At 37.5% G+C, this 144,179-nt stretch overlaps 1 protein-coding gene and 1 long non-coding RNA gene across 2 annotated transcripts; one reads left to right on the top strand and one right to left on the bottom strand.

Moving 5' to 3' along the window:
- Positions 1-37,228: 37,228 nt before the first annotated feature.
- MAP9 (microtubule associated protein 9) lies at positions 37,229-61,807 on the bottom strand. The gene is made up of 14 exons (XM_081134446.1): positions 61,699-61,807; positions 60,761-60,879; positions 59,972-60,056; positions 58,743-59,063; positions 54,531-54,763; positions 50,487-50,580; positions 49,532-49,773; positions 47,687-47,757; positions 46,454-46,622; positions 46,052-46,141; positions 44,474-44,635; positions 44,206-44,351; positions 43,942-44,074; positions 37,229-41,673 (listed from the first exon to the last, which is right to left on the bottom strand). Exons 2-14 carry the CDS (start codon positions 60,833-60,835, stop codon positions 41,548-41,550), a joined length of 1,947 nt encoding a protein of 648 aa, XP_080990572.1. The 5' UTR covers positions 60,836-60,879; positions 61,699-61,807; the 3' UTR covers positions 37,229-41,547.
- A 234-nt stretch (positions 61,808-62,041) lies between these two features.
- Positions 62,042-135,645, top strand: LOC308557046. Its single transcript, XR_013998786.1, has 5 exons — positions 62,042-62,664; positions 67,462-67,513; positions 129,462-129,640; positions 132,345-132,416; positions 134,456-135,645. It is a non-coding gene; the product is annotated as an uncharacterized lncRNA (long non-coding RNA).
- Positions 135,646-144,179: the final 8,534 nt, after the last annotated feature.

The raw sequence follows: 144,179 nt of genomic DNA, 5'->3' as shown, positions 1-144,179 counted from the left end.
GAAAGCTACTATGTAATAAATTGACAATCGTCACCCAAAATAGCTCACAATCACAGGCTTGGTATGATCTTCTGCTTTGCTAATAAAATCAAACTAACCTTCTCTTATGTATATAACAGTCTCCTAATATCCTAATCATTCTTCATCTTGGTGGAAATACTAGCATAAACTTCGCTGTCTCCAAAAAGCTTTTTATCAAAAATCTACATTCTCTAAGCTTTCAACAAAGTCTAGAATCATCCTTTGCCCTCTAAACAAACATATTTCAATTTGTTTCAACTGACTCTGGAAACATATTTACTTTTAACCATGAGGAAGTTCAGGATTATATTTCCTTTGATATCAATGGCATGAAAATATCTTCAAAGATAAATTTTCCTTCTAATTAGACTTTATTTTTAATGTAGTCATTATATGTAATCTTTTATATATTCTAAGCATTTTTTTTTTTACAGTAAAGACATCACAAGATACACCAGAAACATCTTAAAATTGCTTTTTCATAAGCTGTGATATACAGGGTGTCCCCCAAAAAAGTTTAAACACTTTGAATAATTATAATAATTGCAATGGGTTAAATCTGAAATGACAGAAACATCAATTGAGCTATCACCTATTAAAGTGTGTACACACTTTGAGGGGGATACGCTGTATTTATTTTCCTCAAAAGCACATCCTGGTAATTCCTCCTGTCTTCATCTTCCTGCTATAAATGTGGCTGAGAATTGCGATTGGGTGGGAGCCGACTCGTGCAAACACCATCTGGCTTCTCAGAGGAAGACGTTTTCCAATTCGGAGCTTTCCCAGACCCATTGTCAGGCCTGCCCGTCCTGCGGACTCCTCTCCAAAGGCCCTGGGAGACCGGGAGAGAACGTTTCAGAGCACTACGCTAAATTATAAGATCAAACTGTCTTTCATTTTGGATTTCTCTTTGGAATGAAAATAAATTGTCAAGCAGTGCGAAGTGCCACAGACAGAAGGATTTTGTTCTTCAGAAATGTGTCGCCACATGGCATCTTTGATTCTAAGCAGAAGCGTCTCAGGCAAGCAGTTTCCAACTGTCCTTAAAAATGGGTTTCCTCTGCTCATAAGATTCCTTTCTCATGGATATTAGAACCTGCTGTGTTGGTTCAAGTTATGTCACCTGAGGAGCAATAGTAACCTTGGGCATTCTGCGATAAACTTTCCTTCGCTTATTTCACCAGAATTTTACAGATGATCATTATTAGGCTTTTAGGGTAACGACAAAGGATGAATCGCAGAGTGAACATCCAGCAGACAGAAAGGGAAAGAAAAAGAAACATTACGATCTTTAGCTCTTGTTTGTGCCATCCATCCATGAGGTAGGAAATCGTCCAGCTTCCTGAGATAGGTGTTTTGCTGATGCTGCTTACCTGTAGCTTAGTGCCAGCAGGAAAAGGGAAAGATGAATTTAATTCACTGAAGCTAGTTATTGTTCAGAATAACTGCTACGGTAGAATCGTACATTTTGGAGGTTCATGTGTGTGTGTGGAGAGGGAGATAGCTGTTGGTTTCTCACCAGGAATGCAATTTCCTATCTGATCCATTTCAATGAAGGAGGCAAAACAGCCTACCTAAGAGGTCCAGCTGAGGAAAGTTACACCAAACAGGAAGAATTTCAAATCAACAGCCAAATGCTCTGAAGAGAAATCCAAGTTAAATATCACAGCAAAGTATTCTGTGGAGGGTCTTTGCTTCTTTTAAACACATGAATGTTTATTTTTCCCACATCTACATATTCCCAGTATTCCATTTTATACTCGATAGAAAAAAAAACACAATAGCTGTCACCATACACAAATATCACTGTAACTTCCTGCATCCCATATTCATGTTAACCATGCCCATAGCCCCAGGATGCTGTCAGCCACTTTAAAAACATTGTTCTCATTGAGCATGTTTAAGTCGACTCAAATGGTATCCTAATATAAAGCACTTATTTTATACAAAAGTAGGCCTGCTACAGTGTTCAGCCACACCCCTGGGCAAAGCTGGAGCTCTCTCCTCAGCTTAGGGACCACAGTCAGTGATGAGAAAGCTGCCCTGAGAGCAAACTACAGTGGATTTTTGTGGATATGCTGGCTAGTTAATTTGATAATGACTGATAATAATAGACACATAAAATTGAAATAATTGAAAAGACCGCAATCCCAGAACAGTTTGTTGTCATTTACCGACATGACATGTCAGCAACAGAAACTGTAAGTCAGAGCAATCAGCAGAGTAAAGCAGAAATAAGTGCCCCTGTAACATAGCTCTGGAGGGTAGTCAGTGGTAAGTAGCAGAGACAAAGCTACAAGTTGAAATCCACCCCTGTGAGTCAGTAGAGACTGGGTAATAGATGTCATTGGGGATTCTTTCAGTAATTTTCTCTGCTGGCTACTCTTACCTGGGCTATTTCTCCAAATAAAAGATATTGACTTATATTACCTCCCCCCTTATCCAAGGTTTCACTTTCTAAAGTTTCATTTACCCAAGGTCAACTGCCATCTGAAAATATTATGTGGAAAATTCCAGAAATAAACAATTCATAAGTCTTAAATTGTCCACAGTTCTGAGTAGGGTGATGAAATCTCATGAGTCTAGCTCTGTCCCACACTGTAGACACGCCTCACCTGTTGGTCACTTAGCTATTTTGGTTATCAAATCAACTGTCGGTATCACAGTGCTTGTGTTCAAGTAACACTTATTTTACTTAATAATGGCCTCAAAGCACAAGAGATAATGAAAATTTGGATATGCCAAAGAGAAGCCATAAAATGCTTCTTTTAAATGAAAGGGTGAAAGTTCTCGAATTTATAATAACAAATGTCATATGCTGAGGTTGCTAAGATCTATGGTAAAAAACACATCTATCCACGAAATTGCCTAATTTATAAATGGGTATATATGTATAAGAAAAAACATAGTACTGTATATAAAAGGTTCTACATTATCTCTGGTTTCAGGTATCCACTGGGGATCTTCGAATGTAACCCTTGCAGATAAATGAGTAAGGGGGGAGGGGACTCCTGTAGTTCAGAACTGTAGGTCCAGAGAATTTTTTAAAGTGAATTTGCATTTTAAATAACAAAGTTTATTGACTGTCACATATTTTTACAGATTATAGATTTTATTGGATTTGTTTACAATAACATAGCATAATTTGAGGATCAGCTCTAAATTGTCTATAGAAATTCTCACATTTTTTAACTATTTACTTTTTGAAGTATACATGTCTTATTCCATAGAGTTAAAACAACAATCATCTCAAACACAATCCCAAATCTAATTTTACTTTCATTACTTTATAAAATAACCAAACTATTATTTTGACTGAACCTTTAACTAAACTATTAAAAATAGTAGCTAATACATATGAGCGCCTCTCATGTGTCAGACATTCTTTTAAATGCTTTGCCTGTGTAGTTTATTTAATACAACCGTTCTACAAGATGGGTACTATTATTACCCCTACTTTTCATAAGAGCAGATTGAGGCACAGAAAGGTATAGTAACTGACCCAAGGTCATCTAAATGGTAAGAAACAGAGCCAAGATTCAAACCTTGGACAGTCTGGCTGCAGAGCCCATACTCTTAACGCCTTCCCTACAGCACACCTTTACCTTACTGCTTTTCCAAATTAACTTCCTCAATTCAAAAGTCTTGGGAACACAAGTACAAAAATTTACTAGATTTAATATCATCTCTTCATTAATCACAGCAGGATGGCTACCTACCTGGGTATGTGGAGTAAGGCCTTGGAAGAATAGGTGGTTCTATGTGTAGCTCTATTTTATGACGAGGGTGATAGGAAGTACTACATATACTCGAACATATTTTTCATGAAAGCTTGAAATTTTATTGGTTACAATCCAGTCATCTTTTCTCTGCTGATTTCTTTGCATTTGAACGAATTGAAGGTTGCTTTGTCTAATTTATCCTTTTAAAATGGGAACATTTTCAACGGAAAATGTTTCCTGATACCTGGGACTTCAGCCAGGAAACCTTGAGGGCTAGGGCTGAGTCAGTACCCCGAGGCTGGCATTCTGCAGAGGTTCTTCACTTCCATAGCTGGGGACTAATACCGATGATGTTTGGGACTCTCAAGTAAGGATGCTGATTAGATCACTCATCAAGCCTGGCTGTGTGAGTGTGGGACCTGGGCAACTGCACTGGGCCCCATTTTCAGAAGGGTTTCTGGTTTGGTTTAATTTTCTGCTATTGCTGTCTTGAAACTCCTATAATTTGACCTTTGAATTTGTGTTTTATAATGCCAGCAAACCAATAGATCACGTGTTGGGGGGTTCCAAATGAGTCACCCCAAGATGTGCCCGTGTGGCATGCAGTTTATTTTTGAGCCAAAGTTGCCCACCATTCCTTGTCCCCCAGTTGCAGACAGTGTTGTGATGCCCCATGAGCACAGGACTCCAGTGGGCCATGTTGCGTGGGAGCTTAGTGAGAGGCTAAGCGAGTACAGGATAAGAATGTCACATCTACAACTGAGACATCAGATGGGGACCAGGTGCCGACAGCCCCGGGAGGCCATGCTTTTTTCCTCTGAACCATAATTTGTTTCCAAAACAAGAAGGCAATGACATTCTCAGAAATATGAATTAGCGAAGAAAATGATCACAGCTTTTCTTCCTCATGTCACTTCCCTGCATTAGACTAAAAACGATGATGTAGAAGAAAAGGGAAAGATGGAGAAATCCTTCGTTTCTTTTTCTTTCCTTGGTCCTCAGTAAGCTGAAGGTTGAGAGTGTGGGTTGGTGTCTGTGTGTCAGGAAGTGAAATAAAAATGACTGAGCTAGCTTTGTGCAGCTTTTCCATTTCAGCAATTCCACATATGACTTAAATACTCTTATATTTGTATTTAAAACTGGCATGGCACAATATAAAGATGACCAGGAAAAGTCGTGGCAATAATTTACATTTTAAATGTTTCCTTACATAGAGCATTAAACAGCAAGCATAAAATGCCGTCATAAAACTGAAAGATAGTTTGCAGGGAAAAGAAAACGCTTTAGAGTTTAGTATTTTAATCACACTTTTCTTCCCTGCTCTTTGGACAGGGGATTCCACATTTTCATTTTGTATTGAGCTGCGTAAATTATGTAGCCAGATCTCACACCTGCACATGGTCTCTCCATTATATTGAATTTTATGAAACATTTCTCATCATAATAGTAGGTTCATGTGCTTTGTTCCTTTCTTCTGATTATGTAATGAGTTATGCTAAAGAGTGGTGTAGCGCAATGGTGGGAAACATTGCCTCCCTTTCTTTCACTTTTTTTTTCCTCCAGCTGGAGAAATTTCCTTCTAGTCTCTTCTGGGAGGGGGAAGGTAAGAGGTGGCAGCAAGGTAGAAATGGAATAACCCACCATTTTCAAATGCTCTGCTTTCAAACATTTTATGTATTTCAAGACTCCCCACAGTGTCCCCCGTGAGATTTAGATTTTTATGAACCAGAGCCAGGAATTGATTCTCTCTCTTTTTTTTTTCTTTTTTTCTTTTCTGTTTCCTCCCCTGAGATAAGATCAGAGAGAAAGATTCTAATGCTTGAGTTGAAGAAGGGACAATAGGTGGCAAAAAAAAAAAAAAATAAGGGGAACATGTAAGTGAGTATTTCACAAACATATTCCTGCTACAGCATAAAAAAATAATGTCATGTCTTAAGTTGATTTCATTTTTCTGAACTCCAAATAGCTATTCTCTAAGGCAAGCTACTACATAAACAAGCAACTATTTTGAAAATGGCTATTTTTTTGGCTGCTTATCTTTTGTCCTTGCAATAAAATGTGACCACATGATAATTTCAGTAAATTTTTTGAATCATTACTTCTGTCTGGGATTTTTTTTTTAATTTTTATTTTTTGGCCATTGCCAGCCTTGAGGTTGTTAACTCATTCCCAATTTATTTGATGATATCTTAAAAATTCCTCTAAAATCTTAAAAAAAAGAAAAAAAAAGAAAAAATTCCTTCTTTTGTACTTGAGATAGACTGCAAAGCCAAAATTTTCTGTTGCCCTAAGAATGGGCTTATGGGGGTCAAACCAAAGGGCAAAAAGATTAAGAAATCCACTTTCTAAAAAAAAGTCTTCAGCAATTAGGATGAGGCAGTGCCCTCAGGTCTTAAGGTTGGGTGGCCAAACAAGCTCAGCAAACATCATCTCAGGAGGTCACAGCAGCCCATCTCAAGTCTATAGACTATATTTTATTGAGTCTAAGACACACAATTCTTTCATGTTTTAATATTTCTGAAATCAAGTGGGCCTTATAATCAATACTGTCTTTCAGTCAGTTAGACTTGGCAGAAGTTCAAGTATAGTTGCCACCACTGCTCGTGTGAGACAATATGTACAAAAGAGTCGTCATCAAAACTTTCACAATGGGTACCAGTGGCCGGGAAGGACATCCTGGTGACAGTGGAGGAGGAAGGCTGTTGTAATCAGGAGAAAGCTCAGGCTACTCACAATAAGTCGAGTGACAAGGGATTGGGACAAGGAAATTGACTTTATTAGGAAAGCCAGCCAGCCAAGAAGACCACAGGTTAGTATCCTAAAGAGCCATCTTGAGAAAATACAGAATTCAGGCTTCTTTTATGTCAGGAGAAGGGAGGGGTTTGAGTTAAGGAACTGATTAATGACCACAGACATTTGGAGTCCAAGGGAGATGGTGAAACTTCTCTGCTTTTGGTAAAAAACAAACAAAAAAAAACTCCAGGTTTCCATGATCCCAGTCAATATGTTCCTTTGATAAACAATAATTATTTTTGCACACGCCTTCCTATGTCCTTAGGGAGACCGTTTTGAGCAGAGAGGTTGTTTCAGTAATCCCTAGGCTGCAAGTATATTCCTTTAATGATTAGCAGGACTAAGCAGAAGTTGCTAACTGACAAGTTATGGGAACTGGGCACTCTTAACCCTAGAAACTGATGTTTGCATAACAGAGGGAGAGGCAGAAGTTAATCAAACATAATTAGAAACAGTCCCAAGGGAGAGTTTACAGTTCACTAAATTTGTATACAGTCACGCACCGCATATCATTTTGGTCATTGAAGGGCTGCAGATACTACAGTGGTCTCATGATATTACAGTGGAGCTGAAAAATTCCCATTACCTAATGGCATCATAGCTATCCTAGCATCTTGTTGTGCCACATTACACAGGCACTTACCGCTGTGTTATAGTTACCTACAGTATTCAATGCAGCACCATGCAGCTAGGCTTGCAGCCTAGGGGCCGTAAGGGATCAGAATTTGTCATTTCAAAATATGTCTATTTTATCATAAGAATTGTTTTAGGCTGGTTACTTTTAAGAAACAGAACATTTGGGAGAGGCTCTGAAAACCAAGTCGAAGTTAACCTTAATAAAAGACATTTAGATTTGTAGGAAAATCTTCATTTGTAAAGGTGTCTTCTCTGCTGTCCCAAGAAGTGGGGGATGAGCTTATCTCTAGAAACTCTTATCAGTGCAAACGGCAACAACTTAAATCTGCACCCTTGTTCTTTGTATGTCTTCCTACCATCTTTTTCTTCAGCTAAAGAAAGTATTTCAGGTGATGGCTTAAGGCATTTTGACTACTTACCCAGTGTTTTGGGGTGTCTCCCGTGTATACAGGGGGTAAACATGTCATTACACTTTTGTTCTTCTCCTGATAATCTGTTTTTTATACAGAGTTATCTCAACCAAGAACCCAGAGGATAGAGGGAAAATTATTTTCCTCCCCTACAGAGAAATAGGCTATGCCATATTTCCTAGGTGTGTAGCAGGCTATACCATCTAGGTTTCTGTAAGTGCACTCCATGATGTTCCCACAACAACAGTATCACCTAAAGACACATTTCTCAGACTGTATCCCTGTCGTTAAGCAGCACATGACTATAACTGAAAAGCCTGCCCACGTGCTGAGCACACTGGCTCTTTGGTCAATATGGATTCTATTAAAAAATGCCTCATTCCCACAACTCTCGATGACACAAGGTACAACATTAAGTGGAAAAACAAGGGCATTGATGACATAAACCCAAAGTGATTCAGAAGAGTTAGACCTTGTTTATAATGTAGTTCTAGGAATATATATTTCAATTTTTTTTTGCTTATAATTTCCAGTTTTTGTACACATAATGATACATGATAAAACCTACCTGTGTCTAAAGAGCTCTTTCAATTAGATATAATTTTCAAAAAATGTGTGACAACCATGCCTTGTGGCATTGTTTAATTGGCAGCATTGATTCTCCCTTAGTGAGTGATATATAACATAGTGTTGCAGCCTACAATCGATGGTATTTTAGAAAAACAGGAAAGTGGGGAAGAAAATGAGAACCCAGAGGTTCTTACTAAAGGTAATATCCATGGAGAAGAGGCCTATGCTGAAGCCTGGGAAGCTAAGCTAAGGGAATTTTAAGAGAAAAGTTCATACTGATGCAGAGTAACCCATGAATGGAAAAATGTACATCTCCCAAGAAGTACTGGATGTCTACCTGTACAGCTTATTTGTTCACCTTTCCTGAATCTACTTGGATAAAGAAATAGAAGATTGACAACTAGAGGAGAGTTGACAGGCTCACCATTGGCTTTGCAAGGATGTGTTTATTTCAAAGACGTGAAGTTACATCTCAAAACTAGCTCCCTTTTGCCCAGCGAGGTGTGGCTCAGCGGTTGAGCATCGACCTAGGATCCAGGAGATCGAGGTTCGATTCCTGGTCAGGGCACATGCCCGGGTTGCGGGCTCAATCCCCAGCAGCGGGGCTGCAGGAGGCAGCTGATCAATGACTCTCTCATCATTGATGTTTGTGTCTCTCTCTCCCTCTTCCTTCCTCTCTCTGAAATCAATAAAAACATATAAAAATTAAAAACAACAACAACAAAAAATAACTAGCTCCCTTTTGCTCATGCTCCAAACAAGAGATTGACTCCCCGGGTGAGGGGATCAAGGTTCAAGAGGCTGAATTTGAACAAGTTGAGCGAGAGCTTAATTGGATGGGCGGAAGAAAGGAAGTCTGACCTGGATGTCCCAGAAGACATTCACGCTAACACAGTTTTTGCCAGTGAAGCAGCAAAAATAGGAGGAAAATGTAATAACACAATTATATAAGAAGACTCTCCTCCATCAACCCTAATGCCTGCCCATCTTCAGAGCAGCTGGAATTCAGTGAAGGAGGAAGAAGGGGCATGAAAAACAGAAGCCTCTCCGTTAAAGTTCCTCTAGCAAAGGGTTAAGCTATTGCTTGAGGATAAAGGAAGAGATGAAATTGGCGTTTTCAACTGGATTGAACTTATGATAACTGGAAATGAAAGAAAAGCTATGGAGTCTGCCTCGAATACTATTAAGAGACTTTGAATTAGAAATTTGACAGAGTGCGGTTGAAGGATGTGATTGGAAAAGATAAAAGTTCTGGCTGCTCCATTATTCAATTACATTCATGTGTCAAACATTTTAAAATGTAATAAATTTTCCCCATATTCTCCTGAAAAAGGCATGCAAAAACAAACAGAGGAGAGATTTGTAAAACCCATACTCTCATCCAGTCGAACTCTAAAGATTTCACATAATCTCAGCCTCCGACCTAATTCATCAAGTACTTTGGATACAATGCTAGGATTCTTTTCTGGGCTGTGTTTTCAGACAATGCTGCTAATTACAGTGTTTGTAACAGCCTGCTAATCTAACATTCTGTTGCAATGTCAATAGCACAGCTCTTAATAATCCGCCACCCCATAGTTTGTGCTTCTGTTAACTTACTTTGAATGATGCTAAAATGCATTCTTATTGTCAGATTTTAATTTCATTTACATAAAGTGTTGTTGATGTTTTTCAGTTTGTGCTGAAAGACATTGAAAACTATATGTGTGTCTCCAATCTGATTTTTTTGAATATGTTGTAGTAATTCATCAGGAGCCATAAAATAATTTTATAAAATTTTACATTATAAAATCTACTGGTGAAATGGGTGGGTTTTATACCATACAAAGTACGTCTAATGACTGCTATCGAAGCAGATGATCTCATGGATGGAAGCTAACCTGACACACTAAGGCACACAGATGGAAGATTGTCAGCATCTAGAAAATGCTACGCGTGTTCTGTGGCAGAACAGCTTCCTTATAGGTCTGATGATTATGAACATGGAAATGGGGGCTAGAAAGGTCCCATCTTTTGCTCTATGTCCAGGAACCATATGAACAAAACTTTAAACCCACAAGGAAGATCAACACTCGTGACAACATTCACAATGATCTTATGCAGGTGTGACACATGGGAGGAGGGAGAAAGTGACCTTGATCCAAACTAGATTATAGTAACAGGTAAAAGGATGTTCAGCAGAAAACTGAATTAACTATCAATCTGGATTGATAGTTCAGACTCAGACTGAGACCCGATTTCAATAAAGCAAAATGGTTCCCAGTGTGGCCCCTATTTAACTCATGCTGGCCCTGTGTTTGGCTGGAGAATCTATTCAGTCTGTGAAGGAGATGCCACAGGGAAAAGCTGCATCTCCTGGGACTCAGCACTCCTCTCCACAGGCTCTCTCTCACTCTGACAGATCTGAACTCTGGAAGAGAAAGGTTTGTCACTACCATTAGGCAGAAAGTAAATCTTTAGGTCATTAGGAAGGAACACAAGAAACATTCTGAAGACAGAGAAGGTAGTGCGGATGCCCAAACATCTGTGGCCGGGGGGTAAATAGAATGCCCTGTTCACCCGCTGAGCGCACTCGGAACTCCCAGAGATGAGCAAGAGACGCTGCTGAGATTCTGCTAGTGTCCGTGTTGGTTGCGGACACTTAACCCAGTGAAACATGGATACCAAGTTCCAAAGTGAATTCATCTCATCCAGACTTTAATTTGGGGCCTGATAACTTATATTGTGCAGGAGGAACAAACTTTCCTCTATCAAGGTTCTTCTGGCTGGTCTAATAATCAGACTTGAGACAGATCAGCAAGAGAAAAGAACCAAATTTAATACATACATACTGGGTAGGGCAAAAGTAGTGAATATTTGAGTTTATTCTTGTATTATTATTTATTAATTGTATTATTTTCCATACAAACAACTGTAAACCTAGTTTTATATGGGAACCCCTGTATATATGAGAACCCCACATATGAGAGAGTCAGAGACACCCCCTCCCTCCCACACGCATAAGAGGTTCGGAGACAGAGAGAAAACACGAGCATATAAGACATTCTGAGCTAGGGGTGAGGTAATGCACCTTGGGGGCGTCAAAGGGTCATTGCAGCATAAGAAGGATAGATGTTTGGTAAATTAAAGTTTGTCCTGCCACATAGGTAGGTAGAAAGTAATTTCTGGTGATAACTCTTATTGTGGGCCAGGCTCCTGATTCAAATTCTTCTAGATAGTCAAGGAGGGGAGGGGGTTCTTTTGAGCCCACAGGGTCTCTGTTGCCTTTAGCTCAGAATAATCTGCATACCACTGAGGCATATCCTGGAGTGGCTTGTTCTCAGCCCCTACAACATGAATGATCAAAAAGTACCATAGACAGCAGGCTGATGTGGCTCAGTGGTTGAGCATCAACCTAGGATCCAGGAGATCTGTGTTCGATTCCCGGTCAGGGCACATGCCCGGGTTGCGGGCTCAATCCCCAGCAGGGGCGTGCAGGAGGCAGGCGATCAATGACTCTCTCATCATTGATGTTTCTATCTCTCTCTCTCCCTCTCCCTTCCTCTCTGAAATCAATAAAAGTATACTTTAAAAAAAAAGTACTATAGACAGAATCAGAACTACAATTCACTCAGATTTTCAAATGCCCTTGGTAATAACTGAGGCAGTCTAAATGTGTTTCCCTGATGCAAAATGACAAATGTGCTCAAGTAGAAATAGAAAAGAATGAAAGAAGGCCCTCACCACCCAACCAGCTCTGATCTAATCCCCATAAATTAATTTTCCATTTGTGTTTGCATTCAATTAGCTACAATAAAAGTAAATGATGCAAACATTCTGCTTTTACTTAGAATGAGTGACTATTTTATTACTGAATGTGTGAAAAATCATTTTTGTAATATGCATGCCATGGATCATGTGGTTCAGAAAAGGAAGAGAGAAAGAGAGAAGTAGAAATACAGAAAAGTATGAAATATTTTGTAAAATATTTTTAATACAGTTTTCCAAAAATGTTTAAATATTAGAAATACATTTATTGGTATATCTGTTTCTCTACATAAATATTTTACTAGAAATTAATTCCTGAATTCTTTCCTTCAGCAACTCTTTACTAGTGACACTTTAAGGATAAGATAATCACAATTAGGTGCCATAATATTTTCTTGCCTTTGAGTGACTGTTTGTGCATTGCTGACAAATGAATCTAAATTACTAAGCTGTTGTCACTGTGGTTACCAGTAGATGCCTGAATTGCATGCCTTCGATTATTCTTGTGCTTTATCAGCCTCATTCACTGTCAGTTTTTTTAATTTCTGCTTTTAAGTTAAGGAAAATTATTTTACATCACATAAAATATGATATTTCTTAACCTAAATTATAAAACACACACTAAGAGCTACAATGAACAGCACCTGTGGGGGAGAAAGATGAAAACCAACATATGAGACCATAAGGCAGATTTCACACTCGCTTCTTTTTGTACAACTGGCTGAACAGGCACAAGAGCATGGGCTGAACAGATGGGTCTAAGCCTTTCCTAGTGGTAAACTGAATCCTGGGTGCTTGTAAAACTTACATGAGAGTATATACACTCAAGTGGGTGACAAAAATTCTAGGTAAATTTAGCCCCCTAATCAAGTCATGCTAATATGAAGGCAGGATCTGCCCATCGAGGGTGACTATGTGGCTTCAGATACAAAGGTATTGGCAAATTTTTTTCAAGGTGTTCTGGTGTTGCTTTTGCTTTCTGCCAAAGAGAAAATGCTTAAGAATAACTTTCTGCTCTATGAGGTTTCTTAAAGATCCATAGTACAAATGAGACAATATAGACTACTTATATATTTAAAAATACTTGGCACATAGTGCTTTCCTGAATGCTGTTACTTGTACTAAATCTGCTCTTCAGTCGCCAAATTTTCTAAGGTGCTCGGCATTCTTAGCTGTATTTGAAACTGATTAGTGCTAATGACATTCCATAATATTAATATTATTAACAAGGCCTGAACGGATACCCTCTTTCTTTTTTCTACTCTATTTTGCCTTTCATTTTTCCATAAAAACATTTCTGTTTACATAAGAAAAATAGTAATCATATAACTTTAAGCAACAGGAACCATATCATAGCAAACCAGACGGCACATGGCAAGTACCATCTCAGTAAGACCCTGTGACTGCAAAATGTTCTGTCTGGAGAATGTTTTGTCTGAAAGACAGAAGAGGCTATGACGACATTCACAGGCCTTTTGTTTGGAAGCAAAAGAGCAACACTGCCATCTAGTGCTTGAGGGTTATAAGATGGGTTGATATTTTTCTTAGGAGCACGAATTCTAAATGACCTGAATCACACTGAAGAGAGCGACAAGGTCACCTGGCTCCAGACAAGGAAAAGGCTCAGCTTCAACTCACTGCCCACCCTTAGGGTCGCCTAGCGGAGTGCTTACATTGGCGAGAAGGACCAGTTTGAAATGACTGTTTATTGCCCACATTAAAATAACTAGTGATTTCCATAATCACTTTGTGGACTCAGACTTCCTGCCAAGTAAAGACAGCTTGTGGCTGAGGAAAGAGAAAGAGAACTTGAGGAAATGGTGGCAGAAACTGGGACATAAGCGCTCATTTAGAGCCCGGGAATGGCAGCCATCCCAGGATGCGGACTAATTACAAAGCCCTCAGCAGCCCCCCCCCCCTGTAGCCGCCTCCCAGCTCTGCTCCCTGAGGGTCCACCAGCCCGCTCAGCAGGAGCAGGGGGAGGCCTCAGGCAGAACCCCCCCTTCCAGACCCTATTCCCGGCAGCACATTCCCACAAAACGCCAGGGCTCGCCAGGAGCCATTTGGATATCTTCATGTGCCATAGCTGCCTGGGTCAGCGGTCAGAGATAACCCCTGGCCAGGTTGTCATGTAAACGGGAACATAACATGTATAGTCTGAGGAAACTCAGCCGCGTCTGTTCCACCCAGTTTAAATATTTTCAGAGGCCCGTACAGAAAACTAATACGACTCAAGGAGAAAACTGTGTCTAAATCTCTTTTCTCTAGCTCTGGTTTTATTGAGTATACAGCTACAGTGGGTAGCAGATGTCTTTGTGTGTGCCAGAAGTCAACTTCAGAACCAGAACTATGCCCCACCACTGCCTCCAAAGTACACCTAAGTTGCATATTAGGCTCTATTGACCTTGAAAATACATAGAGAGAAGTTTCCACTCTCAGTCAGTCAGCTCCAACTGACAAGTGAGAACTAGGCATGGATAACAAATATCAAATTTCTCTCTAGTAGGGAAAGTTTTGTATGTTTTCTTACTATTTTACTTACTTGATCATAATGAGCCTGTGTAATTCTGGTCCCACAAACATTTTCTTTCCTTGAGATCAGATGTGTCTTCCATGATTACAAGTCAATCATTGAATAGAACAACATACATTTTAAGTCAGATAACATTTGTAAAATGGTCTTTACCAATTGCTCACAAAAGTTCTCCTAAGGAATTCCTCCTGTTTGGTGAGGTGCACAGGACTCTGTATCTAAAGAAAGACAGTATCTCTGACCAAAAGGTACAAAAAATACATACCTAGGCAGAAAGATAGGACTTGGCATTCAACCCAGTGTCACCCTTCATATAGTTGGATCACCAAGAAGCAGTGTGGTAACTATTGAAGAACTTAGGGTCTGGAGACAGACTGCCTGGGTTCAAAATCTGTTTCTGCCGTTTACTGACACACTATCGATATTTCACCTCGCTGGGTCTCAGTTCCTCATCTGCTGTCTGTCAGTTCAGGCTGCTCTAGCAAAGTGCTGTAGGCCTGCTGGCCTATAAACAACAAGCATTTATTTCTCACAGGGCCGGAGGCTGGAAGCCCAAGGGCAGGGTGTCAGCAGGGCTGGGTTCTGGAGCGAGCCCTCTTCCAGGCTCAGGCTGCCAACTTTTCCTTTTATTCACACATGGGAGAGAGCAGAAAGAGAAGGCAAGCTCTCTCATGACTCTTACAAGGGCACTAATCCAGTTCATGAGGGCTCCCTCCTCATGATCTCATCTAATTCTCATTACCGCCCAAAGACTTAACTTCCTAAGATCACCATACGAATTTTGAGGGGACACAAACATTCAGGTCACAACCTCTGTTTAAGAGAATAGAAGTGCTTGCTTCATGGGTGGAGAAGTATAATTGATTCTTGTAATCCCTGAAAATTAGTTCCTGATACATAGTAAGCCTCCCTATATGTTACCTAGTACATTTGCATCAATTTTTAAAAATAAATGCCTGGCACAAGGAACGCTCTTCATAAATGTTAATAGTCATTATTAAGGGGACCTTTATTGGTTCACCAAATATAAACTGTTACAATGATGATGTGTTTTCATGGAAAAGGAACACAAAAATAGAAAACCTCCAAGGGAAATATGAGTTGAAAGAATAATCATGGTCCTGAGACAGAGGAACAAGATGCCGCAGACCTCTGCTGCTCTACCAATAAATAAAGCCTTGGAAAGAGGTATTTTTGTTCAATCAAAGGAATAGGTTCATCTAGCTTATTCTTTAAAGAGTAATTAATGTAAGGCATGAGAGACAGTGCATGAACACCTGCAACAATCTACTAGTGGAATGTGAATCCTACCAGGCAATAAACAGCTGGGCAGGTCCCCCTATGATGCGTATTTCAGAAGCAAAAATATATTGACAGAATTCCAAAGATAGGAAGACCACACACACACACACACACACACACACACACACACACACACACACAATACAAGTATAGGATTTATTATTTACAACACTCTTTTGGCCAATGCATATTAAAATAAAGTGGGGATGTAGGATATGGAGTATCTTAAAGCAAATTTTGCCATGAAAGAGCCTGAGGTCTTAATACTGTTGTTACATTGCTCCTTACTTGGAAATCATTTTAGGTAAGCCTGCTTTCCAAACATATCGGTGAAGCAGAAAAAGGCCAGTGTATCTGTTTTAACTAATAAACTAATAAAATAGGATTGTTCTAGATCTGAAAGAGAAAGTTGAAAGATAAACTTAAAACATAAACATAAAAATAAAGTAATCACTTTGGCTTTTACATCCAGAAAACTATCAGAGGAGAAAACTAAATGACTTATCAACCTAATGATACAATTTAACATGTTCCTCTGTCCTCTGTATTTCCTGCAAAATATAGCTGGACTCAGAGGCTTAATTAGACATGTGTGTTATCTCTTTGGCAAGACTATTGGAGCTGTTGTGTTTTTCAGCAGGAGGCACATGATGGCTGTTTTTCATACTTTATTGATGTCAGCAGCCATGATTTCTCAAAGCCTAGAACCATTCATTTATTGGAGGTTTAAAAATAGTGCTATGCTAGTTCAATCAGTTTGCTTACATACATTAGCTGAAATGATTTCATAAGGAGATACTTCATATCAGTAGTACAGTTAAGATAGGCAAAGAAAAAGACATGCTTGATTCTTTCTTTTTACATAATATAACCAGTTTTCAAAATAAACTTGATTACTTGTCTTCTCAGGAAATGATCATTTATTGATGCTTATAATATCATTAAAAACTTACAGGTTTAAATATGCTTTAATCATTACAATTTGTATCATGAATGAAACTAAAATTGTCTCATTTTTGGCCATTTTCAAAAGGATTCCTAACTTTTTTGAGATGACCTCAGTAGTCTGATGGCTTCCTTATTTTCTGGTATTGCAGATGTTCCAGGTTCATCTTATACATTTCTTGCCAAGATTGGTATCAGAATCAGCATTCTGCAAAATTTTTTTGTCTCTTTTAATGGGAAATAGTATTGAAGGCCACGATCTGCATACTAAGGATGCTCATTACTGATCAGTTGACTCATTATTTGTAAGTCTTTTCAGTGGACAGAGTTAGAAGATAGCTCATGAGGCCATACTCTCATTTCCAATTCAAATTTAACACTATAACATCTACGACTACTTAACATCTTCTGTATTATATCTGTATTTTCTTATTTTACACCAAGAATCGTTATCATTAAGGACAAAGAGAATGACAATTAGAATATTCCATATGCACTCACTTGCTTTAGGCTGTAATACATACAGAACAATATCAGATTTACAATTCTAACACTATTTTGATTAATAAAAGCAGTTAAAATTTTAAAAATGTTATCTCAGTTTTTTAGTGTTTATTTTACATCTCCATCATCAGAGGTATTGCTATTATGAACTAGATTCTCTCTCTTTTACCCCTTTCCTTCTTAATTCTAACATAACTATATAGTAAAGCAAAGCTAACCACCACTCGCAGTTAGATGACTGGGGTCATTTTGATGATGGGAAGCTCATTTGCTAGTAGATTCCTTAGAAAAGCGCCCGTAGGAAAATATTCTAGGTTGCTGCATGTTTATATTTACTGCATTTTAATAACCCTTCCTATCTTTTCTAAATAGAGATCGTTTGTGCTGCATATAAAATTTTTGTTCCCATTTTCTTTGCTTGAGAATCCAAAATGTATTGCTCCACTTTAATGTCAAAAAGTATTGTTGAAAAATCTGGTGTAATTTAAAAATTTTTTAATATAAACCCCATATTCTTTTCACCTAGACCCTCAAAGGTTTTTTGGCTTTTTCTTTAAAGTCTGCTAATTTTACAAGTTTAAGTCTTGGTATTAGTTTTTCCATATGCTCATTTAATGTTGTTTTAGATCTTTCTTTTTTTTTTCCTTTTTTTCTTTTGAGGACAGATTTTGTCCTAATCAATACATTTAGATTTTTGTTTTGTTGTTGTTGTTGTTTCTTTAGAGATCACCTATCTAGACCTGGGATCGTCTTTGACTAATCTCAATACTTGCCACTTTTTTTTTTTTTAATTCTTTGTATGACTTGCTTTACTTTATTTTAAATTTTAAAAATTCTTTTTATCTTCCATTTTTCTAAACATGTGTGATTTGCTCTGTGTCTTCTACTCTATCCTTAATTTCTAAATTTGTGTTTTCTAATTCCTTCTTGAGTCTTATTATCTCAGTTTTGACTTAGTAATTCTGACTTATGTTGTTCTTTCATATCTTCTGTCTTTGCTGAGCAACTCAGCTTGTTTGGAATTCTTGTGGAGGGTTGTCTTTTTGCAGCTGTTACTTTCTGTATGAAAGTAATCCTCCTTTTAAAACGTTTCTATTATAGTAACTTAAATTGAGCTTTGTGTTTGATTTTTTCTTTTTCTTTTCTGTTGTTTCTTTTATGTGAATTTCTTTTTTCTGAACTTTAGAGGGAAGTTTGGTTCACATACTTTTCCAGCTTCACAAAGCTCCCTCTTATGTTGTATTCATGTAGTGTCAAATAATATAAAGTATTATCTTCTGAGATCCCCTAGCTCTGCAACATGCTCTTACCTTGATCTGGACGTCTCCTTTCGTCCCTGTTGTGCCTGTCCTCTGTCAGTGTGGAGGCCTGCTCTGAGGGGAGGGGCTGGTGGCTGGCTCAGTGTCGCCAGTTCGTGGAAGCTAGATTGCTCCTGTCCCTCTGCTGCTAATACACCCTTGCACTTACCCGCTGGCACAATGGGCCCCTTGTATTGCAGTGAGTCTCCATTAAATGTTACGATTCTCCACTATTCATCATCTGTCAGATGCCTGGCTGTTTCCTTTTGCTTTCTTTTGAGATGAGAAAACATACAGGTTCTTGGGATAGCTAGCTTTTTCATAAATTTTGGATTTTTCTTTGTAGTGACTCTTCATGTTTTAACACGGGCATTCAGGAAGATCCAAAATTATGCTGCCGATGCCACTGTGCTCTTATCCGTTCCTTCCTAAATTTTTTTAAGAGTGTAAATTCATTTTGTCCCTCCAAACCCTCTTTGTTGTGTCTGTTTAAGTTTGCTTCATCCCAGTGTCTACGCAAAGTTTAAATGATGTTTGACAGGATTTGCTCGTAGGCAGTTTAGTAAGATATCGAATTCTGTATGAGTGTGTGAGAGCTCAGATTTTATCTCCTGTTAAAGAGTTTCATGTTTCCTTTCATTTCTAGTTGTGGATCTACTCAAGTAGGTGCCTGTCCTTAACTAGCATCAGTGTGGCTGTTATTATACATGGAAGTTCTCCTTACTCTTCTGTATTCTTGTCACATTGTTTTGGATGCAATTGTTTATATTAGAAAAGGTCAGACTTCTTTTAGGCATTTTTAAATTCCTTTATTGAGTCGTCTGCAAATTCAGCCTTTAAGTTTTGCTATAAAATGTGGACACAGACTAACGTTTTTCACTTTCATATTTATTTGTCACGTTGTGAAAATGTCATTGTAGGGCATAGATGTATAAAAAAGGAGGTAAAAACATAATTGTGGGGAAATTGACTTTAAAAGAAAAAGATAAAGTAAGAAACAAAAAATTATGAATAAAGTTAGAGAATTTTTTAGTGTTATTAGTAATATATTGATAACATGATATATCAATAAGCTTGTTTTCGCACAAACGGTTCCAGTCCCTGTAACACACATCCATAAATATTTAATCACTGCTATGGTGAAGTGTAAGTTATTAGGTCAGCTGTTCAGTACAAACTTTTCTCAAGGGGAAAACGATCCCTAATGTGATATTTCATTTGTGCTGACCAGAATCTCTAAAAGCAGTGGGGCTTCTAATTTGTGCAAACATCTGTAATGGCTAGCGTGGGCTTTCTTTGTTGCTTTTTGATTTTCAAAACGTACGTTTCGGCTCCTCTTGTTTCAATTAATTTCTTTCCTACAAAATGTGCAGCATATGGATCTTTGAAAGCATGACCTGTAATAAAGTTTGCAATTTAGAAAACTGCTAAAATTTTCATAAATGTACTAACAAGATCCCCAGGGTAAAACTCTAAAGCCTCGGAGAATAGGGGGATTGGGAAGTTTTGTGCTGAATTGGCACCGGCCTGTATCAGTCCTCCATTTGCAAATCTACATCTCCCGCTTGTCTGTGATTATTTCCACTTGTCCTGGTAACTGCTCCCTTAGTGTTTTCCTGGAAGAGTTATACAACTGGACTGCTCTACTGATTCCTTAAAACTAGATGTTTCACTTTGTATTACAACTTCTCTTACTATAAGCGTGAATGCACATCATTTCTGGAGAGAGAAGCAACATGCAAATGGTAAGACGCATTGACTCAAAGCTGAAGACTTACAAGTGAACCGAAAACCCAAAATTTGGATGTGTGTTTAAATAAAATGCACCAGATCACTGCTTAATTCAATAGTCATCGTGTTTTATGTGTTAGAGGGTTGGATTTGTTTAGGTAAATTCGGCCCAAGTTTATTTATAATTCTACATTCATCATGTTTGGTTTATCTTATTTAATTTTTTCCAGGTGAATCAAAACCAGTGCACAGTGGTGTGTGTGTGTTTTTTTTTTTTTTTTTGGCAGAGGTAAGATGCTCCTGTTGCTGAATTCCCCATTCTCTCATACAGTTAGAATTTTAAGGCCAGTTTATACTTTATTTGCTACAGTATTGAGTATCTCCTACATGCCTGGCAGTTTGGTGGGGTTTTTTTAAAATATGTTTTTATTGGTTTCAGAGAGAGAAAAAGAGAGGGAGAGAGAGAGATAGAAACATGAATGACAAGAGAGTTATTGATCGGCTGCCTCCTGCTCGCCCCTCACGGGACATCGAGCCCATAACCCGGGCATGTGCCCTGACCAAGAATCAAGCCATCACCTCCAGGCTCCTGGGTCGATGCTCAACCCCTGAGCCATGCCGGACAGGTTTATACTTTAAATGCTCATGAGACTATGTCATGACTACCCCATGTCTACCAAATGCTTGAAAGGTCAAATTGAGAAGGAGGTTGAAATTAAATCATAATTAGGACTTCTGAAAATAATAGTAGAATAATTCTGAAACATATTACAAAGCTATTTACCTCACACAATAATGAAAGACTTCCATTTCAGCCATTACCACAAGCATTCTTACCCCCATGTAGTGTGAACCCAGTCTTCCTACATATCTAAAGCTACCAGGGGACTCTGGACTCTGAGTTGGTCATCAGCAAAATATTACACATCCTCAAGATACTCTCTGAACACCTTACTGCCCTATCCCAAACCAGATTACTCCCTGGGGGCATTATTTACTCTGCAATACTGTCAAGCTGTGACACAGTTTTTCCCTCCATACTCTTCTCACCACAGGCTAAAAATGGATAATATCCAAACTCATTGAATAATCACTCTGTGTTAGGCATTTACATCGGTTAAACTCTGACTAGGATTAAGTAATCCTTAAAACAATTCTATGAGATAACAAATATTATTCCTAATTAAGCGATGAGGAAAGTGAGATCCCAAGTACTTAAGTTACTTACCCAACCAAGGTCACCACATCTGCTAAGTGGTAAAAGTTAATTTGATTCAAAACCCATAATATTAATCACTGTGTCTTGATACCTCCCCAATACAGTAGGTATCCTCACTGAGCATCAGTGCATACTCTAGGACATTTACTTTCTCTTTTCCCTCAAAAAGCATAACTTTTTGAAGCCCAAACCTACAGGCAATATCACTCACTTCCTCTCTTTGTTAAAGTCAACTATCTCCTTGTCACCCTCCCTCATTCACTGCAGTACTAGATTATGATATTTCTCTTTACCAATCAACATTCACATCATCATTCTGGGTGATTTCTATAACCATGTAAAAGATGAATTCCAATCCTACTCAACGACTTACTCCTAATTTCTGCATGGTTCCCAACTATAACTTCCTATCTTCCCAGCAAGCTTGCTCTAGTCACCCATTGGAACAGCTCCTTGATCTGTCCGATAAACATCACTCATCCATTAACCTGGCCTTTCTGCTTTCTCACCGCCTGACTCTCTACTCAACCTTTAGCACTGGTCAGGAACCCACTACATTCCCCAGTCAATTACCCTTCCATTCTTCAGGACGATTGTTATCCCCTCTATTCAAATGTTCAACACCCACTCTTTATTCTCTCTCACATGATGACTTTGCCTCATATTTACTGGGGAAATAGAATCACTTTGAATAGATTTCTTCACCTTCATGCATACATGAACTGGCCTGCATTTATATTCATTTATTTCATTTTCTGACTGTTAAAAATACATTATACTTTCAGCCCACTCTTGTCTAATGTCAACTTCTTTGCTTGTGCATAAGACCTTCCATCTCCTTCAGCCATTCTAGGCCTGCGTGCCCAGGAGTCTGGTCCATTGAACCTGCTCTGACTAGGATCCAAGGACTTATTTTTCCAGTCCCAATGTGAGTTTCTATCTTTCAGTCCCATTGGGTCCAGCCCCAATAATCAATCAGTCCTCATTTGATCCCACCTCTCTGTAGCACTGGGCACAATAAATTACTCCTATTTTTAAAAGCACTTCCATTTTAAGAAACTCTGCTGATTTCCCTCATTCTTCAAACTTTCTGTCTCCTTTTATGGGTTTTAATATACACAGGCACATTGGAAAGAGTCAGAAAGTATTTCAAAATTCATATAAATATTACATACCCACTTTTTTATTATTTAGAAGACAGCTATTTTTAAAAGATTGAAGCTAGAGATGAGCATTTTCACTGAAATTTGCACCAAAATATCATATGCACTAAAATGGGAGAAAACGTCCCCATCACTGGTGATTAGTTTACACATCACTCATGAATTCAAGGTATATATAAATTTTCCCAGAGATTTCACTGAACTGTTGTCAGATATATAATATTCAGGTTTCAGAATGTGTACAGAAAAAATTAGAAACCATTTTTATGGAGGCTGCAAAAAACAGAATGTCATCACTCTTTAGACAACTATGGAAAACTATGTCTTTTCATGAACTTAAGCTTCAAAAAATTTAAGTCAAAATCTGTTGGAAATATACAGCATCTGCGTGTGCAGAGGGAATAGAAGAAATGTGAAAGAAATAGAGTGCTTCTCTAAAATATTTGAAAAGGTTTGAAACTGACTCCATCTTAGTTGAAAGGTACCTCCCGTGTTGCAAAGTTCATTTAAAAGAATCTGCACTTATTTCTGAGATTTCTTATTGAAGATTCCTTTTATGTACATGGATAAAAACCCATGCTCCTAAGGCCATGCTATTTTAGTTTAAGAAAGAAAGTGTTTGTTGTTGAGTCGGTGCATAACATTTAAAAATTAGATTTGATTTTGAAAGTTATAAACATAAAAGATATTCTTCTCTCATCTCCCTTGAACTTGTGTATTTCTTCTTGTGGGAGCTGGCCTCACACTGAGCAACCCTGGTAGGGTGGAGTGAAGTTGTGTCAGCAGCTTTGCTCGCCGCCCACACACTGATGCAGTGTGGCTGGGTATTAAATCCACGTTTAATAGCTCATTCCCAAGGCAGACGCCTGAGCCAAACCAGCAAAGGAGGAGCACATATTCATGCTGTAAATAGCTTTAGGCAGACTGCTCGAATAAAGCATCAAGGTCAACTTCTCATTGCTGACTTTGTTTTCTATTTTCTGGGAAAAATTCACTGTGATGCTAATTGCTTTTTAAATTACACAAAGAGTTATCCAACCATTTAGATCAAAAATATGTCTACTCAGATTCTCTTGCATGAGCTGGTTCAAGGCCATGGTGTTTTCCATTTTTGCTTAGAACCTAAAAACTAGAGGCAAGTACTGCATTAGGCTGTGATGACGGATGTGTTGTCTACACTTCCCTATTTGAACTGATAGTATATTTGCCTGACAAGATCATTACCAATCATTTAGTAAAATTTATTTTCCATAAAGCCATTACAGTGATTTTCATTAAAAACAAGATTTGCTTTCCAGGAGTCAGGTGTTTTCAAAGGCCTGTCATCATGGGACGCTCAGGCTGGAATCCTACAAGTTGGCAATGACCATCCCTCTCTAATAATCAGAGCTCTCCTTTCTAGGGGCGAGCAGCCCAAGCAGCCTCCAGCCCTCCCTTGGCACCCCTCTTTATACCTAGATGTGAGTGAGGTCTACTGAGAAATTTGTACGTTTTGGAGATAGTGGTGAGATCAAGATTCGTGCTGTGCATACATCTCACTCCTCTTCTCCCCCAGCCCCGACGAGCATTATTGCGGTACCTCTGAAGGCTCTTTCCTCTTACACCCTGTTTAGAATATTTTTCCCCTGATAGAGTCACTTATTACTTCTGGCTTATGCAAGGAAACCAATCCTATTTTAACTCTAATACCAAATTGTGTTTTACTTTTCTTTTATCCTTTGAGTCATTTCACTGGAGTTTGGAAGTGGACAAGATATAAGCCCATATGCCCATAACATCTTGAGCTAGAAATATGGTCCATTTAATAGCTGTTTTTATTTGTTTTGGTTTTACAAATGAATGATTTAGCTTTGTTTATTCCCAGGAAATAAGACTAGTCACAGCCACTAAATACCTTGCATCTGTTAGCAATGAAACTAAAGGCTACAGTCACATTCCTACTATGAATAGTGAAAGCTAAGGTATGAATTATCTCAAAAACCCTAAAAAATATAAATATTTTATCATGGGTGGTTTTTAAATTACAAAAACCTATATGATAGCCATAACAAATTTGAATAACTTAGAAATATGTTAAATAAATTCAAATTCTTCCCCCTTCCTGCCTCATTCATGATAACACCTTTCTACAGTTTAGTATCATTCAAGTTTATTTTTTCCTGTATCTCACATCTATCCATTTATCACAGCATTTTTTTGTTTATTTTTTAAAATTGTGTTCTTTTCTACATATAACTTGGTATAATGCAGAAAACTATAAAAAGTGTGCTATTGTTTTATAGCTTGTTGTTCACTCTAATATATCAAGGGTGTTTTATTATAGTAATAAATGTAAACATTCTTTATTATTTTAACTGTTGCATATAGTTTTTGGAAAAACAATTTTGCCTATTTATGGTTGTTTAGCTCATTTTCAATAATTTGTTTTAAAAATTTCTGCATAGAGCATCTGTGGGTTTTTTTAAACCTTTGTGAAAATATCTTTGTTAGAAGCATAGAAGTGAAACTGTTGGTTAATGGGCATGAAATTTTAGATTTTTATACAAATTGCTCCCCAAAAGAATGTACAAATTACACTCCCATCAACAGTTGGTGCCCATTTCTCTACTCAGCCACCTCCATTGGATGTCACCAATCTGTTTTACTTTTCGTATCAGTCAAAAGAGCATTATGGTGTCACAAAAATTAATTAATAACTCTTGAATCCCAGTGGTTTACTACAACCAAAATTCTATTTGTCTATCACCCAAACTCTGTCTTCTAACCTTGTAACTAAACCATCTGGAACCAATGTTCCCAAAGGTTGCTGCAGAAGAAGAGAGATTATTTTTAGACATCTTGATCCCGTAGTGCCACTGTTAGTTCCTGTTACCACCCACGGGCCCTCATCACCTGCCCCTTCTAATTGCAAAGGGGTTGGAAGATGTAATTCTTTCATATGCCAAGAGGGTGGGAGCAGTGGTCCTGGGTGAGTGGAAGTCACTGCCCTACTGTTGCTAGTGTAATGTGTGGAAATGGTGTCTCCTTGTGGTTGTAGTTGTCTTTCTCCCTTGTGATCTTTCTACTGTGTCCTCTTTTAATTAAGCACTTTTTAATTTTTATTATTGATTTAGAGGAGTCCATAATGTACTATGCATATAACTTTTCTTTCTATATATTACACATTTAAAAGTTCCTCTCTTAGCAATATGTTTGTTGATACATCTCCTAGGGCAAGGGAAACAAAGGTGAAAATAAACAAATGGAACTACATCAAAATAAAAATCTTCTGCACAACAAAAAACCCCCACTGTCAACAAAATGAAAATGGAGCCCACTGTATGGGAGAACATATTTGCCAATGATACATCTGATAAGGGGTTAATTTCCAAAATATATAAAGAACTCACATAACTTAACAGAAGGAAGACAAACAATCCAATTAAATAGACATTTTCCAAAGAGGACATACAGAAGGCCAAGAGACATATAAAAAATGCTCAAAGTCACTAATCATCAGAGAGATGCAAATTAAAATGACAATGAGGTATCACCTCTACCTGTCAGAATGACCCCATCAATACATCAACAAAGGACAAGTGCTGGCGAGGGTGTGGAGAAAGGGGACCCTAGTACACTGCTGGTGGGGATGCAGACTGGGGCAGCCACTATGGAAAACAGTATGGGGGTTCCTCAAAAAATGGAACTGCCATTTGACCCAGTGATCCCACTTCTAGGAATATGTCCTAAGGAACCTGAAACACTAATCAGAAAGAATATATGCACCCCTATGTTCATAGCAGTGCACTTTACAATAGCTAAGATCTGGAAACAGCCCAAGTGCCCATCAGTAGATGAATGGGTTAAAAAAACTGTACATTTACATAATGGAATACTATGCAGCTGTAAAAAAGAAGGGTCTCTTACCCTTTGATACAGCGTGGAAGGACCTGGAGAGTATTATGCTAAGGGACATAAGCCAGTCTGAGAAAGACAAGTATCACATAATCTCACTTATATGTGGAAACTAATGAACAAAGTAAGTCTGCAACAGACTGACTGATGTATTTTGGAGGGCAGGGGTGGGGGTGGGAAGAGATTAACCAAAGAAGTTATATATGCATAGCCCATGGACAAACAATAGTGCTTGGAAGTCCTGGGGAGGGAGAGGGAGAGGGAGTGGGGTGGAGGGAGTCAATGGTGGGGAAAGGGGGACATCTGTAATATTTTCAACAATAAAGACAATTGTTTTTAATGGTGCCTTACATCACATGTAAAAGTGAAGACAGTGATACTGCATCACCTAAGCATAGCTTCTGGGTTATTTTTTTAATCTTCCCACAATTATCAATTTTTTAAACACACCTTAAAGTCATCAGAGTTACACTAATACTTTGAAATCATACACAAATAATACAAGTGCATATTTGGGGGAACATATCCAAATTTGGAAAACTAGCTGAAGAAGCAAGTAAACTGATTTAAGTCAGTACATTAGACTCAGAGTCCGGGAAATAAATCCATGAACCATGTACGAAATGGCACTATTGAGCAGACCTCGTAAACTCACTCCATAGTGAGGGCTCCCTGTTGGGGGCAAGTGGAGTTTCCACAGTCTAATTTTGATTGGCTTGAGTGACCTCTAAACATAAAATGTACAAACTGTCAACTCTCTCTACATGCTTTCAATTTTTTTCACCTGCCAGAAATATCTTTCTGTAAAGCAGGAAATAATAGTGCCCTTCCCAAGGAGCATTTCTGGTCTTTTGAGAGTAAGAATGGCTATTATCAGAGAAGGTTCTTCTTACCACAACCCCCACAGGCGATGCCCACATAGCGATTCCTCCCCCAGGAGCCGTATCACAGGCGCTGTGCAGGGGGCTCGCCCCCCGGGTACTGAAGCAGACACCCTCTCAGAGACCACAGCGATGACCAACACGACAGGACAGCGAGCACACTGCGTGGCACTGTCACCGTGTCTGTGTTACCATCGCTTTGCTGCGAAACACATTTCTTCAGGCTCCAAATCACATTTGCCATAAGCTATGTTCCAGGCTGAAATCTGGAATACAGAGCCATGGCTGCGGGTGATGTTTCTAAGCCAAGTGGCAGAAGAATTGGGGTTACACAGTTGTAAACAAAACAGAAATCCAGCAGCTTTAGGATTAACATCGTGCTTTACTTTTGTAAGTGTTTTCTATTTTTAAACCATCTTTTTCAAAGCATTAGCCTGGGGCATAGAATTTACAATCTCTGCCTTATTTTCTCTCTATCATTCTTCCTGATGCCAAATGTTTCCTGACAGGAGTATGTTAACTTACATATAAAAGAATGAATTAAAAAATTACTGAGATGACGACGTACATATCAAAATGTAATTTTAAATAGAAGTTTCTCACAAATTCAGGTTCTTTTTTCAGTAACATTCTGAATGAGTAGTTTAGAAGCTCGTGTTTTTCCTTGCAGGTATGAGCACCTCGTAAGGATAACCCAGGGAGCCTGGAGTCTCTCAGGGCACATGGGGAGCGTGTAGAAGGCAGCCGATCAATGACTCTCATTATTGATGTTTCTATCTCTCTCTCCCTCTCCCTTCTTCTCTCTGAAATCAATAAAAATATATATATTTTTGAAAAACCACTGTTTATGGAGTCAAATAAACAGTACATGGTGATTCGATTAAGCATGGAATATGAAAAAAGTAAAAATCAAAAAGAATGCCTAGATTTGCAGCATGGGGACTGGGCGGATGAACACGAGGTGATCTGGGTTAGAGCACAGAGGAAAGATGAGGCTCAGAGGGAAGATGCCAACAGAACATCTTTTGATGAAAAAAAATTAGCTTTAATGAGAAATGAAGCATCAATCCAAAACTGAAAAAGTCATAATTCCTATAACTTGAAAATGGTGTGCCTGAAACTTAAAAGCCCAGGTTTCAGTGACAGAGCACAAATTAGTTCTATTGTTCTCGAGTTCAGAGAAACATGAAATGAAGGAGCCCGACAAACCAGCCACCCTGACTCAAAATCGTTCTTGAATTAAATAATAATACAAGCAAACAATTTGTTTTGCACCGTCTTGTTTTTCAGTGAGGATTTTCATGAATTTAAGGGATGTAACTGAGTAAAATCTCAAGCAAATACAATTCCATGTTTCCTTTTCAAAAAACGTCAGGTCTTAAAACTAGTGTTGTGCCTAACAGATGTTATAACTTTAGGCTTTTATAGATTGAAAGAATCCGTCTATTACTAAATGGGTGTTAGCGTCGCCAAGAAAGCCAGTGGGAAGCTGTAAATCTGATTTGTATCTCATCCCGTTTCCCAGCGATGATCTGGTGGCCTCAACCCTCAGGCCTCCTGGTAGCGTGAGAACGAAATGGGAGGAGGCAGCAAACCTAAGAAGGGGGAATAATGGGAACGCTGCCTCTGGTAACCAATAGCTAACATAACGTAACATTTTCCCGATCTCATTTGACTTTAAAGAGCTTGAGAACGTCTCATTTCTTCTTCTAAGTAATAGGAGCAGATGGATGCAGATGATCCCAATCTAAAACACTTCCTGCAGTAGTGTCCTTGTTCCCACACGGTCTGCAGTCTTCTACTATTTGTTCATGTATTTTATAAAATGTCCAAAGGGCCCGGCCGGCGTGGCTCAGCGGTTGAGCGTCGACCTAGGATCCAGGTGATCAGGGTTCGATTCCCGGTCAGGGCACATGCCCGGGTTGTGGGCTGCGGCCCATCAATGACTCTCTCATCATTGATGTTTCTATCTCTCTCTCTCCCTCTCCTTTCCTCTCTCTGAAATCAATAAAGATATATTAAAAAAAAAAATTAATTAAAATGTCCAAGGGAATGCACCACCAAATACTAAGAGCTACTTCAGGGAAAGGTCATTCATTCTATCTGCTTCTGATTTTACGGGTGTTATTAATATCACGAAGCCCCTAGGGCCCATTTCCTGTATTCTTCAGAACAAATAAATGCTCCATTGTTATACTACTGAGGGGATGCTCGGATGACTTTGCAATTTTTTTCTCCATTTATCTTACTTCAAGCTTGCAAAGTCAACCAACCAATAATGTTTAAACATCTTTATTTTCCATATAAATAAGTGCAGTGCATTTCAAATCAAGTATAGCATTTTATCAATTCTTAGAAATTTATTTTTTGTGACTTCTAATATTTTCTCCAAAAAAATTTAATCAGCCAATCTTTAAATTATTTTTTTGAATTTCATATTTTTGGTGAGAGAATAGTGCAGAGTGTTCTTACAAGCTAAAATGATGTTAACTCCCTTTCCCCTAGAATGTAAACTCTGTGATTTCACTAATGAGGGCGTCCAGGATCCCTGATGTCATATTCACGAATCTCTCTTTCTTGGAGTAGATTCCCCCCTCAAATGCAACTTCTAACAAAAAAAATTTCAGTGAGATATATCTTTATATTTTTTTAAAAATATGTTTTATTGATTTTTTAGAGAGGGAGTAAGGAGAGGGATACAGATAGAAACATCCATGATGTTCCATCAGCTGCCTCCTACACGACCCCTGCTGGGGATCGAGCCCGAACCCGGGCCTGTGCCCTGACCGGGAATCGAACCCTGGCGTCCTGGTTCATGGGTTGATGCTCAACCACTGCTCCACATTGGCCGGGTGAGATCTATCTTTAATGAAAAGAAGGTGGTATTCTATTTACTATTTGACCTTATAATTGCCAATTGTCACCAGAAATCTCCCAATAAAATATAGTTTTGGTTTTTTTACTTGTCCATTAGTTTTATTTCATTTGGTTCAGTTACAGAGAAAGGGAAGGAAGGAAGGAAGGAAGGAAGGAAGGAAGGAAGGAAGGAAGGAAGGAAGGAAGGAAGGAAGGAAGGAAGGAAGGGAGGGAGGGAGGGAGGGAGGGAGGGAGGGAGGGAGGGAGGGAGGGAGGGAGGGAGGGGGGAGGGAGGGGGGGAGAGAGGGAGGGGGGGAGGGAAGGAAAAAACAAGGGAGAGAAAGAGGGAGGGAGGGAGGAAGGAAGACATGAGGCCAAGCCAAAAACATTGGCTGTTTTCCTGAGTTGTCACAGTCTTCCCCACCCATTCCATTAACCTCACTTGAGCTTGACAAGATTTTGCTCCTTCTGCCTTTTACTTCTACTAATGAATTAACAAGACTTATTTAGCCAACATGGTACAAATGCTGAGCAAGATACTTTCCTCTGCATCTGCCAGGCGTTTGGCTTTGATTACCTGTGTTCTCAATACCAAACTTGTTTAAAATATCCAGGGAACCACAGAGCATCCTTGTCAAGGACTTGCATCCTTACTCTTGGGCATGTGCTCACCTAAAAGAAATGCGGTCTGCACAGGAATCAAGAAGTGTATGTTGTAAAGTGACTCGTGTTGAATTCGTTCCAAGGGGCCCAGTTATATAATTGCTGAAAATTGTGCTTTGCAAGATGGTCTGATCCATGGTGGATCTTAAAATGTGTGAATAACTCCTCCAAAGCACTTTTTAAAAGAGCTGTAGGTAGCCATCCATATTATGAGGATTTTTAAGCTTATTTTCTCTGAAGCAAGAAATGAACATGTGCCACAAGCATGGAGGACTTATGTCAAATGACAATGAATGGAATCAGCTCAAACCCAGACCATGTGAGTTTTCTCTTCAGGAGTGGGAAAAAGAGTCAAATTCTGTGGAACAAACCTAACAGACTCTCATAATACTTCCTGGCATCTTTCTTATACAGTTTTTTTTGTTTGTTTGGGAGAAATGACACTGAGGTGTGGCTACTCATCACGTTCATTCTAGAGTTTAAAAACTATCACTAATAGAAAAATTCCTAGGGATTCCTCACGAACCAGCTACGCCAGAAATGAAACAAATTGGAAGTGCTGCAAAACTCTGCCACACCAGTGCTTTTTTATGCAATTCTTTTGTTGATGAATGGTTACTTTCTTGTGACTTGGCTGTCAAGCATAGCTTTGCATCTAAAACTAATTAGATAAACTGCATTGACTCAGTGCTTGGAAATTTGTAGCATCTATAAATTGTTTACTATTGAAATCTGCCAGTGTGCATGACTTCATGTTAGAGAATGGGTCTTGCTCTGGATTAAAACCACGTCTCTAACCGCCAGGGAAGAAATATATACCAAACTCATTTTACAAATACATGCAATATGATGCTGAACTGGATTTGTAGTGACTTTTCACATAGACTTATGGGCCGGCTAACAGATGGGAATCATGTGAAATATTTTACTTTGGCTGTTTCACACATGAACCCAGTAGCAAACGTCTATGTAAAATGCATCATGCTTTGTGAAGCAGCGGCCTCAAAATAGTTTTTAAAAATCTGAACCCTGAACAGTATTAATGTTAACACACACTTTTTAAAAACTATGTGTAACTCTGTGCCAATTTAATATTCTCAAGTGGAGTTAGAGAGAAATACCCAGTCTGGCCCTGCCTGCCATCTGCTGTCTGAGAAACCTTCCAGGCTACACAATTCCCAATTTTCCTTAACGTCATTCTTTACTACCTTCTTCTGAATTATAGTCCAGTATCTAACCTCAGCACTATGGATCATAATGGTTTCATCCTTTAAAAATTCCTCTCTTCTACTTAGAAACGTATTCAGTTTCTTTTTATGATTTAAACACTTGTTCAAACTCCATGTCCACCCAAGTCTGAAAAAAATGTTCTTTTCTCTTTGTTTTTATCTAATTTATTATCCATGTACCAGGTAGAGACAGTAATCCTATACTACCTGTTGTTTATTTCCCCTTTGTTGTATATAATCAGTTTCCTTTTTTATTTTTAATCTTTCACCCCATTTCATAAGCTCCTTGAACAGAATCTTATATCTTTAATGTCCTTCAGTCCTCTGTACTATGTTGCAGAGAGCCTTGAAGATGTTAATTTCTGATTAAATATATCTTTCTTTGGTTTGAATGACAGCATATTTCTACAAAAATTTTGAGCCTGGTATTTTTCTCCAGAAAAATACTACTACAAAGCTACTACTTTGACCAAAATGTCAACAAATGTGCTGTTTTTTGTTAATACATCATTGCTTCTGTGAAACTAGCCAAATGTGTCAGGGTTACATAATAATAATTTGTTTGACATACTATGTGTTTGAAGAATTTTTTAAACTATCTGGACCTTATTGTAGGGAAATCATTTTGGGAGATGGAACTTGGAAGCGCACATCCAAGTGGGGTAAGTAAGAATAGAGCTATATTAGAACTCACACATTGGCAGTCACAGGATTAAAAAAATGTCTCCAAAGAAACTCATTTTTGCCAAACTCTACTATAATTATAGCAAGTGGTTTTAAAGGCTTATAATAACAAACATTAGTAGCCAAGATATATCTGGGGAAGACAGTAATGTGTACCACAGCCAGATTTTAAGAGTTGCAGATTGTTCTTAATGGAAAGAGAAAAGCAAGTACACAACTCAACTACATGACAATTTGAGACGGCACTAACTGTACAGAAAACTTTTTGTTCTACTCTCTATATAGTGACAAATATGTTTTCTATTTATGTATAAATAAGAGATTAAGTCAAATAAATGTTTTAGTTATTAAAATTAATCACGTTAATACTTATTAAAAATTTAGCGTATTCCAAACACTTTACTTTATAGTTCATGCAAATTATCTCATTTTAGTCTTGCTAAATTCTTTCTTTCTTTCCCTACCAACTCTTTTTTCTAGCTCTTCTTTTAAATAAGGACTGTACTGTTTTCATAAAAATTGTACAGTATTACATTTTTTTATTTATTTCTAAGCTTCTAATTTTGATTCATCTATTGCTTGCCTGAACTTTTTTCAAGAATGTTTACTAAGGAATACATTTCATGAGTTTTCTAATTTCATTGTTCCTTTATATTTGAGTGATAAGTTAACTGCCTATAATATTAAATAATTACCACCTTTTCTTGGGAATTTATATTTATGTATTCCAGAAGTGTTTAGTGAACATGCACTATGTGCCATAAACGGCTGCAGGTGCTGTGGGCATGGCAGTGAACAAGTGAGACCTGGTCCCTACTCTCATGGATTTAAAAAAAAATTTTTTTTTTTTTAATCCTCATCTGAGGGTATTTTTTCCATTGCTTTTCAGAGAGAGTGGGAGAGAGAGAAACATTGATGTGAGAGAGACACATTGATTCATTGATTGGATGCCTCCCTGTCCTGGGCTGGGGGTCGGGCCTGCAACCCAGGTGCATGCCCTTGGCCAGGATCAAACCTGGGACCCTTCAGTCCACGGGCCGACACTCAAACCACTGAGCCAAACTGCCTAGGGCTCTCATGGATCTTTATCTAGATCATCTACATAGACTCACCTGCATTTCCTTTTGCCATTAATGGTTCTTGTGAAGAAGTTTGAGGCAGAATTGATTTTCCATTTTTTAAGTTTCTTGCTTTATTCAGATAGAATGCCTGGATAATGATATTTTCATTCCTGTGATATTTCATAGCTGTACTGAGATAAGATTCAGTGTGTGCCCTTCCAATCTGCAGGCTCGATCATTTCTTCATTTCAGGGAGATTCATCTGTGGCGTATCATTTAGTATTGTCCCTTCTACGTGGGTCATCTGTTTCAGAGACACTTGTGTCGGACTATCTTGTTCATCTGTCTTATTATGGTCTCTTTATGCTTTGATGCTTTTTCTCTCTGTCTTTACTGTGATTGTCTCAACATTTTCTTCTATTTCAGGAATTTAATGTTCAGCTGGGCCTATTGTCCTCATTGAGGTTTCCTGTGTTCTCCAGAGTGCTATTTTGGTAGTATGGTGTTTTGCCGGATAATTTCTTGTTATATTGCTCATGCTTAGCTTGAGCAGCTCTGTCCAGAATCTCTAATTACTCTTATACAGTGTGCCAGGATTTTAAATGTGGCGTGACTCCAATAGTTTGAGGGCCATCACATTAAATTCATTGGGAGAAAACACAGAGAGAGGAGCTGGTGCTCTTTGATTACTGTGGGTGAAATGGGGTTGTAATCCCCCTTCTGATACTGATACTGACCAGTTCTCTTTCCACATTCACTCCACCCAGGGAGGGGTGTGTCCTATTTCCAGGATGGGGAATACCCTTGTAATTTGAGGGGCTCCTCTCTTCTGGATCTCTGAAGCTACCATATCTATATGAAAAGGCAGCTCTTCCTCTATATAGAAAGTTAGCCTACTTTTACATATGTACTTTTCACCTATCTTTACAAAACTAACATTTATAGCAACAAACAGAAGGGGAATTGAGTGAATATAAACCTCATGCCTGCCTCTTTCCAAACCTGGAGACATTATAAAGAATTCTACATCAAGTCATCACAACCGCCTGGGCAAGAGCAGAAATGAGGTGAGAAAACATTCAAATTTTCTATAACTATCTCTATCCCTAAGTGCCATAGGTCATGGATTAACACCTTTATCCAGGGTGGGGACCCTGAACCACAAAAACAGGAAAGCCTCAGCTCAAAATAAGAGTTGGAGATAACCTTAGACCTACCTACAAGCTATTGCTATCTACTAAATTGTGCCTCTGGGGATGTATATGGTAACTTCATTGAGGATGAGTCTTCATTCTGAGCTGAAAGTCAGGATATCTGAAGTCAACAATAACAGCTAAGCTCAAAAAAGACAGAATTGGATGCCTTTCTAGTTCTACGTGGGCCTTTGCAGGAATGCCACTGGGGAGTTGGCAATGTCCTGGGAGTTTTAGAGAGACAGTGATTATTAATCTCTGTAATCTAGTGGCAAAGAATGGAGCAGAGTAGATGCGGGACATGGAAGAACCTAAATGAATGGTTGGCTGAGTGTCTAGATAAGTCTGTCCATTCATTTGCCTACCGCCTATCTCATGTTTATGTCCAAAGCCATGAGTGGAAACGATTTTGAAGTGGCAGACCAAAATGGCTGATTTTCTGCCTCTCAATTCTGCCAAAAATCATAATTTTGTTTTCAAAGCATATAAAGAATCCAAAAGTTTCTCTCAAAAAATTAAGTGGATAAGAATATCCAAGAAAAAAGTCTGAAAGTTCTTTGAAGGTTTAGTTGAATTGTAGCTTTGTTACTCAGCAGTCAATCTAGGTCTAAGCCCATAAGCATATGACTTTCCCTTAGCAACTGTAATTGAATCAGTGGTGAGTCATCTGGTAGGAGAAAGTTGATCAGACCAAAAGGAAAGACATTCTACAGTAAGAGGTGAAGTTTTTCCTGTATTTTTCCTGTAGATGAATAAGATATTTTTGTTGTGTTGCTGTGCAGTTTTTAAAAATTGGGTAAAATTTACCATCTCCATTTTTAAGTTCCCAATTCGAAGTGTTAAACACATTTACACTGTTGGGCTACGAATCTCCAGAACTATCATCTTGCAGAGCTGAAATTCTATGCCCAGTAACTAACTCTTATTCCACGTCTTGTAGTTCTGCAAGTATAAAAAGGTTTCTAGTTTTATGAAGTTTCTCTGACTTACATATAGTACTGATGTGACCTCACGGCGTGATCCATGACATTTCTTATCTTGGACACACATGGCAGCAGATGGTTCTTCTGAGAGTGACCTTCCTGAGTGACTCTCAAAGCCTCCGTTCCATAACCTCCCGAATTTTCTGACATTCTAACACTGGATACAAGATATCTGACTAACTCCTTAAATATAAATTATTTTTTTCAGTTTATAGTTTTAATAAGGTCCACCAATCTCTAATAACAAGGATATTGAATACAAGGATGTTGACTATATTGTTATTTACTATGGTAAACATTTGCCAGAAAACAAAATGCCCCAAAATATGTTAAATAAATTGCAGTTGCAGCATCAAAGGTTACCTCCACTGCTCCCTACAACCCTGCTATTAGAAAGGTGTGATAGTGGGAAAATAGGTTCATTATATGTTATTGAGTAGAAAAACCTGGTTCCCAAATGTATAATCTTTTTTATTTTAAAGAATAAAAATGCTGTTTGCATGTATGTATGCATGTGTATTTTACATACACACATACATATGTATACACACATATAGATAACACAGATAGAGAGATGGAGAAAAATACACAGAGAGAATTGTATCTGTTTTCTTTACTCTCAGCCTAGTTTCAGTACAGGGAAAATGCACTGGAAACTAAAAACTGCAGGAGTACATAATGTATTAACTACGATTGTCTTTGGGGGATGGGAGTGTAGGTAATTTTTACTATTTGCATTTTCTAATTATTTGGTAATTATATAACCTTACATTGCCTTTGTAGTTTGTGTGTTTTTTTGTGTATTTTAAAAATATGTCTATTGATTTCAGAGAGAGGAAGGGAGAGGGAGAGAGAAAGAAACATCAGCGATGAGAGAGTCATTGGTTGGCTGCCTCCTGCACACCCCCCACCGGGGATCGAGAGGCAACCTGGGCACGTGCCCTGACAGGGAATTGAACCGCGATCTCCTGGATCATAGGTCGAAGCTCAACCACTAAGCCATGGCCAGTCAGGCTGTGTAATGTTTTAAGTAAAAAAAAAGTTTTATATTCAAATTTTCAGTCATTTCTAATAAAAAGTATATCAACATATTATTTCACCTTTAGCCCTCAAATAAAATTCATACCACATTTCTTAACATTGTAGAATTAAAATTTTCCCAGTCAATAAATATCACCCAATAAAATAAATCTTGAATAGTTCACTTTAATTAAGCATTACATGAAAATATGCTTGTAAAAAAAGAAGACATTAAATACATCTCAAATAGTTTTTAAACATCCCAAACTTAACACCAAGAATTGTGTTCACCTAAGTTAACATTATACAGTTACTTATAACCTATATACTTTAAAATAATCAAATCACACGAAACTTTAAAGTAAAAGAATTCAGAAGTTTCCGAGAGTTAAGCATTTATTTAGCATGTATTATTCTGCGAGCCAACGTACTTAGGAGGCAGGAAAATTGAGAAGTTTGCTTTGCATAGAATAAGCTTGGAAGCATATGGGTTTAAATACTTTTAACTGTAGCATTGCTGAAATCAGAGCCAAGATTAAGTGAGGAAAATATGTTTCCTGTACTAGTTTACTCTTGGGAATTATTTTGACTAACATGCAACCTTTCCCACTTGGTGAAATCCCTTTTCTCTATTGCATCTCAGCCCATGAGTGACTCAGGACTAAGAAACTCCAGGATCTCCTCACACTATCAGTGGCGGGGGGGGGGGGGGGGGGGGGAGGGTGCCCACGCAGCTTTGCTCGGGTGACAGTTATGGAGAAGGAAGCGGAAAATAGGGGACCGTCTCAGAGGATAAAGTTCAACCAATGGCGACAGTCACTAAATCAGTGTGGCCATTGTATCGGATTAGCAACAATGTAGAACGGTGGGCAGAGGACAAGCGGGGAGCCTGCTACCCGAGTTCCAGCTCCAGATTCCTTACCGCTGTGTGAGCTCGGGCAAGTCAGAGTCTTTGGGGATCAGTTTCCTCAATTTAGAAACAAAGTTTGGGCCACGATTATTACATTTTTAAAACCCCTTTTAGATGAATAGTTCTAAGGTACACGCAACTGTGGACACCTACCTACTATCAGGCACTGCTTTGGCCACAGTGAAAGTATCAGTTTCAATACTATTTAAAACATAAGGGCACTACGAACATTTTTTAAATGCAATGCACTACAAACCACCAGAATGCTGTTATCCGGGAACAGTTATTTTCTTTCCTTTAGACAGCTTTAACTTCCTTCTGGTCTAAAATGCTGTATTGTTTGTTTACTTATGTAACACTACTGCTTTCTTGATTATTGGAACTTAAATTCTGCATAAAAATTTACTTTTTATTACTAATATTTAAATTTCTAGGGAAATGTTTTTTGGTAATGTTTTCAAATATTCATTAAATTCCTATTTTCTTTACTTTGAGATGTCAGCATTCGTTAAGTGATAATACAATTTATAAAACTAGAAGTTTAATCTGAAAATCTATAGGCTTACCCTATGTTCATAATTTGAATAAAAATTCCTTTATATTATAAATTAGTGAAAACTTAATGAACAAATTTCTACATCAGCGATTTCTAACCTTTTTCATATCATGACACACAAACTAATTACTAAAATTCTTCAGTATATCAAAAAAATATATTTTTTGCCGATCTCCGATCCGACAAAAAAAATAGGTATAATTTTGATTTATTCACACTGATTGCTATTGTGCTGGCTGTTGTCATTTTTTAAATTGGACAATCTAAGGGAAAAGAGGTCAGTGGCCCTGGCTAGTCAGGTAGTGCATGTTTTAAATATTCTTGTGGCACACCAGTTAAAAATCACTGATGTACATTGATATTGGATACTTTTAAAGGAAATATGGGGAAACCATATCCTTTAAATAGATGAGTATATTGAAGAGATTATTACCAGGCTTGATTCTCCCCTGGGGGTCTTAAAAGGTAAACAGTACTGTATTTTCACCTAGCTCCCCCAAATCAGCTTTATTTCTGCTACAGAAGAGTCGATTTCATTTAACTAGATAATTGAATCAGCACTGGTTGCTATAAACAGGAAATTATATATACTTTTGATCAAAGACAAAAGTCTTTTGAAGGAAAGGACATGTTGGGCCTTTGCAAACATCTCAATTTCACTTTTCATCCTACCTCACAAGCAACGCTAAGAATTATTATTTAGATTTCTTTTTAGGAGGTCCCTAAATACAGGGACTTCCATCTTCTCTGTTTAGTGTTATAGCCTAGACTGACCAGAAAACAAAGATTTCCTCTTGCATACTAAAAATGTATAATGTCAAATAACCATTATCAACCCCACCTATGTTAACCTTCTCACACACACGAAGTGGGGAAATGTAGGGCTCATGGTAGTAACTAAATGAAAACAGTGAACATTTATTAAGTCAAGTGCCATGTGCTTTACGTTAATTAATTTAATTCAATTCTGACAACTAAGAGGTGATCATGGTAGCACACAAAATATACTAATGTAAAAGAAAATGATCAGGAAGTTGATATAAATATTTAATGTGAACTCTGACACATTTATGATCTTACAGCCCTAAAAGTAGCTATGCGTTTTCCTATTTTTCTTTGACTTCCCTGTAATTTGCAAGTATCTTTTTAGCTCTGAACAGCTAATCTGATACAATAAGCACTTAAACAACCTCCTCTGGTAGGCACTGTGATTGGTACTGTGGGGGACACACGGATGAATAGGAGAGGCCCTAAATCCCACGCTGATAATACATGTTGCTGGTAGTAATGTCATTTTCATGAAGTATTCTCCTAGTTCAGGCAGTATGAACAGCCTCTAGTTCTATTTAGGAAATTTATTTATCTATAACACTGATGTGACCTTACAAAGGGACCCATGACATCTCTTATCTTGCACGTGCGCTGCAGCAAGGTTAATTCTCAGAGTGGGAACCTCTCCAGTGACCTTCCCAAAGCCCACGTTCCATAACCTGCTGGGTTTTCTAACATTCTAATGCTAGATACAAGGCGTTTGACTAACTCCTTAAATATTATGAATTCTGTTTTCATTTCATAGATCTAATGAGGTCCACCATCTCTACTAACAAACAGCCATTTCTTAAGGGAAAGATAATCTCTGGATAATAATACATGATTGTAGGATCTGAGAGGTAAAATGTGTTTGTAAGGTTGCTGTAACATAGAGGTCCTGTCAGACAATTCTGAGGCCACATGAGAGCATGAAATGATCATGTACCTTCTGGAGGGGGACCAACTTAATCAGTTCTGTCTAATCCCAACTCAGTCACATGCTAAGTGTGTGGCAAGTTATTTGATTTCTCTGAGTCTCAGTACTTTTTCTGCAAAATGAGGCTAGTAATACCTACCCTGAAGAGTTGTTGTAAATATAAGAAATAACATTTGTAAAGATCCAGCAGAGAGGCTAAAATGGGTGCTTAATAAATAGTAACTGTTTATTCTCACCCATCATTGCATTGCACTTTGGCTGTAGCGTTTCACCTCTGAGAGCATTCACTTGGTCTGTGATAAACTAGCTGATCAGTTCAAGTATGAGTCGAATTAATACAAGGATATGCAGAGATCTAATAAACTGGACATTTTCTACAAATTACCTTTTCATACAGCTGTCTTCCAAATACAAGCTATAAGACTCTGGGTTAGTTAAGAGCACAAAAATTGCCTTTATTATCTTTATGGCTTCAGTCTAGAAAATAATAATAGTGATAATGACCTTGAACTCTTATAGAATTTCCAAAACTAATGTGTAAGTATATCACTACCATGGAGTGGATATCTTTTTGGTATCACTGAAATAATAAAGACAGAATTTAAAAAGACAAATTTCAGAGGTCTGCTCATTATAAAGTGCATATGATTGTCACATAAACCTAGAACAGATAAAGTTTATTCATATTAAAATACAACACAGAATTTTTAAATAAAATGCCTCAATGACTAGCATTCTACTGAATTACTCCCTCAACTGACCAAAATTCTAGCCTGCAAAGTGCAAATGCAACTACTTTGAGCTAAAGATCAGTTTTAGGAGAAATAATATATTCATACTCCCTAGTGACCATTCATTTAAAAACCTGAATCTAGATGCACAATCTTACATAAATTCAATTATTTATATAATTATTGTACCTGGATGGTTTCCTTTTTATTACTGGAAATAAACATACTTAAATAACATACACAGCATAGTGAAAGTGATCACTGATCATCTGACTGTAAGAATCCTTAGGACATGATAAAGGTTATGTATTTTAAAGGGAAGAGCAATCTGACGATTAGCTTTTCATTTGAGGAAGTTTATCTACGGCTCAAAAACTGTTTTCAATGCTTTCACTGATTAAGCTCCAAAGCATCTTTTTCATGATCAGCAGAAGTGGCTGGCATTTAATTAAAATAGACTCTTTAACTATTAATAACTGGATAAATAGTTTTAAACCTATGACTGACGTTGTTGAATAAATAACTAAATAATGTAAGAAGTGGAATTATCGAATCACTTTTGAGAGCACAGTTCTGCTTGGAGGACTCCATGGAGGAAGTGCCTCATTTTCAAGAAAGGAATGACGTTTCTTTCCTTTTCGTTCAATTCTTTCCTGCCTTTCTTTCTTTTCCTAAAGAGAAAATAGAAAACCATATATTTATATACATGTATAAACAGAAAAAAATAATCCATTATAAGATATTTAAATGTCATTTCCTAGTTTAATTTGGTTATAAAAAAAGCACTAGGGAATACTGCTAATTTATAGGTATACTACCAATAAGTATTAATTGACCACTTAATTTTTTAAGTATTAAAAGTGATATTTTAAAAGAATTATAACTAAGAAAAAAGACCTATAATTCCATAACTCAAAGACAATAATTAGTCTAAGTTAGTGATCATTTTCTGAGAATAGGCTCTTAGAAGTAAATTTACTGGGTGCAAAGGTTGAATAAGCCATGGCAGCAAGGAACACTTCAGATTTTTTACAAATAGTTGAAAATTGAACCTCATGTTTCTTTTCTTATTATTGAGCTTGAGCACATTTTTATTTCTTTAGCCCTTTCATGAATTTTTTTGCTCAATTATTTGGCTCATCTTAACTGTAGGGGTATCAGTGCTTTTAATTTTTAGCAATTTATATATGATCATATAATAAATATTAGCTTTGCAGCATACATTTTATCTACATTACTTTTAGTCCTTGTTTTTACAAAAAATAAGATAAATATTTCAGCCATAGATAATAGTTTAAAGAGTAATATAATCAAAACCTGTATAGCCACTATGTGCCTTATGAAATAAAACATGACCAATGTTTTGGCCACTCCCTCATCAAACCTTCCTTCCTCTCCACCCCAATGAAGTAACCATTACTCTGAACTTGAGGCTTATCACTGCATCTCTTAATACTTTTATTACACATGTATTTATGCCTGAACAACACACAATTTTGTTTTGCAGGTTTTTAGAATTTATACTAAAAGGTATTGTACTATCTTTTCTATTGCAACTTCCTTTTTTTAATTCATCATATTTCTAAGACTTATCTGCATAGAGCTGTAGCTCTAGTTCCCTGATGTATAGAATTCCATCAACATAGTACAATTTATGAATAGACATTTTTGTTGAAGCCATGCTCTCATTTTTCCCCCAGACAATGCTGCTATAAACATCCCTGTTTATTCCTTATGCTTATAAGCCAAGATTTTCTCTCCCTGTATATGTGCAGGAGTGAAATTGCTTGTTTGTAGGGTAAGAATATGTTCAGCTCTGCTGGAAAGTTTATTATCCAAAGCTGCTGTAGGAATTCACCCTCCAACCAGCACCTATGTTGACTTTTTATTTTGATACATTAATGATTTTAAATTTAATGTTTTCTTTTGTTATTTCTTAGTAACACTTTCAGATTTTAAAAAGCATCTTATTACCATGTGATTGATAGATATTACATTTTATTTTATTTTGGCTCTACTGTTTGGCATTTTATATTTAACATTTTAATTCTTCTGGAGTTTCTACTGCTATAAGGCAATTCTGCTAAGTGATTTATGTCCAAATGTCACACAAATAATACCAATTGTTATTCCCTTGCATTCATCAATCTGTGTTATTATTCATATAGCACATTCTTACTTGGAATAAGTTCTGAGGTGTCCTGTGGGTCTATTATTCTACTGGTACTGGTATATACGGCTTCAATTTGTACTTATTCATTCAACTGTTAAGCACTGAGGTCCTACCCGGGGTCAAGCAGTGCACTGGGAGCCATGCACAAAGTGATCAGAAAAACCAAACACAGAGTTACGATCCTGCTCCCTCAGGCAACTTGTAAAATAGACAGGTAATAAACAATTAAACAACAGGCAATCCAAACTATGTGCACTTTTATAAAACATAAACAACCTATTGTGCTTGCTAAAGAAAAGGGAGTATTTTCAAAGATAAGTGGATTCAGGAAAAGTCATTTGAAAGTGAGATGATGGATACGAGAAGCCACTCAGGATATGCATGGGAAAGAGCATTTCACGCAGAACAGGTGGGGGCTCTGACAAGCGGGACAAGCTTTAGATATGAGCGAAAACGAGAGACCCAGTGTGAATATAGTTGGTGGAAGACAGGAGAGGGATACCCAACGAGAATAAAAGGCAGGTGAGTAAGATTATGAAACCTTGCATGCCATGGTGACAGAACACAGGTGGAAACAGAGAAGTCAACGAGTGACACTGAGAAGGAAGGCAGAGAAGTGGGAGAGAGACGAGAGGAGGAATTCAAGAGGGTACCTGCCAGGCAGAGCTGGCCAGCAGGCAGGGACAAGCAGACCTTAAACTAGGGACAGAAACGTCACAAAAATGCACATCTAAAATACGTAAGTGCATTGGCAAACAGAACCTACCAGCCATTTTTCATATTCATCAATAGCTTGTTTATCTTTATCTTTTTTCTCAGCTCTTTTCAGTTCTTCTTTTCTTTTCTCACTGATTTTCTCTTTTTCCTTTTCTTTGAAAAAAGCTTCCTTTTTTTCATTCCTATGTGGGACAGCATAAAACACTGCAAGGTTAAAGGGGAACACGTAATAAAGGTTTCCTACCAGGTCTTTGACGCATTAGTAACTCCCAGTGCCGAGCGCCCTAGAAATCCCAGCGCTCGGCCGCGTTACCATTTTCCCACGGCCGCCTGGCTGTCCCTCCTCTTCTCCGCAGCAGCCTCCTCTTCCTCCTTCTTCCTGGCTCTTTCATGCTCTTTCTCCTTTTTATTTTTCTCCTTAAGATATTCCATCTTTTTTTCCTTCCATCTTTCAAAAGCCTGAAAAAGTTCAGAATGATTTTCTGATTTCTTGTGAATATTGTCAAATGAGTAGAAACGCGGCCAATCGCTGACTGAGCCGCCAAATGCTTAAAGGAGTGAACAGTCAAAGCCGGGCACACCTGGACCGCCGCCTCCCTCCTGGCCGCGTCGCCCGCTGCTGCTTTCTTCCTGTGCTGCTCCTCCAGCCTCCTTCTGGCAGCTACTCTCTTAGCCTCTTTTTCCTTCATCGCCTTCCAGGCCTCAAACGACGCTAAGGCTTCTTCTCTTTTAGCCGCTCTTTTCTATTTTGGAGAAAAAGTAAACAGTTATATATGTATGTACAAATAGCTAGACAACTATAGATAAATAGATACCCAAATATATTTTTCTTTAATTCCCTTGATATGCATCATCTGTAGAAATTGTGTTTCAAAGCAGATATTTAGGATGGTTTATACAAATTAATTTATGAAAAGTACATTCTGAATTATTCCTTGCACTTTAAAATGTCCTTTACTAAAATGCATTTTATCAGCTATTGATCTACTATTCATGGGAAGGAAATCAACTTTTTTTGGAAAGGGTGCTACACAAACATTATCAACATAATCTGTAATAGGCTCCGTGGTGTAAAATGTTCATAATAAAATATTTTGGTCAAAGAAAAACAGCAAAGTACTAGGCTTATAAAGAAAGTCTGAGTAAAGGAATTTGGCCACCACACACAGTAAGCTGCAGATCTCTGCTGTGAATAATTTTTTGACTGATACCAAAGCATAAAATTCTTACTGTGTAAACATATTCCAAATGCTGAACATGCGTGGCAGACTGGAAAATATGTAGGTGAGTGTATAGCAAGTATGTTATTACTTTTCTTCAATCTAAGCCCATAATATCCTGTGCTTGCCTTAACATTGGTTAGCATTAAGTGATATAAAGCCTTATTATGGAGATAACGTAATTTAGAAGTAGAAGGACTACCTACTCACTGAGTTGTGAAGATCAAATGAGAAGTGTCTGGCACTGACCACAGCAGTGAGATGCTGCAAACACGGTGACAGGTGTGCAGGCACGCCCCCTGCAGGGCTGCTCCAAACAGTAGTGTGTATTTGGGAAATTTGTTTCTTTCTAAATCCATTTTAGTACTAGGCAGCCTAATGAAGTGTTTTTTGTTTTGTTTTTCAGGGTTTTTATTTTAGAAGATGGGAAAGAACTCAGCCTGTTGTAGACAGTTCAGCTTCAGCCAATGGGAAGGATATGGGTCAAGAGCTCAGGTAGGGGTTGGTTTTAAAGATACATATAGAATCCAAGTTAGAAAGAGGAAAATTGAAGGTTAATGCTGATGACCCTTTATATTCTTGGCTAAGTTGTAAGACTGAAATTAATTTTTAAGCGTGAAGTAGGTAGGTAGTCACAAGCAATAATTAAGTTCACAATCAGTAGTGCCAAAGCTATTCCACACACATAAAAAATAAAAATCTCTATGTTTTTCATGTAAAAGTTACAACATATTTATATCAAACTAAAAATGTATGAAGTTCCAGAGAAATAAAATCAGAAATCAGTTCTTTTATATACAAGTTATTTTACCATTTAAAAAACAGTTGATTTAGAAATATTTAATATTCAGAGATATTTTACTAAATTAAAATCCATAATATGTTTTTACTTCTATGTTTCAGAATACCTATTCATTTTGGATCCTTAAGCTTTCATACCTGTTCATTTTGGATCCTTAAGCTTTCGCTTTCGATCCTTTTAATTCTGTGCTTTTCATGTATATATACATTTTTCTTTTCCAACCACTCCTGTGGGAACAAGAATAAATTTATGATATTCAAAGGTTTCCAAATGAATCTGAATTATCTATTTCTGAAATATTTGATTAAAAATTGTAAAAAGCAAAACACAGAATTTATAAATTCTATATAAACTAGTATCATTTTTCTTTTTCTGATAATGTTCGACTATACAAAGATTGCTCAGGTATTATAAAGAAAAATCTCTCCCAATAAATTAAGCATTAAATCATCATTTCTGACAGGGTAATTTTATTCCTTGATAAACAGGTAACCTTATGTGATTAGTTCTTACAAATACTTTTTTAAAAACATTTTTACCTGATAAACGGCTGCCCTTATGTTATCTGCTCCATCAAGTTCTTTGTTTTGTTTGTGTGAGGGCTTTTGGTCCAAGACTTTCAAAGTCCCTAAATAGTGAGAAGAGGTAGTTTTCGGTGGAGTTCTCCTTAAAGAACCAGAGTTCTTTAAAAATTCAGAGGTCATTAATCTGAAAAGATCCAAATAAATCAAGATAAAATATTACAAATGTACTTGGTAGAAAAAGATTCGATAGAATTTGCAACTACTCTATTTGAAAACTACTTTCTAACTTAGTAAATTAAAATTGCTTTGAAAATGATAGTCTTTTCTTAGTATACAAAGAGGCCCATTCAACATAATTTAAATTTTATAACTTCCAGTTATATATTTTCAAAGTGACTGCTCTTTTTAGGTATTTGCAATGAGAACAGTTTTAAGAAACATGGACTGTATCTCAAGTTACCTGGAAAAAAACCGATATTAATAAAGTAGGTTTTAACAGTTTCTTGTGTTACTTTGCTACATAAACCATTCTAAATATAAAGTTAGAATAGTATCCTCTATTTCAGAGGCTGGTGGGTAAATCTGGCTCGTCACCTGTTTTGGTAAATAAAGTGACTGCATCACAGCTACATTCATTCATTTACGTATTGTCTACGGCTGCTTCCAGGCTACAATAGCAGAGCTGAAGAGTTACAACCCAGGCTGGATGGCGCCACAAAGCCTAACAAATATACTAACTGGCAACATGCAGAGACAGCTTCCTGACCCCGGTTCTTGTCGATTAATGATCATTTGATTACTGATCATTTAAAAGACTCTGAAGGTTTTGATTAGCATGTATGAGTTACTGTTCATTATCATCATCATCAGTGTTTAATAAAACAACTTAGTCCATGGAACCTTAAGGCTTTTGAGTACAATTTTTCATGTGTTAGTAAAAAACACTTAATAGAGAAATATAATGCTGGACCTCAGCTTTATTACCACTTTATATCTACTGTCTCAGGAAAAACAAGAGAAAGAAACTCTATCCCAGAAACAATGTAGGGTATGGAGAATCCTAATCAATTCCTTTTTATAAAAGAATATAACTAAATGAAGGGTTTTATCATGAAGAAACTACTCCATCTCATGAGATGGAAATTAAGAGAAAATCAAGTAACACCAAATGCAATTTACAGAAGTTCAATTAAAACTAGCTTTGTGGAGTATAAACCCATAAATAAGAGATAATGATAACTTTATTACCTGCCTGAGGCACTGGATGCTCTATTATTTGTTGACTTTTTATTCTTCATATTTCTATCTTCAATTGTATTCTATTAAATAGAAAAGGCCACAGATGGATTACTCACCAGAACTATCACAGTGAGGCTTAGAGGTCAAATGTCAGCAGGAAACAAATGTTTCCTAACCTTCTACTAGGTGTCAATTACAGTACTCACTGGAATTAGAGAGGGTTGACAGACAATAAAAAGATAAACAAATGTGACTCATGAAAGAATCCAGTGACAGAGTGCCTGGAGTGGAGGTGATGGAGGGCCTCCCTGAGGGCTTGACATCAGAGCTAAGAAAAATGAAGAGTAGAAAGGAGCCACCGGAAGGTCTGTGGAAAGAAAGAACCAGTGAGTGCTAAGAGCCTGAGAAGGGAAAGAACTTGGTAATTTTGAGAAACAGAGAAAGGTGAATGCTGCCAAAGCACAGTGAACAGCAGGGAGAGAGGAGGAATATGTGCTCAGAGAAGAATCCCTGACATCTTTAGGGAGTGGTAAGGAGCTCGAATTTATTCTCATGATAAGAATCCAACAGAGACCTCAGCAGGGGAATGATTTGATTCCGGCATATGAAAGATCACTCAGTAGCAAGTAAGAATAAAGCCAAAGATGGATTCGGTCAAAAGCAATTATATTATGATCTTACTTGTCATAGGTAAATTACCTGTTCTCATTTAGAATTACATCTGTTAAGACACTTCTAAGATTCTGTCCATAAATGCCAGAATACCCTTCTTCCTTTTTAGGCATGACTTTTCTACTTTATGCAGATAGATGGGTACTAGCATTAAAGATACAAACACATCTCTAATTTGGCATTAGTGTTTTTTCCCAAGGGAAGTGGTTAAGGACAATATATCTGAAACAAGGCTTAATGAACGTTCTCTATACATTTTAATAAAGAGCTAATATTCTGTATTATAATAAAGTCCTGTTCAACAGCAAGTTTTCAGCTAGCACTGTTATCTTTCCCAGTAACAAATATGCATAGCCACCAGTAAACTGCAGCTCTAAGAGATAAAGACTAAATTCACCCTGGCCGGGCGTGGCTCAGAGGTTGAGCGTCGACCTAGGATCCAGGCGATCAGGGTTCCCGGTCAGGGCACATGCCCGGGTTGCGGGCTCAATCAATGACTCTCTCATCATTGATGTTTCTGTCTCTCTCTCTCTCCCTCTCCTTTCCTCTCTCTGAAATCAATAAAAAAAAAAAAAAAAGACTAAATTCAGGAGAAATGCAGACTAAAAATGCTATGCCATAAATTTTAAAAGTACAGCAATCTGGTGCAATGCAGTGTAGGGACAAATAATCATACGCATAACGGATCTGGTTCTCGAGGTTATAATAAAAATGTTTCTGATAATTACCGTTTATCCATTTTAACGATAATGGATGTTGCTAAACATTTCTTCTGAAAATTCTTCATTAAAATTTGTAAAATGTTTAAAAATGATATCCAAAGAAATAACTTTCGCTAATTAAAACCTTGGAAATTGTTCTAGGTGGCTGCATTTTTAAATGAACACCAGTAGAAACCTATCCACTTATGGGTATGTGTTTCTGAGATACTTATAAGTATATTATGATCATATACTTCTGATAATTTTTAATGAAACAATAGGTTTTATTATATGTACTGCAACCTTCCCTGATTAAAATTCTTTTGAATTAAATAAGAACCACTTGGCCATATGATACCACTATTAAAAGATGAGTTTTCTACAGATAATTCAGAAGTACCAAACATGGAAGACAAACTATTTACAAGTTGTATTTTGTGCTTTAAGCTGTAGTATAAAAGGCATAATTTTATATAAATACCTTTGCAGGCTCAGTTGCATTGGTAGATTTTAAGTTATGCTGAGATAGTGGTGGACCAACTGTTAAGTGATCAGTCATTATCAGTTCAACTTTCTCCTTTTTTTCTTCAAGGTCATCAGAAGTCACTTGCCTTTCCTTGGATTTCTCAAGTGCAGTAGTAACAAAGTCTATCAAAAGTGAATTCTCTTCATTTTTGGTTGATTTCAAGGAATGATGGTTTTCAATGAATTCTTCATTCTGATCTATTTTGAGACAGAGTAACAGCAGTAAAACTCCATTGTAAATTAATAAGGTAGATATAAGAGATTCATTTGCTTTCCACTAGATGTCATTAATCCCTTTTTCTTGCAAAATTAAATATCAAGAAAACTATCACATTCAACTTGAATAAACTTTTTTCCATAGTGATCTATAAAAGAGAAAATGGTTGCTCAACCTACTCAAATATCTGATGTACTCAACACTTAGAAAAAATATCACATTAGTAAATAGAATGGAAGAACTACCCTAAACCAAAGATCCACCAAAAGCACTCGTTGATGTACAAACCAAATGAGATGGCAATATCTATTCTCTTCAAAAGTCAGTTTCTTAGCTGGACAAAGAGGCCATGTAAGCAGGAGGCACATGTCTCTATACTACTACAGTTATTAGTAGTGCAGATGTAAAAATGCAGGGAGAACCTAGAATCCATGTAACCCTTCGGCAGTTCACCATGCAGAGAATAAAGCCGCCCCCTGTGTTATTCCCCCTAAGATGCTGTGTTGCCTCTGATGCCAAAGGGGCACTAAAGGCAGTTTATTCTCACCTTATTATTTATTATTGTATTATTTATTTGTATTATAACTGTAAACCTACTTTTGCCCACCCCTGTATTATTTTTACAAATAGAATTTGTAAAATTATAAGCAAATGAGTTCACAAATAAAATGATGTAATAATTTGATATAACCACCTTTTATAGATGTTTTATCCCCAGATCCTGGTAAAAAGGAATCTCCAAGACTTTCTTTAAGGGATGATGTTGATAAACTTGTTAACCATGGATCCTGCTTAAAATAAGAAAAATTTTAAAAAGTATTTATTATGTTAGTTCAGGTCTCAAGATTATGGAGGACAATAGCATTATGAAGACTATTTCATTTCATAAGTCTGAAATCTGCATTATTAGGAGTTTGCTGCTGTAACACCAAAAGCTTGTTAAACGAATGGAGGCTAATATGCTTTCTTTTCAAGCCTCGATGTCTTGATCATTAAAAGGGGTCACTACAGAACTCTTCTAGTTCTTTAATGGCCACTTCTACATTTGTTTTTAGCAACTGTTAAAACTTCTGCTTTAAAATCAAATCTCATAAATATTTAAGGTAAAGATCTGATATCTATTTCTCTAATTCTCCATTCTAAGACAACAGGTAAAAACCCTCTCTCTAAAATCAATAAAAACATTTTTTAAAAGTTTTAAAAAAAGACAGTAGGTAAAAATCCTACTTTCCAACAAATATTACTAGGCCTCCAAATGAAAGCAATTATAAAAACAACTACACAGCTACTTACAAATACCTGAGACTAGAAAAGTACAGATTTTATGCACTTCAGTTTTCTTCAAAATTCTGAAAATTACACGAAAGTGAAATGATATTTGGGTGTCTAAACTAAACATCTCTTTATAGAACAGTAATCCAACCCAAAGGTAATGATATGATAGTGTAAGATGTTTAATTTTGTTGCAAAATAAATGAATTCTCATTTTATTTCCCATGGTATTCTATGGGTACAAAGAAAATTATATGTCAAAAGCTATATAGAAACCATCTGGGAAAATGGCAGAAAGGCTGAAACACTGGAGTAGAACTTAAGAGACAAAAGTTTTGCCTGAGGAGATTTGCAATTTAGTAGCTTTTTGCCTGAGGGCATTCTTCCATCTGTCCAGTTCAGTAGATGGCTGCAGCCTTGGGGATGGATGGGTGGGGGTGTGTCAAAGGATTGAGTTTAGGACTGGAAAATCAGACAGTGTGTTTGGTTCGTAGGCATAGGGCATGAACCCAAAAATCTGCAAATAAAATTCACTAAAACCCTTGGCTCATCTATTCATGGTGTGGGGAAGACCTTAGAGAGTCCTGTAAAATCATAGCAGCTAGAAACTGAAAGAACTAAGCAGAGATTTCAGTCTATATTCAAGACATGGCATGATGGATGAGGGAGCAAATGGAGCTATACTATTACAAGGTTTCTATATTGAATGTGAAATAATGCAGTACCAACTCTAAGATTGAGATGATTTATGAATGCATCTTGTAATCCACAGAACTACTAAAATATAATGCAAATAGTTACAGCTGAAAAGGCAATAATCACAACGGAAAACAAAAAATATGTGATTAACTCTTTAAGGCAGTAAAGGAGCTACAGAGGAACAATAACAACAATATGAATTTAAGAAACAGGTAAAATAAATAGAAAGCAAACATCAACAAATTGGCCCTAAATTTACTTACTTACTTCAATGGACTAAACATTCATATATGGTCTATCATTAAAAAGCAAATTTTCAGGCTTGATAAAAACGAGACATCAGATTATTAATAATAAAGAGTAACGTAAAGAAAAAGACACAAATAGTTTGAAAGAAAAATGATAGAAAAAGATTTACCATGCAGATACTAGTCATAAAAAAGCTGACATATCAGACAAAACAAAATGCAAGATAAGGAGTATTACCAGAGCATAGAAACATTTAATAATGCTAAGTACGCTAAAGATATAAGCGTATTATGTGTCCAATAAGAAAGTCATAAAATACTGGCAGAACTAAAAGGAAGTATAGACAAATTTGCAAGCATAACTAGAGATTTTAACACCCTTAGATGGTACTAGTAAGTCAATAAGACAAAAAGCCAGTGCATATGGAGAAGACATGAACGATACTACCAGCCACCTTGACCAAAATAAAATTATAGAACATTGTATCTAACACCTGCAGAACACATATTTTTTTAAAAAGCAAATGGAACTTTCACAAGATACACTTAGGCCAGGCCATAAAAATATCTCAACAATTTTTAAAAATGTGAAATCACGTAAGATACAGCCTCTATCACAATAAAATTAAATTATAAATTAATACAAAAGATTTGATAGGATCTAGAGAAGGTCCAAATATTTGGAAATAAAATCATTCAGCACAAAATAAACAACTGGTCAGAAAAAAAGATCACAAGAGAAATTAGAAAATACATTTATAGAAATGACAATGAAAATAAAAGCCATAAAAAAAAAAAAAAATGGGTGCTGCTAAATCAGTGCACAGAGGGAAATTTATAGCTTTCAATGGTTTTATTAGGAAGGATAAAAGGTTTAAAGTCAGTGGACGCATTTTAAAGGTAAGCAAATTAAACCCAAAGAAAGAAATAACAAAGAGTAATAATCAGTGAAATTGGAAACAAACTATAGAGAAAATTAAGAAAGCCAAAGTTGGTTCTTTGAAAAGTTAAATAAAACTGAGCAATGCCTATCAAGATTTAACAAGAAAGACTGAAACCACAAATTCTATATTAGAAATAAAAAATAGAATGTCATGATAACACAAAAATTCCTTAATGGAAGCTTAGCCAGGGACCATATAGTTCCATTTCCCTGATCTGCTAAAGCACATTATGGAGGAGGAACGTTCTTCCCATGCTTGTCCTCTGAAATGTGAGATGGAAGTCCGCTAACTATAGTGAAGTGTAGAGAGGGGCCACGTGTTCTCCCCTAACAATGATACATAGTAAACTCCCCAATGCAATCCTGAAAGATCACATTTACTTCCATTTTGGAATGGCCTTGAAAATATAGGTTAGTGCCATCAACATTCAATAAATAAAACCAAATGAATAAAATGACACTGGCTATAATGTCCTTAGCCAGTGTGAATGAAAAGGGGCCTAATACCAAATCTGACAAGCTCAGGGGAGGCCTGCATGGCGTGCCACATAAACTCAGAGACCAAAGTAATCACACAGAATGGTCTGAACATAAAAATTCCTAACTAAAAGCAGGTCATGGCAGGTATCACATCCTAGGCCTGTGGCTTCCTTGGCAAAGGTCAATCTTTACCTTATGTGAGCCTATTATCGTTTTGCATCTAAGATAACATACCTTTGAAATGTCAGCGTAATCTCCTTTTCCAGATCCTCAGGGCACACCCCCCTCACCAGAGCAAGAGGCCAGAGAACCCCTCATTGTTACTTGCTTCCTGAATACCATCTCTGTGTGCTGTAAATGTTAATTGTTAACTATCCTGCATCCAGCAATATAAAAGGAGTATGAGTCCCTCCATTTTACTTTTTATCCAATCCCAGAGACTTCCCTGCTTCGCTTTCTCCTACTCCCTAATCATTATACCAACAATGGATTTCATGTAACACTTCTGAGTCTCCTCCTTTGATTCTAATGTATAAAATAAGCTGCAAAACTGCTATTTTCCAGAGCATTTTCTCCATTTGTTGAGATTTTGCTTCACAGTAATTATCAGTTTGGCTCAAACAAACTCATAAAGAGTCTCTACAGGTTTGGCCGTTTCCTACATAGACACCACAAATTACATAATTCAAAAATACATAAATAAAAATATAAATTCTTGCAATTAAAGATACACAATATTGCACAGATTCTAAAGGGCAACATTTGTTTTTACATTGTACTTTCTCTGAAATCGGATGCATATTATAGTTACTGGTATGCTATGGCTTAATTGGCAGATTTTTATTCTCTCATGGCAGTACACAATATAATGCTATATCTTTGCTACATCTTGTAACTAATAGGGTTTCAGACTCAATGGAATACAGTATATTAAAAAAACTTAAAATTATTTCCTTATCAGCTGCTGAAGAAAACATGTAACACACACACACACACACACACACACACACGTACACAGAAATACTGTGTCTCTTATGATTAGATGCCAAGGCCTGAATTTGAGAACACAGCTCATCAGTTCAGCAGGAGTGCTAACCTCAGGATCAAGGCTTTCAGGAGAGGCTTTCTCCTCAGCTTCTCGTTGTCTGTCATTTGGTCCCAGGAGGGATGAAGGTGCAGGATGTGCCTCTAATTCTTTCTGGAGGGCAGTTTCTTTCTCTTCTCCTAGCCCATCTTTTTCCTGCCTGAGCGTGTGCTTTCTCAACAAGCTCCTTGGCCGAGGTGAGGGTGTGAAGTGGTTTTCTGCTTCAAGGCTGCTGCTGTTTTCTGCTGAAAAATGGAATGTTTTATGGTGGATGTACAAAAACCGACATGACTTCAACCACACCCCAAGATGCCACCATACTTTTCTCCTGTGCCCATGCACCTGGCTGTCTGTCCTGGAGAGTCCAGAGGATGCCCATGCCCTTCTCTAGGCAGAGCTTCAGTAAGCACAGCGAAGCAACAGTTCACAATCCAAATTTTAAAAATAGCTGCCATCATGGAAGTAACTAGTTTTACCTTAGTTTTGTGAGAAGTTAGCTCCTCAACTTTATGAATTCTCATTGCATTTACTATTAAAAACAAACAAAACAAAGTTGTGGCCTCCACAATGATGGGGCTCGTCTATCAAACCTTAATTGAGTCTCTGCTTCTGGGCCCTGTACACATTACTCACGTTCCTGGACCTCATAATCAAACTGTGAAAATGGTCCTGTCCAAGGACTTTATAGTTCGGGAAGGGAGCTGATTCTAAAGAAATAAATTACGAGACAAAGGTAAGTGCTGTTACAACTAAGGAGGAGATGTTGGGATGGGGTAGAAGTGCCAGCTCTCACTGGAGGGTGCGATGAAGAGCTCGATGATTTGAGCTGTTGAGTTCATGAAACTTCTCTACAGTTATTAAAATAGCTCAGTTACTACTTCAATTACTGCTAGATTTAAAACAACAACCTATTGCCCGTATACTTCCAGCCCTCAAAACATAAGAAACTTTTTATATTAACTTTTTGCCTAAATTTTACCAGTTACACATATTCAATTCTCCATTGCTCTACCAATGCATCCTTCTGACAAAATTTCAAAACTGGAATAATTAACACCTTCCTTCCTCCTTTCCGTCTATAAATGGACTTATGAATGCTTCTAGAAGATTCCAGTTGGTACCAATGTAAATGTGTCATTGCCAATTTTAGCCACACTCTAAATGTTCAATCCAAATTCCAAGAGTCACCCTAGATTCCTCCCTTTGTCCCCCCATATCCAAGCATCATTATACCCTACTGATTCTACTTCCTAAATCTCTCATTATCTCGCTTCAGATATCCCTGCTGTTAGCTCCTCAACTTTACTAGATTACTGCCTTGGTGATACTCATAAAATGAAAATTAGATCACATCGCTCTTCTCCACAAAATTCAATGGCTCCCATCATCCAGTCCTACAGGATACAAGCTTAATTGCCTTTGGACAACACAGAAGCTTTCACGGTCTTGTCCCTGGCTACCTGTGCTGCCCCATCCACTTGACACCCATTTCTCCAGCTGTGTCCCTGACAAGCTGGGCTGATGGCTGTTTTGAATCAATGTCACAACCCTTCCTACTACCACACCTTCACCCAAGCTGATCCCTCTGCCCAGAATGTCCACTTCCTGCTTCTGAAAAATGCCTGCATGTCTTTCGGGCCTCAGTTTAAGCAGAATATTGTATAGTGCCTGAAAGCGGGTGTTGAATCCATTTTTTTTTATTGTGATAAGAACACTTAACATGAGATCTGCCCTCTTCATACAGTTTTAGGCACACAATACAGGGCTGTTAACTAAAGACACAACATTGTTCAGCAGATCTCTAGAACATGTCCATCCTGCATAACTGAAACTTTATACCTGGTGAACAGCACCTCCTCATTTCCCCATCCCCAGCCCCGCGCAATCGCCATCCTACTCTGTTTCTGTAAGTTTGACTATTTTCATATTTCATATTTAAATCTCAGCTCTGACTCATTAGCACTGTAACCTCACACGAGTCATTTAACCTACACTACCCTGGTTGCCCACTGGTAAAATTAGTTCAGAATTAATTCCTAAGGTGCTCACAGGACTTGAATGAGATCATATATACAAAGTGGAGAGCACAGTGCCTGATACCTGGTAATGCTCAATGACCACTGACGACTGCGGTAAACGTCTGTTCCTTTTCTTTTCGGCTTGTCTATCACGTCTGCTTCCTCTGGGGTAGTCTCTCCTCCTCTCCAGCCGTGTGGTAGATTCTGGTGGATTAAGTTATTTCCTCCATCCCTCAGTGCAAAGGGTGGGCCCCTGGTGCACACCACCACCACCCATGCAGCTTATCACTGAAACTTCACCTCCCCGGTCCAGAGCAACCAGTGGGAAAGTCAGTGCTTCCTATTTGGGGTTGGAGGGTATGCCTTTAAGGTCATGGAACTGAAAAGATGCGATGTGGAGACTGCCAGGAGGATTCTCCCCTGACAAGGGAAGCACTGTCTGTGACAAAGAGAACAAATGATGGAAAAACAGGATCAAGGGATGGATGGAGTAACTAGGGCAGTGACAGAGGCAGGAGGAAGGACTAGTGATTATTTAAAAATACAGTACTGCACATCTGTGTATAGCCCTTAGAATCCAGGTGCTATCTTGTATTTAAAATATATTTTAACTCATCACAGGTTAAAAAAAAAAAGGTATTAAATAGGTGGATTATTGCTAATTATCTATCATACAGTTATAGTTACCTATTTCTACCTGTAGAATACCAACTTTACCCTCTATGTGCTCACATTTTCTTATTAGCCTAATAAAAAACTTTTAAGAATCAAGACAAATAGGCTAAATATAATACACAAAAACAGGCTTCTAAGCTCAAATAAGACTAGAAAACACTGCCTACTCTATCCTTCTAGACAAGTCACTATGCATCTTTCTTTATTAATGGCTCCCAGAAATTCTCATAAAGAAATCAGTTTAAATTTTCTATAACTCTGTTTTCCCTGTAATACCAACGGACAACCTATGGAATGGACTTTGGGCAATGGTGAACTATTGGACTGTTTACCTAAAGTTCAATTATGTTCCTTTCTCCCCATTTTCTTTTTATTGTATTCAATACACAGGAAAGGTGCATTTTAGCAAGTGAATTGTTTCATATGCCTTGTGGTCACAATTTTGCCACATTTAGTAGTTCACAGCACATACATCAACTGATCCTAAACAACTGTGTGGAATGGGAAGAGCAAGTTGGACCCTTTTCCTCATGAGAACACTATGCTGAGGTCACACATACCTAATATAGGGTGGTTTTGTGTTTTGTTTTGTTTTCAGTGTCCTGGACACTATTCTAGTATTCTTTGCTCTGCTCATAGCCTCTCATTTGAAAGAGCGATATCTACTACGTAAAGCACGTAATACTTATCAATACATTTAATGCTAATAAAAAGGAAAGCAATTTTTATGCAAGTTAACATCAAGTACTATTGCTCTTATAAAAACAGAAAGTAAAGAAGACTGGAGGGCACACAACCCTTAACCTTCCATGCCCGTGTTTCTGTGTGGTGGCCTGGGGATCTCAGAGGGGCTGGCTCCTGCTCCACTCCACCTTTGTTCCACTGGGCCCAGGGCTCAGTAGAATTGTGGAGAAACTACTGTAATCCCAGATCACACCAGGAATTTACCCTCAGAATACTGAGTCTGGTGGGTTTTTCGTAGGGAATAGAGAAACTGAATGGCGCTTCTTCTTTCTAAAGGCAAGTCTGAGACTTAAAAGAAACAACAAAACTCTCTCCCTTCAAATATATAAATATCAAACAATATTCTGGCAAATGGGGGCACTGAAATGATTGTTTTAAGGACTAGTTTCAGTGCTGCTAAAACTTTAGTCTCTGTAGTATGAGATGGATTAGAAAGGATTCCATTGCAGTTTCATCCCTAAAAACAAAATTAAAGCTCACAGACTGAGGCAAGGCTGGACCCAGGAGCTTCAGGAGGCACAGCTGTGGATAACTGGAGGTACTTTGGCCTTCTATCAGGCACCAGCATAGGTGCTACATGACATATACCACTGGACATCAGAATTATGGGTTTTCTCTACAGTTCTATTATTTTGATTTATGTCTGTAAAATTGAAAAGTTAAGTCTGATTTTTTTTTTTTTTTTTTTTTTTTTAATATTTACTTGCTACCATATGAAGGTATTTTGTGCCTGGTTTTCTTAAAATAAATTTTCAAGAAATGCAGTTATAATGACCTAACAAATTACCTGAAAGTGTGCTTTTGATTGAAAGAATTCTGGGTTTGGGTTCCATCTTAAGTTTCTCTTTTTCAGTGTCCTGGTCTTCATTTTGAGACTCAGCTGAAGGATTTCCAACCCTGTCTTCACCACCATCAGGTGAGATTTGCGCATTGTTTTTGATGGGGAATGCTGGCTCCTCTTTCATCGTGTCACTATTTGGTTTATTGGTTTTCAAAAAAGACAGTTTTGGACAATTATTTTCTTCATCATCTGATATATGGAAATCATTTACTGTTTTCTTGAGTGAGTTTTCATCTATGGAGGTGTCAGAAATATCACCTAAGGAAACTGAAAAATGGAAGAAAAATATCTTCAATAGTATATCTTAAAGTTTCAAAGGTTACATTAATCAAAGATTACCTTAAAGACTAGAAATGAACAACTTAGGCAGTTTTTATTGGTACTTATAAAATATAAATTTTAATTTCATTAATTTATTCAAAGCATACTTATCAAGTGTGAATAGTGTGCCAAGCATTATGCTTGCCCTGAGAAAAATCACCCAGTTTCCTCAAAATAACAATTGGCCATGGATATTTAGATTTGGGCATACAAAACTTTTATATATAAACAGCTTCATTAGATTTTACTATAAGAATAATAATACAGAATGTTAACCATAAAGCAATGATTAAATGAATCATTCATTTAATCATAAGAATTATTCACTGAATCTTAAAGTATAAAAGACTGAATTTCAAATTTAGAACTCTGTATGTTTATACCTAAATGTTAATATTTTTACATAATCAAAAGAAACCAAATTAAATCATACCAGTACTAATATAGTGAATTTTTATAACTGAGTCCCTATTACAGCCCAAAAAATCTGATTTATAGAAAGCATTATAAAAGTGATTCCGATATGCACTGAAGTTTAGTTCTAGGGGCCCTAGCTATAATCTCTCTGTAGGTTCTCATAGGGTTCATCTCAAAGATGAACTTGATTTATCACTGGTAGGCACCCTTTACCGCAAACCGACAGTTAGTTATTCACATTCAGAAACAACCAAGGACAATCATACAACTTCTTGAAAATTAAGAGTGCCTTTTTATTTGATAAAAAGTTGGAATCTAAAACTAATGAATTCATAGATATAATTTTAGCATAAGTAATTTTTTGGGAGGAATCGGCTAACTATAACTAAGAAAACAAAAAGAAGAAAAGTGGTTTATTTTTCCGTGTTCTCACATACCAATCTCATCACTGTCAAAGTCATCCGAGTATTCAGAACTCCTCTGTCTGGCTGAGCGAGCTGTAATTGCTTTTATTAGCTCATCCTGAAATAAGATAATTAAAATCAATTTCCACCCAAAAATGGAAGTCTCATATCTAGAATTATTTAAACAAATAGTGCTAGCTTAATAATTGCTTTCAAACTCAGGTTTTATTCATCTAACAATATTCGCTGAAAGCCAACCTTATCCCAGGCACCCAAGACCCCAGACTCAATGATAAGGTTCCTCTCCTCATGGAGCTTACAGTTAAATTGGAGGAGACAGACTATCAAGATAACTGAGGAGACTCTGACAGGATTTATTATAAACTGGCATTTTGGAAGAAGCTGGTACTTTTATAGATCTTTTGTTTCTGGAGATTGCAGTAATGGATGTAATCAACACTGCATATTTAGAGGCTGAGTTCAAAACTGCAGTGACTGGACAGAGAAAGCTTAAATGTTGTTATGTTACAATAGGAAAAACAACATAAAACATTTATATGAAAATACCAATTTAAAGTTGCTATTCAACTTTTATAAGCTGATTTAACTTTTAAGTTAGCAAGAACTTATCAATGAGGCTAGTTTGGTAGTCTTAAACACACAGAAGAATTTGTAATACTAGAGCCCAGACACAACCATCTGCAACATTTTAAAAGGAATGTAAGCCTTACTCCAGCTTTATACAGGGCTCTTCTTAAAATCAGTTCAAAGCCAACGTTCCTAACACAGTGTTAACTTGTAAAATCATCTGAAACACTTTACCTGGAAAGTAGTTCTTTTGGTGACTTTTGGACTCTTTGTATATGCCAAAGTTGTGCTAAAAACTTCACCAGACATAGTGTATGGGATCTTTTTCTTCACTCGTTAACTTTATAAAATGGCTAATAACCCATAAAATATAAATATAAAAAAAAACACAATAAATATAAAAAAACACAAATCAGACTTTTTTGTATACTTGAGAATTTCTAATACCACACTTACTGCCCCCCAAGCCAAACAAAAAGAAAAGCACCATATGAACACTGAGCTCCACCTACACTTAAAGACGTCGAGTTCTTGTAAAGATACATCAAGTCCTCCCAACAAGCTTGTTCTAAAAAAATACGCAAACTGAACTCATCCTAAAATAGTTTTGCAACAACATTTTAAGGACGCACAAATAAGTGACTGCGATAGACTAATAGGATAAAATGTTGCCAATTAAACTACAAATTTTATTTCTCACCTCTCTCATTCAAAAATCATAACATTGCCTACAAAACAGTCATACTCATTTAAAAGGCTACCAAGAGGATCATCAGCTTAAAAGATATAACTAAAAGTACAACCACCGGAGGGAAAAAAGCTTGCGCACAACGCTAGGGAAAGAGAAAGATCATAATGCTAAACGGCAGCCAGCGACATTTTTCCATAGGGTTAGAGAAAAAGAAACTCCGCGAGGGGCTGCCTCCAAGTCAGCGTACAAATGGGCCCGTGGCCGTTCCTCGTACTTGGAGCGGAGCCGGGGGTCCCCCCCGCAGCGCGCCCGGGGACCGAGGGGCCCCGCCGGGTGGTGCGCGGGCCCCGCCGGCTCCACGCACCCGGCGCGGCGCGCTCGGCGCCAGACACCGGCCAGGCCGCTGCACACTGGGGCGCCGCCTGCGCCCCGTCCCTCCGCGACCCCCGGCCCCCCGCGAAGCCCCACGTTCTGCACCCACCCTGCCGCTCCAGCCGAGGGCTCCCCGAGACCCTGAGGACGGGGCGGCCGCACTCGCGCAGCAGCCTCTGGCGGAGGTAGGCGCCCGGCGACTCTCGGAGGCAGGGCGCAGGACAGAGCAAGGGGGCGGGGCCAAGCGCGGAGGTGGGAGGCGGTTGCTAGGAAACAGCGTCTCCGGGAGGAAGTGGCTTCCCAACCCTCGGGTCTCTGGGATACCCAACACCACCTTGCGGCCGCCCGCGTCGCTGGGGCAACCGTCCGGACGCAGGAAGTGACATCAGCCCTCTGGGTCTTGGAGAGGAGTGCACGCGGGCCGCCCGTGCCGCCGGGGTTGCCTAGGAGACGGGACGGGCGCGGCTCCCACCCGCGCGCGGAGAGCCCGCGGTTTGCGGGCGGAGCGAGGGTCTTCGTCCGCGCCGGCCGCGTGAGCAAAGCGCAGTCATGGTTTTGCCACAGTTAGGACGTGAAGCCTGCGACTCGGCCGACGGAAGAGCGCCCGGACAGACGGGACGGATTAGCACGGCGGGGACGTTTGCGGACTCGGGAGGCTGACGGCGCGTTTGAATCTCGGCACCCCTTCCTGCACCCCTGTGATGTGAAATTTACCATTTCTAGGCCCAGTTTCCTCTTCTTAAAAAAGGGAGGTAATAATCAGAGCCACCTCAACGCGCCGCTGGGCGTGTTAGATGAAATGACGCAGGTGAAGTACTTGCAAGAGCGCCTGGGCTTGAATTCAGTCGGGATCACGCGCGCTTTTTGTGCAGCTCGGCCGCGAAGGACTTGGACAGAAGTCATCCCTGGTGGACACGGCTGAAAGCCCATATTCCAAGCGTGCCTTTAATGTAAAATGCCCCTCTTTTTATATGCATAATCTAGTTAAAATCGAACTAGTCAACAAAATAATCTAATAGGCTGGAGGACCTTGTGCTGCTAAGTAACCAAAACTGTCATCACTTAATCAGCATAGGTAAGCCTTAAACAAGACAAAAACCATTCTTTAAATAATACTTTAAAATAACATGGATTTGAACTATTATATCATTTGAAAGAAGCATAATCCTAGTTAAATTGTCTGAATTTACTCTTTGCTGTCTAAGTTGTTCTAGTATTGTTTCCCATATCTCTAAAATTTATTAATTTTCACTTTTTCAACAATTATTTATAAACAAATCACATTGAGACAGAGATTTAATAAATCAATGTGTTGAAAAACTAAGCGTTCATAACAAGAAACATGAAACTAAAAATTCTATGCTTTTAAATAATATGTGCAATGCAACTTGTTAAAGATTGTGTTCAGTTTATGCTAACTTGTTTGAAAAGCTCATTTGATCAGCATTTGCTTAATTTTGATGTTTTTAAACATTTTTGAGTCTCTGCATAAGAGAAAGGTTTTTCATTCACTAGTTACTGTTAACTTTCTGATCCATATAAGTTATTAATAAATGTGATTCCATCATAGCACCTGTGCCCACCCTGAGAAAACAGTGTCTACATTTTCCTTACATATGAAGTATTAATTTGCTCATGTTAAAATACTTAGATTCATTCATTCTGCTCTATTCATTTTTAAATCCATTTGCCTAATATAATTTTTATTAGATAAGATTTAAGAAAATAAAATTTAAAAAGAAATGAAAAGAGCCTTTAGAAAAGATTCTATCTTTTCTCCAGAACCTACTAGATTTGTATTTTCAATTTCAAAATAATTAATACCTATCAAGCTATGCCATACAAAACTACAGCAAGCAAAGATGGTTAACTAAACTGGTTAATTTCTCCACAAGACCAAAAGCACAATGTCTTTCTACTATTCTCTTATCTTAAACAGCAGAAAAGTATTTATTAGTAACATTATATAGTACCTGAATTAATAGTATTTAATCTAATGCATAATTTGCAATAAACATATAATTGTTGAATGAACTCATGAAACAAATAGCATTTTAAACAGAAAAATAATGAAAAATACTTTTTAAAACATTCCAAAAGAAGCTCACAGATATTCGCTTTTAAAGAAATGAAAACACAATAAAATTTCAGTACCTTATGGAACATTTTCTCTATATTTTATTTTTCATTTTTCTAATATATATTAAATCTCAAAAGTATTTGCCTAGCAAGCATTTTTTAGTTTAATACTGTTTTCATTTCTGAACCTTGTCTTCACTCGTTCATTCATTCATCATTCAGTATGTATACCCGTATCAATTTCCTGGGTCAGATTTCGGGAGTTCACAGGTAAACCAGACTAGCTCCTACCTAGGCTTCTTATAGAACAGAGCTACCTGGCAGGCTGGGTAAACACGCAATGACTATACCCTGTGACAGTTTCTCTGTAGGACTACAAAGGGAGAAGCCCTCAAGAGAGAGTAAAGAATTCTTCCTGGAGGCTCTAGAAAGCTTTCACAAAGTGAGTTTGAGTTGATCAATGAGTATAGGGTATAGGGAAGGATCTGAAGTACATTTTAAGCAGAGGAAATAGTCTGTGAATATGGAGCCCACTCCATGGTGGGTGCAAGTGGATGAGCAGAGAGAGCGATGGTGCTGGGACTGTGCTACCTGTCAGGCAAGGAGGGCAATGAGAAGATTCATTTCCAGATAAAGAGGTAACTGAGAAGTGACGCTTCTTTGAAAGTTCCCTGCCCACACCTCAGCAGGCAAATTGTTTACGCTCTTCGACAAGCAACACAGTTATAGAAAAAGGATTCTGTACTCACATCCCTGGTTAAAACAACAAAGCACCTGTCTAGCATGTTGAGAAGTGTACTACACAGAGCAAGTCCCCATGGGTGTCCACTGAAAACCACTCTACTTATATTAAACACTGAATGTGAGAAAGCAGCCAGTTACAAGTGCAGGTACCAACACCAGTGTCCTCTTGTGGGATCAGGACAGCAGGAGACTTATAGAAGGGAAATATCAGTATTCTGAGGAAAGACAGCCATGACCAGCTACACTGGTTAAAAGTGTGCATCAGCATCTTACGAGGGAAACTGGCTATTGTTAGTCAACTATACCAGTATGTATTCTTTTTTTATTGTCATGTAGACAATAATATACATGAATTGTTATATAGCAAGAGAATATGACTTCTCATTCAAACTCAGAACTTGTCATTCTGAACAAATAATTTTTGTTATCAGGGTAATGTCCTCAGTTAAATGCCCCTACAGATACTGTTCTAAACAAAGATACATGATCTGTACTGATACTATCTCTATTCTCTGTATATTGCTAACTGTCCTGTGCCTGGTATAATTCTGCATACTTTACTCATATTATTTAATTCAGTCTTTCCATAACTCTGTGAAATTGCTGCTTTTTATATCTACATTTTACAGCTGGAAAACAGAGGTATGGTAACATCTTGAGAGCTGAGTAGGTTTGAAAATATGTTATTTTCACCTGTGAAATGTCCCAGACAAGACTGGTTACACAGACTCTATTATGTTATTGTGGTTTTAAGAAATCTTTATTTTTAATAATGTGCATATACAAAATCACACTGTTCTTACTTATGGAGTTGATATAGTCCTTTATTTCCTTCCTGATCAGTAGCACACACTGCATAAGATATTTTGATGTGTCATTTATCCCTTGTGTACCTCCCCCTTTCTTTCACCTGTTTGAAATTGCTTGGCTCCTTCCTGCTTTGTGCATCTTCTCTTTAAGACAAATCTGGTTTCGAGATAGAAAAGAAAAATCACTAATTTACACATTTTTACACAAAAACTTTATGAGCTTTTGTGGAATTAAGGTCTGGTATTGAATAAAGCCCAGGTGTCACTCAGTGAGAAATTTCCTTGTGAAAGATCATTTCCATTAGGATTTTCAAGGGGTTAAGAGCCAGAGCCCAATGGTACTTGACAAGAATTAAACAAAGGTTTAAACATGCACAAAAGCTAATTCTGGTTTTGCACTGCACTAATATTAGAATGCCATTATTATTACTATTATATTATTACTGTTATTATTATTATCCTCTGGAAGTCTTCCAGGAGGGGAGAGAAATCCCATGGCATGCATTAGTAACCACATTCCAGCAGATGGCAGCAAAGGATTTAGCACCTGGAGCTACATATAGCAGGAACACAATCATTAATGTTTTGGGGATATTTTACTCTGCATAGATTTATTAAAAATACATTTAAAAATAAACTACTTTTAAAATCACTTCACAAGACTTTTAAAATGAGCAGCTTTTTCATTATATCAGAAAGTTAGAAATTTATTAGTTTAATGTGACAAAAATTTTGTTTTTAATTACATTTATTGGAGTGACATTGGTTAATATGATCACAGAGGTTTCAGGTGTGGGTTTCTATATTACAAGATCTGTATATTGCACTGTGTCCCCACCACCCGAAGTCAAATCTTCTCCCGTCACCATATATTAGGACCCCCTTCCCTCTGGCAACCACCACACTGCTGTTTGTGTCCACAAGTTTCAGTTTTACATCCCACATGTGAGTGAAACCATATGGTTCTTAGCTTTTTCTGACTGACTTATTTCACTTAGCGTAATATTATCAAAGTCCATCCATGCTGTTGCAAATGGCAGTATTTCCTTCTTTCTTATGGCTGAGTAGCATTCCATTGTGTGTATGTATATCTTCTTTATCCAGGCCTCTATTGCACGACACTTTGATTATTTCTTATAAATATCTTTAAAAGACTGGATAAGCTGCTTACCTGCCAGTTCATTCCCTGCTCCCAAACTCAGCCATGATCATTGTTTACAGTTGTTTATTTTCTGTACTATTTTTCCTATGCACATAAAAGTGTTCACATGTATGCTTTTATAACACAGTTTTTTCACTTGAATACCCTTTTCACATTACTCAACAGCTGAATTGTGCATAACTCTATGGGTATACAATTATGTATATTTAAAAACCATTATTCATGTCCCTTTAGCTTGTTTCCAATTTTTATGAGAAGCCTTGAATAGACACTGTAGCATACTTATTTATTTTGGATAACAACCTAAGAGTGAATCATTGAGTATGTGTACATCAACTATATTTATACCTATTGTCAAAATGCCTTCCAGAAAAGTTTTATAACATACACTCCAATGTACATCATAAGAAAAGTTTTCACCTAAATATATTCATTATTCAGCCACCCTTATTGCACCTTTATAAGATGCAATTTTGTCTGCTAATGTTTTCTTATTATTTTATTCTGTGCAAGTGTTTTTATTGTCTCCTTTAAATATAATTTCATATATTGGTACAAATAAAAATGAAATGTCAAATAAATACATAAAACCTTTTCTTTAGCCTTTAACAGGAAACATTAAGGGTTAAAGGAAGGAGGAATTATTTCAGTATCACTGGAAAATGTTCTGTGGGTAAAAATAAAACTTTTCAAATTTCCTTAATCACATAACTTATTTCTAGAATTAGGAAGAAACTATTCAATATAGTTCTCTTAAGGTAATCCATTAGGTCACAGGAACTAAAAATAACATAAATTGAAGCTCTTTGTGTTTAAAACGGGCTGTGATTAATGCTAAGGCATTGCTAAATATTTTATGTAACTTCAAAGGCACTATATATTTGTCCAATTATGGGTTTAATTTTTGGCATTTTATGTATATGTATTACAGTCAAAGTTAAAGTAAACTTTGATAAAAACTTTGTTGTGCAAGTTTCTTAGCCTTAAAATAAGCTTTTGTAATTCCTGAATAAATATCTAAGGTGATTCTATTATGTCTAGGCCTGGATTCAAATGTCAACTTTTCGTTTTCTAACAGCTCACGCATGCAGCTCCTAGCCGACTGGGTTTGTTTCTGCTACGGAGAATGGGTAAGGAATGCACCCTGTAAAACCTGATACAAACATTTTTTCCTGCATTATATATTACAATGTCTCTTTTTCTTCTATAATTAAAGCCCACGAATTAAAGAACAATTGCTGATTTATTTTTTAAACAAAATTTTCCTTTTAAAAAGCCAATATTATATCTGTTAGGTAAAGATATTTTCTTTATTAACTATAAGTGAATCTGATTTACTTCTGTTTTTGTTATGTTTGTTTTGTTTTAAATTTTGGAGTGATATGTTTCTGTGGTTGGTGGGTATTAGGTAGAAATTAGTGATGTATGTTAAGTTATAGATAGTACAGACTTTTTTTTTTTTTTTTTGAAAGGGCTTATACTGCAAGTTTGAACTCACATTTTCAAAAACAAAGTTTCACTGTTTTAATTGAAGTGAGACAATGAAGTAATGGGACATGATTTTGCATCTGGCCTATGAACATCAGTTTTAGAGTTTACATTCAAGTGTGTTTTAAACTATTTTCTTTTTCTATTTTCAATTCAAGAACATTCTGTCTCAGAGAGCTCTGCTCTGTAGTGGAAACTGTGCTACTCTTGTAAGAATGCAGTTATGACCGTAGGATGTCTTTGGAATAATCATGCAATTCTTGGTACATGAATCCTTGTGACAATATTATGGGAAGACCCCTGTTTGAATATTTTCAATATATGTAGAAGAATACATCAGCATTTGCGCATGTGTTCCATTGTTGGACACATTTCATTATCACAATTTTATTCTTTATACTTAATCAAATATGCTTCCCCATTTTCTATACATTGACCTAGGTCTATTCTGTAGAATTTCAGAAAATAAATCTAATCCTTGTTTCACATGACAAAACTTCCAGTTTAGAAAGATTTAGCATACTCCCCCAAAACGGTCATTTTCCTTGACTGCTATTTCTCATAGTTTAAAAAACTCATCACCATTCTGGTTATTCTTTTCTGGAAAATATATTTTGATCTTGTCCTTCAGGAGTTGTGAACAGAGGTTGACAGAATGACCTAGATGTGGTTTAACCTCTGCAGAGGAATAATCCATTTTAAAATCTGAACACTGCTAACAGCCTGAGCTTGGGTTAGCAACTTCCTAGGAGATGGTCCCATTCTTGGTTCATGTTGTGAACTGGTAATCAGCCAGATGCTATGACTTTTCTAGGTGCCATGTGATTCAAAATATTCTTTGAACCTAAATGTAGAATTTGATATTTTAATGTGTTAAATACCGTTGTCTGGTTTGGGGCATCTTTTTTCAATCTTTCAATCTACAGAAAACTTCTTGAGTCCTATTTTGTCACCTAGCCTGCTATTTTTCACTTTTGTATTATCCTGAAATTTAACAAGTACTATATGTATGTTGCACTTGTTCATACAAGTTGTTACTAAAAAGTATCATTAGGGTTTTTCATTTATGCGTCATCATGGTTGCCTTTCTAATCAAGTTCAATGAAAGGTGATTTTGCTGTTTCCCTGAGGTGGTGAATCTAGACTGCTCTTTTAGGATTGAGAGCCAGAGAGAAAAAAATCTAAATTCTTATGTAACCTGAAAATGAGTTTTCCTGAAACCACAATACTTAATCTGTCCACCATTACTGGAATCCTAGTCCACTCTGTATGACAGCTTTGTATTGGAAATGAACTAAACACTCTAAATAACTGATCTTGCAGGCATTTATATAATTATAAGTAATAAAAATGTAAATAAAAGTTAAAGAAATACAGAACTCCATGACTGCATGCCTGCTCCTGAGTCTGCCTTTACACTCTATTCAGGACAATCTATGTTTTATTATTACACATACACTTCATTTTGGAAGCACCTTTTAAATAGAAATGTCACTTTTTCTGTTCTTCCCACATACCATCATTCAAAACCCTTCCCCATAGTTACAGCCTCTGCAAAACCTTTCTTAATTAACCCAATGCAATGTGACACATTCTCCTTGTGTATCCACCTCTATTCCACCGTCCTGACCTTAAAATAGAGAGGTTTCGTAATTTTATTTTGATTAATTAAATAAACAGAAAACTAAAAAAATGAGTTCAAAACCACAGAACTAAATACAATATAAATATATTCTTTATGGTCTATTTTTATTTTTAACCTGTTAACTCCTACCTAGTTAACATCTAGTATTGTAAATGTTACATCTAGTATTGTAAATGTTTAATCTGATCATCAGTATCTTGCTCATTTTAGGAATCTAAAAAACTAAATAAGAATTGTAGGAAAATCACCTCAATATTTAGTAGATGCGAAATTTATGTTGTTAAAATAAGTCAGGGATTTTAAAATTAAAATACTGTGTGTTCTGTTTATTCAAATAGGGAGACAGATGATTTATTTCAACAAAGGCATACCTTGTTTTATTGTGCTTTGCTTTATTGTGCTTAACAGATACTGCATTTTTTTACAAATGGAAGGTTTGTAACAACAACCCTGCATCAAGCATGTCTGTGGGCTCCATTTTTCTAATAGCATTTTCTCACTTCATGGCTCTGTGTCATATTTTGGTAATTCTCACAATATTTCAAACTTTTTCCATTATTATTATACTTGCTATAGTGATCTGTGATTAGTCATCTTTAATGTTACTAATGTAGTTGTTTTGGGGTGCCACAAACTATGCCCACATAACGCAGTGAAGTTAATTGATAAATATCGTATGGGTTTTAACTGCTCTACTGGGTGGCCACTTCCTCACCTCTCTCCTTCTCTTTAGGGCTCCCTATTTCCTGAAACACAATACTGAAATTAGGCCAATTGGGACAAAAAGGGAGAAAATGGGAGACATCTGTAATACTATCAACAATAAAATTTTAAAAAATAATAATTCTACAGTATTTGAGAGAAAGGAAGAATTGCATGTCTCTCCCTTGTAATCAAAAGCTAGAAATGATTAAGCTTAGAGAGGAAGGCACGTCAAAAGCCAAGACAGGCTGAAAGCTAGGTCTCTTGCACCAGGTCGCCAAGTTATAAAGGAAAAACTCTTGAAGGAAATTAAATGTGCTACTTCAGTGAACACATAAATGATAAGAAAGAGAAACAGCTTTACTGCTGATATGAAGAAAGTATTAGTGATATGGATAAAGACCAAACCAGCCACAACATTCCCTTAAATTCAAGCCTAATTCAGAGCAAGGTCCTAACTCTCTGCAATTCTCTGAAGGCTAGGAGAGGTGAGGAAGCTGCAGGAGAAGTGACTGAAGCCAGGAGAGGCTGGTTCATGAGATTTAAGGAAAGAAGCCATCTCCATAACAAATGTTCAAGGTGAAGCAGCAAGTGCTGATGTAGAAGATTTAGCAAGTTAACAAGAAGACTAGCTAAGACAACTAATGAAAGTGCTGTGCTAAACAACGGATTTTCAATGTAGGCAAAGTAGCTTCATACTGAAAGAAGACTCCATCTATAGAGGAGAAGCCAGTGCCTGGCTTCAAAGCTTAAAAAGGACAGGCTGACTCTCTCACTAGGGGCTAACGCAGCTGAGTGCAGCTGATGACTTTAAGTTGAAGCCAATGCTCAATTACCATTCTGAAAATCCTAGGACTCTTAAGAATTATGCTAAATCTACTCTGCCTACGCTCTATAAAAAAACAAAACAACAACAAAACCCCAAAAACCTGTATGACAGCACAACATGGTTTACCGAATATTTAAGCCCACTATTAAGAAAAAAAGATTCCTTTCAAAATATGACTGCTCATTGGCAATGCACCTGGTTACCCAAGAGCTCTGATGAAGAAGTACAACAAGATTAATATTATTTCAATGCCCACTAACATAGCATGCACTTTCAAGTCTTATTATTTAAGAACATTTTATTAGGCTATGGCTGCCATAGATAGTGGCTTCTCTCATGAATCTGGGCAAAGTAAACTGAAAACTTTCTGGAAAGGATTCACCATTCCGTATGCCATTTTCTTAAACATTCACAATTCACGGGAAGAGGTCAAAATATTAATATTAAAGAAGTTTAGAGGAAGTTGAATCTAACCCTCATGGTGGCCTTAAGGGGTTCCCTAATTCAGTGGAGGAAGTAACTGCAGATGTGATGGAAATTGCAAGAGAAATAGAATTGGAAGTGGAGCCTCAAGATGTGACTGAGTTTCTGCAGTATCATGATAAAACCTGAATGGATAAGGAGTTGCTTCTTACGGATAAGCAAATAAAGTAGTTTCTTGAGAAAGTATCCACTCCCGGTGAGGGTGCTATTAAGATTGTTGAAATGGCAACAGAAAATTTAGACTATTACATAAACTTAGTTGATAAAGCAGAGGCAGGATTTGAGAGAACTGACTTCAACTTTGAAAGAAGTTCTGTGCACTAAAGATATCAAACAGCATCGCATGCTACAGAAAACTCATTTGTGAAAGGAAGAGTCAATGAGTGTAGCAAACGTTATTGTTGTCTTGTAAAAAACTGCCTCGGCCACCCAGCCTTCAGCAGCCACCACCCTTATCAGTCAGCAGCTATCTACAATGAGGCAGGACACTATCAGCAAAAAGGTTGTGACTCAGTGAAGGCTCAGGTGATGGCTAACATTTCTTAGTAATAAAATATTTTAAAATGAAGGAATTTACAATGTTTTCTTAGACATAATACTATTGCAGTCTTAATAGACTGCAGAATAGTGTAAACATTACTTCTATATCTGCTGGGAAAGCAAAAACTTGCTGACTCTCTTTATTGTGATATTTGCCTTATTGTGGTGGTCTGGAACCAAACGCACAACATGTCAGAGACAGATACCTTGTTCATGAAGCTGTGTCACAGCCTGCTTCTACGATTAAGACACTCTCTTAATCATAGCTGGCCAATCCATACCCTCTTGCCCTATGTTATTATGACTCAGCTGGTTTCTCTGAACTTTTAGCTTCTGTTCTTGCTACTAATGACATGTACCTCCACGGCTCAATTTTTCACTCCCATGGAGACAACCATGACCTGAATGCTCCGGTCAGCATGATCATTCTGGGAAGGATTTAGATACCAAAAGACTTGTAGCATGTTTAGTAGATGCTCTTTGTCATAAAGTAGCTTCTACTAAAAACAAAACAACAAAAGCATCCCTTTACTATTTTATTAAATGTTGGATATCTTATGAATTCAGGAGTCTTACACAATGTTACCTGAGAGGAAATTTTATATAAAAGTAATCATAATGTAAACTAAAAGGCAAGGTAAAAAGTAATGGCATAAAAGGCATACATGGAAAGTTTTGGAAAAGCTCTTCTTATTATTCCATAAGAGAAAATATAATAAGAAGAATTTAGAACTAGACAAATTTTCCAATAATAACATTTCATTCATTAATGCATGTTTTTAACTTCATTTTAGGCAAGCAGTTCTTTGTTGCATAGAGTTTATGAATACATAAGCATTAAAGATTTTATCTACTTGCACTCTATTGGGCAAATCTACTTAAAACACTTGTGGTTTTGATGTGAGATTTTGCAGCTATGAAGCTTGATTTCTTTGCAAGTTCTGCAATTTGCTTAGGTTTATTTACATAAGGAACACCAAATTAGCTTGTTATACTTAGAGTCACTCAAGTATGTCCAATTTGCGGTCCCATAATTTGAATCCCATTCATTCAATTTAATTTTCTTTCCATTGCTTTCCCTGGTTCCCTTCAAAAGATTAAGAATGACATACATATTTTTAGGTGCTCCCTAGCTATATGTCCTAGAAAATTTAACTGATTCAGAAGATTTTTTGTCTTTTATTTTAAACCTTTTTTTTTTTTTCCTGGAGGATGGTGGGAGTCTAAAGACGTGAGCATCTCTAAGGATGTTGCATCTATTCCAAAGCTGCATGCTTATAGAAGCAGCTGTTACAGTGTCCATTCTTTTAATACAGGATTACACTTAGAGCTTTAGCATGGATATTGGAGGTACTTTTAAGAGATTTTGATATTTTTATCCTTTTATGTGTACATTGATATGATTCCTGGATAGCCCTTCATGTACTTCCATGGGCAGCCCTTCATACTGTCAGGGAAAGCCATTTCTTTTACTGAATAACTGCTTAGACATTTACTTTTCTCTGTAAAATTCTGGTAATTTTCAGCCTGAAGCAACAGGACTTCTGCTCTTTGGAATATTTTTATTTTTAAAAAAACTTTAACTTTTAAATCAAAGTAACTTATGTATAATATAACAATAAAATGATACTGAAGAGCTTCTAATAAAATAAAATGGTTCCCTTGTTCTCCCAAACCACCAGTTCTCACCCACGGTCCTTCTAAAGTCAACAGTGGTTAACTGAGGGTTTATTTGCAATGAATTCCTATAAAAATCATCTCTAAAACATAACTCAATTACTATACCTTGATTTTACAGTTTGAAAATATTTTCTATCTAATTCCTCACATAACAGACATGATTTAGCTCACTCACACCCTGCCACCAACATGTAGTTGTATTAATTTTGGATTATTCAACTAGTTTTCTTTAAATTAAAAAAAGAAACAAACAACAACAAAAACCAAATCAACATCTCTTTCTCTCTTTCTCTCTCTCTCTCCACTTCTCTTTCTTTTTGTAGAAACACATGTTATATAATCTAAAGCCATAAGAATTTCATGTTTGAACATAGTATATAGCTTATTTAATTTTTAGATTTATTGTTAATTGTCTCTCTCCTTCCAACAAAGAAAGAAATCCTTTGCCTTCCACCCCCCGCCCCCCCCCCCCAGATGTATCCCAAGGATCTAGAACATGACCAGGGACATAATAATCTCTGAGTAAGTGTACAGAATAAATGAAAGACAAATAGGTGTCTTTTGTATTCAAAAGGACATGAAGAATTGATTTCAATTTTTGGACATTCAAGCTGGTTCCTTTCTCATTATTTCATTATGGTTGAGAGATCATATTGCTTTGTTCTATATTGGAATTAAATTATGTGCTAACATTTTAAAATTTCTATAAGTGGGATAACTGGTAGAGAATGTCATGGTCACATTCAGTTTCATTATGTCTCTCAGCTGGGTTCCCTTCTCTATCAACCTCCCTTCCCAGGGTTAATGGGATTCTGTGTGTGGCACTGTGACCAAACCTATTCATTCCACTCAGATATAAAATCGGTCTTGTGGTCTGATGAAGTTTGCAAATCCAGTGTTTTACTGGGTAAAAGAAAATGAACATTAAAAAAATGACAACTCTTAAAGCATTTATCACACAATCAGTCAAGTCTCTATCTTATGTGAATTCAAGGTCTATTGAATTTTTTCGTTTGCTGCACATAAAAATGATTGGAAGATAAAGTATATCTTAGAATTAGGAATGTTTGAACGTGAGAAATAAAACCATTCTGTAAGATTTCCCAAATAAGCTTAAGTTTGGTAGGAGGAGAGAATGACCGTTTGGTAGAAATTGTGAAATACTAAAGGTATGAGTGTGGGTGGATTTGGGAGAAATTTGACTCACTAATCCAGGAGCTCTTTAAATAAATCTGCCTTGTACACTAAGACTCTTGAACATTTACCACATGACAATATTTGTTTCATTTGGGAAAGATGGATTTGGCAAATTCTCAGTATTGTTCCTTGGCATGGTGTACAAGGCCTTGAGGTTTATATTCCATTAAGAAAATATGTCCAGTTTACAAGGTAAGGAAATGGAAGTTTGAAACAATCCGAGAACTTCTCATTTTTTTCCTCTATGTAAAAAATATGCATATAATTAACCTATGAATATTTTTTAAAAATAGAAGATTGTAACTAAATGCCTCAAGAAAACAGGACAAGTTATAGTTCTATGTCATCCTGTGCAAGTTATAAAAAACAGGGTCAAAAGGTCAAGTTTCTGCCTCACGTTGAGGAAGTGTTACCAGGTCTTATCAATGGAAGTTGGTCATGGGCACACCTCTCTTTTCTTCTCTAAGATAAGAGCATCTCATCTGTTCAGAATTTTGAAATTAAATTAAGAAGTCTCACCAGAAAATGACTGAGAAGTATACGTGAGTGATATATCGTCACATGATGTACTGTATACATTTAGTAGAAATTCAGAAAAAAAAATCACACCTTGTTTGAGTTCGATTTCTTTGAATTCTGAATAATTATTTTACTGCTCTTGCAAAGATTCAATTAATTAATAGGGCCTGGTAAAAAGAAGAGAGTTTACCTGATTTTGGCAAAAATTTCCCAAGAGCAACTTTATGGTATAAGCGCTTGGATTACGTGAGTGTATTACAAATTACATCTGATTTATAATGAGATTTTGATATATAGTTTATTTGACTGACCAAGTCAAATAAGTGAGAATGGAGAGGAACAACTATCTTATATGTAGAACTATTACTCATTACTTTTTTGAGTTTAGTATGTGATACATTATTGGGTAATGTCAGCTATTAGTACTTATTATGTTTAACCTCTATTCTAGTGATTATCTCCGAGAAAGGCTGCTATGAGACCTCCTCAGAATTATAAAGGCAGTTGGCATGATTGGAAGTATGTTGAAAAAGTCATGTCCAATATTAGACTCTTATATGTTAATCAAATAACTATCTTTTTATTATTATGAATTATAAAAAGAAAAATGAGCCTGACAACAGTTTAGATAGTGGAAATATGCAGATAACAGAGTAGTAAAACATTTGGGGTGAGCCATGCAGTTAACAAGGTTGGTGGCACGTATTTGTTACTTATTATTTTCTTTGTGTGCTTGTAAGGTATGATTTTTACATATAGGTAGCTCAATTGTATATCTCAATTGTCTATCAGTCAGAATGTAATCCCAAATCTTTATAAGAGTTTATAGTACCTACATGAAAGGACCTTGGGCTTCCTGTCTTACTAGTCTTCCCATTTTTTACCTTGTTCCAGCTTTGCTGCCTTTTACGTTGCAGTCCCCTGCCTGAAATATTCTGGCATCTTCATGGCTCACTACGTATTTACTTCATTCAGATTTCTGCTCAGAAGTCACCCATCAGAGAGGCCAACATGCCAACCCTTTACACCAACCCTTCCCACAGGTCTCTATTCCCTTACCCTACTTTATTTTTCTTTATGCACTTATTGCGGTAGCATATTATACATTTGGTATTGTGGGGGTTTTTCTGACTCCATCAACAGACTATGCAAGAAGGGAGGCACTGTCTTGTTCAGTGAATGAAGAATAGATGAGTAAGGAACCGAGGAGCCTCTGGTGTTAGGGGATACCCTGAAATGAACACTTGCAATATCATCATTCCGACTGCCTGATTATACCCTTTTTCTTTTCTTTCTTCCTTTTTAACTTTCTTTTTTAAGTTTTTCTCTGGATATCTGAATGTAGTAACAAAACCAAAATGAAAAACAAATCCTCAAAATATTTTATGAGACTCAAGCCAAATTCAGGCTTACATATATTGCAAAGAACGACATCCAATTAAACTGGTCTGATCTGTGTCAAAACTGCTGAGCTAACTCTCATATTTGAACACATTTGAGTTAAAAACAGGGACTATATTGTTTTTTAAAGCAAGATTTTCCCCAAGGTAATTATTTGCTTTTTTGAGTATAAATACTCTGAAATGTATAAGCAAGTCTATTCAAGGTCTTTAAAAAATTGATTGTAGAGATTTTTTTTAAAATATCAAAATTTTGGAGAAACTCTTAAGAAAATACATTTCTCATAAGAATATTTATTTGTCATATTTTTTCTGTCAGACATCGTTTCTTCTTTGTTATGAATCTACAGATGAAGGAAATTGTACTTAGCTATTTAATATATATAGAATAATTTTTTTCTAAAGTATTGGTATCAAATTTTTCAAGTCACATGAGCTAAATTTAAAAAATGCATAGACTAGTCCTGTGCGTTCTGCTCCCCCCGCCCCTATTAGATTTATAGTTAATTAAACTACATTATTTTTAGAATGTTACAGGAAAGACCATCTACTTGAAATTTTAAAAATGACAACTGCCAGCAGACTTGGACATACTTCACATATAAATTGGGACCTTTTCAAGGCATCGAACCTGAGATACTGTGAAAAACTCCGATTGTTCCTTGTGCTCTGCCTCCAGCCGCTGTGGCTGAACAGGAAGCCTGTCAGTCCTTGTAGGAAAGAAAAAGGCTCTTCTCCACTCGCTATGGGTTTGATAGATAAATATGTTTTAAATTATTATTTTTTAAATATGTTTTTATTGATTTCAAAAAGAGGAAGGGAGAGGGAGAGACAGATAGAAAATCAATACTGAGAGAGAATCACTGATTGTTGATCGGCTGCCTCCTGGCGCCGCCCCACTGGGCATCTAGCCCATAATCAGGACATGTGCCCTCCTGGTTCCACGGGCCCACGCTCAACCACTGAGCAATGCTGGCCGGGCTCTTTAAAAGTAGTTTTAAGAAAAGAATTAAATCTGTGTGTTGAATTAAAGTTAATTCATAAATAAAAATGCTAATTCGAAGCTTGTGAACCTCTTTAAATAAAGCACTCGCTTTTTGTGTGGAAGATGTCTCAGAGGAGTTTTTGGAATCTAATCTTTTTTTTTGATAATTGAATTTTCAGAAGACCACTTTGGAAAATTTTAAGGTAAAATCTGTCTCAGTTTATTCTAAACTATGAAATTGTGTTTGACATAAAATTTTCCTATTTTTACCAATATTCATTTGTAAATCTTGTTTCTCTGCCCTTTTGGCTGTGAAAGTATAACAGTGCAACAAATTTGATGGTGAAAGTTTGCTCTGTCTTCAGATTTACTTAGAATTGAAAATATTGTAACAAGCAACTGATTCTTATTTATGACTCAGTTGTTTTCTGATTGGAGTAAAAATAAACATTTCTTTAATATGAAAATAATGTTTCCCTTTTATAATTTATAATTGCTCTGCTTAGATATTTTGAAATTTTAAATAGTAAAGGAGAACAAGAAATTTTTATTATGCTAAAATATTATACAAAAAGTTAAAAAGAAGATGACTTCTACGAAACTATTACTCATGAAGTCAATTTCCTCTTGCTTCACTTGCTACTGGAAGTAACTGTATCACATTTACAGCAAAATCCCAAATCTGGAGGGGTTCTGAGTCACTGTTACTTCTTATGCAGAAAGTTGAGTCTTTTTCTGGAATCGTCTCCACTCCTCAGTGCTCGTTCTGCCTGTAGTTCCTGGGAAAGGGCCTAGCTCACGGATAATGTATAAACGTGAGAGTCTGCCTGGCGCTGCCCTGACTCAGAGGTTGAGCATCGACCTAGGATCCAGGAGATCGCCGTTCGATTCCCGGTCAGGGCACATGCCTGGGTTTGGGGCTCGATTCCCAATAGGGGGCGTGCAGGAGGCAGCCGATCAATGACAACTCTCTCATCATTGATGTTTCTATCTCTCTCCCTCTCCTTTCCTCTCTCTGAAGTCAATAAAGATATATTTAATCAATAAATGTGAGGGTCTCGTCTGGAGATTTTTACTTCCTCTGCTGGGGAATCCATAGCTTTTGCCATCCTTCCAGGACTGAGCCCCCCACCTCCCACTGGCTGCTTTCCCTCCAGGTATTTTTCTCTCTGTCTTGCAGAATAGCTCCTGCTTTTCTTCCACCAGCTCTTAGATATATTTCCCACAGCAGAGCTGTGGGACACAGTTTTTTCCTTAATAATGCAGACCTGAGAGGCAGGGGGTGGGGTGAGAGGTGCTGAGGTGAGACAAGGCAACTGAGGGAACATGCTGGATAGGGTGTTGGCCAACCGTACCTGAAATAAGTCCCCTTTTCCCCCTGTCCCCACAATATCTATACCTTGCCTCTCAGACTGGCCACTTCATCAGTAATTTTCCCTCTCCCTCCCTCCTTTCCTTTCTTCCTTCCAATATGTTCTGAGCTCCTATGTGCCAGGCATTATATGAAACCTATCATAGCTCCTATTACCACGAGTGATCCCCAATCTAAACATGCCTGCACCCCAGTCATAACAGTATTCACTCCTTTTCCATAGAGCTGTGTGTCATCCAGGGCACTAAACTCACTCTAAATTTTAGGAAGAGGAAGCCTCTCATTCTCTCAATAAATTGAAATTTGAAATTCTCTCAAAAATCAGGAATTTCTATGCTTTGTTCTTTTTCAATCCCAACAGGATATAAAAACAAGAAAACAAGTCTTTGAGATCAAAAGATGTGTCTCAACAAATGTTTCAACATGTCCAAACACACAGCCCTTCCTTTCAGTGCCCCAGAGAGTTTGTGCATTGCCACAGGAGATCTCTAGGGGGCAGTATGGCCCAATATTGGAGCTCAAGGGTGTTAAATATTCAAAACCTCAGGATGATTTTTGTGCATTGATTAATCTGTATTTGGTTAATGACCTGTTTCTAGGAAGAAGGTCACTAAACAAGAAAGCAGATTGTGTCATTTTATCATTCTCTTTGCCCTTTTTTCCCTGGCATGTGATAAATGGAAAGACGACCCTCAGGACACAGAGTCCTACTTAGTTTGAGAAGCACCATTTAGAACTGATGACAGAAGGTACTGGATACAGAGAAAATGCCTTAATAGGGAGATTTGCTTCCTTGTTTTAAGCCTCACTGGGGAAGCAAGAGGAGAAAAGATGGGGATCCCTGATACTGGTTGAGAAGATGGTTGGTTTTCTTCTGGAATTTAGAGGACGTTTAGAGCACTGCATGACTCGGAAAGGTTCTTAGGTGTGTGAGTACTGCCTGCGAGGCACCAGTGAGCAGGCCCCGAGGAAAAGGGACCAGCTAGAGGGGATGAGGGTCCTGAGCACAACCAGACTAGGTTCACTGTCGAGACTCAGCGCATAGAGAGACCCAACCCCTTGTGATTCTGTCTGTGGAAATTCAAGCACTGTGGGGCATTTTCAGACTATTATTATTATAATGATATTGTAGATCACAAAATTTTGTTTGATGTCATATTGTTTAAAAAAATCTTAAGAGAGGTTTTAGAAATAACCATATAGTATGGGCAATTTAAGGATAATATATGACTCTTTATAATAAAGGGATTTTTATGCTCTCAGTTCATGTAACTAAAGATTATACTGGCATTGACTGAATTAGATTGATTGATTGATTTTTTAAATGATTTCAGAGAGTAAGGGAGAGGGAGAGAGAGAGAAACATCAAGGATGAGAGTCATTGATTGGCTCCCTCCTGCATGCTCCCTACTGGGGACTGAGGCCAAAACCCAGGCATGTGCCCTGACCAGAATCAAACCATGGCCTCTTGGTTCATGGGTCATCGTTCAACCATTGAGCCACACCAGCATGGCAAGATTTTTTTAAAATATAAGAATAGAAAATGTGAAAGGGTTTTGTAGAGAAACCAACATGTTTGACATATTTATCTATCTCTATGTTTTTACCTTACATGATGTGTTCTCATAGAAGTTTGAAAACAGGTGAAATAAATTGATTCTCATGTATTTATAAAAAAAGTTTTAAATGTTGACTGTCTTTGGAGTTAAAAGTAATGAAAGGTCTAAGGGTCTTATAGATAACAGGAGAAGAAACAATTTCCTTAAGTAAATCATATTACCAAGAAACACCAGCCTTGTAGGCGAGGCTCAGTTGGTTGGAGCATCATCCCATCACCACAAGGTCTCGGGTTCAGTTCCCAGTTGGGACATATACCCAGACTGCAAGTTCAATCCCAGGTCGGGGTGAGTGCGGGAGGCAACCGATGTTTGTTTCTCTCTCTCTCCCTCTCCCTCTTCCTTCCTCTTTCTCTAAAATAAATAAAAATTTATCCTCAGGTGAGTATTTACAAAGAAAAAATAAACATCAGTTACTGAAAACTTGAGGAAGCTCTGCCAAATTACTTTATCTAGGAGCTAAAGCTCAACTCAATGAAATTTATTTATGGCTATACTCTTTGTAACATGTTGTATCTTTAAAAAAAAAAAACAAAAAAAACATATTGTGGCATATCCAATTCCACCTTCCTTGCCCATCTTCATGTTTGTTCTGTGCAGTAAGGAGTGAGTGTGGCCCAGTTCTATTTATTGAGATGTGAGGAGAAGACTCCTGCCAGTTATGGAGAATCCATGCATGTTCATTCCATGCTAAGAGTCAAGCACAGTGGGAGAAAGTCTCTTTCCACCAGCCTTGCTGCTTTGATCCCTGCCTTTGAATTTGGTTCTGATGTCTGCCATAGAAGCCAAACTGTGATTATAAGGGGATGAGTCAAGGTGATGCTCACAGCAGAGCAAAAGTCATGGAGAGCGTGGGTTCTGGATGTCTTTGTTGAGTGCTGAACCAAAGCCAGTCAGGAGCCACATAGCTTGGACAAATTGTTAGGTGGGAAAATTAATCCAAAGTTTGTTGAAGTCACTAGTCATTGGTTATCTGTAACTTGATACTTGAAGCATGTGTGGCCCCGAGTGTGACACATGCTATTGAGTAAGCCTTACATATGTGATTATAAGGGCCATGGAATAATTCAGAGAGGATTCACCATAGTTACTTATTTTGGTTTGTCTGCTTTTGCTGGACTGGAAGCCTTTACATTTTATAGATCACATAAGAGGAAATAGCCCTGTTTCCTGGCCTTATAACCTTAGGTAACTTCACCAAAGTGAATTTACCAATTCCAAAGATATAATAAATTGTATGGCTTTAGATACATTTCAGGTGGTTAAGTTAGATTATTTTATTAACATATTACTGAAGAAAGAATGAACAATTTCAGGGATGTTATATTATTTTCCTAAATCCACAAAACCAGGACTTAAAGCCAGGCTTTCAGGTCCTGATGATTCTCATTTTTCTAATACCCTACACCCGTCCCCTGTAAGGCCTGGAGAACAACATGGAAGATATTAAATAAGACAAGCTTTCTTGTAAGACTATCTACTGCCTTTTCTGTAACAGCATCTCCATTTCTAGTCTCTTTACCTCCATCTGTCAAATATCTTCTGCTAAGGGCTCCAGGAGGTCCAAGTAGGACCTCTCTGCTCAGGGCAATCTGACAAGTTACATCTATCTGAGAGTATTAATCTTGTGCAGTGATTCTCAACCTTGGACCACAGAATTTTAGGACCACACATCCCTAAAATCATTTTAGTGGTCCATAGGGTCAAAACTATTTTCATAGTTCATTTGCTTTTATTGTTATGTTTCCTTTGCAGCAATGAGGTAAAAGCAATGATAGGTAAAACTGCTGACTTATACTAGTCCCCACTGTACATTTTACTGCCACAAATTGGCTATCTTTTTTTAAGTTTCATTTAAAAATGTCTTTGATGAGGTAATAGGCATTACTTATTATATTAAATTTCAATCCTTGAGAGCAAGTTTTTTTTTTTTTAAGATTCTATGTGACAAAATGAGAAGTTGGAATAAAGAACTCTACTGCATACTAATGACAACAGTTGTCTTTAGAAAAAGCTCTTGTATGATTAAGTTGTGAGCTGAACTATCTGCTTTTTTATTAGAACTACATTTTTACTTGGAAGAATAACTGATAAACTGTGATTATTCACACTTGGGCATTTGACAGTTATTTTTTGCGAAAATTAACAGAGTGAACTAAAGAGCATTGTTATCAAGGATAAAATTCAAACAAAAATTAGTTTCAAGCAAAACTTAGCTTTAAAGCAAAAATTCATTTCTGAAACTTGTCTCAGCACCTAGAGCTTGACAGTTTCTCAATACTTAAGCTTTTCCTGATAAGTTTGGTTGTGGTATTAATGAGTATGATGTTCTGACATTGTATATTGAATTTGGAAGATCTTTACAAGTTGGCAAACCAATATTTTTCAGATGATTAGTGCATGGTATTGCAAAACAAAGCATTGGGAGAACAGCATTCAAAGTGCAAGATAGGCAATGGGTGTTAATGTATTGGAACACAAAAAATTATTGATGTGGCTTCAGATCCCATATTGCAGCTAATCTTTAAGAAAAATACAACTTGTTAAATTTTGGTGTAGTATCAAAAAGAATATCCACAATTACCTGAAATGACTATTAAAATACTCCTCCCTTTTCCAACTATATCTGTGAGAGGTAGAATTTTATGCAACTACTTCAACCAAAACAACACATTAAAATAGATTAAATATAGAACTCAATATGAGATTGCAGCTGTAATGTATTCAGCCAGACACTAAAGACATTTACAAAATATAAAACAATGCCACCCTTCTTCACAATTTTTGCTTGAAAAAATATACTTTTTATAAAATACGCTTTTTATGCTAACATCTAACAGATTTGTTATTATTTTAAAACACATTAAGAAATATGTTTAAATTGCCCGTTTTAATTTCTAACTCTGTATATATCCTACATAAACAGAAGTCTTTGGGGTCCTCAAAAAATTTTAAGAGTGCATAAGAGCCCTGAAATAAAAAATTATTTTTTAAAAGTTGTTCTAGCATATTTGTTCTTCCAGGTAACAGTTGTATTTGTACTGCCTTTTTCACTTTTTTAATCCAAATAGAGAATTTTAGTGGTCTTTGAAATAACACTGGGAATGTGAGGGAAATAAAAAAAAAAATTTGTTTTTATTAAAGAAAATTGTAGTGCCTCTCTGAAGCATCTTTTTCTGCAGAAGTATCAAATGATTCTTTGTGACAAGAAGCCCCTCTTCCTTGAACCAAAAGGTGGTTAAAGGATCTAACAGGAACTGCCTGTCCCTCTTATTGCTTCCAGAAAGAGACAACAGAAAAGCTAGAACTGGATTTATATTTATTCTGCTAGAAATGCTGCTGATGGGTAAAGACTTAGCAGATACCCAGTCCAACTCATTCACTATATAATTGAAGGAACTAAGGCCCAGAAATGCTATGTACCTCCTTTAAAATCATACGACAAATCAGTATATGTCAAACTAGAACCCAGTTTCCCTGACCCCTTTGTCTCTTCTTATTGTATCATATCTCTCAAAATAACTTTGTTTTAAAATCACTTGTTTGCTTTTGACATTATGAAGCAACTGACCTTAATCTCATCTCATTTTAATGACTTCATCTTTCACATGATTTCTTGTGGGTAGTTGTACACAGTTTCTGGTAATTCAGCCTAAATTCCCAAACTACTTTTTTAACTCAAAGGATGAGTAAGTGCAGGATGACTCTTGCTGATCAAATACAGACGCAGAAGGCCCCGGGTTGTGGGGAGCGAGAAGCTGCTCTGTGTATTTGTGCGTGCCTGTGTGTGTGCAGGTCTGCTGCTACCTGTGGACTTCACACGCCGTGGGGCTCGCTGTGAGTTCGCATCCATGGTTAACTCGTGCGGCCTTGAGCTAAACTCTTCACTTTTCCGTATCCTTCCTTATTTTTTTCCCATGACATGGTTGAGGCCAGAACGGATTTTCTCTTCAGAAGCTATGTCACGTAAAGCAAGCAAATGACTCTTTCAAAGGCATGCATTTTTTATCACTGAGAATATTTAATGTGTTGAAAAATAAACTCATTGAATTAAAAAAAAGATAATCACTCCTGCTGAAGATTCCTTTCTTTAGGAATCATTTCATCTTTGCTATCTTATATATTGGACTGCTTACCTAGAACAGAGAAATGTAACTGACCATAAAGTAAATAAAATAAGAATGTGTAACAAAAATAAATGCATATAATACCACAGATGGAAAGAAAAAAGAACCTCAGAAATACACCACTGAGTGTTTTTGTGGAAATAGCAACAACTCTATACACATGTGAACCAGGGAAACCAGCAGGGAGGTATCAGCACTCAAAGAGGTGAACCTTAGACAATCATCTCCCGCTTTTATTAGTGTTCACTATTCAATAGTTTAATTCAGAAGACAAACTTACTTTGAAAATTAAGATTGTCAGTACCTGGTGTGTGTGTGTGTGTGTGTGTGGTGGTGGTGGTGGTGGTGGTGATGGTGGTGGTGGTGTGCATAGTGTTTATACTGGAAAATTGCCAGCATTTCACCATATATTCTCAAAACTCAGTTATTTAAAAAGTTGGAAAAAAATCCTGGAACCTTCAGATAGTCAAATGATCTTCCTCTACTGCATCTGATAAATCACTTTGTGCTATTGTGGGCTTAACTATATAAAAATAACTGGCACTCCTCCTACCTTCCCTTGCCAACACACAAATACCCATAGAAACTCAATATTATCCTAGGATGAAAACCAACACATTTTCTCCAAAGTATTTGTATTACTTATATGGCCAAAATTTATTTATTTTTGATAAATATCCTTGGCTATTTTTAGTGATCAACAGGCTCATTCTGTTCTGTACAAGAATTCTCTCTTCGGAGCTCTGCTATCTCTGTTTGATGGATTCCTCACACATTGGAATGGAGCAGTAACACTTTTTCCCCAAAGTGGAGTTCAATATAAAGTTACTGTATCTGGACCCCATTTTAGAACAATCAATTACCCAAATGACAAATAAGACTTTTTATAAGGCAATCTTCCCCACTGAGTTACTGCTAAAGATAGAATTATAGAGAGGCTTTTAGTACAAGTTACTAATGTGTTTCTTTCTGTCTTTTCAAATCAGAAATTTAAAGCGATGTGGATCTTGATGAACACATTTGTTTTATTATTTGGGATGAAAATGATAAATAGAAAAGCCTATTTGAGTATAGGCCTTCCCATGTTTAGTTACCCAAACACCTCAACAGCATTGCCAATGATTATGCTTGTCTATATTTAATATTAATGAAGGTATATGATTTATACAAGAACCAGAAAATGGCATAGCTGCTCTACTGGGCTGTTGTTTTCTATGTTCTTTCAATCAATAATAGTATTGTCTTGGGTCCTCAAAACTATCAAACACTTTAATAAACTTGAAGGTAACAGCAACATTAAAATGAACTATACAATTTTTATCCTTTTACATTAATTCATTTAATTATTTATTGCTCACTTATTTGGGGAAAATTTATCTTTTAGACATGATATCAGATGTAGGTTAAAAAGAAAAAGATCTTAACTCTGCCCTCAAGGAAGTTATAGTTCAGTGAGATCCAGAGACCGCTATGGTTAGGTTATTAGCCTGCCAGACTGCTTTGGTAGCTTCTAGGTTTCTGTTACTAGGAACTGTACTCTGAATGTGTCAAGGCTTAGTGTGGATGAGTAAGTTGAAGGAAGAGTAAAGAGGAATGAATGCAATAGATTTATTTCATAATTTTACAAGATCTGCCCCTAGCAATATTCTCTCTACCATCTTTGGCCCAAAGTTGGGCAGAAGAAACCAAAAGCCAGAGAATAGAAGTACTTTTTTTTCTTCTTACTTTTACTTTTTAAAAATTTCTAGCACAGTTGCCAATCACACACCTCTAGCCTGTGTAAACTGCTAAAGAGGCCAGGGAGGTCAGTGAGGGTTACTCTGCAGAGTTGCTGATGTGCTTGGACTTGCACTGCCTCGCCACTCCCACTCCCTATAGAAGAGGGTGGTGGAGTGCTTCACTCGCACTTGTGCCAAGTGACAGAAGGAAGCTTCCAGAACGTCCCTTAGAGGGTTTGGCATGTGTTCCCTAAGACTAGAGAGATCCACGCTGGGGCTGTCCTTGCTGGGAGAAATCTAAGCTCAGGGGCTGTCCAGAGCTGGAAGACCAAGAAAATGTTACATGGAGAGCAAGCGACATTTCTACCCATGGCAGAGCAAAAATGGGTCTTTGCCGTGGACCAGCTGTAGACTTCATGGAAGAGACATAGCCTGAGATTATGTTGGGAGGACTGTCTGGAGGTGTGATGGATCCCACAAAGGGAAAAGCCACTAGAAGGGCAAGTGCTGAGTGGGGAGAATCATAAATCCCCTGATGTTGGAGAGGCATGGCCTGCTACCTCAGAACCACAGCCTCAGGTCTCCAGTACGGAATAAAAAAGCCGACTTTGGACCTCTCCTTTGCCTGAAGGGTACCAACACCATATAACAACTCTATCAGTTAGGTAAGACATTTCCCCCCTTATCTTTCCTCTCCTATCCCCCACCTCAGAATATGCCAAAACAGCATCACGGAAATGGAAGGCGGGAGGGGAGTGAAGAGCCTCCTATGCCCTCCCCCTCTGTAGGTTTCCTAAAGCAGGTTTGAGTTGGTGGAGTGAAGAGTAATCGGGCAAGAACTGAAGTTTATGTTTTATAAAATAATGTGACTATACATCCTGCTTGGTGTAAGGCAGCCCTGGTTTTCACCTGATGCCCTCAGCCTTTGCACTTTCAACTGTGACATGGTTTGCATGAGAAATTTTGTAGCCTCCCAATCCAAGAGTGACCTAAAAATCTGTGGTGTCTAAGTGGGAAATTTCATCCACATGTGGGAAGAACACACAAATCTTTCAGGGACAAAGGGGAGATGGAAAAAGGACTGTTTGTTTCTTTCTTAAATGCAAAGTAACTGTAATAGGACACGGAGTGAGAACAAAGAGGAAAGATATTCATTATATATTGAATGAAAATATTAATAGCAAACTTTATCATTATCTTTCTAGAGTAAAAATCCAGGGGTGCTGAAGAGATAGCTTTTACAGTTTTGACCTTGTCTCCAAGTAAATGTTACCTTTTTTATTGCTACTTAGAGATATACAGACCTCAGTGGCAACAACTTGACTAATACAATCAAGATTCTGGTGATAAAAGTGGAAAAAATCATGTAAGCAGTTCTGTTACACAATTTTTATCTAAAAGAGTGGTTTCCATATGGGTGCATTTCTCATTACATAAGAGAAAAAAGAAAGCAGGTGAAACCCTACAAAATAAATTCTTGCCCAAATAAATTATGCTTAGAAAATATTTTTGTCATGTCAACTAAAAATATCTTTCTTTGTATGTATGGCTTTTTTGTGAAAAATTGCATTCAATTCACTGGCTTTCTATTTAGAATATTAATATGACACACTAAAGGGGAATATATAAATATTTTAGTTGAATATAGTGTTATAAAAGTATACTTTCATCAAAATAGTCTAAGGAAACAGGTGTAGGATAGATTATATTCTGTTTAGAACATTGCTTGATGTACTGTTTTTAAATAGGCTATGTGAAACTGCACCCGCTGGGAAAAATGAAATCAGAATGAATCATACACACAAAGGTCATTGATCTAAAAATATGGGTCCTGTGAAATGGATAAACATATTCTATTTATCGAAAGTCATCAAGTGAGAGGATGTTTTAATCCTTCCAAACATTTAAGCCTCCAAGGTTGTTAATTAATTTATCAGTCACAGAGAGAGAAGGCAGCCACTCTAGTACCTGTCCTCCTGGGGGACCAGAGCAGATAAAAAGTGATCCTGCTGAGGATGGAGAGAGATGAAGGGGCTTAACCTCTCCGCAGGAGAGAGAGAGGAGCATATGTGCAAACACACAGGAAAGCTGAGCCTTGACACTTGATTTCTAACAGGAAAAGTAGACCTAGCAGGTCCTCAGAAAATATCGTGTCTGGTGATAGGCATGTTGTAGTTCAGGCATGAAACAGGAAACTAAGTGATAGAAGCATGACAGGTATCGGTTGTCATCAAGATAGTAAACATAGTTCTATAAAGGAATGAGAACTGGCACTTCGCATGTTGACTTTTCACAGTTATTGTGGAGAGAGAAAGTACTGTTAAGAGGAGCAGGGGTCTAGTCATAGGGGGGAAGATAACAGAAATGTACTAGTTTGCCTTTTATTTGAAAATAATGTTAATGGAGACCTTAACCAGCAGATAATTTTCTTTGATAAGTATTTGGAGGTATATTAAATGTATATATCAGAGTTTTGATAGCTTGACATAAACAGCTGCCTTGCCTAACTAAAGGCTAATGGGATAGGTAACTCTTTCATAGTGTTGTTTTGATGTGAGAAAAAGAAAGCAAGAAAAAACATTTTAACTCTTTTGATAATACTGCCTAATAATGAATAACTATAAGCATATACACAGTGGTGTAGCCAATGATAGGGACAGTGGTATCTGTTCACCCTGAGTCCAGGCTATTTAGGGACATGTTGTCATTACAGAATTAAAAACAATAATAAAACCAATAAAAGTCAGGCTGACATTTATTATCACTATGTTCTGGCAATTATAAATGTTATCAGTAATAAAATACTCTTCCCTGCCAAAAAATAAACCCCTCTCTACCAACTTCCTCATACCAGAATATGTATCTGTGTGTGCACATACACAAAAATCTGCACACACACTCACGTGCGAAGGCTCCACATACATGGAGATCTGGCTTTAATGAGGAGTTCATTCACATGTGAACTGGTAAAATGGCCTTCTCAGGTATGATCTGGTCTAGGGTTCAACACAAGTCTTCCACAAAATCCTGACTATATCATTGAAAGAATAACGTTTTTTAATAATGCTTGTTTTGAATAGAGTCTCTCTATAGGGTTGATGTCTTAACTCTGTGAAGTAAATCTCCAGTAAATAGATGAGAATATCATCCTGGCTAGTGTGGCTCAGCTGGTTGGGCATTGTCCTGTGCACTGAAAAGTTGTCCATTCTCGGTAGGGACACATGCTCAGATTTTGGGGTTCAGTTCCTGGTGGGGAGCATGGGGAAGGCAGCCAATTGATATTTAGCTCTCACATTGATGTTTTTCTCTTTGTATCTCTCTCTCCCTCCCCCTTTTCTCTCTCTAAGAAGCCAGTGAAAAAATCTTAAAAAAAAAATAGATAAGAATATCAAGGAGGATTATGGTTGCTAAATAATTTTCCCAATGTCATACAGTTAGTAAATTGTAAGGTAGGAAATTTAATTCAAGAATTCTGAATCTAATACTTTAATTATAATAAAACATTATTTTAGTATAAAGTGTCTTATTTTCATAAACTCAATAAGTGCTTTTTTAATTAAAATATTATTTCTTAAGTTACTATAGATAGGTGTATAAAATTCACCTAATTTTCTTTGGAATCAAGGGAAAAATAATTTTTAACTAATTTTATTAAAATTTTAATCAGCCCTGAGCAGTGTGGCTCAGTTGGTTGAGCATCACTCTGTGCACTGAGAGGTCACCAGTTCAGTTCTTGGTCAGGTTGTGGGTTCAGTCCTGGTTGGGGTGAATGCCAGAGGCAACCGATTGATGTTTCTCTCTCCTCCTCCCTTCCTCTCTCTCTAAAATCAATAAAAAATTTTTTTTTAATCAAAGTTGAGGTTTTTTTGCACAATAACATGTGAGGTCTATCAAATAGCAGATGACCAAAAATAATTTGTAATTTGTCTTGTTTATGCAGACATGAGTCTAAAATACTTATAATCATCAGCATATACACACTTGCATGTGTGGTTGTATGTTTATTTGTGTACATATCTGTTCCCTATGACATACTTAATCAGTCAAGAGCACGTGGGCTCTGAATTGTTAATTTTTTTTACAGAACTTGTAATAAGTTGCGGTCAAGAGATTTATTTTCACACACTACCAGAGGATAATTTCTGAAACACCTAATTGACAAATACAAATATCTAAAATGTTTAGTAAATTAAATATTGAATTCTTTTGGTTAAAAATAGACCTAATTTAATTAGTTTTAGAATAAGCATAGTGGTCATTTTGAATGTATTAAACACTACCTTGCAATATTGCTTGCAATGAATAAACTCTATTGGGGTATACAGTCAATAGGGAAAATGGACAAGTAAACTGAAGTCCATATACTTTTTTTTTACTATATTTTTATTGATTTCAGAGAGAGGAAGGGAGAGGGAGAGAGAAAGAGAGAGAGCAACATCAATGATGAGAGTCATTGATCAGCTGCCTCCTGCACAGCCCCCCTGCTGGGAATCGATCCCGCAACCCCGGCATGTGCCCTGCCCGGGAACCCAACGGCTGTCTCCTGGATCCTAGGTCGATGCTCCAACGCTGAGTCAGGGCGGCCGGCTGGGCGGTCTATATACCGTTCTGTTCAGCGCTCTGTGCAGGCTGCTGTGGGAATGCAGAGAGAGGCCACACACATCCAATCAAGTGTCATGAGAAGTGGTCTGGACTGGGTTATAAAGGTGAGAGCTTAGCTAAAGGAAGCAAAGGGGAGTAGAGAAACTGGTGACTGAGACAGAGGAAAACATCATCATGGATGTTGGGAAGGTGTCCTGGAGTGTGATAAGTCTGGGAAAGCAAGTTGTTTAGGGCCAAACCATAGGTTGGTTGATCAGTGAAGAGAAGTTGATGTTAGGAGACATAGAAAGAAGGCAGATTTAGTGTGTTAAGAAAAGGAATTTCAATTTATTTAGAATCTCTGAGGAAATAAGTCCTTAACAAAATCTCTTCTTTCTCCCCGGGTCATAGAATGACTATATTTTAGCCTCTCACAGAGCAGAGTGTACTCATGTAATCAAATTCCAGTGAAAAGTGAACAGTGATAGGTGCCTCTCCTGTGGATGTCTCTATTCTCTTTTCTCCTTCTGACCCACTGAGATGGCAATACACTGAATAACCGTGGGTGCCATGTGTTGAAGGTGCCAGAGCCTCTATCAGCCTAGTTGCTGCCAGTTAACACTTGATCACAACTATTACATTGCCAATGCTTGGGTCATTACAGCTGGCCCTAGTTGTTAAAATAGTTTGGACAACCCTAACTAAATTGGGAATACAGTACATATTTTAACCTGAGTTGCATTATAATCAGATTTATATTTTGGAACTATATCTTTTTCAGCAGTAATAAGGGTGGGAAGGAATCATTTACTATAATAATCAGGTTTGATGAGCACCTGGACTAAGGAAGATAGAGGGATATATCTGGTAAAGGAAAGGTTCTCTCTCCTTATCTATCTATCCATCTATCAATCATCTATCATCTATCTATCTATCATCTATCTATCTATCTATCTATCTATCTATCTATCTATCTATCATCTATCTATCTATCTATCTATCTATCTATCTATCATCTATCTATCATCTATCTATCTATCTATCATCATCTATCCCCTCCCTCCCTCCCTCCCTCCCTCCCTCCCTCCCTCCCTCCCTCCCTCCCTCCCTCCCTCCCTCCCTTCCTTCCTTCCTTCCTTCCTTCCTTCCTTCCTTCCTCCTGTTTTTCTTTTTAAATCTTGGAAATATGGTGATGTATTATGTCAAATAAAAAGTCAATGGCATTTAAGATAAATGGCAAATTCACAAACCCAAGACCTTTAGTGGGTTAATCTGTAAGAGCTGGTGATTGAGTGGCTGAGGTAGATGAAAGACTCAAATAAATCTAGAGTGACCCACAAGTGTATGGCTTGCATAAGTGGCTTGATATCATATGGGGAATTTCGATAAGGGCGGTTAAGAAGAACAGTGAGTAAGTTCGGTATTAAGCATCCTGACTTCAATTTGGCTGTAAGCCACTGAAGACCTGAGGACGACATGTCTAAAAGATACGTCTGTCTGAAGTTCAGCAAAAGGCTGGGCTGCTGACAACTTTGCACTGTCATATTTTTGTGAAGCGATAAACATTGGGTGAGGGGATGTCACAGGCCCTCAGACTAGTGATGAGAAATACTGATTTAAAGATGGACAGAGAAAAAGAGATAACATCAGAGAGTGAGAAGGAGTGGCCAGAAAGATGGGAGGGAAAGCCAAGCAGCATGGGAGGAATCGCCAAAGCTAAAGAAAAAGAGGATTTCAAGGTCCAAAACTCCACACACAAAATTAAGATAAGAACTGAAAATAATTCATTAGATAATACACCAAGGAGGTCATTGTTGACTTTACAAAGAGCAGTTGGAAAAAATATGATGGTGACAGAAGCTTTATCACAATGGATTGAGCAATGACTGGATGGAAAAGGGTTCCAGAAGTACAGATAACTGTTTCACACAGCTAGTGACTGGGCAAGGACTGCAGAGGAATGCTGGATCAAGAAAGATTAAATTTTTGTTTTGAGTTGAGAACTTTTTATCATATTTACACTATGAAAGAAAGATAAAAGTAATTCTAAAGATATGGCGGGAGAGATGATATATGATGGCTTGTGGTCCCTAAAGACACGGAGAGGGACGGTAGACAGATTTCACTTGGAAGGGAAGCGATCTTCCCCCACAGAGAAGGAAAAAAGTAAGAAGACAGGAGGTGTATGCAGACTGTGTAGCAAGACAGTTAAGGGAGACCCCCTTTGAATGTTCCTCTTTATGTGACAAATAAAATGAATGAAGTGAAAATGAAACGATATGGAAAATGAAACCGTAACTGAGAAGGAAGGGCATGGGGTAGGAGATCTGACATTAAGGTTAACATTTGGAGCAACCTGCTGAGGGCAATGGGAACGCATGCTGACTAAGACATAAAGGGGTTTGCCGGAGTGCTCAAGGCCTCACGTGGGGCAGGGCCCCATAGCTTTGCAGGGCACCTGTCTCCACTCCTGGGTGGTTTGCTCCAGCCTTGTAGGATAGTTTGGATACACTAGTAGAACCCTCAGAAGATAGATTCAATCTGGGATTGAGACTTGCAGGACTTTTTAGGTGAATGAACAAGGCAGCAAAAGAGGTAAACAGTGATGACTGGGATCTCTGCTAAAATGTCCTGTATGGATAGGGTTCATAATTTTGATCAATAAATTGCTTTAGACTGTGTTACACATATTGTGGAAATAATGTGTTGACACAAAGTGTGAAAATTGAGTGCCAGAGGGACAAAAATAAAAGCCTGCTTTAATTTTTGAGTGCATGAAACTTTATTTAAAATATAAAGGAATTGCCAATGTATTTTACGGTGTGCTTTATGTGGGCATACAGTACTTTCTTAAACTAACATTTATCTGCCTAACAGCTCTTTCAAAACATGACAGCTAATTCCAGCCAGGAGTGTTGGTTTGCCTTCCTACTAAAACAGCCTAAGTTCTTGAGCTTGAAATGGTGGGAACTTATTTTGCTTTTCACATGTCATGGGTTTTATTTAGTTCCATTTTGCTCTCAAGAGAGGCAAAGTACCAGAGGGAATACATATCTATTTGAAAATTTTTCTCTTGGCTTTCTTAGTGAACCTACTGCTCATGATGCAAAATCATTCTATCTGATTTTAAATCACCAGAGTGCACAATTTCATAATCGAAAGAAGCATGGTGCTAAATTTATACTGGGAATGTACTTTACATTTGGAGAGTCTATTTTGTTTTCTTAGTAGTAATAGAGAGTGACACGTCTTTGCCACTAGCTGACTTTTCTGTGTTGACTCTGTTGCCAATAGCTATAGGGTTGTCTGTTGATCCTAATGGATGGTGACATATATTGTAATTATGTTGACACGAATTCTCTTCACCTCATTGTGAGTAGGGGCTGAGATGGGGATGTTTCTTATAGTTTTAGTTATGTGCCAAACTAAATATTACATATGTTGTTACTGATTTATGTGAGTCTATTCACAGTTTTGGGTAGGTAGGTATGCTTTGGGACTAAAGAACTAATAGTAACAAATTATTACAGTTGATACAAATAATTGAACAGTTATTGAGCATTTCTGTGACAGTTGCAGTGCTAAGTAAGCTGCATACAATAGAATTTAGTCCTCAAAATAGGCCCAACCTTTCAACTTTATTGATGTGGAAGTTAGGACTCAGAGGCAATGTAACTTCTCAAAGCTATAGAATATTAGGTACATAAGGACCAGAGATGACCTTAAAGTCCAGGTTTTAGACATACACTCAACTATTCTTTTTAAATTGTTCTCAGAAAAGCTTGTAAGATTGATTGTAGTTAATTAAACAAAGAATGTATCCCACATTTCAAGCCTTACATATTTTAATTTCATAAGGGGTAGTATCAGATAGCAAAGCTTTGTTAACACTTGTCTGTACCAAATTAATTATACTATTAACCTTTCCTTGGGACAAACAGCTATAAATGTAAGCTTCATGTAGAGCTGTGTTCTTTCTCATGTTGTGTAAATTAATCGGTATTGAGTTATATGAGTCACCTGTGTTTGCCTTTTATTTGTAAGAAACGTGCTCAAAGATTAGGAAATTGTGCATGAAAATCAAGAGTTAATAACTGAATATTAGCTAGTCAATTTTACTGTTATGTAGAAGGCTATAGTGTGGAGTCCTAAAATCTTCAAGAGAAAGTTACTTTCACTCTGAAAGGGAAACTAGTAAGAAAGGTTTATCAATAGAGGAATATTTCAAGTTAAACTATGATTTATAACTAACTATATGCGGAGGTGATTTGGATTAGGTGAGGCCATGAAGGTGGAGCCCTCGTGAATGGGATTAGTGCCCTCGTAAGATTCAGGAGACAGTGTACTCCCTCTCCTTGCTCTCTGCCCTGTGAGGATATAAAAAGAAGGAGGCAACCTGCAGCCTGCGGGAGGGCACTCACCAGAACCCGACCATGCTGGTTCCGTAACTGTGAGGGGGAAAAAATCTGTTGTTTATAAACCACGCAGTCTGTGGCACTTGTCATAGAAGATGAAACTGACAAAGACAAATACTTACAACGTGTTTAGAACAGTGCTCGGGACATAGGAAGTGTACCACTAAATATGTGATTTGTGGCCCAGTGGCTGGTTGAAAGGAAAAAGCTATGTCTTTTTGTACATCTGTGTTGTTGTTTTTTTATCTTCTGCAGTAACAAGTTCAGAAACTGGCACATGGTTATCAACTTCTCTTAAATTAAATTTAATAAGTTTTATAATTATAAATATGTATGGTGAATGATATTTAATATATATGAAGTTTTCTCATTTTCAATGTATTCTAAAATGCTCTTCTATTATATTCGGGTGCTGGGCTTTGGGGTTACCAAAATAAGACCCAGGTTCTTGTATGCGAAGAGCTCACAGAATGGCTGGAGAGGCAGACAAAGAAAGAAATAATTACAAACAAATGTGAGAATGCTAAATATGCAAAGAGAAAACAGAGAGAGACACACTCCCTGGAGGGTCAGATATTATTTCAGAGCACAGATGGACTGAAAATTACTTCTTTTATAGAGACTATATCTGAGTTGTATATTTCTGATCACTAAATACTAGATTCTTGATTGAAGCACATTAAATATTATTGATCTGAAATGTATGTGATATGTAATTAAAATATTAGTGACCACGAAACTAGCTTTTTGAGGTATGATTTGGAATAAAGTCCTCTACACTTTCTTTTAAAAAATATAATTATATTTGACTACATTTTTGTTGTTGTTGTTCTTTGTTTTATATCTCGGTTTATTGATTTCGCTATTTCCCTCCTTTTGAAAAACAATTGTGCCTTAAAAGCAGAGTAGGATTGTTTTACAATCTCTACTCAACCTCCTGAACCAGCTTTCAAGGGTAGATCCAAGGGGCATGAAATAGCTTTGATCTCTTCTTCCAGTCCTCTGATAATTGTCCTCCAGATGTGGGGAGATAGCACTAGCCACTCCAATTGTGATAGGCATTTTAGAATTTGTTCTCCTGGGGCCTAAAAGGCATGGAGTTGAACTCAGAGCGGCTGCAGAGTCATGGAAATTAGTCTGCTTACTACTATATTTTCATATAGGACAACTTTGTCTCCCTTTCTTCCTCTTCTATAAACAGCAAGGGTAATCTTTTTATCTGTGGCTCTCAATATTACTAGAATCATTACATCTTGGTTTTTGTTAGATTTTATGATCTCTCTGCTCTTTTTCTTAACAAGATCTCCTCTCTGATATAAAGTCCTCACTTGGGTCGGGATAACAATAAATACAATAAACCTATCTTGTTCTGAACATTTGTGTTAAAGACAAATTTTCCAGGACACTTAGTAAAGACAGTAAGGAAGGCTTTATTCAAGAGGGACTGCTGAAATCAGGTATTGCAGTAGGGGAGAGAGGCCAGGCTTAAATTCCAAATAAGGGAAAGTGAGAATTTATAGCCAAGGAGCAGGTTAGGGTCAGTGGCTGGAAAATTACTAAGAGGAAACATCAAGCTGAGGGAGATTCTTGCTGAAGGCAACCTGGGTTTGGGTATCTGGGGCAGGAGACGAGAAATTTGGTCAGACATTGAGGGTGGCCAGATATCAAGGGTAAAGAGTTCTGGCTAAGCCGACAGCAAGATTCTTATGAAAACTGGACTCTACAAACACGGTGGAGACAGGAGCCCAAGTCAGGATCAACTGAGGAGCTGACTGAAGCATGACTGAGGAGAGAATCTTTTTCTTTTTTGAGCATCTATGAGGGCATTTGAAATATCTGGTGAGGTATTTCATCATCCCATCTCTGAAAATGACTTACACTTATGGAAACTTACAAAGAGCCACCTACTGAGCTAGATGTTTTAGATGCACTGCATGAGGTAGTTGTTGCTATTTTTATGTTAAAGATGAGACAACGGGGGCTCAGAGAAGTTAAGTAGACTGTCCGAGGTTATGCAGCTAGGAAGTGGTGAAATGAAATTTGGAAAATAATTTTCTTTTTCTTTTCTTTTTCAATTATAGTTTACATCCAATATTATTTTGTATTACTTTTAGCTGTACAGCATAGTGGTTAGATAATCACATACTTTACAAAGTGTCTCCCTTAATATTTCCAGTACCTACCTGGCACCATGCATAGTTATTACAATATTACTGACTACATTCCCTATGTTGTACTTTACATCCCCGTGACTATTTCGTAACTACCAATTTGTACTTCTTAATCTTTTTACCTTTTTTATCTAGTCCCCCAACCAACCTCCCCTCTGGCAATTATCAGCCTGTTGGGAACTAATTTTCCCAGTTGTTATTTCATTTGGCATATATTTATTGCATATGTATTGCATATCAGATACTGTTTCGAACAGTAGAAATACAGGGGTGAGCAGAAAAAGTTATTTTCTTTTAAAGAGGTGACTGCAGAGTATGGGAGGTGGTGGACATTATTCAGGTAACCACACAAATAAATGTAAAATTTCATCTGTTATATATGTTATGAAAGGAACATGAGAATTTGTGTTATAAGAGGGCTAAATGTATTCTTAGGGAGGAATCAGAGAAGGCTGTCTGGGAAAAACTCATTAGGGTTTATCTGTAAGAAAGGGGTATATCGTGTGTTCAAGGCAAAGACATTATTATGGACTGAATTGTGTCTCCCCAAGATTCATATGTTTAACCTTGATCTCCCCAAAGTGATGGTATTTTGAGATGGGGCTTTTGGGAGATAATTTGGTTTAGATGAGGTCATGAGAGTGGGGCCTTCATGATGTATTTGGTGCCCTTATAAAGAGATATATAAGAGAACTCTCCCTCTTTTTCCTCTCTCTTTACCTGCATGCGCACAAAGAGGTTATACGAGCAATGGCAAAATGGAAGCTGCCTCCAAGTCACGGGAAGGTTTTCACCAGAAACTAACCATGCCGGCACCTTGACCTTGGTCTTGTTAGCCTCCAGAACTGTGAAAATAAATTTCTGTTGTATATTTTACTATTATGGCAGCCTAAGCCGACTAGACAGGCATATATAAACATTCTGTATGAGAAGGTGGCCTGTTGGATGAGAAATAAGGCCAACGTGGTTCATGGGCAGAGTGCGATAGGGAGTGTGGTTGGAAATGAGGCCGGGGATCCGGGGAGGGCCAGTCCATGCCATGGCCTTGGGAGCCACGTTAGGAATATGACTTTAGACTGAGAGCACTGGGTGGCCATTGGAGAGCTCGTGGCCTGACACATTTGCATTCTGGAAAGATCACTCTGCCCGATGTGCAGATTGGGGATGAGAAATGAGGATGGTAAGGAGCTGAGCAAGAGCCAAGAATGACGGCCAGGTTTTGGCCTTTCACAGTTCCACTCACTGGAGAAGGAATACTGACCAAGGAACAGGACTGGAGAAAATGACGGAAGACGTGAGGCACTAAAAAGCCTCCAGAGTTGCCTCACTGTATCCCTATGCGTGCTCTCATACAGGCCAAACACAGGAGTGGATTTCAGGTAACACTTCAGGTTCATTTTTGACATGTTGGTTTTAAGATAACCTGGAAACAGCCAAGTGATGATTTCAGGCAGTTATACTGGTTTAACTGGACAGGTCATGGACAAAGATATATATTTGGGGGGCATTTGCTGCTAATGGAAATAGAAAAAAATAGGAGAGTATAGAATAAAAACATTGGAGGGTCCAGGACCGAATAAACTCCATGCTCTAAAACATAATTGCCAAAATAGAAAACAATGGGTTGCCAGGAATGGACAAAGGAAGATTCCTACTTTTCCCACATCTCTTGCCTTCTAGCAGGGAACAGTTGCCCCTGTCTGACCTTGGCCCTCCCTTCTGGCCTCACACCTCCTTCTCGGACCGGTTTCCTGCCCCTCTTGTGATTACGTTGGGCCCATCCTGATAATTGAGGATAATCTCCCCCTCTCATGATCCTTAATTAAATCACATCAGCAGAGCCCCTTTTGCTCTGCCAGGACATATGCACAGGCTCTGGGAATTAGGGAGTGGACCCCTGTAGGGGCTCCTGCCCTGCCTACCATGCACCCCCTCACTGGTCCATCCGCAGCACCCGCTCCTGTCAGAAAGCTCTCCGTGGTGAGGCCTGAGCTCCTGGCGTAGAGATTCCACCCAGCTCCCGCCAGGCAGCCTTGGCCTCGGGGCTTTGACAACACCTCTCCCTGTCACTCACCCTTCGGGGTGGTAGATGCTTCCTGACGGGCTGATCTTGGGGCTGCTTCATTGTCCCTTGTTCGGCGCCTGAGCCTGCCACGCACAGGTCACCACGGGCAGTGTGTGCGGCCTCTCCTCCTGGCTTGCGGGGCCTGGGCAGGTGAGAGCCGACGGCAGCTGGAAATCGAATCGTGACGGAGCTGGACGCATTCGCCCACACGCTCATGTTTAAGGAAAATAATAAAATCCAAAGAATTAATTTGGGGAAAGTTTCCTAGGTCAAAAATCCTGTCATATTCTATCATGTTACTTGTCAAAAGTGCTATTTATTCCTCAATTACGAATCAGGGATATGCTACCTGTTCTTGTGGAAATTAGAGAAAAGATTGCCAAAAGTATTTCCTCTCCTTCTTTGATTAGGTCGTTGAGACTGTATCGTTAAAGATTCCATTAAAGGCTTTTTGTTATTTGTGATGGAGGCAAGACTTAAAGTTGAAGGGAGAGTTAAGGCCATCAGTAAATACTCTAGGAAAGTGGCTTTTAATTTATGGACGAGATCTATAAATAGTAAAATTTAAAGAACAGTAAAAATAGAGCGTTCCAAAGATAAATTTCAGAATTAATGAGTCAAGTATTTCCTTTGGGGTATGAATAACCAAAAAAAAAAAAATCAACATAATTTGAAGAGCCTTTAAAAGAAAACTTGCTTACAGCTGATTTAACTTCATCCTCGAAACCTTTGCTTTCCTTCGTCGTCAAGACCTTGATTAGAGTATATTATCTGAATTTATTAGGGAACGTACTCACTGGAACAACTTGGTGAGACAGATTCTGACCACTTGGGTTCAATTCCAGCTCTGCCGTCTTTGACTTTGTGATCTCAAGTTGTTTAACCATTCTGAGCCTTGGTTCTCATGAGTAACCCAGGATCAATTTAACTCAATTTAGAAAATTGTTTGAGAATTAAATGCAAAGTGTCTGTTTTTGAGGAGGTGGGTGAAAACATCAGAGATATTATTGGCTTGATTTTCTGATAGAAAATTCCACTATTAAAGCTAAAGGCTGATTTCTTAACTCTCCTTGCATTCTCTATGTAGCATTCTTCTCATGAATTTTCAGGTGTCTATTGAACATCCCAGTAGAAAGGTAGAATAGAAAGTTAAATAAATAGGTCTGGATTTCAGGGAAGAGATCCAGGTAGAAAATATACATTTAAGAGTAATCACCGTATGGATGGTAGTAAAAACTATGAGACTAGGTGAGCATGGGGAATGAGTACATACAGAAGTAAAAATGTTTTAAGAACTAAGCTTAGAGCCTGTAGACCAAGATGGTGACATAAAAGGCTCCTGAACTTCCCTCCTCCCAAGGATGCACTGAATATAGCTCCATAGGAAGCAATGCCTCCCTCTGAGAGATGCAGACACTAGCTGACACTCCACATCAAACAACTTAAGGGAGTACCCACATCAAACAGGTAGGAGAGGTTGAATCTGGTATTGCCATGGGACTTTACCTATCCACTATATTCTTATGATTCCAGAATTTATATTTTCATCTCTCTCTTGGAAGATATCAGTGTCAATCTGCAGATTGTTGACACTTCTAATGAAACATATCCAAATTAAATTCATTGATTTTCCCCCAAACCAGTATTTTCCCCCTTTATTATCTATTTAAATGGATTTACCATCCATCTAGTCACCCAAGCTAGGAACAACAATGTCATCCTGAATTCCCCCCTTTTCACTGACACCATATTTCAGTCAGTTCCTGTCCTCAACTAACTTGTTATTAGCTTAGAAACAATCACCATTATCATTGTCCTCCACCCGTCTCCATTCTTACTGACATTCTTTAGTAAAAGCTCTAATGAGCTTTTGTATGCACCTTGTATAGGCAAAGGCAAATTTTAAAAGGCAGATGGTACTATTCAAATATGTTACTATAATTACTTTCTTTTTCCACCATGAACTGGCCACCCAAGAACAGAGCTATAGTTTATTAAACACTAAATAATTCAAAGCAGTATCATTAAATGTTTTTATTATAGAAATAATAAAGATGATGTGTTCTTTTTACGTGCCAATCCTTTGTGTGGTAAATATAAGCACAAGGGAGTATGCAATTTTGAGATCCTGTATCTAGCATTGAATTCCTTATTTATATGAACACACTTCTTTAAGAATGTGTTTTTATGAAATCATCAGCTCCAGATTTAGAGTTAAGGGACATAAACCGAGATAGGTATTATGGTTAGAAACTAGGTGGTTTATAGTTTTAGTGAATATTTAGAAATGCCATTCTCTCTAAAACTAATTTTTTTAATCTAATGCTTTATAAAGATTAAATAAAAGCAGCACTCAGAACGCCATGAACCAAAGAACTGTGCAAACATTTCCTTAGAGTTGGCACTGGAAACACTCACTTTTCTCAAAACATTCGAGTTTGGCGTCATTGGGAATGACTGGAAAGGCTAGAAGGTTTCAGAACGTGGCTTCAGATTGCACTTCTCGTTACCTTGAAATGAAATCAAACATCATATAAATGTTCTAGCAAACGCAAATGGACCTTTTAACATTCTGAATTAAAAGCATATAACCTGAGGCTAGAAACTAGTTTTGAAATGCATATTCCAGGAAAATAATTGGTTTATTCTCAGTACAACTCTAGAACCTAATTTAAAATGGAAAGTATTTTGCCCGACCAGGCGTGGTTCAGCGGTGGAGCGTCGACCTAGGATCCAGGTGATCGGGGTTCGATTCCCGGTCAGGGCACATGCCCGGGTTGTGGGCTCGATCAATGACTCTCTCATCATTGATGTTTCTGTCTCTCTCTCTCCCTCTCCTGTCCTCTCTCTGAAATCAATAAAGATATATTTTTTAAAAATAAATAAATAAATAAAATGGAAAGTATTTAAACTTCGTTATAAGAATCAGAATTTTTCTACGGAATTTTTAATTTTTGCTGCTATATTAGATAAAAGTGAGTCCCTAAAGTATAGTCTCCAGGAAAATTGGAATCCAGTTTTTTCAGATGGCTCCTTATTGGCACCCATTATTGAATGGTAGATTGAAAAGGATGCCAGTGGAGAGGCACAATAAAAAGGCATTCATGTATAGATTTGAGAAAGAATGAGACATTAAAGAATAAAACAGCCCGGCTGAGCATGGCTTTTGACCTTACGAACTATAAGAGAATAAATGTGTTGTTATAGGCAACCAAATTGTGGCAATTTGTGATAGGAAATTAGCACAGTATATGTTACTTTTAGATCATAGAAAAAGTTATTTTCTTAGAAATAAAAAAAGTGAGTGAGAAGTTTTCTATACTTTTTTAAATTAAATTGAAAAATTTATGGAAATCTCTCTACACATTTATGCACCTGTGGCCAATTTGACCTACAATTTAAGATCCACTGAGGAAAATGCTTACTACTCTCATACAAATTGATAAACTATTTATTTTAAAGAGCTTTTAAAAATAATTTCAATAAGAACATATTATGTTATTAAATGACCCAGTTTCATCAACAAATATATGCATGTTTAAAAAGTTGGAGGCACTGTTTAGAATAAGGTCTTAAGAGATAACCAAGTACAATTTATAGATCTTACTTGGATTCTAATTTGCACAAATATCTTTAAAATACATTTTATGGGAGAATCAAGAAAAATTGAATATCAAATAAGTACCAGATAGTACCAGAAAACTCTTATTGATTTTGTTGAATGAGATAATGCCATTGTGATGATGTTTTTAATAAATCCTCATTGGTTAGAAATACATAACTGAAATATATACAGTTGAAATAACAAATTGCCTGGAATTTACTTTAAAATGCTGCTTAAATAAAATGTTGCCAGGAAAGTTGAGTAGATAAAACAGGAATGGCAAAATAGTCACAATTTTGGGGGCTGTGTTTTAGACATGATCCTCATTCTCTGCTACAATTTTTATAATAAAACTTTTAAGAAATAAAATAAATCATACTGTATCAATTGGCCACAAAACTTGGTGGCTTAACATAATAGTTGTTTATTTAGCCAGCAAGTTTTAAAAAATGTATTGGTGGCCCAGACAGGCTCCAGTCAACTGGTGGGGAGAGCCATGGCCCGCTGGGGGTCCCCGCAGTGAGGTCCGCTGGGACGGGCGTGTGGCGGGGGCCGCCCTGCCTCACAGCCTTCCTCACAGACTGCGCAGGGAGCAGCTGTCAGGTTTTCAGGCCCTGCTGATCTCACTCATGCATCTGCAGTCGGCTCTCAGGTTAGTTGGTCCGTGATGGCTCCACTTGGAAGCCTCGTCCCCAGTCCATACGACCCCTTATTTTCCAGCCCAGAAAGTAACTCAGGGCTGTTTACACGACAGCTGGCGGGACTGAAAGGGATAGTGAAGCCCGCCCTTCTATTGTTCAAAGCAAGTCCCAAGTCCGGCTCAGATTTAACAGGTGAGGATATTCACTCCACATCCTTAAGGAAGGAGCTTCAAAATCCCACTGGGGTGGGCAATTAATAGACATTTTTGCAATTTGCCAGATACTTATAAAAATGTTACAATGCAATCTTACTCAAAAGTGAAATTTTATAAAGCATTAACATATAATCAGAAACGAGACAAGGATTCTGCTACTACAACCTGTGTTCAACATTGTTTTTAAGGGTCTAAGCCAATTAGGTAAAAATAAATTTTCTCTTAGTACTTACCATGCACCAGACCCTTTTCTAAGGGCTTTACATGAAATAGTTCCTATATCCCATATCACAAGCGCAGGAGATAGGTATCAGTATTTTCCTCATTATAGATGAGAAAGCTGGAGCATGATGGGATTAAGTAAATTTCCCAAATTTATGCAGTACCTCAGAATGTGAGCTTCTTTGGACATAGATAGGACTTTTGCACGTGAATTAGTAAAGTTAGAATGAAGTCATACTGGAGTAGGGTGGGTCCTTATAAAAAAGGGAAATTTGGACACAGACATGAACACAGGAAAAAGATCATGTAAAGAGAAGGCAGAGATCAGAGATGCTTCCACAAGCCAAAAGTCACTTCATTAACATCTTTGTCACTCTCCTCACTTAAGAATTCCAGGGTTTTAGAAGCTCTGTGTCTACAACAGTGGACTTACACCAAATATATATTTCTTATTACAAATCACAATATCACAGTACCTCATTTTAAGAGTCTCTCATAATTGTTCTGATTGAATCACTTTTCTATGAAAATATATCAGAGCAATATCAAGAATTCTTGAAATCATTCTACAAATTAACTCATAATTAGAACATTAATGTATTGCAAGAGCAACAAATAAGGTAAAAAAGAAACAAATAAGTTTTAAAAGATAAACAGTATGGCCCAATAATTTTTCATCAAAATAGTCTTCATAGAACCATAGAACACTAACTTTTTATATCTTAACAACATCAACACCAACAACAAAATTATCAGATCATAGGTCGTGTTTATAAGCGTATATAGTTCAGCACTGGCCAGTTCCAAGGGCTTTGTTTAACGTAGTAGCACACATATTGTTCTTCCTTTATGGCTCACACCCCTTCATATTGTGTGTTAGGAAGTTCTTCATCTGGTATCTCTCCTTCTGTGATATGAGATGTTTGGGTGTAGGTTTATCTAAACGTGCCCCACTGAAGTCAGAACCACCACCCATGTATGCAGCCCTCTCTCCGTAAGTGCTTATAAGATAGACTATTTATTGGATGGCAAGAACTTTGAATAAGTCCTCCGGAGATCCAAATTTCGGTATGATTTTCCCTGTGAGAATTTTGAGTCCTTGTTTCACGTACAACGTCTCTCTGGTTCCATATCTAAAAAGTAGAAATGTGAACTAAATAGGTTTACCTTCAAGTTCTAAATTTGATTTGTAAGTAGCCGTCTTTTGACACTGTTGACATTCTTCTGGAAGTCTTTCTGGACAGACTCTTTCTCTTACTAGCTTTGCTTTGAATATGCATATCTTTAAACAAAGAAATGGATTCTGTGTATATATTTATCAGTTGTAATTGTCTGTGTTTAGTCTCTCCTGTGAGAGCTGGTACCAAAATTATAAGCTTTTACTCTCCTCCTAGCATTTGAGTAAGCATCAGTTGCCTTGAAAAGCTAATTTGTTAGTTCTTTCTTTCTTTCTTTCTTCTTTCTTTCTTTTTTTTTTTTTTTTACTAGAGGGAGATTTCTCTAACTTATTGCCAGGAGAATTTAGTCTTTCAGATGGCGACTTCTCTGAGAGCAGTTCCTCTCCTTTGTCATAGGCTTCCTTTTAGATTGTCACTGTTCCCAGAAGTTGCTTTACTACTCGGATTGACAGGGAGAAGGCCCTGGTCCATAGGCCTGCTCCCGAAGCTGTAACCTCATGCTCCCAGCAGCGTGGTAGACCTCTGCAGCTGGAGCGGCCGAGAGCTGGAAACTGCCTCCACGCTTTGCTTTTCACTGATGAAAAAATAAACAACACTTTCTAGTCTGGTGAAAGAAAAACCTGTTTTTCCAGAAACAGAACTCCCTGACTAATTTTCATCACAGTTTTAGCTGTAAAATGTGTGTGTGGATTGTTGGAACAGTTAGCTTACTGTTTAAAAATGTGATCACTTCAGATTACACAAAGGATTTTATATATATTTCCACATCTTGTCCAGGACCTTGGAATGTCACTTGTTTTTTAGGGATAAGTGGGTCTAATTCTCTTATTTTTCTATACAGATTGCCTAAAAAGAAGCCAAAGAAATTTCCCTTGATTGCCCCCGAGGGAAGTGATGGATAAAGAGAAACTAGGGAAGGAGAAAAAGAGAAAAGAAATAATGTGAGGAAAAAAGGGAGAGGTTTGTAACTATCTAAGAATATATGGTGAGAAGGAAGCAAGGAGGACATCGTCCTAGGGAAATAAATGCATTCTGGCTGCCTCAGTAATGGGTAGAAGAACATATTTATGCTCTTCAATCTTAGGGAACTCAATAAGATAGTTGCAGGGAACTACCATTTCCTGGAAAGCTCCTATGCACTTATGAATAAATGTCTTACAGCATTTTTAGGTGTATTTTCAACTGATGAAGTTTATAACTGCACCTCTTTCACAAATGTACCTAGAGATCCATACTGGCCATTTTGACACTGCTTAAAATAAAGATTTGTTACTATTTTAAGCTCACAAAGTGAATACCCATAGTAAGCTTTTAGATCATCCAGAATTGCATGAATTAGAATTACATTTAACTTCCCCCCAAAAGGACATTTTGATGCCATTGTGTTGATATCAATTAGTCTTGTAGAGGTGAGGAAAGGACACCCTTAATCCCTAGAAAGTCAACTCAGTGACCTAGTCTCATGAGGGTTTGAGAAAGTTGATTCGTAGACATCATAGAACCCTAGTTGGAGATAAAAATCCAGAGTGATTTGGGATTTCTCAGTTTCAAAGCATTGGGTATCATACATGGCAAAAGACAGATCGTGGTTGTTTAGTGAACCCTAACCACTCTAACGGAGAAACATAACCAAGGCAAAGAAAAGAATCATCAGAGCTTCACTTGGTTGTTTTAGAATTATTTTTTAACAAGAACATCACAATACATTTAAAACAAACAAACATGGGACCAAAGGGAACTTTCAATATACACTTGAGACATCTGTCATAGGGCACTGGTGTTGTGATTGAGGACTTATTCTCATAGTGATTTTCGTTTTCAACTTACATTTGTGAATGACTATCATCTGTTCCCTTTCATTTATTATTTAGAAGCAATTCCCTACTGGCCGTAAGCATCCTTTCTGACCATATCTCCTCCTTTAGCACCAAAAACCTAAGACAATGCTTTGGGGGCAATTTGGTCCCTTGTAACAACACTAATGTTAGAAATGTTTCCATATTTTAAGTCAAAATGAGCCTGGCTATCATTTCCACCCTGCGTCATCTTTTTGCTTGCTGAAGCCACATAAAAGAATTTCAATCCCTCTTCTAGTGACTGCCTTCAGACATTTGAGGGCGGTGTTCTTTACTTTCAGGTTGAATCCACTCATAGAGATTAGATTAAGCACGGCTATTTCCTCTCACCCTTCCCCATTTGGGAATGTTCCCAATTATCACTGTCTCCCTTTAGAGAACAGCCCATTTAGCAGTTGGGGCTCTAAGCAATAGATGGAACAGTCACTTAATTTAAGCCTAAATATTTATAACTCAAGCTTGCAACAGCATTTACTTATTAGAGCTTCTTCATTACAGTAATTTATTTTAAATGTAAAATAAAACAGCTCCAGTTCTTTGCCACAAGCCCCACTCTATTTATGCAGAAGTTCCTGTGGCCTAAATTGAGTGCTGTATGTTCATCCATGCATTCTCCTTAATTTCATCTTCCTCTTTCAGCTATCGTTTCAAGCTGTTTGTTCAGTGATGGTGAATCTGCAATTTACTTCCGACAGACAGTGTATTACAGTAAAAATTGCAAACCTTCCTGTGGATTAGCAGTAGGAGATCATTAGCCTTGATTTCTTTGGCCCTCAGTGGATATTAGCGCGCTGTTAGTGCCAGCAAGTGTTAAACAACATAAAAAAAATCTGATTTAATTATTAAAAATATTTGGATAAATACTAAAATACTTGCACAGTGTTGTAATTGAAACCATTGATGTCTATAAACATAATTAGGATTTTTTTTTTTTTTTTTTTTAGTTTTTTAAGTCTTTTCTTTCTTACTTTTATGGGATTTTAGAAGTATTATTTCTCATTATTTTTATGAATTTGTCTTGCTGGTCTGATGCCAAAAACTGAATTGTATACTGAAGAATCATGGATGGCTCTGCTGGGCTCTGACTCACGCCCTAAATTAAGAGACGGCTCTGAATGTTTTCTCAAGGGTAAGTTCTGCTTCTGCATCTGAGCTACAAATTAAGACACAGACTTTAAAAAAGATGCCAGGGCTTGAAGAGCATGTTCAAGGGCGGAAGTGTAGAAAAGACAAGCTGTTGTTGATAGATCCAAAATGAGATGGAAATGCTGGCCTACAGGCAATGTGCCCTTCACAGGAAAAATGTACAGAGAAAAAAAAAATCCTCTGGGTCCAGGAAGACCCCAGAGAAATGCTGCAATTTTTTGTTGTTAATTTGTTTGTTTGTTTTTTAAAAATATATCTAACTTTCAGGCTTTTAAAAATGTTCTATGGTCTTGATTTTAGTCATGCTAATGAAAGCCTCTCATCTATAGTTTTTAGTTTCCTCTGCTTTTGTCTGAGAAATCAAAAGCTATTGTGTGAAAGCTGACGTTTTTCACCTATCATTTTTGTCTTCAAGCATCTCTGTGTTTATATTTTTGTCCCTCCTTTCTGGGTCTAAGCATTTTCACAACATTCTCTCCTGCTCTTCTGCCCTCTAACAGGTGAATACAAGAGATTTGTTTAAAAGGGTTCACTGAAAACTGTTAGCTGCCTTAATACAATATTAGCGAAGACTCAGTTTAAAATCGAAATTGCTCTCTGGTCCATTTTTGTTAGATGTTCCTATTTGTTTTGTTATTGTTGTTTGTTTGATATTTGTTTCTCTGTGATATAAAAAATTAATCTATCTCTTTTAAAAATTAGAAATATATATTTTATCTGACCTAGATGTCTGCTACTATAAATGAATGTGATACTATTTTAAAATGTTTAATTAAGGAAAAGACCTTTTCCTTGGAGGGAGGAAAGCAGTAGGATATATCAAAGGGATTAATAACAAAAACAGTGGCTGTGCATGTTGACAGTGGATGTGAGCCAAACATAGATGTGACTCTCCTTGGGAAATAGACATGACCATGGCTTTCTGACACTTCAATAGAATAAAGAAGAAAGAAGAGCTGCCTGTCAGAGTTTTTATACTGTTGGATTGAAGTCCAGAAATGGTAGAGCTGGTGATTGCCTTCAAAATGAGGTTTCTGAGAAAAGGTTTAGAATAGGCTTAAAGTTGCTTCTTTTTGAGTCTTGAGAGAAAAATTAAAAATAAATTGATGATAAGTGACACTTTGTAAAAGCCACTTAATTCTAACTATATAAGTTCCAAAACTGATTTTCATGGTACCTCTATATTTCTCCTAGTGTTTTTCATCATCCCAAATGCTTTATCCCCTCAGTATATATTTTGCCCATATTTCAAAAGCTGGACCAGGCAGCAGGATGTATGACTTATCATAACCCATAGAAGTTTGTCCATTCCAGGCTTCCAGAAGAAAGTTCCTGTCCTTGACTAGAAGTAAATGAAGTTCTTTAGAATCTCTAGCCTTTCCTTTGTCATTATATGATTAATAAAAGACAAGAATGACTGTGGTTGCACACGACTTTGGTGAGTCTGATCTTAATCACTGTTGAGGTTCTCCATAGGGAAGAGAAATGGCAGTGGTTACCTGATTAGTAGATTCAAGTACTTTATGGGTCCTCTCTGTGATGGTCCTCAGTGTCCTCCTGCTCAGGTCACCCTTTCCCAAAACAAACTACTCAGGGAGCAGTTTGATAAAGTAATAATCAATGATGAGTAAAGCTCTGGGGTAGCGAATGGAGTTGTATTTATATATCATCAAATTCCTATTCACTTTAAGTCATTGTGTGTCAGGCTGAGGATATTTTTAAGGTAGATGAATCTCTCTCACCAGTGACACTCCTGGAAAAACAGCTCTCTAGAAGTATTAGGTTCAGTCCTACAAATTTCCATGAGGAGAGACTGCTCCTTTTGTTCCTTAAAATGGCCCTAAGCTACATCAGTTCTATAACTTGTTAGAGAATTTGAAAGTGCTCTCTTGGAGAGAGAAGTCTATTCTGTTCTCCACCATTTCAATGTACTGACTTATCAGTTGAACCCAAATAAGTAGTGATTCTTAACTTTTATGAGTCATGGGCTCTTTTTAAAGGATCTGGTGTAAATTATAGCCATTTTCTTCAGAAAAATACACATAATGCATGTAGAAAATATTGTACTGAATTTCACATTATCATGAACTATCTAGAGTATATACATGAGATTCAAAAGAAACTATGCCATAGATATTTCAAAGGCATGGAGAGCTTGTGTCTAGAAAAGAGAGTTCTGAGAAGTTTCTCTGATGGGAAATGGAGGGCTAATGTTCATCTACAAAGCAGTGCTGGCTCTTCGTCATCAGCAACTGTTTTGACTCTTGGGCATCTATTCTGATAGGACAGTGCCTGTGCCTTCCTGTTGTTAGACATGTTAATTTTGTCTTTGTATACGGGAAGCATCTGTTATGAATGTGGCTGGAGAGAAAGGCCAAGGATGAGAGAGCATGATAGGCACCGTGGAAGATGGAGAGGAAATTAGAGAGCATATCACTAATAGCCTACTGGGAAATCGCACTGAGATCCAGCTTTGCAGCTGTGACTCACTCTCAGAAGGAACATGCATTAAAAATGTTGGGCTTCAGGTCCCAGGTGTGCAATGCTGATTGCAAAATGGACCCAGTTCCCTACTCCATCACCATTCCCTTCTGTATTCACATTCTTGGCAATGTGGTTTTGCAGCCTTTCCCGTCATGACCTGGAATCTATTTCTACATTCCTTAATCTGGCCTAAGTATATAACTTGCTTGGGCCAATTGAATATGGCCGAAGTGACAATGTGCCAGTTTTGAGGCTGAGCCTCAAGATATCTCCCCACTTCTACCATCTCTCTCTTTCTCTCGCTCGCTCTCTTCTGCCCCTGTCAAAAAATAAATAAATAAATAAATAAGAAGAATCCTCAGACTAACCTGCTGGAGGATGAGACCTGGTTAGATATCCCAGACCCTCACTATATAAGAACTGAGATCTGAGGTCAGAAAAGCTACCTAGTTGGCCTGCAGTTGACAATGGTTAAATGAAGAACTTTGTTGAATCTAGTTTAGATTCCTAGAACCACCCAGACAGCCTATAAACACAGGAGCAAAAATACATGTTCATTACAGCAGGCCTCTAAAGTTTACTGGTTGTTTGTTATGCAGCATTATTACAGAATTAGATGACTCATACACAAAGGTTAATTGGATATGGATATAAACATGCAAGAGGGTCTTAATATGGACTCATCTTCCCCACAAATCTTTTTTAAAATATATTTTTATTGATTTCAGAGAGAGAGGAAGGGAGAGGGAGAAAGAGAGAGAGACCTCAGTGATGAGAATCATTGATCGGCTGCCTCCTGCATGCCCCCTGATGAGGATTGAGCCTGCAGCCTGGACATGTGCCCTCAGTGGGAATCTAACTTTGATCTCCTGGATCCTAGGTCGATGCTCAACCACTGAGCCACTCCGACCAGGCCCCATAAATCTTGATGTTAAAAAGATGTGATATGGAAAATAGGGAATATATCCCCTAGAAATGCAGTCCCAGATTTGGCAAACTCCAGCAGAACATTCATTCAAAATTATTATTTCAAGAATCGCATTAGGCCTTGAGAGTATAGTAGGAAGCTTAGTTCTAAAGGAGGTCATTTTCTGGTGGACATGAACTTGAATTTACTTCAGACTTAAATTTACATAGCCCTAGTTTACTGAAACAAATTGGCACACTTCACACATTTGGGTATCCTCTATTCCCAACTAGTCTTGTACTTGACTGGCATTTTTGGAATGATTCTATTGGCAGTAGTTCTGAGTAGGAAGATAGTTTTAGGAGTATAACTTCTTCAGAATCTTTTCTCAATCTGAAAATGAACTCCAGCAAATTTTTCTGGGCTATGATTTCTTTAAATTTTACTAGACCTTATCTTCTTCAAAGTTTTATGCACTTTGGTGGTGTGATTCATACGAGGTCAAATGTTGCTTCCAAAACACAAGACTCTTGGGTGGAAGATACGGAAACACTTAGAGCCAGATTTTCTGATCTTCGATCCAATGCTCTGTCTCAGAGTTATGTGACTTAGGAGGAATTATTTGACCTCTTTGATCTAGTTTCCTCATTGGAGACATTTTGTTGGTGATGATTTGATTGCCTCATACAAGGAGGCATGGAAAAAAACAATGCTCTTGAGAACTTTGAAAGTTCTGTTTCACTCTAAACAATAATGTTAATTTCTCTTAAATTAACTTGAGATTTTCTTTTTATCTGCAGAAGCAAATAGCACCAGATGGCTAGATTGACTGTCCAGCTTTCATATTAAGTAGGGGTGTTAAACATACAACCACACACACAGGCACACACACATAGGCAAAACTCTGCCTACCACCAAGCACACCTACATTCATTTTAAAATTACATTCATTTTATTTCATTTTTGTGTGAATGTGAGAATGTGAGAAGAAACCTGGAGGACTTGAGTTTCCTAGTATTGCTCAGTATAAGATGAAACCACAGGGAGCATATGCCTATCAAAGCTGCACCCACAGACACTGCTAATACACAAAAAAGAGGCTACCTTAGTCTATCACTGTTGCGGACTTCTTAAATAGAAAATAAGTTCATTTATAAGCTTTAAAATGGCATAGACAAACAGTGAGTATGTTGAAATACTGCTTCGTCTCTGTTTATAAATTTTTAACATGAAAGCAAGAACAATCATAAATCTGGTTTACTATGTGTATTAATCCAAGTTCTCCGGAGAAATAGAACCAATAGGAGATTTATTATAGGAACTGGTTCACATGATTAAGGAGGCCAACAAGTCTCAAGATCTGCTTTCTGCAAGGTGGAGAATGGGGAAAGTCATTGGTGCAATTTCAGTTCAAGTCCAAAAGTCTGAGAACCAGGGGACCTATGTTCAAAGGCAGGGAACAGTAATGTCTCAGCTCAAGGAGAGAGAGTTCATTTGCCTTCCTCTCTCTTTTTTTCAATTTTTATTTAAGCCCTCATAGGCCTGGATGATGTCCATCCACATTGCTGAGGGTGATCTTTCCTCAGTCCACTGTTCAAGTGCTAATCTCCTCTGGAAACACCCTCCTAGACTTACCGAGAAACAGTGTTTTACCAGCTATCTGGATATCCCTTAGTCTAGTCAAGATGGCATATAAAATGAACCATCACCCTACATTTTTGTCTTGGTCCTGAAAAATGAAAAGCTGCTCCTGGCACAGATTTCTCACCTGCAGTATGGACTGGGCAGGGTGTTACTGTTTTTCGTTATTATTGTTTTGTGAGCTAAATACATATGCACTGCTAGAAAATATCAGGCTTTTTGGCCTTTATATGGTATGCTTTTATTTTTGACTTGAATTAAAGTTAAAGAATATTACTTATGCTTTCTTCCCCCATCTTGGTACTTGGCACCATTAAAAAAGGGGGAGAATAAAGGAAATGCAAAAGAGTATGTGAAGTTCTTCCTTAATCGAGATAAACTCAGTGTTATGGCAAATGTCATTTTCATATGACCTTTCTTATTGAATAGATAATCCAATTAAAATTTTATCTGATGTTATTGACATATAAATTTGATTTCATTTTAACAGCAAAACAATGCATTGGCCGGTGCATTGGTTTCAGGGTACTGGGTTCTTGAGCACTTTGGTTTCACACTGTTTTTCTGTTTATGAATTAGCTGACTTGTGCATCACATTATAAAATACATAGAACCCCTGGTCAAATATCAGAATCTGTATTCTTTGAACATTAGAGAAAATTCAACAGCTCTATACATAATGGTTTGTTGTGAATTTATAGTCTTCAAACTTAGATGAACACTTAGGACAACTTACCAATTCTGGAGAGTTGGACAGAATATTTGAACTATTGACTATCCCTGAATAGCTGAGAAGTTTAATGTTTAATGTAGGGTGTGAGGAAGAGAGGGCTTTCAGGAATTTTAGCTGGAGCCCTGGCCGGTGTGCCTCAGTTGGTTGAGCATCGGCCGATGCATCAGAACATTGCCAGTTCAATTCTCAGCCAGGGCACAGGACCAGGTTTTGGGCTTGATCTCTGGTCTGGGTGTGTGTGGGAGGCAGTCAATTGATGTTTCTCTCTCTCTCTCTCTCCACCCCTCTAAAAATCAATTTTAAAAAATTTTAGCTTGAGTAACTGAAAAGATACCAGAGATGAAGTATTTTCAGAGAGAAGGTGATGAGTTACTCTGAGGCACATTGAATGTGAAGGGTATTTTGGACACCTACATGAGGATGACCTGTTGATGGTTAAATACGTATATAAATGTGAAACTCAGGGGAGTGGTCTAGGCAGTTTTCAAAGAATGAACTTGTCTGATGCCGCCTGAGGAAGATAATAATCACAGCTGAACAGTCCCATCGAGCAGGGTTTGTCTGTGGGGATAAAATTAGAATGAAAATAGTAAGTAACCCTTCCCCTATCTGTTACAACCTGCAGTTAGAGCCTGTTTTCTGCAGTAAGTGTCAAGCCATTCTCTTTTTACTCTGATTCTTAATGGAGTATAGGGCTCTGGGAAGGAAGCAGGTCTGCGCATTTCCCTTTCAGCACCATCCTAGAACCAAAAAGTTGTTTCTTTACTGAAAATAACTACTGAATAATGATGTTAACTGTTGCTCATGTAAAAAATGGATTTAAGTGTCCAGAAAACAGTAACAATGCTTTGGCTTGAGAAAGAAACAAAATCCTCCAATACTAGAGTGCTAAGTTTTATAGATCAAACTAGGTAATGGGAAAAGTTATAGCACAGATGGCAGTAATAACTAATTTGTTGCTCACTGCCCAAAACTGCCATTCTGATTTTTTTTTCTGCTGCTGGAGCACACCAAGCTCGTTCTCTATTTTCAGAGTCTACACTCATGGTGTCTTCTTTTGGAAATGCTCGATTTTTAGATTTTTACATAGCTGCTACTTCTTAACATTCAGATCCCAATGCCCCCTTCCCTAATCACCAAAGATAAAGTGACCACCAATCTTGTCCCCTCATTCCTATTCTTTCTTTCTTACATAAATCAGAGGCAAGCCAGATTTAAAAAAAAAAAAAAAAAATTTAAAAGGTTTTTATGGTCTGCTCCTTTTCATAGAATTCTGCAAGTGAAAACTCCAGCTTTTTTTCTTCTTGTATTTGGACTTGTCTTGATTTTTAAAATCTTTCTTGGTTTTGTAAATGAGCTCCTGAGCTTAATGGTCTGGAACATAAAATTTGGACAATTTTCTTGACTTCTGAAAAAAATTCTACTTTTTTTTAATAAAGTTTGCTTGGGTCATTAACTTTCTAATTCTACATTTCAGTTCAAGTAGAATAAAATCCTGTCCACACGCTGACCATCTGGCTATCTGGTTAAGTATGAAGGAGATAAGTTCATAATGGGGATAAATCATAAGTGGATTAAGGAATGGGTCTGAAGTAAGGGGTAAACCTAGATAACCAAGACCAATTAGCTATTGCAAGATCACTAGTGTCACCGTGTAGTCACCTGGGAGCTATATGTGTTTTTCCTCACCCTGTCTACTACTGCCATTTATTTTCCACTGAAAATCCAAGAACAAATAAAATTGCTGCCTCTGAAAAGTGAGAGTTTTTCAAGAATTGTTGAAAGGTGAAGGTAGAAACATAAAACTTTAAATCTTCCTATAAGTAATTTGTGATATATTCAAAACCTGCTCTCTTGTGCAGGAAACAAATTATGGTTTAATTTTTCTGCTTCCTAGAGTTTGGAGCCTCACAGAGTTGAGCCTCAGTTGTCTCTGATCAATGTTCCCAAACAAGTTCTCAACCAAATTTCTTCTGGCTGAGTTTTCACAACATAACTCTTGAATATCTTTCTTCTGGAAAACCAGACATCTGTACCTCTTTTGCCTTATTTCACTACTGTGATGTCTACTGAGTGCTAAAATGTCAAGGTTATATTGTCCCTTGGGGTATCGGGGTCCAGATGTTGGTGGTCTTTCTCCTTTGTCTTCTTTGAATGTGTCCCTCTCTCACAGGGTCACTGAGGTATGACACAGGGCCATTCAATTTTCCTGCATGACTATTTTTACCTTAGAGGAAGGGCCACTCAGGATACAAATTAAAAATGGTAGGCACACAGCCTCTGGTTTTTACCTTTGTTTAAAAGCTTTATATATGGTAAAGAAGCTCTTCTAAGCTTACTCTCCATCTCCCTCCAATCATTGATTCTTTGATTTCACTTTCTTTAAAAAATATATCTTCATTGATTTCAGTGAAAGGAAGGGAGAAGGAGAGAGAGAAACATCAATGATGAGAGAGTCATTGATCGGCTGCCTCCTGCACGCCCCTGACGGGATCGAGCCCGCAACCCGGGCCTGTGCCCCTATAGGGAATGGAACTTCCATCTGCTGGATCCTAGGTCGATGCTCAATCGCTGAGCCACGCCCGGCCGGGCTTGATTTCATTTTCTTGCTGGTTCATTTGTACTTTCAGTCATACAAGACTCAGTTTTTCTTTTTGCTTTCTTTAAATTCCTGGGAGAACAGAGTTCTATCAAAAAGCCTTGAAGCCCAGGGCAGCCCCTTGACTTCAAAGTGAAACTGCTTTCCACAGTCTCTGAGGATAGAATCTCTGTGATCTTTCTATTGGCAACTCACTTAGTCTTCTCTCTATTTCAAGAATATAGCATTCTCATCAGTCTTCGTTTGTAAGCTATGCACTTCTAATCTCAGTTATCACATTCTGAAAATCTTCCAAGTCATATTTTATACCCATTCTTTTTTTCATCTTTCCTAACCCCAAGCTAGTTAGCTTTTTGGGGGCAGTGATTTTGCTTTATCTTTGAATTTCCAATGCACAGAACAGGGAGAAAGCGAATGGATGCACTTCTAACAGCTCTCAATCGCTTGTGTGTCAGCATCTGTATTTTCCAGCATTAGCATCTTCTTCCCACATCATCTTAGAAGCTTCTCAGCTGCCATTTCTGGAAAGCAACTACATCCATATCAAGGTATATGCATGCTTATCAATAGTCAGTAGACTAGGTTTCCTCTGGTTTGATGTGATGCACTTGCACCAACACACCTCTACTTCATTCGTAATTCAAATCATTTGGATCTAGCCTGAAGGAATAGCCTCCCCTTCCTTCTCTTTCTCCTGCAGCACCTCAGCCTTAACGTGCACACAGTTCCAAAGTCAAAAACATTGAAACAGACTAGGAAAATAAATAAAAACAGCCCAAATAATGAATCTCTTCAAGAGTCTAAAGAACCGGAGCAATTTCCTATGAAACTCACAGTAGATTAGCCCCAGGATGTTCGAACAGAAATCCTTGTACTCTGGAAATTAAAAATCAGCGGTTCAATTTATTATATGCCTAAGGTCTGCATCTTGTTACTGGAGACAATTCCCAAGAAGAGGAATTTAAAAGAATAAAATTGGCTAAGCAAGAAGCTCATTTCACCAGATGTCAACATTTTACCCCATTCTGTCAATACCCTGCTTAGGTGCTCCTTATTTCGTATCTGCTTTATCTCTGCACTCTTCCCTTCTTCAGGCACCAAGACAAAAACTCAGCATAGTCGTTAAAGCAACTTTTATCTTGACAGCTTTAGTATTTCATTATTATGCCTTTGTTTCCATGGAAAATGTCCTCCCACGCTCTTAACTGAAGATGACTTTCTCATTAAGCCTAAGCTTTTGCCTCTTTTTACATAACAAATGTATACACAATCCACCTGCTTCTCGGTTACTTTCCATCTGTTCTTCAAGACAAGTCCTGTTGCATATAAAAACGTTTTTCTTTTTCTGGACATTATGTCTTCATGTAAATGGAATTTGTAATCAACTTGTGTTGTCTTTTTAGACGGCAGACATATTTCAGGAACTTCATGACAATCGATTTACAGAATATCCTGATTATGAAAAGCTCACTATTCTATTTGTTTTATAAGGACATATTTCTGATGAAGGGCAATTTAGATTTTACAGTATACAATCACTTAGACTGTAGGTTCATCAAAAAAAGTAAGACTCTTTCTTAATCAGAGACCAAGTCCCAAGTAGAACTGAAAGTCACACAACCCTTAGAGTGTCAGAGTAATTGGAACATTGGGATCATCAATCGTATTCTTAGCCTTAGACCCCTGTGAGAATTTGAAAGGAAAGCCATTCACACCCTTTCCAGCAAATGTACATGTATTCAAAAGTTTTCACAATGTGCAGGGTTGCTTTGTTCCTCTGAGGTCACAAACCATAACCCAGGCAAAGAACATTTGATGTAGTCCAACGCTTTTTATTTTTGATGACAAAGAAACTAAAGCTCATAGAAGCTAGGTGATCTAAGATTCGAATTATTTAGACCTACAAATTATTTATTAACAGAACAATTTTTTCTTCTAATAGGTTGTGTTTTGTTATTTTAAAATATATTTGGATATTATATATGCTTCTTTTATCAATAAATACATTTATAATTGCATTAAATTCAATCACTTTTATAGCTGAAGAAACCAAATCCCCAGAGATTAACTGGTCTTCTAAAAGTTCCATAGGGAGAAATATTAGGAATATTTTCAAATGAAGTGTCTTTTATTATCTTGCCCTTTATGTTTCAATGATCTTAGAACTGAAGCAGGTGTTTATAATAATAACAATAATGATAATAATTATTACTGCTACATTTACAATTATTTTATAATAAAGAATTTAGAGAGACAACAAAGCCTTTAGATTATTTCTCCTAAGGCAGGGTTGATTTTACTTTTCATTGATATTGTCTATTCTTTTACTACTGGATCACATAAAATATTAAAGAAAAAAAAGTATTTGAAAAAATACACCAGGAAAAATGAGGTGAAAATTAGAATTTCACAGCTTTTTTCTATTCCCTTATGTACAGAGTCTAGTTCCCATCTTTCTAACATGAGGTTGTGCAGTGATTTAGGACAACATTAATCATTTTAATGTTCTCACTCAGTTGTAAGGGAAAATAAAATAGCTGAATTTATGCTAAAAATAAACCTCACAGATTTGCTGGATTGCACGACATTGGAGTTTAAACAACTGTCCTCGCTCTCAGAAAGCTAATCCTGCCTGGCTTTTGACTTTCCCAGGAGATCGTCCTAATAGATTTTTAAAGCTGCATGTTGGATAATTGTTTCCACAACTAGCACAGATTGGTTTTCTCAAAAGAAAAAGATGAAAATAAAACTTCTATCCAATTAAAATAGAGCTATTAATACTACACTGTGCTGGAAAGGAAAAGTCTGCTCTTCAGAAGCCTGTGCCATTTATCACAGAAACATAAATTTTCTCAGCAACTAAAGGAGTTGGGTAAAAATTAAAAGCTTTATGAGGAATTAGAAAAGCAGATGATTTAGCTTTTGTATATTGGCACAAGTGAAAATATTAACATACCTGAAGGAAGAGATGCCTTCCCATGGACTCTCCCAACTTCCCACTCCATGGAAGATGGTTCAGCAGGGAAAAGCCAAGTTCCCTCCTGCCTTTTGTTATTTCTACCACGCAGCCCGCAAAGGGAAAGATTAGAACCGTATGATGGGGTATCTAGTTTTACAATACTGTTTATTTCCTGATCTGGTAGGTCTTCCTTTCATTTAAATAATTTATTGCTTTGTTAACAATTTGCTTTGAAATTTCCGATTGTTAGGTAGGTAATCTAATTATTTATTACATTTAAATCCAAATCAAGAAAAATGCCTTTGTAAACTAATATTCAAACTTTAGGATTTGGATTGCAGTAAACTAGCTATTGATGCTCTCATGAGTCAATATTTTCCTGTTTCAACAGCCCATTATTGAGACTCTTTGGTGCAAGAACAACAAGCGTTTAAGAAAGACAGACACGTCAACATCAGTTCAAACATCAGAATGAGTGAAGACCTTAGGTCAGCAGTGTTTCCTAGCCACCTGCATTAAAATCTCAGTTCCTTATTGTTTTTAACGTTAATTCTTGGACTCTACCAAAATCCAAAAAATCAGAATATAAGAGAACAGGTACCAAGAATGTGTAATTTTAGCAGACATCCCATGGGAATCTTATAAACAAAAATGTGAGGAATACCACAAGAGGATAAAAAAGGCAGAGGGGCAAGTGTGAGAGAGTCCATAAATGTGGACACGCTTTTGTGACCTGCCCTGAAATGGCAGGTGTTTCCAGTTAATGTTAAAGAAGGACCAGAAAGTGGCCAGCAGCCCCAGAGTAGTGATTCTGTCTCTCATCAGTATGGATTATGAATGTGCTAGAAAATAAAAGTATTTTACCCCATAGACCAGGAGTATTTCATTTTTAATTCATTAAAAATAACAGAGGACATTTCTAATAACTATATCATTCAAGGAGTCTAAATTACCTTTCAATTTTTAGTTGAAGCCTTCTTTTGATCCAAATTTAGAAATTATAAATGAAATCTTTAAAATTACTACTCTATTGAATAATATATTTTTATTGTATAAAGTTCAAGTGCACATAGAATGTTCACAAGATAGCTCATACGCTGGGCATAAACTAATTCCTAGCACATTTCTAATAAGTGAATTCTTAAGAGTATGTTCTAAAAGGACAGGTGCCTACTTTACAACACAAAGCTTGCTGTGTATTTATATTACTAAATATAGAAGAAAAATGTAGTTAGAAAATTATCAGTGGATGTGAAAACTAGTGGGTGAAAGATGCATGAGGAACAGGATATTTACACAGCTTCAAATTATCTGCCCCCAGTTCCTTACTAACTGCAAAGGAAAACTATTAAATTTAAAGTGGATCTTGGCAAATACCACATTAACCAAGTCAGCCAAGTTAACATGTTCAATTAAGGGGCAAAACAATACCATGTTCCTCTTGTTGAAATGCCCAAAGGATGCTTCTCTGGTGTATGTTATAACACATAGTAAGCAAACAAGTAAAATCCATGTTAAAAATTCTATCAAAAGTCAAAAAAATCTTAAATAACATAGAGATAAACACTCTTTGTGATTGGCATAATCTAACATGGTAAAGATGTCATTTTTCTCAAATCAGTGATAAATTCAGTGCCCTCCTGAAAATATTTTCACAGAAATGTATAAAAGACTAGAAGAAAAAGACCAATACTATAAAAGAATACTAGAAGAAAATAAAGGAGAATATATTTATGACATTAGGGTTGGGAAATAGACGATTGAGAACAAGAGAACACCCAGTAGAAAAATGTGTAAAACCACTACATAGATAATTCCACAGAAGCTTGAATGGCTAGCAAGTGCATGAAATGATAAGCGCTAACACTAGTAATTGAAACAGTCAAATTCTTCTTTTTGACCCCACAAATGAGTCAAAGGTGGGAAGTAAAATTTGGCAAGGACGGAGGAGAACTGGAACCCTCCTGCATGTCTGGTGAGCATGCATACCGGGCGCAAACAGCCTGGAGCCCCATCCAGGCTTCTGTAGTAAAGAGAAAGAGGTCTTCCCAGAGACAGATTCACTCCTGAAACCAAGCCATCTCTTCAGGATGGTCCCTTAGGACATTCATTAAACATATTTGCAATTGAATGGGAGCGGTGATGAGGGATGGAGAGCAAAATAAAAGAGAGAAGCCTTACAAAGACCAAGGCCACCAGGCCACCAGGTGGCCTGGTACAATTATCTCCACTTTCTGCACCTCAGGTGCAGGTGAGAAATGGGAATACATAAAAAATACATAAAAGAAAAAGAGATCCTATTTACAAGTTTTCTCATTCAACACTTCTCTTCTTACAGAGACAACTTATGTTCAGAGATAAATCAAAGTAATGACAATTTTATTAATTGTGTAGCTTTGTGTTTCTCCAACGGGAACAAATAACTATTATCTTTGTGAACTGGTAATTTTCCCTATACGCTTCAAGCTGCAAACATTTTGAACATTGCTATAGCTCTTCAGATCTGGCCCTTCCTTTCGCCAGCTGGCTTAGTGGCACTATGGCCATGTGGGCGTGCAGTAGAGTTTTGATTTCCTGAACTGTGGTAAATTAGGCAAATTACTCTCTTCCTCAATTTAGTAGCTATGAAATAGCACAATGATAGTAGCCACTTTATAAAATTGAGGGAAATTAAATCAAATTCACGCACAGGACTTGGCATATCGTAACCTCACAATAAATATTAGTTACTATTTTTAGATTCTGCTAAGAATTTCTTTATTTCTTGGAGTCTTCTTAGTATTCTACCCATATCTTAGATTGATTGATTTATTGATGCTTTTGTGAATCATGCACATCCCCAAGTTTTCTCTCATTTCTGGACAGTCTTTCCTAATATTCTCCAAGTTTTTTTTTTTTCCATTCTCTTTCTCATAGTTCTTGAAATTTATTTTTTTCCAGGCAGACTTTGAAACCCAAATAAAGGAAAACTTTTTAATATTTGGTCAATTTTTAGAAAAAATCATTTTCTGATCAGAGTACATTTTTATTAGTAGTAAAAGAATATGAACTTGGTAGAATAAGTGCGGCCTTTACTAGGAAATGTAATAATTCCAGAAGATATGCTTTATTACAAGAACTTCAATTAATATTCCTTAATCTGGAAAGTATCCACATAAAGCAACAAATCAGATTCCATCATTTTGTGCTATCACTGAATGTTTCGAAATTAAAACAAACCTTATATATAAAAGCTGAATCAAAGACAACCAATTCTATTAAGTGCTGTCGTTTATTTATGGAAATAAACTTGATAGATATTCAGGGGTGGGGGATCGCACTATTTTCATAAACAAAATGAGTTAAACATTTTTAGAAGAATGTAATAGGGTAAGGTGTGTGTGTGTGTTTTAATTTTTAAAATTAAAACTTAAGAATCAAAAGTTGAGAAAACATTCGAGGGAATACTGACAAGCTACTTAACCAAACCAGGCTTGGGTGGCTGGCCCAGAGGACTCTTCCTGATGATAATGTCACAGTGACTCTGAACTTCACTGCTATTGAAATCCTTGTTTGCAGTGTGTCATTCCTGCTAGCTTTGCATTGTATTTATTCATGAGAGAACACCACTGGAAATACCTGTTCTGGGACAGGGTTTGTATTGAATGGGCCATTGTGTTTATGTGTACACTTATTTCCCTGAAAATGCTGTCTAGATAAAGTGTCTGCTGGGAAGTTAATTTTGTGCTACATTTTTCAAAATAAACTAGCTTGTTGTTCTGAAAAACTGCAGTATCATTTGTGTTGGGGTATTTAAAGAGGTGATGTGGATTTCCTTTAAAAGTGGGGAAGAGAAAACTGTACTTCTACATTCTGCAGTTTTCTTTGGTAGCGTTGATTACATGCTTGCTTCCTGTTTCATAGAAACGATAACATTCTAAGTAACCCCAACTTTTAGATTGATTCATTTGATAATCTGAATCTCTTGAAAGATCTTCAAGCCTCAAATTATTCTCTATTCAACAGACTCCTTCCAGTCCAGTCTGTGCTCTGTATGTTATTCCAAGTGTCTTCTAGACACTGCCCATTGCTCTCTACGCAACAGTAACATTTGTCCCCGTGTTACTCTTGCCCAATCTGCTTTCTTCCATCCATCCATCCATCCATCCATCCATCCATCCATCCATCCATCCATCAATATGTTGTAACGGGGACTCAGTGGTAGAAGGCAGAGCCAAGCATTGGCGACCCACACAGATGGGGAGGCAAAGGAAGGAACATGGGGCGGCAGTGTCAGAGAAGGGTTTTCCAAAGACTTTCACAAAGGAATATAGGACCAAGAAACAAATGTGGGACTAACAAATATCATTTCAGTACTTTCAGCTGAGAGCCGAGCAGATTTATGACTTGGACTTCAGTTCTGTCCTTACTGAAGTAGCCAACTAGGAAATCCTGGTGACAGAGGTTTGCCAGGTTTCAAGCAGGTAAACTCTCCAGTTTGGCAGGTCTGATATTGGGTCTCAGGGCCCAGGCTCTGTTACAGTGGATTTAAAGTTGGGAAACTACAGGCATTGTGTTTAGTTGATAGAAGTGTTTGGTGAGGGAGGTGAGAGCAGCATTCTCAATTCAGAGTAAGACTGGCTTGAAGACCAGTGATGAACCTCAGAACTAGGATTATAAACCTCTTCATCATCTTTGTCCACCTCAAGCTCAAATTGCTCAACAAGTCTTAGCAATTCTTCCTTTGTCTATATATCTCATTTTTTTCTACTGATATGTGATTGTTCCCCTTTTATAAATAACATTTCCCTAAGTGCTTTATGTTATGGGTTGAATTGTGTTCCCTCAAAAGAAATATTGAAGTCTTAACCACCCCTGTGCCTCAGAACATGCCCTTATTTGGAAATAGCATCATCGCTGATGTGATTAGTTAAGATGAGGTCACACTGGAGCAGGGGCATCCCCTAATCCAACATGACTGGTGTATAAGAAGAAAAGGTGAAGGCACAGGCACAGAGGAAAGACAGCCATTGAAGAGGGAGGCGGAGAGTAAGGTTATGCCACCACAAGTCAAGGAATGCCTGGAGCCACCAGAATCTGGTTAGAAAAGAAAGGATCCTCTACTAGATGGCTGGGAGGGAGCATGGCCTTAGCAACACCTTGATTTCCAGCTCCTAGCCTCTGGAGTGTGAGAGAAGCAACACCTGGTGTTTAAAGTCGTGCAGTATGTGGTACTTTGTTACAATAGCCCTAGGAGACAAGTACAGTCCCTAGGAGCAGGGAATATATCCTTACATTTGCTGTTGTAGCCACACTACGTGACCCAGTGATCCCCACAAAGTGAACATTTGTATCAACAAACAAGTAGACACATACCTGTCTTTCTTTCCCTTCTACTAGATGGAAGCTCCATGGGGCCAGAGGCTATGCGGGATTCATCTTGGCCTCCCCTAGAGAAAGTGCCCTTCACTAAGTGGGACCGAAAGTATTTGTTGAATGGATACATGAGGTTTTATGTTTTTAAAATAGTCCATTTTTTATTTTTATTTTTCAAATAAGGTTACGAGCAGGATAATGAAGGCAGACCTAGCCAGGAAATGCTGTTTCAGTCTATTTACATACCCTCCCCGCTCCTGTCCCCAGGTAGTGGACAACCTCTTACGTATTACTATTCCTAGAAAATGGAAAACAAAATTAAACAACTCACACTTGGGCTGCTCATATCTGTGAGAATATACAATGTTCTCACAGTTCTCAGCTGGTTCATCGCTGGTTAGTGTCTAAACTCTGCAAAGACACTTCCAAGTTTAGTTTATGTTAGCGAACCCAGTTGCTTCCTGACTGCTTCCCTTGCCCCCACCAGCGTTTTCCAACAGGAAAGGCAACAATCGGCTCTTTTATTGCCGTAGCTGCTAGCAATCCTCGTGGCACAAGATGTTCACTTTAAAGGGTTTATTACTTAGTAACGATGATAAAAAGAACGAACGAAAATCCCCAAGCACAGGCCATCCAGCCGGTGTTACTATGATTCAGAGAACAGAAGCCATGGTGCTGCTATTACCATAAACATGTCTCCTTTTTATTGGCAGATGTTTCACTTAAATAAACATAATCAGGATTTGGGAAGATTCGCCTTGGCAGCGGTGAAAACGGATGAGTAGTCGCTAATCCGCCTGCGTCCCAGTTGTTTCTCCAGCTGCTCTGGGAAATACCGTGTATGAGATTGCGGGAGACAGGCAGCTGAGAGCATGAGCCACACATTGCTTTCGATTCATTCACACCCCCATCCGTCAGAGGAGAGTATTTGTGGATCTTTTTTTTTTAGTTCCATATCTACTATAAACATGCATAAGGACCTCTTCATTTCGTATTACTCTAAAATCCCTCCCCCAAACCTGATGCTAAGAGGAAGCCAATAGCAATTTTATGTTTCAGTCGCCTTTAGCTTTGAGTTCCTTGTGTTTGCCTAATGAGCTTGGGGCGATATTATTGGTTTAATTATCAAAAACTAACAGGGAAATTTGCAAGAAAGAGAAACTCAAAAAGAGCCCCAAATGACCTCCCTTATTCCCAACTCTCTATACTTTTCTATTTCCAAGGATGCCACCAACTAATGCTAAGCTTCTGTGCATCTTAGTCCAATTTGTGAGCAAGCCCATGTGAATAGCTTAGTTCATGGGCCAGGTGCCCCTGCTGTCCAAGTAGGCCAGCAAGGCAGCCGAGGCCCAATGCTTTTGTGGGCTGGTGGAGAAGAGGCAGGTTGAGAGCAACGTGGGCACCTAAAATGGACTTCGGAAAGTGCTCCAAAGATACAGAGCAAGAATAATCCTTTCTGGTTTCAAAGTGTTGTAAATGCAAGTTGAACATTAACCCGTACATACTGTGTGGTTTATTCAGCAATTGCTTTACAATTCTGACACACCAGTTTCTAATATTTGGAAAAAGTTTACATCGTGTATATATTTATAAATCAGTGAGTAGATTTGTATTATTTCACTTGGTAATTAGCAGTGATGTGCTAGTGGGTGATATTACCTCTGTAAAAATAGATTAAGAAATTCCCATGATGCTTGACTAGTAGGATTCTTCTGGTATCGACTTTTATGGGTCTTGCTTCTATAAAAGTCAAAAGTTCACAGGTTACTTTACAGATCCTGAGAAAATTCAAGTCAGTCCTCCCAGGTAACTGGTATCTGTTATACTCTCGTCTTCCCTTATTCATTTTTTTCCGATGCTGCCTTATCAAACTCAATCTTATAACTATAATATAAGGAATTGTAACTACTCCTAGTGAAAAATATTTCACTTGACTAAACTCTGTTCTCTCCTTGAGTAACCAACTTAGGCTCTGCAACAATGTTTCCTATGCTTCCCACAGAGACAAGAGCAGATGTACAATACCTTTTTCATTCTTTTACAGAGATCCAGAGTATTTGAACATAAAGGTCCAAATGAAAAGGTCATCAGTCATCCCTACACTAGTAGACATAAAGGAAACCCAAATATATAATGTTTGTAGAAATAGGCAGTATTAACATATTATGCTTCCTCAAGTATTTATTAGTATTTATTAGTAATTCATACTGATAACTGACAGATAGGAAGAAAGCCTAGACGTTAACCTCATGTATGCAATGCACGTTTCGCATGTCATCATATCCAGCACAGTGCCTAACATCTAAGAGATATTTAATATTTATTGAATAAATATAAGTGGTAGCTTAAGAGTATAATAGGAACAACACAAACAATAAGACCACAAACTTCCTATTGAAATCTACCGGCATTATCAAATAAGGTAACTAGACTGTAATATCAATGCTTGAAACTGGAGTTCAAAGTAGGATCCAAGAGTTAGCCTGGGTCAGGGGAGGAGGTGCTGGGATATGGACACACATTCCTGGAACCCTGAATAGGGCTTTAAAAAAGGAGACAGCTCTACTGATGTCCACCATAGTCACTGCCCAGAAATCTGGAGTTACCTATTAATACTCAAAAGGCATAAAATATCCCCCACACAAGATACTTTAGGCCAGTTCTTTCATTCTGAGACAATGAATGTGAGGAACCAGCTCCAGAGGTCAGCATCTGTGAGCCAAATGAGAAATGACATCAGCAAATAACTTTTTTACAGTGAAGGCAGATGTGAAGAGTGATGAGGCACAGATCTTCCGGAACCAAGTTTGAAGTAAAACCACTTTGCTTGAAGAGCTTTGAAAATAAATCCAGTTTATTAATCCCGAAGACAGGACTCAGTAGTATCAGGCTAACAGAAAATCAAACAGCAACAGAGAGAGAATATGATAATGGCAGAAAGCTGGGTCCGTCTATGTAACGAGAGACACAGAACAGTGATATCAGTAAGATCTTCTGGATGATACTTTTACAGGAAAGAGAATGCAATGAGTCCAAATATATTTATATTCATAGCGATGAGTATTAATAAGAGTAATGTCTTAGTACTTAATACTTTACAAACATGTATCCAATATTATTTCGATTATGAATGGCTAACAGATATTATTCAGTGGCCTTACTGACTTACAATCATTTGTCACCCATGTTTGTGGTCTTGCTCGGCTGGACTATAATGTTCAGGAAGAAGAAAGTACAAAGTCTTTTCATGTGTTCCTATCCCCTCAGTATAAATCTAGGTATCTCTCAGCAAATCCTGTTTAATTAATCAAAACAGGATAAAGCACCCCAGTTCTGAGGGAAGAGGCAGTGGGCAGTGGACTGCATTAGAAAGACCACCAGGCAAGGCGGCTGGCTTGGGCATCCTTAGTAATTCCCTAACTCTCTGAGCTTCAGTTTAGTCGAGATGATCAGATTTCTAGTTTTTTAGATCTAGAATTTCACAATGTTAATAGGACATGGAACTTCGTTGATGGCCATTTTTAAATACAAATCTGCTCATTCAAGATCTGCATTTTGTTGAATCACAAGATGGATTTCTAGTGCTGAGGAAGATTAAGCTTCATGCCCCCTTCCTTACATGGGCCCCTTGAGATCTGGGAGTTGCTGGGAGGTGTAGCATATGCTAGGTGGAAGGGGAAGCCAGGGAGCATAATTGAGAAAATATTTTTGGTAAATTGACTAAAAACATTTCAGGAAAAAAAAACATGAATCTTCAAGACTCCAAAAAATTGGCTGTCTTTTCCTTTGACGTTCCAAATTAATATTTACATTCAGATCTAGTTTTGTATTTGTAATTTTTTTTTTTCTAAAGAGAACCACCTCTCTCAATTGTATAAACTTCAGGCCAAGAAACCTGAATGTGATCCCACGAACAAGCTTTTGTAAATCTTTGGCCTTGACTTGCTCCTTATGTCTGAGTCATTGATGCTTTTCTCATCTCCGACTCTTATAAATGTTTCCTAGGCCTTTTCCAGTTTCTATTTCACCTTTCACTGAGATCTGGGAAGCCACGGCTGTCTAACCTGAAACGGCTGAGAGTCATCTGGAGAACCAAAGGCCTTAGCTGATGTTTGCCAGCTCCCCAAACCTGAGGATCTGGACTCTGTTCTCGGTGTTCCCTATACTTTCTCAAGGAATGTTCCGTAAGTTTGAGAACTGGTCTTCATATAAAGTGGAGAACTTTTTATGTGTTTTGAATGTCCCAGAATTAGTTGAATATTAACAGCTTTCCAGAGAGTACCTGTGTTTTCTTTACCATACACAGACTTGATATTTGCTTTGACAACTCTTTCTTTAGCATGAGGCCTACACCCACTTCTGTAGCATTTTCCAGGCATTGTCTCACACTTGTCCTGCCTTGACATTCTTGGCATATATAACTGCCAAAATTCTGGCAGTACATCAATCTCTTGCTTCTTCCTGCCCATCTTCCCACATATTTTAGTAACTGACCCCACCAATCTTACTTTTCAAAAGTGAGCATGGAACTAAACAAATCTAGTTGATAGTCATTTCAGGAACAAGGTGAACAAAAAGTGATTGGAATGTGATACTTAATAACATTCTTACTTATGAAATATATTTCTCCCAATACTTAAAAATCTAAAAATTGTAAGATATTCTTTACTTTTCCACTTTATACCTCTTTTTGCTATAATGTCTGTTATTAAAGAATTTTGTTCTTTGTTCCATTTTTAAGAGGATATATAACCTTAAAAGCAACCTTTTTCCATTTCATTTTGTCAAATAATTGCTTTTAGTTCAAAGTTCCAAAAGGTTGATTTTCAGTTTGACTTTCAGATTATAAAAGAACTCAGATTGGGAAAAGATTTATTTATTTGTTGAATTTATACAGTATTGTAGAACAGTATTATGCAGAGACATTTTTATTTTATGTAAATTAAAAGATAAAGTCCATAAAATCTTGTTAGAGCAATCAGGAGAATACTTTTGACTCCACTTCAAACTGAAAAGTTCTATTTTTATGACTTTAGATATAAAACTTGTAAATTGAAAGCATTGTATTCCTTGGGTGTTTAGGTTAAGATTTTTATAACATTCACTAAAACAGAAATAAAGATTGTTTGGGGAACCAGTGTCCTTTGAAATGGTCCAGAAAGTGCACCACTAAATTAACTATTTCTGGACATCATTGCCACTCTGCTAGGTGGAGCAGTTTGGGTTAATGGAACAAAAGACTCCCCTGGGAAATGTTTAAATTTGATTCCTAAATGAACCCAGGAAAACCTACTAAATGGGATCTGATATCACTGGTACCATCATTTTAATGATTTACCTTCTGGAGCAGATAGATCAAATAGTAAGTTTTTTTAATGAACTTTCTTGTTTTCTTTTGTGTTTAAATTACATTTTTAAGAAATTGTGCCCGGCCAGGCGTGGCTCAGCGGTTGAGCATCGACCTGGGATCCAGGTGATCAGGGTTCAATTCCCGGTCAGAGCACATGCCCAGTTGTGGGCTTGATCAATGACCCTCTCATCATTGATGTTTCTGTCTCTCTCTCTCCCTCTCCTTTCCTCTCTCTGAAATCAATAAAGATATATTAAAAAAAAAAAAAAAAAAAGAAACTGTATATCCAATCTGTATCCCACAGACATTTTTAGAACAATCTTGGGTCTTGTTCAAGCAGTGCTACAGAATATCAATAGAGTTGTCAAATACAGTCAATATTTTTATTTATCACAAAATAATTGCAAAAATGGTAGTGATTATTTCTTCTTCCTGCTCTATAAATCAGGACTGGCTCCGTGATTATGTATATATAATGGCAGAGCTAGCAGAGGCCTCCTGCGTGTTTCTGCTGGGTCTCTCAGAAGACTGCTGCTGCATTTCTAACATGCTCCAGCTATCCTACTGGTAGAGGAGAGCCCCCATCCATAGAGATGAGTCATTTTAGCTCAGGCCATCTTGGACCAGCTAACTAACCACAGGCAGACACATGAACAAGCCCAGGTCAGCAGAACTGCCCAATCAACTTACACAATTATGGGATAAATAAATGTTTTTTTGTTTTAAGTTACTATATTTTGGGATACTTAATTATAAAGAAATAACTAACTGATACTTTCTCATCTGATCTATTATGACTATAGTCAACTACTGTGTGTTAGTCAACAGAATATAAAGATAAACAATAATCCCAGATTGGTTCCCTGATTTTAATTAGTTCTCAGTTTAACTGGTTTGTAGACATCTGCACATAGAAGCATCTATGCTACATGTATGCTCATATAGTCTAACTTGAGATTGTTAGGCAGATTCCCAAAATATGTCAGTTTGCTTAATATGTTCAAGGAGAGCATTGTTCTGGAGAGAGGGACAGAGACAGAGAAATAGGAATAGATACACAAAGAATTAAGTGTACTGTGGGACATGGAGATAGTTCTGCACTGTTGGACATGGGCACAGAGGAAAAGTGGGAATTCGGCGAGAAGAACTGGAGAGTGCAGGCACCAAATCATCGAACGCCTTCTATGTGCCTTACTAAGGAGTTATTCCTTAAGGCAGTTATTTTTTAATAATCTTCTGTGGCACCCTTGGAGTCTGCAGGGGTGCCTCAATGGACTGTAAATTGTAAAGGAGGTTGTGCTGGTAGACAGTGAGCACCCCAGTCTACCCCGCTTCCACATTTTGCCTATCACCCCAAGCAACAGATACTTCGCATTCAAAGTCACTTTTCCTTATTTCATATGTGGTGGTGAAATAATTAGGGGAGGAGTTGGTGAAGGGAGAAGAGTGGTTTACTTTCTCCCCTGAATTATGGACTTGGCATTTCTCTGTTACTTCAAACTTCTCTATAAGCTGCTCTCGGTTTTGCTTCTTGTTAGCACTGAAACTCCTGGGTGACCATCTTCTAACTGGGTGCTGATCCCTTGGCAGGGCATCCGTGGAGTGGATTGGTGAGTATCTGTTGGACCTCACTTCCCTTCTTGCCATCTCCCTTTCTACTTTGTAACACAATCGCAAGAGGCTATACGAGAATCCACATTTCCTAAAATGAAGGGGTAAAGGGAATGTCAAGGTAGGTAGGGCTCCCATAGTTTGCCTGGAGTGCTGGAGTCCGGTGTGATCTCTTGTGTGTTCTGTTTAGCCAGGATGGAAATATCGCCTAACAGAGAGGTCACTGAGTAGAATGTTACAAGGATACTCTCTCGGAAGTGAGCAAACTTAGCTTTAGATTAGTAATTGCTTAAAGCAAAAATAGTAACAATATATTGTGGAATTAGAGTACAATAGCATAAGTAGAAGTAAAACGCATAGCACTAGAGGCGAGAGGCTCAGAGGAAATAAATGGAAGCATGCTGACACAGGTTCCTTTAGTAATACTGCATGGATTGAGGAGGAAGACATGCCCTATCAGAAACTAAAATGTATGATCAAGATAAAAAAAGTGTTTAATGAGTATGGCCATGATAAAATATTACATAAATGGAACAAGAGCAGAAAACATAAATAGATCTAAGCACCTATAAGAATTTAGTATTTGATAAAAAGTTCATTCGAAATCAGGGGGAGAAAATGCACTATCCAACAAATGTGTTTAAAATTGATAATAATTTTGAAATAAAATGATATTTCTGCTGCTTTTCTAAAGTTATTTTATTCCACATTAAAAATTAAAGATTAAATGGAAAAAACTATATCATATATGGAGTAAAGGCAAATATGGGTGAAGATTTATATAATTGTATTTTGAACATTACCTTACTGCAACATCACACTAAAGAATCTGTAAAGAAAAAAAAGTTATTAAATGTAAATTTTAAAAATAAACAAGCTTGAAAGACAGATTTTAAACTGGGAATTTTGAGTGATGAATATCTGACAATTCAATCTTTACTATGTTGATTCCATAGAAAATAATACTAAAGAGAAACATGCCAATGGAAAAATAGGCAAATAATACAAATAACTTGCACGCACATATGCATACACATATATACATTCATATACACACATGTATAAAACAGATGAAATAATTAACAAAAATCTCAACAGTGTGCTTATTGAAATACATCTTGAAAATAAAATCATATTATAAAACAATGCATGCAGTGTTATTCTATCTCATTAACAAATATGTGTCATATATTTGGGAGAAAAAAAGACAAAACATAGAGTAACATTTTAAGAGTTATTTATGAATAGTGGAATTGTAGATTATTTTTTCTTTTTGTTAATCTACTTTATAAAGTTCTGTCATTAATGTAATTGTATTTTATATTTCCAAAAATAAAGCAACACAAAATAAATATACTTTTTTTTCCGATTAGACCAGGACAGAGCTACTGAGGTTTTGGTAGCAAACAGAATTTGCTATAATTTATGTGGTTGGAGTGTTTGCATTTTCAACATGATAGGTCAAACAGATGTCGCTACTTAAAAATTCCTCTTCATGACACTAAGCAGATTGGTTTCAACATAACTACTTTCCCAGAGCAATTTTCCCTTAAGAAAACTCTAACCACAGCCATCTACACTACTATGTTCCTCCTTGAACCAAATATTAACCTCATTCGGGCATTTTTAAAGTTACTCAACACTAATATTACCAAAAAACTGCATAAAAGGCCAGTTCATTAAATATGAAAATAAAATTACAACAGTTATTGGTAAAGCATTTAATATAAAAAATGAGCTCACTGAATATTTAATATAATATATTTTGCTGACTTAAGATCTCTTCTAAAGTTTTCTTTAGATTAACACCATGATTCTTTTTTGGTTATTTAGGAAGAGTTCTTTAGGTCTCTCTCCCCCTTTTTCTAATAACATATACACTCCAAAAAATTCAGATGAACTTGAAAACATAAACTATAGAACTACAGTTCTGCTTGTTAGGATGAAAAGACAATGGAGAAAAAAAAGTGTGTCTTTGTATTGCTTTCAAGACAACTCTTGATATATCAGCTCAACAACTTTTTCCTCTCCACTGCAGACTGGCAGCTTCCATAGCTGCTCCAAGATGAATTTCGTCTCCAAATGTTTAGAAATGCCATGAAGAAATGAAGAATCCGTCTGTGGCAACATAAATGAAACTGGAGACCATTATGTGACGTGAAATAAACCAGACACAGAACGACAAATACTTCATGATCTCACTTACATGTAGAATTTTAAAAAGTTAAACTTACGGAATGGTGATTGCTGGAGGCTAGGGGTTGGGGAAATGAGGAAATGTTGGTCATAGGGTACAAAATTATTCAGTTATGAGTAAGTTCTGGGCAATGATGACTATAATAAACAATACTGTTTTGTATACTTGAAATTTGCTAAGCGAACACATTGTGAGTGTTCTCACCACACGCACGTGTGTGGGCGCACACACACACACACAAAGGTAACTGTGGAAGGTGTTAGTTGTGTTAATTAACTTATAGTGGCTATTATTTCACAATATATATGTATATTAAGTTATCTGATATATGGACCCCCAAAATCACATTGTACACCTGAAATCAGTGATTTTCAAGGGGTGTGCCCCAAGAATTTTTAAAATATGCAATACCTGACTAGTCAGGGGCGCTGACCTCTTTTCCCTTAGATTGTCAAATAAAAAAATGACAAAATCACTTCAGCCAACACAACAATAGCTGATATGAATAAATCAAAATGTTACCTATTTTTTGTGTCAGATGGCCAAAAAATATATTTTTTGGTGTGCTGGAGAATTTTAGTAATTAGTTTATATGTGCCATGAGATGAAAAAGGTTGAAAATTACTGACCTAAATGTATGCAGTTTTTTTTGGTCCATCACACTTCAACAAGGCTAGATAAAATAATAATGAAAAATAAATGAAGAAACAAGGGTTTCTCCAAGCATAGTGATGATGACCCTTAGGGGGAGGGGTGGTACTGTGGTGATGGGAAGCGGTGGAGTAAAGGGCAGCTTCTGGAATTCCATTAGTTCTGTTTCTTTATCTGAATGTCTGTTACACAACTGTGTTTGGTTTTTAAAAATTCATATACTCATGATATGTAGTTTTATGCAATAATAGCCACATTAATATTGCTCAGATTCTATGAAAATTAACTATTTGTTCTGTTTGCAGCCCAATGTTCTCTTAAGAATAACTTCTGTTAAAAAACCCATGAGGGGAAATAAATTCATTTTACATGCTGAATTTACTCCAGTGTTATCGCTGTAAAACCAAAGTGTTTTGGGGTATATTAATAACAACTTTATTAGATACAAGCTTTGAATAGTTGGAAAAATAATTCCACAAACATGAATAGCAGGCCTATGCCTAGATCATGTTGGCAACTAATTAGAATAGATTTCAACAAATCATATTTAAATGTCTCTGAAGTTAGCATGGCTCGTCTAACTAGTTTGGCCATAAGTTTGGGATTCATTTTTTCTTTTCTAGTGTGAAATTACTAAATGTGAATAAAATAATTATATCATGAAACTTTAAAATTACAAAGGTTATTAGCAAAATATCTGCAAAATGGTTTTAGATGTGTTAAATTAGTATGTCCAAACTGGTTTACACAAGCTGAAACAGTATATATCAAAGACAACTTTTCCAGGAATAGAAAAGGCAAACATGAAGTCACAGAGTCATTAAGGCAACTGTTGTTCCAGTATGTTAAGTTTCTTGAGTACAGGGCAAGACTCCTGATTTTCCTCCTGAGCCTCAGTTTTCTTGTCTGTTCAATGGGCATCCTTATACTAACCTTTTGGTTGGTTTGGGATTAGAGAAAGCTTATATAATGAGCTTGATGGTACCAGGAACAAGAGCACCATGAAATGCATAGAGCAGTTCTTGAAACATATAAATGTTCTTCAGATGCTATTTCTTTTCTTTTCTTTTTAAAATATATCTTTATTGATTTCAGAGAGAGGAAGGGAGAGGGAGGGAAAGAAGTAGAAACATCAATGATGAGAGTCATTGATCAGCTGCCTCCTGCACGCCCCCAACTGGGGATCAAGCTCACAACCCAGGCATGTGCCCTGACAGGGAATTGAATTGAGATCTTCTGGATCCTAAGTCGATGCTCACCTGCTGAGCCACGCCCGACTTTAGATTTTAAAAGGGTCAGAGGATCGGCCTGTCTGCTGAGTTGAGGTGCTTCAGCAGGAAGACCAAGTAGGAGGTGATTGTCCAAATGAAAGATTTGGATGGCTCCAGCAAGCCATCCAAACTTGTTTTAACAGTGGGGTGGTCAGAAGTGGTTGGATTTTGGTTGTATTCAGAAGGAAGGGTCAGGAGGAACTTCTGACAAATTTGTACAGGGTGTAAAAGGAGATAAGCAAATGATTCCTTTTCACAGAAAATTATTATGAAGGAAAACACTGTATTTTTTCATTTAAAATCTTATATGCTTTAGTTTCCTCAAAGTGTATTCTCCCTGTTGAATTGTATATAATGAAATGACGTGAAATATGTGACAGCTTGGTTAACATATTTTTCAAAATGATAGCATGTGAGCACATGAGTTAGCACAGAAGAGGTGTCTCTCTAAGGAGTCTTGGGTAACTGACCTGCCTGCCATGTTCCTCTGCTCTGACCTTTGGAGGACAGTTATATTGTGGATGCTGCCAATTTATTCCATCAACCAGAGGTGAAGTGGCATTTAATGATTTCGTTAATTGAGATTCTGCTGACTTTTGACCTTGAAATTTCCAAATCTGTGACTTCCTATTCCCCCTTGGCAATCTTTGCCAGGCTGTCTTAAAGAATTTCATTTTACTGTCAAAAGAAAATTACTTCCAGTTCTTTCATATGTCAAAATCCTGTCATTTCTGCAGGCGTGGCCCATTGTGACTCAGGCTATGAGGTGAGGCGTGATTTTATTGTCACTTTCTTTTCTTTCTACTAAGAGCATCCCTCTCCTCTACTTCTTATGCTTGTGTGTCACAGTGGGCACTGTTACATAATTGCTTTAATGCAGAACGTGAGCTGTTTTATTCTCTTAGGTTCTACTTGTCAAAGAGACAATTATGCAGCAAAACTTTTTCAGTCCCTGAAGGTTTTGGGGTTTTTTTGACATTCTCATAAATGGTGGAATATTTGAAATACTTATTTAAAATAAATATGTTGATTGATTGACTGATTAGTGAGAATCTGGATCTCTTTTTCTTAGAGTCTCTGTGGACTATAAGGGTTGAAATATAGGAATCTTTCATATATCTCATATATTTCAGTGAATATAAGGTATTCTCTTATTCTTTTGCAGTGTCTCCATATTTAAAGCTTTTTTACTTTGTTCTTTATAAAGACAATGCATGTGCCTCCTTTGAAAAACACAAAATTAAACCTCAGATAAATACTTCAAAGAAGGATTATTTGTTTGTTCTAAACTGTTACTTATTTAATTCACTTTACATGTGTTAAAATTTTATGGGTATCAGAATGGAAAATAAAGCTGTTCTCTTTCACCCCAGGCACAGCCATCTCTTATCTCTACATCTGAGATGGTACTATTCTCCCTCACACAAAATGTTACTCTTAGAAGAAATCCAAATCACCTCTCACACCTACTGTGTCTGTCACCACCAGAGTCTGAATGAAGCAGTTGGAGGTCATAAGAAACACAAAGGCCAACACGAAAAATTGCACTGAGCTTTTCTGAGGTGTCACACTTCTAAATCACTCCTTGCTCAGAGCAAAAGATAAACTGTCAGCCTGTGGACTTAACTTAGTATATTTTGAGAACCAGGGAGCAATTTCTTGAATAGGCCTTGTTATATCTTAGTTGGCAGAGCTTGCATAGAATTCATGTTTGTGTCCACTGTGGGGGACTATGCCATCGAACAACAGCACTGGATTGAGTAAGAAGACTCCAACGCTGCCAAGAACTGGGAAACAGTTCATCATTGGAAAAGAATGCCAGTTTTTCATCAATTAAGTCTCTAAAGATGTTAATATATGATTCTATTGGATTCACCAGTGGCAACCTTACAAGGTACAGGTAATATTATTAAGAGAATGTATTGTTCTAGGATCTTCCATGACATTAATTGTTAAAAAAACACACAAAACTTTTATAGAGCAATTCTAGGTTTACCAAAGCATTTACGGGGAGGTAGAGAGATTTCTTATATACCTCTTGCCCCCATACATGCACAGCCTACCCCATTACAAATATAACTTACCAGATGCTTCATTTTTTTCCAAGGAGGAACCTACACTGACACACATAATCACCAAAAGTTCATACTTACATCAGGTTGACTCTTGGTACTGTACATTCTATGGTTTGGACAATTGTATAATGGCATGTAACCATCATTATAATATTATTCTCACTTCCCTTAAAATCCTCTGGGCTCTCCCTGTTTATCCATCTTCTTCCCCATTCCTGGCAACCACTGATCTTGTTATCTCCGTAGTTTTGCTTTTCCCAGAATGTCATAAAGTTGGAATAATTCAGTATGTAACCTTCTCAGATTGACTTCTTTCACTTTGTAATATGCATTTAGATTTCTCCATGTCTTTTCATGGTTTGATAGAGCATTTCTTTTTAGTGCTGAATAATATTCCAGTCCTGGCACACAAGTTTATTTATTCACTCATCTACTTACTTCCATATTTTGGCAATTATAAGTAAATGTTTATTCTATAAAAGTTTTAAATGTTTAAGCTACAAACACCTGTGTGCAGGTTTTTATGTGGATATCATTTTTCAACTCCTTTGACTAAATACCAAGAAGTGCAATTTCTGGGTCATATGTTTAGTTTAGTAAGAAACTGTCAAACCATCTTCCAAAGCGGTTGTCCCATTTTGCATTCCCACCAACAATGTGTCAGGGTTTCTGTAGCTCCACATCCTCACGAGCATTTGGTGTGTCAGTGTTCTGGATTTTGACCATTCTAATAGGCCTGTAGCGGTATCTCGTTGTTTTAATATGTATTTCCTGATGACATATTGTGTGGAACATCTTCATGTGCTTTTTCCCTCTCCGTATACCTTTGGTGAGTTGTCTGTTAAAATCTTTGGCCCGTTTTTTAATTGGGTTGCTTGTTTTCTTATTGTTGACTTTTAAGATTTCTTTGTATATTTTAGATAACAGTCTTGTCATTTGTGTCTTTTGCAGATATTTTCTCCCAGTCTGTGGCTTATCTTCTAATTCTCTTGATATTGTCTTTCACAGAGCAGAAGTTTTTAATTTTAGTGAAGTTTAGCTTATCATTTATTTCTTTCATGGATCGTGATTGTATCTTTGGTGTTGTATGGTTAACCTTATAATCTTCCCTCCGATCAAAATGACCATTCAGAGATTTGTGCCTCACAGGTATATGGCCAGGATGTCCTATGAACATGTGCATCACAGTGTCACGGTGGCCAAATTTATTGAGTATGCAAGAAACACACTGTACAAGAATAATAGTCTCATATATAGAGGCTTTCAGCCAAAGCTTTAAATTTCTTGACTCTTCTTATACTCAAAAAGTCAAAGAAACATTATGTTATATCCAGCAAAATAATTACATTCATCCAGAAAAAGAAGAAAATGTATTAACAATTGCAACAGTGATATCCTTGTTAAAAAACAAAATGTAGAAAAGAAATTGCTGATTAAGTAAAAACAACAATAAAAACAAAGTTAATTTTTTCAACAATAACAAGGAAGACATTCCCTAGAGGAGGGAGGGGAGACTTTATATAACTATAATTTTCCTAAGACGGTGAAACTTTAAAGGGGTAAACCTTCAAATTATTGTTTTCAGAAATTCTGTAGTTTTGGTGTGAATGATAACAAGTGTGGTTTGGGTTCTTATAATTTCTTTCTAAAATACAAATCTTTTTAGTGGTTCCTTTTGAGGCAGGACAAAGACAGTCATTTTTCCTTCTAAATATCCTAACTTTGATCCACTGGAGCTGGATTGCACACTGAATCAAGAGAGTGAATTGTGCTCATGTACTCCCAACTCCCTGTTCAATTACATTACACTGGTAGTTTGAAAACAGCTAAGGTCAGGGAGCATTTACACAGTAGAAATTGGCAAACACGGGAGGAGATGCTGTCAGGGCTCCAAGAGAGAAAATGCCAGTTTAGGGCTGAGTCAAGAGAGAAGGCAGTCATAACCCCTGCCCACTGCAGGCTTCCTGCCAGAGCCTCACACTCCGCTTGGGGCTCACCCTTCTCCATTTCCCTTCTGAGAGTTCTTTCTTACATATTAGCTTAAAAGCATTCTAATTTGTGACCAAATATCCTTAACACAACTCATACGTCATTGATCTTAACTTTAATAATTTTCCTTTCTTTGTGGCTTTTGTGATTTACATATTAATTCCATATGTAGTCATTAAAAAAGGGGAGCCCTATCCATTTTTCTCAGTGGCTAGAGCATTGGCCCTTGATTAAAGGGTCCTGGGTCTCTGGAAGATTCAGGCCAAGGGCATGTACTTTAGTTGCAGGCTCAATCCCTGGCCCCATTTGGGGCATGTGTGGGAGGCAACCAATCGATGTGCCTCTCTCACATCAATGTTTCTCTCTCTCTCCATCTCTCTCTCTTTCTCTCTCTTTCTCCCTCTGTCTCTCTTCCTTCCACTCTCTCAGAAAAGCAATGGAAAAAATATCCTTGGGTGAGGATTGGAAGAAAATCCAAGGGAATGTCCAATCATTGTTAAGTGCACTGGCCCTGAAGTCAGATGAGCTGAGCCTGAATCCAGACTCTGCTTACTTGCTGTGATATGTTATATAAGTTACTCATACTTTCCTTGTATCAATATTTCCTATTGATTTTTGTATGATGATTAAATAAATGAGTACATATATGATACTTAGAACAATGCCTCACATGTACTATAGTGCTAGTTCTTATTTATGTTTTGTATATGCATCTCCTATATACAAATAGATGATGTTATATTGCTTAGAAAATCTATTGAAGGAGTTATACAGTGCTCCTGAAATTTTATTTGCAAATTTATGCTTAGGTCACAGCAAAAAGGTCTGGCCTCCTAATTTGCTGTTAATTTGGGAGAAAATGTCTCGTGAAGAGTTTAAGTTAGATGAATATTAGTTCTTCGGTGCAAATTAGCCTCTTTATGAGCTTCCATTTCCTAATTATAAAATGGGACTATTGATATCTATATATCTAGCTCTCAGCATTGCTTCAGGGCTCCTTCTCAACCTTTCACAAGTCAGGACAAGGGTAGAAAACAATCATATCTGAGTAGCTCACTGGAGTGAAGAGGTGAGGCTGCCTCAACCTCAGGGCTCCAGTATCTTGACCCACCTGTACGCCATTCCCAGCACCCATGGAGAAACTCTGGCCCAGGAAATCACACACAGTGTCATTGAGTGCCAGAGTGCCTGACACGCAGATGACACCATGTTAGTTCCACTTGCTTAGCTCAAATTAATGAGACTACACTGCATTTGATGAAAACTCACAAATAGTGCAGAGCCTGAATGGTGTCTACTGTGGATAATTTTTGTCACTGGTTTTTATTCTAGTATGAGTCTTTTTCCCTACTCCCTACCATTCACCTTTTACTTTTTATGAGCTAGGAAACTCAATTATCAAGCATTTGAAATTATGTCAAACATGCTAACAAAGCTAAGCTTGGAGATCTTTCATGAGGAAGATATAGAAAGCCAGTAGTGCTAAGGAGCAGAAATCACAAGAAACAAAGAAGACCATTGTGTTATTTCCCCTCATCACTTAGGAAAGCCACTCTGGGGATAGTTTCATGCTCTCTAAGACAGGCCCTGTACCTTTTCTAGACAGTCTCATAGGGAAAAGACCTTGAGCCACTTTGTTCTCTAAAACAGACTCTGTTCCGAAATTAAAATGTCTCGTCCAGTGTAATAGTCTCACCTTGAGTTAACAATCTTACATTGAATTGCCAGCTAAAGTCTCCTCTCCCATAGCTCCAGCAGGAAGCCTGCAGTGGAACGAGCCACCAGTGCCTTGTCTCTTGACTCAGCTTGATTCTCGCATTTTCTCTTAGAGCCCTGACAGTCATCTCCTTCGCCTCCCATGACTAAGAACTGCAATTTCTAGTTTGCCTTTATGACTTCTTTCTCAGCCCCCGACCATACGATTTTGAACACCCCTGGCATCTTTCTCAGGAGATCTTTCTGCCTCTCCAGGTGACCTTTTAACACAAGGTGTCAGGCAATCCCTTGCATCCTTCCCAAATACAGCCCACAGGCCCCAGAAAACACGTAACTTAGAACTATAATCATAATCAGCACCGGGGTAGTTTCTTCCCCAATTATAACCCTGAACTCTGCTATAGAAGGTCACTGCCAGCAGCTTTTGACAACTGAGATTTGTCAGGTGTAAGCCATTTGTCCTTCAAATGCAGCGGCCCAGAGCAAATTCTTCTGTGGTTGGTGGGAGCCCCCTCACTAGTCTTGAGGGGAACAGACAGCTCTCCTTCATGACGCAGTGGGCTATAGAGGGGCATGGTCTCACTGCACAGCTCTCTCCAAAGAAAGCCTTGCCCGCCCACCACTTTCCTAGCCACTTCAGTGTCAAACATTTTCTATTTCCTGGGTGTGCCTAAGTGTTACACAAGCTGTTCTGCAATCCCTCTTTGCATGCTCTGCATGGCTGTCTATTACGTTACTTGGAAATGTGAGACTGGTTAAGGGCTATAATCTTAAATCTACAACTAAAACAAATCAGAATTACTGGTTGCATTTAGATAACTAAATGGTCTAGTTAGGCAACTTATGCACATGAAATAAAACTGTCTTAAAATCAGGAAAACTTACTTTTAAAAAATCATGGCTCATGTGGAAAGTCTTCCAAGGCTAAAACTATAATGTTGGGTAAATTCATCAATAGATAACCCATCAGCCAACAGAGTTTTAAATTATCCTAAAGGACACAATTCCATTTTAGATGATGTGACATTGGAAATAATGTTTGCAATTTTAGTATGAAAGTCTGTAATTGAAGGCAACCCTGATAGGATATTAGGGGGCAGATAAATAATTTTTCCTGTTCTTCTAATCCTGGGAAGTTTGCCAGATTCCAACTGATTATGCCGTGACCAGGACATCCTGGTGCCTTGGTTGCCCAGCAACCATTCACCTCCCATTTTTTGTCTTCCAGAGGTGCAGAATACAATGTCATTTGGGATTGAAGTCGGCAGATAAGAAATTCAATCTCATTGCATCAGCCAGGCCTTGTTTGGCATGGACACAGCCTGGGCTTTAATGTCAGACAAGTCCAAATTCAAATATTGACCTTGGAAAATATAATTAACCTCTCTGAGTTTGCTTTAAAATTGAATATTACATTTCCATCACATGCTCAAGTCTTTTAAATGGAACTGTTCCACTCACAGTCTACTTTTCAGGAAGGCAGCACTTCAGACAGTCTCTGCTTGGAGACAATCACTCATCAAACAGAGGTCAGCTGGCATGTGCTCCAGGGGAGAACAAACTAAGTTTTTCCAATAATGCATTGAGGTGTTCTGGGAAATCCACTGCCAAAGGAAGGTGATGTTAGTTAGCCAATTAACTAATTGATTTTTTAATTTAAAAAATAGTTACAGAGTGCCTTTCATATGTTGTACACGCCGTGCCAAGCGATAGGAATTCAATGGTGAAGGTAAACATGATCACTGCCCTCGTGCAGGTTAGAGTCTAATGGATATGATGACAGTATATGAAGAAATAAGAAATAAAGTACTTACAGGCTGTGATTATTGCTAGGAAAACAAAAACAAAGCAAAAACAAAACAA

This window comes from Miniopterus schreibersii, assembly GCF_964146895.1.
Source record: "Miniopterus schreibersii genome assembly, chromosome: 4".
Classification (NCBI taxonomy): domain Eukaryota; kingdom Metazoa; phylum Chordata; class Mammalia; order Chiroptera; family Miniopteridae; genus Miniopterus; species Miniopterus schreibersii.
This window is presented reverse-complemented; position numbering and strand designations above follow the sequence as displayed.

What these genes read in the sequence shown, in the direction of transcription:
- MAP9 (XM_081134446.1), bottom strand. Translation starts at nt 60,835, where the DNA reads ATGTCTGGTGAAGTTTTTAGCACAACTTTGGCATATACAAAGAGTCCA. An exon ending in ATGCAACTGAGCCTGCAAAG is followed by an intron (nt 47,758 to 49,531) that starts GTATTTATATAA and finishes TCTATTTAATAG; the next exon opens with AATACAATTGAAGATAGAAA. An exon ending in GGAGGGAGGCGGCGGTCCAG is followed by an intron (nt 44,352 to 44,473) that starts GTGTGCCCGGCT and finishes GAACTTTTTCAG; the next exon opens with GCTTTTGAAAGATGGAAGGA.